The sequence below is a fragment of the Jaculus jaculus genome, chromosome 1 (assembly GCF_020740685.1).
Source record: "Jaculus jaculus isolate mJacJac1 chromosome 1, mJacJac1.mat.Y.cur, whole genome shotgun sequence".
In the NCBI taxonomy this organism is placed as follows: domain Eukaryota; kingdom Metazoa; phylum Chordata; class Mammalia; order Rodentia; family Dipodidae; genus Jaculus; species Jaculus jaculus.
The window spans coordinates 167805457-167929208 of record NC_059102.1 but is presented as its reverse complement, the minus strand read 5'-3'; the positions used below and the strand labels follow the sequence as shown (position 1 = coordinate 167929208).

Sequence of the window (123752 nt, the reverse complement as noted above, 5' to 3'; positions counted from 1 at the left end):
GGGTCCTTAGTCCGTGTCTCCAGAACACAGTTGCTGGTTTGTTGTCTTTCCTCCAGTGGGAAAGACTCCTCCACCCAGTCAAGCATCTTCTCTAACTTTTTGCTGTTTCATTTCTAATCGTTGTATCCCAGTGCTTACAAAGATTAATTGCTCAGGAAAGGAACTATGTCAAGGCAAGAGTTGTAAGATTAACATCAGAAAAGTGAAAAGCAATTGCCGGGCGTGCTGGAGCACTCCTTTAATCCCAGCACTCAGGAGGCAGAGGTTGGAGGATCACCGTGAGTTCGAGGCCACCCTGAGACTCCATAGTGAATTCCAGGTCAGCCTGAGCTAGAGTGAGACCCTACCTCGAAAACCAAAAAAAAAAAGTTAGGAACTGGAATCAGCTCAGATGCCAACTGATGAGTGGGTAGTGTAGATGTGGTACATAAACACAATGGAATTCTACTCAGTGGTAAGTAAAAATGAAATGATAAAACTTGCAGGAAAATGGATGGGATTGGGATATACCATTGTAAGTGAGGTCACACAGGAATAGAAAGACATGTACTCGCTTATTTGTGGTTTCTAACTGGGCTCAACTGGAGATGAGTGCACGCACACACACACACTTTTTCTTACAAATAAAAGTAATAATTATAATCTAAAAATTTGCATAACCCCTCCCATCACCTGCCTTTGTGTCCCATTCCCCCCACTGAACACTCTTTTCTCACCTATTATTACTCTTATATTTTGATGTCTTTATTATTATTATTATTATTATTTGGCCCTCCTCCATCATCCATGACAAGATGATGTTGATAGGCCCAATATCATGCGGGTCTTGTGCAGGTAACGACAACCATTGTGAGGTCATGAATGCAGCGTGTCTGGAAGATTGTTCCAAAGTGCTCCTTTCCTTCCTTTTTTGGTGTTCACATTCTTCCTGCCATCTCTTCCATTATGGTCCTTAAACTCTTGGAGAATGTGAAAGAGATGTCTCAGTACTGACCACTTAACTGTCATCTTTTCAGCACTTTGATGAGTTTTGAGTCACCCCAGCAATCTCCACCATCTGAAAAGAGAAACTTGTCTAACCAAAAGTGAGAGCAGCATTAATATATGGGGCATAAGCATAAGTATTTAGAAGGCAATTTGGTAGGCATAATATATCCATTTAGCCAAACAATGCTAATACTTCCCACCCTGGGGTTAATGCTTTTTACTAGGTTTTCAGTTAGGCATGAATTTCCCTCCCATGGAGTGGGCCTCAAATCCAGTCTGAGAATAGCTGATTACCCCATAACCAACATACTATTATTGTACTAGTGGGCACATCTTGCATAGCTGGCCAGTTGTATAGCTTTCAGGGTCCACTACTGATTAAGACCATGGATGAATTACTTTCTTTTTGAAGTAAGGTCTCACTCTAGCCTAGGATACCTTGGAATTCACTATGTAGTCTCAGAGTGGCCATCAACTCATGACAATCATCCTACCTCTGCTGGGATTAAAGGCATGCCCCACCATGCCCAACTACACAGATTTTTTTTTCCCCCAGCAGGCTATATAGCACTTTCCAGTATTATGCCAGTCAGCTTCTAGATCAGATGATTTCTAATGTCCTGCAACCAAAGAACATGGTGTCATTAGCAATAGGGTCTTACCGTCTATTTCTAGTGGGCAACCAAAAGCCTTGATGATGATGTATTGTTTTGAGGGCCTCAGGAGCCTCCCTGACCAACAACTCACTAGGGGGTATTCCACCATGGCACTAGAATTTTTCTGTAAGAATTTATGGCTTCTGGGCATTATCCTCCCCCAAAGCATACTTCTGCCCCAACTCTTCCTTTTTAACATATGTAAAATTAGCTAACAAAGAAGGTTTCCATATGGATTATTCATAACATCTTTAGTTTTTGTGACCTTCCTCCACCCTTTCCTCTACACCATCACCCTCTCCTCACTCCACTTAGCCTACTATGGCCTCAGTATTCCACCCTTCTTCTTACACACCTACTATATCCTCCCTTTAAGCCCATCCCTCTCTTTCCCTCCCTCATGGACACTTTCTAGCTACTTGACCTCTGCTCTGGATTCATACTCCAACTCACATACAACCTAAACATTTGAAGCTAGGATCTACATATGAGATAGAACATATGGCATTCAGCTTTCTGAGCCTGGGTTATCTCAGTACAATCTTTTCCAGAGCCATCCATTTTTCTGCAAATTTCATTTTTGTTTACACTTGAATAAAACTCCCCTGTGTACCACATTCATTCATCAACTGATGGACATCTAGGCTGATTCCATTTCCTTGTATTGTGAAGAGAACAGCAATAAACATTTAGAGTCAATTCTTATGCATGGAGAGAGAGAAAGATCTAGTTTAATCCTTTTACATATACATAGCCAGTTTTCCCTGCATTATTTGTTAAAGAGGCTAGCTTTTCTCCAGTGAATATTTTGGGTATTTTTGTTAAAAAAAATCAGCTGGCTGTCATTACCTAGATTTATATCTGCATCCTCTATTCTATTCCATCAATCTATATGTCTGTTTTTGTGCCAGTGCCATGCTGTTTTTATTACTAAGGCTCTGTAACATTCCTGAAAATCAGGTATGGCGAAGCTGCTAGTTTTATTATTTTGATGCTCAGGATTGCTTTGGCTATCTGAGGTTTTGTTGTGCTTCCTAATGAATTTTAGGATTATTTTGTCTATTTCAGTGAAAAACAGCATTGGGATTTTGATGGGACTTGCATTAAATCTGTAAATTGCTTTTGGTAAGATAGCCATTTTCATAATATTGATTCTTTCAATCCATGAATATGGCATGGCTTTTATTTCCTGCTGTCATCTTCAATCTCTCTTGAGTGTTTTAAATTCTTCATCATAGGGTTCTTTTACTTCTTTTGGTTAAATTAATTTCAACAGTTATTTTTTTGAGGAAATTGTGAATGGGAGTGTTTTCCTAATATTATTCTCAGAATATTTGTTATTGGTATATAGGAAGACTATTGATTTTTGTGTGTTAATTTTTTATCCTGATACTGAAAATGTTTATCAGTTCTTTTTGTTGTTGTTGTTTATTTATTTGAGAGCGACAGACAGAAAGACGGGGCTGGGGGGAGAGAGACAGAATGGGCGTGCCAGGGCTTCCAGCCACTGCAAACGAACTCCAGACATGTGCGCCCCCTTGTGCATCTGGCTAACGTGCGTCCTGGGGAATAGAGCCTCAAACCAGGGCCCTTAGGCTTCACAGGCAAGCGCTTAACCACTAAGCCATCTCTCCAGCCCATTTTATCAGTTCTAATAGTTTTCTGGTAAAGCCTTTAAGGTTCCTTATACAAATAAAGAAAATTTGACTTTTGCCTTTCCTATTTGTATCCTTTTTATGTGTGTCTCCTGACCTACTGCTGTAGCTAAGATTTCTAGTACTATCTTAAACAAGGGTGGAGAAGGTCTTGTTCCTGTTTTTAGAAGAAATGCTTCTAGTTTTCAATACTTAGGATAATGTTGCCTATAGGTTTTTCATATATAGTCTTCATTATGTTGAGATATGTTCCTTCTATTTCCAGTTTCTTGAGACCTAGAATTTTTTTCTTCTTGATTTTTCCGATGAGCCATTCTTCATTCAGTAGTGGATTATTTAATTTCCATGAGTTTATGTACGTTCTGTAGTCCTCCTTGCTATTGATTAGTAGTTTTATCCCATTGTGGTCAGATAGAATATAAGTAATTATTTAAATTTTCTTGTATTTGCTAAGTTTTGCTTTGCAACCTAATATATGATCTATTTTAGAGAATGTTCCATGTGCTATTGAAAAGAATGTGTATTATGCAGCATTTGTATAGAATGCTCTGAAGATATCTGTTAGATCCATTTATTCTATGATGTCATTTAATCAAGATCTGCTTTTCTTTTGTTTTCCAGGATGACCTGCAACTGTAATTGGTGAGAGTGGGGGGTATTGAAGTTGCCCATTACTATTGTGCTTGGTCAATCAGTAACTTTACATCTAGTACTGTTTGTGTAATGAATTGGGTGCACCCATGTTTGGTGAATATATGTTTACAATTGTAATATTCTCTTTTAAAAAATATTTTTTTTAATCTATGAGAGAGAGAGAGAGAGGAAGAGGCAGATAGAGAGAAAGAGAGAATGGGCATGCCAGGGCCTCTAGCCACTGCAAACAAACTCCAGATGCATGTGCCCCTCCACCCCCATGCATCTGGCTTACATGGGTCCTGGGAAATTGAACCAGGGTCCTTAGGCTTCTTAGGCAAATGCCTTAACCAAGCCATGTCCCCAGCCCAAGAACTGTAATAGTCTCTTGTTGGATATTTTTCATCATCAGCATAAAGTGACTGGTGAACTGAATCAGACGTCCTCCATAAACTCGTGTGTTCTGAATGCTTGGTCACCAGCTGGTTGTGATTCATGAGGTTGAGTCTTGCTAGAAAAGGTGTGTTTCTGGGTGTGGGCTTAGGGTTACTATAGTCAGTGCCTCCTTGCCAGAACTTGGCTCACTCTCTTGTTGCAAAAAATAAACAAGAGATGTATCTGGATTAAATGATGTCATAGAACAAATGGATCTAACAGATATCTACAGAACATTCCATCTAAATGCTGCAGAATGCACACTATTTTCAGCAGCACATGTAAAATTCTCTAACTTAGATCATATATTAGGTCATAAAGCAAATCTTAACAAATACATGAAAATTGAAATAAGTTCTTATACTCTGTTGTATCACAATGGGATTAAACTACAAATCAACAACAAGAAAAACTACAGAGCATACACAATAACATGGAAACTGAATATTCTACTGAATAATGAATGGTCATTGAAGAAATCAAAATGGAAATAAAAGAATTCATAGAATCAAAAGATAATAATAACACAACATACTAAAACCTTGAGGAACAATTAAGGAAGACCTAAGAGGGCTATATTAAGAAATTAGAAAGGTTGCAAATAAATAGCTTAACGCTTCACCTTAAGACCTTGCCAAAAGACGAACAAGGCAAGCCAAAAATCAGTAGACAGGAAGAAATAATGAATAATAGGGCAGAAATTAACAAAATAGAAACAAAAACCACAAATGATCAATAAAACAAAGAGATAGTTCTTTGAATGGATAAACCAGAGTGATAAACCCTTAGTAAATCTGACAGAAAGAAAGGGAGAATAGACACAAATTAATAAAATTAGAAATGAAAAAGGCACCATTACAACAGCAAATAAATTGAGAAAATCATAAGGGCATACATTAGCAACACATACTTCACTTACTTTGAAAATCTGAAAGAAATGGATGATTTCCTAGATTTATTTGACCTACCAAAATTAAATTAAGATGAGATAAACCATTTAAATAGACCTATAACAAGTACAGAGATCAAAGGAGTTATTAAAAAAAAAATCTCCCAACTAACAAATGTCCAGGGCTGGAGAGCTGGCTTAGCAGTTAAAGTGCTTGCCTGCAAAGCCTAAGGAACCATATTCAACTCGCCAGATTCCACATAAGTCATATACACAAGGGGACACATGCACAAGGTTGCACATGTGCACAAGGTGGTACATGCATCTGGAATTAAATTACAATGGCTGGAGGCTCTGGTGTACCAATTCTCTCTCTCTCTCTCATTCTCTCACTGTCACTCATAAAAAAGCAAGTCTGTTGGGCTTACCTCAAATTAAAAAAAGCCTAGGCTCAGATGGATTGACTGGTAAATTTTGCCAGAACTTCATGGAAGAACTAACATCAATACTTCTCAAACATGTCCATAAAATAGAAAAGGAAGGAATACTATCAAACTCCTTCTATGAAGCCAGCATCACCCTGATTCCAAAACCAGACAAAGACAGAACAACAACAACAAAAATTACAGACCAATCTCCCTCATGAACATAGATGCAAAATTCTCAAAATATTAGCACACATAACACAAGAATATATCAAAAAGATCATTTATCCCAACCAAGAAGACTTTATTCCGGAGATGTAGGGATAGTTCACCATATGGAAATAGATAAATGAAATACATTATATAAATGATCTGAACGACAAAAATCACATGATCATCTCCATAGATGTAGAAAAAGCACTTGACAAAATCCAACATCCCTTCATGGTAAAAGTCCTACAGAGATGGGGAATAGAAGGAACATATCTCAACATAATAAAGGCTATTTATGACAAACCTACAGCCAACATAATACTAAATGGGGAAAATCTTGAAGCTTTTCTACTAAATCAAGAACAAGATAAGGGTGTCCACTGACCCCACTTTTATTTAATACAGTATTGGAAGTCTTACCTATTGCAATAAGGCAAGAGACACACATAAAAGGGATACAAAGTAGAAAGGAAGAGATCAAATTGTCATTATTTGCATTCTATACATAAAGGACCCTAAAGACTCCACCAGCAAATGTTAGAGCTGATACACACTTTTAGCAATGTAGCAGGATAAAAAAAATCAAAACAAAACAAAACCCCAGAAATCAGCAGCCTTCCTATACACTAACAACAAACATGCTGAAGATGAGATCAGGGAATCAACCCCATTCACAATTGCCTCAACATAAGTAAATAAATAAATAAAGTATCTTGGAATAAACCTAACCAAGGAAGTTAAGGATCTCTACAAGGAAAACTTTAAAACACTCAACAGAGAAGTGGCCGAAGTCACTAGAAAATGAAAAAGAAATTCCATGTTTTTGGATTGGAAGAATCGATATTGGGAAAATTTCAATCTTTTTTGTTTTTGGCTTTTCAAGGTAGAGTTTCACTCTAGCCCAGGCTGACCTGGAATTTACTTTGGAGACTCAAGGAGGCCTCAAACTAAAGGCAACCCTCCTAACTCTGCCTCCCAAGTGCTAGGATTGAAGGCATGTACTACCATGCCTGGTGAAAATGTCAATCTTACCAAAATCAGCCTACACATTTGATGCAATCCTCATCAAACTCCAATGGCCATTCTCCATGGAAATAGAAAAAATAATCCTAAAATTCATTTGAAAGCACAAAAAGCCTCAAGTAGCCAAAACAATTTTAACAACAAAATAATTTCAACAATAATAATAGCAACATAAGAACAACAAAATAGCAACAAAAATAATTCTGGTGTCATCATCATACTTGATTTTAAGCTATCTTATAGAGCCACAGTAACAAAAACAGCATGGTACTCACACAAAAACACTTATGTAGATCAATGGAACAGAATCAAGGACCCAGATGTAAACCCAGGAAGCTACAGTCATCTGCTTTTTCTTTTTCTTTTCTTTTTTTCTTTTTACAGAAGTGCCAAAAATATTCACTGGAGAAAAGACAGCCTCTTTAACAAATGTTTCTGTGAAAACTGGATATTGATTTGTAGAAGGATAAAAACAGATCCTTATCTCTCTCCATGCAGAAGAATCAAGCTCATATGGATCAAAGACCTTAACATCAGGGCTGAAACTCTCAAAGTGCTAGAGGAAGAAATAGGGGAAACCTTCCAACATATTGGCACAGGCAATGACTTTCTGAATATAACCTCAGTTGCTCAGGAAATAAAACCACTAATCAACCACTGGACCTCACAAAATTCAAAAGCTTTTTTACAACAAAGGACACTGTGAATAGAGCAAAGATAAAACATACAGAATGGGAGAAAATCTTTGCTAACTATACATCTGAAAGAGGATGACTATCCAGGATATACAAAGAACTCAGAAAACTAAATAACAAGAAATCGAGTAATCCAATTAAAAAGTGGGCTATGGAACTAAATAGAGAGTTCTCAAAAGAAGAAATACAGATGGCTTATACACATCTTAAAAACGTTCTATATCCTTAGCCACCAGTGATATGCAAATTAAAACTACTTTGAGATTCCATCTCCTATCAGAATGTCTATCACCAAAAAAAAAAAGAAAGAAAGAAAAGAAAAGAAAAGAAAAGAAAAGAAAAGAAAAGAAAAGAAAAGAAAAGAAAAAGACAATAAATGCTGGAAAGGATATGGAAAAAGAGGAACCCTTGTATACTGTTGCTTGGATGTAAACTGGTACAGCCATTGTAGAAATCAGTGTGGAGTTTCCTGAGACAGCTAAAAGTAGATTTACCATATGATCCAGCTATACCACTGTGGTGCTTGATTCAGGTGTCCCCCATAAACTTAGATGTTCTGGATGCCAGGTTCCCCAGCTGATGGCAATTAGAAATTAAAGCTTCCCGGAGGCAGTGTATTGTTGGGGGTAGGCTTATGGATATTATAGCCAGTTTCCCCTTGCCAGTGTTTGGCACACTCTCCTTTTGCTATTGTCTACCTGATATTGGCCAGGGGGTGATGTCTACCCTCTGCTCATGCCATCATTTTCCCCTGCCATTGTGGAGCTTCCCCTCGAGCCTGAAAGCCAAAATAAACCTCTTTTTCCCACAAGTTGCTCTTGGTCAGGTGATTTCTACCAGCAATGTGAACCTGACTGCAACAACCACACCTAGGCAGATATCCTAAGGGTTCTTCTCACTACCTTAGAGATACTTGCTCAACCATGTTTATTGCCACTCTATTCACAATAGCTAGGAAATGGAACCAGCTTAGATGTCCATCATCTGATGAATGGATAGCAAAAATATGGTACATTTATACAATGGAGTTCTAATCAGTGGTAAAGAAAAATGAAATTATGAAATTTGCAGGGAAGTGGATGTATCTGGAAAAGATTATACTAAGTGAAGTAACCCTGGCCCAGAAAGCCACATGTTCTCTCTCATATGTGGATCCTAGCTACAAACATTTTGACTTATATGTGAGTTGGAGTTCATGATTGGTAGCAGAGAGCCAAGCATGGTGGTGCATCCCTTTAATCTCAGCACTTGGGAAGCAGAGGTAGGAGGATCACCCTGAGTTCGAGGCCACCCTGAGACTACATAGTGAATTCCAGGTCAGCCTGAGCTAGAGTGAGACCCTACCTCAAAAAAAAAAAAAAAAAAAAAATGGTAGCAGAGGCCAGAATGCTAGGAAGGTGCTATGAGGAAGAGAGGAAGGAGAAGGACTTAAGGGGATGATATTGTATATATGTAAGTAGATGAACAGATTACTGGGGGTGGAAAGGCCTAAATGAGGTCAGGGGAAGAGATTGAGTAAAAGTAGGGTTGAGGGAGGTTTATCCACACTTAAGATGTTATGAATAAGCCATATTGAAACCTACTTTTTTTGGATAATGGTACACCCAGAGCCATAGATTGCTACTAGAAAAATTTCAGTGCTAGGAATGGGATACCTTCCAGTGAGTTGTTGGCCAGGGAGGTCCCTGATGCCCCCAAAAGCCTTACAGGCCATTACCAATGCTCTTGGTTTCCAACCAGGAATAGATAGTATGATATTATTGCTGAAGATTCCACATGGTTTGGTTGCTAGGTCACTGAGAAATCAACCTGTAGCTGAGCTGAAAACCTCCTCCTTTTAGACCAGCTGGTGGAAAGCTGGAAAAAAATGTGCTGCATACAGCCCTATGGGAGAGAGAAGTCATCAGCAGTGATAAACAGGAGATACTGCAAGCCTTAAGTTTGGCCAGCCAGGTCAAATGTTCCAACAGGTGCAATACTGGAATGTCTGTTATGGGGGAAATCAACTGCTCTGTAATTGGACTATAGTCTCACTACATGGGAGGGTATACATGCCTGATACTGAAAACCTAGTCCAAACCTATTGCAGGCAAGGTCACGAGTCCTGGGGGGTATAACGCCCACTCTTGTCTGGCTAAATGCATATATTATCCTCACCAAACTTCCCTGTAAGCACTTTTCTTAACATTCATACCCATGTATTAATGCTATTCTCACTTTTGGTTAGAGAAGCTTCTCTTTTCAGGTGGAGATGACTACTGGGATGACTTAAAAGGTACCATAGTGCTGAGCAGTGACAGGAGTCTTCAGCACTGAAACTTCTCTATCCCACCCTCCAAGGCTCAGAGTTCATTGCTGAAGAGGTGGAAAGAATGTAAGAGCCAAAGGAAAGATAGGACTGCTTACAATGCAATCTTCCAGAAACAATTTGGCCTCAATATCCATGACCTTGCCATGCCTCATACTACTTACACAAGATCCTTATAACAGGAAGAAAAGATGATGACATCAAAATAAAAGAAAGGCTAATTGGAAGGGGGAAGGAGATATGATGGAGAGTGGATTTGTGAAGGGGAAAGGGGGGAGGAGGGACTTATAGTTTATTATCTATAATTACGGAAGTTGTCAATAAGGAAAGGTTAAGAGAAAACAGAAAGACAGCTTTCAGTTCTTCCCCCATGTCCCAGTTTCCTGCTCCCAGTTCCCCTGCTGCTGGCTTGGGGCTGCCTAGATATGCTAGCTTGCTATGAAAGCAGGCTCCTTGTTTCACCTTCCTGATTGAATGGACCCTAGGTCTCCAACCTCCAGATCCCCTGCTCTAGAGGGTGCAACTGAGGGAGGAGACAAAAGCTCCTGGTGCATTCCCCACCTCCCAGTTCCCTGGTCCCAGGATTCCTGCTGTTGGCTTGGGCAGCCTGGGCTCTGCATGTGTGCTCTTATGTCTTGATTGACTGGCCCCTGGGCCCCCAAATCCCTATTCCCCTGCACTGGAGGGTGCATATGCAGAGTGAGTAGGCCAGAGCTCCTGGTTCGTTCCCCACCTCCCAGTCTGCTGGTACCGGTACCTCTGCTGCTGGCTTGGAGCATCCTGGTCCCTGTGTATGTGCTGCAGAAGCAGGTCTTTTGCTTGGGTTTCCTGATTGGCTGCCCCCTGTGTCCCCAATCCCTATTCCCCTGAGCCCGAGTGTGCACAGGCCACTGTGGGATCTGACTTCTTGCCCCAGGCTCCCCAGGTTCATAGTTCCTGGGCCCCTAACCCCTGTCCCCCATGTACTGAAGAGTGTGCATAAATGGAGTGAGTAGGCTCGAGCTCCCAGTCCCCCAGGTACCTTTGCAGTACTTGCAGTCTCCACAACCTGTGCATCTGTGGCTATAACCCCATCATACACCAATCTGGTTCACATATAAGACAGAATACCCACTGAAGCTTCTACAAGGACAAATATTTGCTTCCCCCTCAATATAATAAAATGTTTCCCTGAGATGGGTAGACCACAATGCAAAAAACAAAAAACAACAACAACAACAAAAAAATGAAACTCAGAAAATTGAGAGATCTCCACCAAGGATGCCTAGTCCCACAATGGGAGCCTCCAATAAAATCATAGAGAAAATAATGGAAATTAAGTCCCAAAACAAAAATACAACAAGCTATGTGACCCTGATCAAAAGAACTGCTGAACTGGACTTCTGGGTAAGATGGCGGCCACACCAAACCAGCCTAGGGAGGGATTTAGGCAAAACCCCAGCAAAATACACTTTTCTTCTGAAAAGTGAAGAGGTATAGGTTATTCTTAAATGTAGCAGAGAAGCTGGAGAGACCAAGATCCACCAGAAAGGAGGAAGACAGCCAGATTCCCACTGAGGCGCTTTTGGCACAGCACCGCCAGGCAGATCCAGGCGGCAGCAGCAGCAGACACCAAGCAACAGACTTTTCAACTCCATCAGCCTTCTTGCAAAGTTAAGAAATCTGAGGGGAAGACAGCTGAGATCAACTAAAGCGCTACTGAAAGTGAGAGCAACTCCAAAAATCTGAACCCTCCCAATCCCCTGCCATCAGAACTCAACACCTAGGATTATTTCTGTGGCTTGATTGGGGGACAAAAGCTGCACCTGGAACTCATATTCTGAAGGTATATAGAGGTGGATTGCCAAGTATGGAAATACTGCAGATAAGTACAAAACCCAAGCATCAAATCAATTCAGGATGCAAAAGTTGCTACAATATAATACAAGAAACTCAAAGAATCAAGACAATACAGTCCCACCAAAAGCTATAAATCCATAAGAAGTGATCACCAGTGAGACTGTTTTAGATGAAATGCCTGACAAAGATTTCAAGAAAATGATGTTATCTATGGTCAAAGAAATCAGAGAAGAATGAAGGGAATCGAAGAAATCAAAGGAATTAAAGAAGAAAACAAACTTCTGAAAGAGAACACAGGAAACCAGCTTAATGAAATAAAGAGGTCATTATATGACATGAGTAAGGAAATAGAAATGCTGAAGAAAAACCAGGCTGAAATTCTGGCTCTGAAGAATACAGTCAATGAAATTTAAAAAAAACTCTGTGGAAACTGTCACCAGTAGAATAGATGAAGGAGGGAACAGAATATCTAAACTAGAAGACCAGATGGCAGATTTAATACAGACCAACAAAGAGAAAGACTAGCTAATAGCAAGGTGTGGATGGGAATTTCAAGATATCCAAGACAGTATGTAAAGATCAAACATAAGAATTCAGAGTATAACAGAAGAAAAAGAATTTCAATCCAGAGGCTTAATAAGTATTTTGAACAAAATAAAAGAAGAAAATTTCCCCCAAATTGAGAAAGAAAGGCCAATGCAGATACAAGAAACTTTTAGGACACCCAATGACAAAAACTGGAAAGAACCCCTCCTTGTCATGTTATAATTAAACTACTAAACACACAAACCAAAGAAAATATATTGAAAGAAGTTAGAGAGAAAAAGCAAGTCACCTACAAAGGCAAGCCCATCAGAATAACTGCAGATTACTCAACATAAACTTTAAAAGCCAGAAGGGCTTGCAGTAATATATTCCAAGTTCTGAACGATAACAACTGTCAACCAAGATTACTTTATCATGCAAAGCTATCTATCCAAATTGATGGAGAAATAAGGACATTCCACAACAAAAACAGGCTAAAGAAATTTATGACAACTAAACGAGCTCTACAAAAAACACTTGAAGGAATTCTTAATGGGGAAGAGAAAGAAAAACACACACATGAGGAAATAAGAAAAATTAAACAACACTCAAAAAACAGTTAAAACAAAGAACAAAGGGAAAACAAGAAATACTACAAAATAAGAAGAATGGCAAGAATTAATGCATACCCTTCAATAATAACTCAATATCAATGGATTCAATGTCCCATCCAAAAGACACAGGCTTGCAGACTGGGTTAAAAGGCAGGATCCTGCCATTTGTTGCCCCCAGGAAACTCATCTCTCAATAAGAGATAGACACCACCTTAGGGTGAAGGGATGGAAAATGATATTTCAAGCAAATGGGCCTAGGAAACAAGGAGGGGTTGCTATCCTAATATCTGACAGGATAGACTTCAAACCAACATTAGTGAGGAAAGATAAAGAAGGTCATTTTATACTGATTAAAGAAACACTCACGCAGGAGGACATTATAATCCTAAACATATATGCACCTAACCTGGGGGCTCCCAGTTTCACCAAACAAACACTATTTGACTTAAGGTCACAGATAACATCAAACACAATTGTAGTGGGAAACTTCAATACCCCACTCTCATCAGTTGACAAGTCATCCCAGCAAAAGAAAAAACAGAGAGACATCTGAATTAAATGATGTCATGGAACAAATGGACCTAACAGATATCTACAGAACATTCCATCCAAATGCTACAGAATATACATTTTTCTCAGTAGCACATGGAATATTCTTTAAAATAGACAGTATATTAGGACACAAAGCAAATCTCCATAAATATAGGAAAATTGAAATAATCCCTTGTACTCTATCTGACCACATGGAATTAAACTGCAAATCAGCAACAAGAAAAGCTACAGAGCATACAGAAATTCATGGATACTAAACAATACACTATTGAATTATCAGTGGGGTTATTGAAGAAATCAAAAAGGAAATTAATAAATTTATAGAATCAAATGATGATGATAATACAACATACCAAAACCTTTGGGACACAATGAAGACAGTCCTAAGAGGGAAATTTATAGCTCTAAGTGCCTATATTAAGAAATTAGAGAGTTCACAAATAAACAATTTAATGTTTCACCTTAAGGCCTTGGAAAAAGAAAAGCAAGGCAAACCAAAAATCAGTAGACAAGAAGAAATCATAAAGATTAAGGCAGGAATTAATGAAATAAAAGCCAAAAAGCAATCCAAAGAATCAATGAGACAAAGAGTTGGTTCTTTGAAAGAATAAACAAGATTGATAAGCCCTTAGCAAATTTGACCAGAAGAGAAAAGAGACAAAGATTAATAAAATTAGAGATGAAAAAGGCACCATTACAACAGATACCAAAGAAATTCAATTACAAGGACACACTTTAAGAATATATAGGCCTATAACTTTGATAGTCTGAAAAAATGGATGATTTCCTTTATTAATATGACCTACCAAAATTAAATCCAGATGAGATAAATCATTTAAATAGATCTATACCAAGTACAGAGAGTCAAGCAGTTATAAAAAGTCTTCCAACTGAAAAAACCCAGGCCCAGATGGATTCACTGGTGAATTTTACCAGACCTTCATGGAAGAACTAACACCAATGCTTCTCAGACTTTTCTATAAAATAGAAAAGGAATTCTACCTAACTACTTCTAGGAAGTCAGCATCATCCTCATACCAAAATGAGGCAAAGACAGAACAAAAAAAGAAAATTACAAGCCAATCTCCCTCATGAACATAGATGAAAAAAAATCAGAACAAAATAATGGCAAACAGAATACAAGAATGTATTAAAAAGATTATCACCCCAACCAAGTTGGCTTTATCCCAGGGATGCAGGGATGGTTCAACATATGCAAATCAATGAATGTAATACATCATAAAAATGGTTTGAAGGGGGCTGGAGAGATGGCTTAGCGGTTAAGTGCTTGCCCATGAAGCCTAAGGATTCCGGTTCGAGGCTCAGTTCCCCAGGTCCCACGTTAGCCAGATGCACAAGGGGGCGCATGCGTCTGGAGTTCGTTTGCAGAGGCTGGAAGCCCTGGCGCGCCCATTCTCTCTCTCTCCCTCTATCTGTCTTTCTCTCTGTGTCTGTCGCTCTCAAATAAATAAATAAATAATTAATTTAAAAAAATGGTTTGAAGGACAAAAATCACACGATCATCTCAATTGCTGCAGAAAAGGCATTCTAAAAAATCCAACATCTTTTCATAGTAAAAGTATTACAGAAACTGGGACTAGAAGGAACATATCTCAACAAAATAAAAGCTATTTATGACAAACCTACAGCCAACATAATACTAAATGGTGAAAAACTCAAAGCTTTTCCACTAAATTCAGGAACAAAGCAAGGGTGTCCACTGTCCCAAACTTTTATTTAATATAGTACTGAAAGTCTTAGCTATAGCAATAAGGCAAGAGACACTCATAAGAGGGATACAAATTGGAAAGGCAGAGAGCAAATTATCACTATTTGCAGATGATATGATTCTATACATAAAAGACCTTAAAACCTCTACCAGCAAACTAAACTATAACTATAGAAGTTGTCAAATAGCAAACCGTCAAAAAACCAATAATCACATAAATAAAATTGAGCAGAACTGTCTCTTAGAATACTCAGCTTTTGTCACTAGGCTTAACTTAATTGAAGAAAACCAGAGAAGCCTCAAAAGAGATATAAATGAATTGAAGTTGAATTAATAAATACAGGATCTCATTAACCAGCTGTTTAAGCTTAATGACATGATCAAATGCAAGAATGAATTCTAGGAGGCATCAAGAATATCAGCCCTTGAACTGAAATTGTACCTCAAAAAGAGGTAGACATGATGCAAAATAACACAACATAAAACCAAAATCAAATAGTGCATTTAAAAACCTCTCTAGAACCCTTCACTAACAGAGTTACTCATGTGGAAGACAGAACTTCTGAGCTGAAAGACAAGACAGAAAAAAATTGATTTGGAGTCCAAAAACTTTTCTCAGTTCAAAAATAACCAAGTGAACAGAATACAAAGAAACTGTGGTATACCTTAAATGACCTAACATCCAGATTATGAGTATACCAGGAGAGGAAATCCAGACCATAGGCATAGAGAACATACACATATTTAACAAAATTATTCAAGAAAAATTTCCAAATCTTACAAAGGAGAGGCCTATCCAGACACAAGAAGTTCACAGAACACCAAACAGGCAGGACCAAATAATAAACTCTCCAAGGCACATCATAGTTAAAACTTTTAACAATTAAAACAAAGAGAGAGTCCTGTGAACAGCAAGAGAAAAACAACTTACTACGTACAAAAGCAACCCATCTGAATTACCTCAGATTTCTCAATGGAAACCCTGAAAGCCAGAAGGGCTTGGAATGGAACATGCCAAAGTGTAATAAACTATGGCTTCCCACCCAAACTATTATACCCAGCAAAAATATCCCTCATAATAGATGGTGAAAGTAAAACTTTCCATGAAAAAAGTCAACTCTATGATTATATGAACACAAAGCCAAACCTACAGAGAATACTTCAGGGAACACTCCACACTGAAGAGTCAAGCAATCAATGTCAAGAGCCTAAAGGAAGAAGATTATAATAACCAAAACTAGAGGAGGTTTAAAAACTTACAAAACACAAGAAAGCACCAAACCCCATAAAGCACCGCATCATGACAGGAACTAGGTTGACCCTCACAGTTACAACCTTAAATATTAACAGTCATAACTCACTCATCAAAAAACAAAAGTTAATAGGTGGATCAGAAAAATGGACTCTTCTATCTGTTGTCTCAGGAAACCCACCTCATGACTAAAGACAGACACCTTTTCAAGGTGTAAGGATGGAAAATTATATTCCAAGCAAATGGAAATTAAGAAACAAGCAGGTGTTGCTATATTAATGTCAGATAAAATAGACTTCAAACCAAAAGTAATCAAAAAAGGCAAAGAAAGCCACTTCTTACTCATAAGGGAATGATCCAACATGAGAATATCACAATCATAAATATATATGTGCCAAACACAGGTGCACCACGGTTTATAAAACAAAACCTACTTGACAACAAAGCAGAAATAAACACCAACACTGTCATAGTTGAGACTTGAATACTCCACTATCATCAAAAGATAGACCATCCAAACAGAAAATCAACAAAGAAATAATAGAACTGAATGACACCATAGATCAACTACAGCTAACAGACATATACAGAACTTTCCACCCCAATTCTACTGAATAATACATTCTTCTCAGCGTCCCATGGAACTTTTTCCAAGATAGGCCATAATTCCTGCTTCTATAAATTCAGGAAAATTTAAGTAGCTTCCTTCATCATATCAGATCACAATACTTTAAAGCTAGAAATTAACAACAAGAGACACATCAAGAACTTCACTACCTCTTGGAGACTAAACAACACACTTTTAAACAATGAATGGGTTGTGGAAGGCATCAAAAAAGACATTTAAAAATTCCTAGAATTGAATATAATGAAAAGACAGTTTACCAAAACTTATGGGAAGTATGGAGGCAGTTCTAAGGGGAAAATTCATAGTGCTAAATGCCTACATAACAAAGATGGAGAGATCCCAAATTAATAACTTAATTGTCCACCTAAAGGCATTGGAAGAACAAGAATTCAGCCATAAAAGCTCTAGATGCAAAGAAATAATCAATATAAGGGTAGACATTAATAAATTGGAAACTAAGAAAATTGATGAAAGGAAGAGCTGGTTCTTTGAAAAAATAAAAAATATTGATAAACGCCTGGCAAAATTGATCAAGAAAAAAAAAAAAAAAGGACAAGTCTCAAATTTAAAAAATCAAAAATGAAAAAGGAGAGGTCATAACAGACAGCAACAAAATTAGAAGAATCATCAGGACATACTTCCAAAACCTCTACTCTATAAAATTGGATAATCTGGAAGAAATGGATGAATTCCTAGCCATATACTAGCTACCAAAACTTAACTCAGAGCAGGTTCTTCTCTTAAGCAAGCCTATCTCATCCATCAAGATTGAAAAGGCAATCAAAACCCTCCCCAAAAGGAAAATTCCAGGACCAGATGGCGTCTCAGCCAAATTCTATCAAACCTTCATTGAAAAACTGAAACCATTGTTTCTTAAAGTGTTTTGCATAATAAGAGTGATGGGATTCCTCCCCAACTCCTTTCATGTAGCTAGATCACCCTAATACCTAACTAGACACAGATACAAGAAAACAAAACTATAAGCCTATATTCCGGATGAATTTAGATGCAACAATCCTGAACAAAATCCTTGCAATCTGAATTCAACAACATATCAGAGTATTATCCACCTTGATCAAGTAGGCTTTATCCCAGGGAAGCAGGGGTGGTTTAACATACAGAAACTGTTCAATGTAATATACCACATAACTAAACATAATCACAAGAACCACATGATTATCTCAGTTGATGCAGAGAAGGCCTTTGACAAATTACAACACCACTTTATGATCAAAAAGCTGGAGAGAATAGGCATGGAGGGTTTATATCTCAATACAACAAAGGCTATATATAAAGCCCAAACAATACTTAATGGGGAAAGACTCAAGGAGTTCCCATTGAGATTGGGAACAAGACAAGGGTGCCCACTCTCACCACTGCTCTTCAAAATAGTGCTAGAGGTACTAGCTCAAGAAATAAGACAGGAGAAAGAAAAAAAGGGGAGGGGGATACAAACTGAAAAGGAAGAAGTCAAGTTAGCCCTATTTGCAAATGGCATTATCCTATACATAAGTGACTCAAAAGTTTCCATCTCAAAACTTCTAAAGGTGATTAATTTCTTCAATGAAGTGGCAGGATACAAAATCAACATACAAAAACTAGTAGCCTTTCTATATGCAAAGGACAAATATATAGAGAAAGAAATCAGTGAGGTTGCTCCATTTTCAATATCAACAAAAATTTAAATACCTCGCATTAACACTAACCAAGGATGTGAAAGATCTATAATAAAAATATATTTTTAAAACTCAAGAAAGAAATTGAAGAAGCAGGGAAATGGATGGATTTGGAAAGGATTATACTTAATGAGGTAACCTAGGCCCAGAAATCCAATGTCACATGTTCCCTCTCATATGTGGATCCTAGCTACAAATGTTTAGACTTCTATGTGAGTTGGAATAAAACTCAGTAGCAGAGGCCAGTAAGCTAGAAAGGGGATATAAAGGGAATAGAAAGGGAGGGAAGAGGGGGGAGACTTAAGAGGATGGTATTGTATATATCTAAGTAGAACAGACTACTGGGGGTGGAAAGGCCTAAGTGAAGTCAGGGGTAGAGATTGGGTAAAGGAAAGGTAGGAGGAGGGCTAATCGATATCTAAGAGGGTATGACTAAATCATATAGAAACTTGCTTTTTTGGACAATAGCGTGTATCTAGAAGCCATAGATTATTACCAGAAAATTTTCAGTGCTGGGGATGGGATACCTTCCGGTGAGTTTTTGGCCAGGGAGGTTCCTGATACTCCCCAAAACATTACAAGGCATTGCCAAGGCTCTTGGCTTCCCATTAGGAATAGGTGGTGAGACCCTATTGCTGAAGACTCCACATAGTTGGGCTGCAAGGTCACTGAGAAATCCTGGTAGAGTTGAGCTGAAAACCTCCTCCATGTGGACCAGCTGACAGAAAGCTGGAAAAAAACTATGCTGCATGCAGTTCAATGGGAGAGAGAGAAATCACCAATGGAGATACTCAACAATGGACACTGCAAGCCTTAAATTTATCCAGCCAGGCCAAATGAGCCAATGCATGTAGTTGCATGACTGTTATTGGGGAAACCAACCATTCTGTAATTGTACTAGAGGCCTGCTCCATGGGAGGGAACACATGCCTGATACTGAAAATCTATGACAGGGGTATTCCTGAGCCCTAGGGGTGTAACTCCTACTGGTGTCTGGCTAAATGTATATAATATGCTCACCAAACTTCTCAGTAAGCACTTCTCTTAATGTTCATACTCATATATTAATGCTACTTTTACTTTTCATTAGAGAAGCTTCTCTTTTCATATGGTGGTGAGGTCTGGGATGACTCAGAAGGCACCATGGTGCTGAGAAGAAGTGACAGAGGAGTGCTCAGCACTGAAATATGTATATCACACCTTCCAAGGCTGAGGATCTGTGGTAATTTGAATAGATGGCCCCCAATATATTCAGTGTTTTATTAGTTTATAGTCTGCATCTGTAGCCACCTGGCTAGAGGCTGTGTCACTGGGCAGATCTTAAGGTGTGGTGGTGGGTTTGAGATTTCAATGTAGAGATAGCTGGAGTTCCTGAAGTGTGCTGTGCCAGGTATGGCTTTTGGCTTTTAGGCTTGTGCTTCTCTCTGTGTGTTTGGTCCTGTGAAAGCAGGCCAGCTTCTTCTGCCATTATGAAACTTCCCCTGGGTCTGTAAGCTTCAATAATTCCCTTCTTGCATAAGTGTGACTGGTCTGGAAGTTCATTTCAGTGAAGCTGACGTTGTCTGGGGAACAGGATCCATTGCAGAAGAGGTGGCAGAAAGAATGTAAGAGTCAAAGGAAGGGGTAGGACTCCTTAAAGTGTGTTCCTCCAGACACAAAATGGCCTGGATACTCGTGACCTTGTAGTACCTTACGCTACCTACACAAGACCATCATAATAGGGGGAAAAGATAATGACATCAAAATAAAAGAGAGACTAATTGAGAGGGGGAAGGGATATGATGGAGAGTGGAGTTGCAAAGGGGAAAGTAGGGGAAGGAAGGAATTACCATGGGTTATTGTCTATAATTATGGAACTTGTCAATAAAAACTAAATTTTTAAAAAGGGGGGAGAAAGAAATTGAGCAGTTCTTGAGAAGATGGAAAGACCTCCCATGCTCCTGGATAGGTAGAATTAATATTGTGAAAATGGAAATTTTACCAAAAGCGATATACAGTTTTAATGCAATACCAATAAAAATTCCAGCATCATTCTTCACAGCATTAGAAAAAAATGATCTCAAAATTCATATGGAATGGCAGAAGGCCTTGGATATGCAAACATACCCTCAGCAAAGTAAACACTGCTAGAATGACCTACAATCCCCATGGGGTGTACCTGCATCCCCAAGGAGGAAAGTCTCTTCAGAAAAGGGGTAGGGAGGCAGGAAAGGTTGGTACCAACATGTGTTGATGACATACTAAATATATCCATATCTGATAAAAATAAATTTAAAAAATAGTTCCTCATAGATGTAGGTACAGCAGAGAAACAGTGACATGAATAAAGTGTAATTGTGAAATGAGGGATATTTGCCTTTGGGAAGAAAGTATACATAAAATTCTAATAAAGAGATGCACTAAAAGAAAGAAAGAGGGCTGGAGAGATGGCTTAGCGGTTAAGCGCTTGCCTGTGAAGCCTAAGGACCCCGGTTCGAGGCTCGGTTCCCCAGGTCCCACGTTAGCCAGATGCACAAGGGGGCGCACGCATCTGGAGTTCGTTTGCAGAGGCTGGAAGCCCTGGCGCGCCCATTCTCTCTCTCTCCCTCTCTCTGTCCTTCTCTCTGTGTCTGTCGCTCTCAAATAAATAAATAAAAATTTAAAAAAAAAAAGAAAGAAAGAAAGAAACACTACTGGTGGTATCACCATACTGGATCTAAAGCTATATTACAAAGCCATAGTAGCAAAAACAGCATGGTACTGGCATAAGAACAGAAACATAGACCAATGGAACAACATTGAACCTTAGGTCAAGTAACTATAACTACTTGATTTTTTTTTCTTTTGTTAAATTAAATTAAATTCTTTTTATAGATAATTTCCATAATTATGGACCATACCCCATAGTAATTCCTTCTCTACCCCAACTTTCCCCTTTGAAACTCCACTCTTCATCACATCCCCACCCCTTCTCAACCAGTCTCTCTTTTATTTTGATGTCATGATATTTTCTTCCTATTATGATGGTCTCGTGTAGGTAGTGTCAGTCACTGTGAGGTCATGGATATCCAGGCCATTTTGTGTCTGTGGGGAGCACGTTGTAAAGAGTCCTACCCTTCCTTTGGCTTTTACCTTCTTTTTGCCACCTCTTCTGCAATGGACCCTGAGTCTTGGAAGGTGTGATAGAGATATTTCAGAGCTGAGCACTCCTCTGTCACTTCTTCTCAGCATCATGGTGCCTTCTGAGTCAGCCCAAGGTCACTGCCATCTGAAAAGAGAAGATTCTGTAACCAAAAGTGAGAGTAGCATTAATATATGGGTATGAACATTAAGAGAGGTGCTTACTGGGCAGTTTGGTGAGCATAGTATATACATATACCTAGACACTAGCAGACGTTACACCCCTAGGGCTCATGACTATCCCTCTTGTAGGTTTTCAGTATCAGAGCTGTATTCCCTCCTGTGGAATGGGCCTGCAGACCAATTAGAGAGTGGTTGATGCCACTATTGCACCCATTGGCTTATTTGGCCTAGCTGGCCAAATCTAAGGCTTGCAGTGTCCACTGTTGAATATCTTCACTAGAGATTTCTCTCTCTCCCATTGAACTGCATGCAGTGTAGCTTTTCCCAGCTTTCTGTCAGTTGGTCTACATGGAGGAGGGTTTCAGCTCAGCTCAGCTACTTGATCGTTGACAAAGGTGTCATACACTGGAGAAAAGACATTATCTTCAACACATGGTGCTGGACAAATTGGATAACCATATATAGAAAAATGAAGCTAAACCCACTCATCTCATCATGCACAAAAATCAAGTCCAAATGGATTAAAGATCTCAATATAAGACCTGAAACTCTTCTCCTACTGGGAGAAAAAATAGGAGGACCTCTCCATGATATAGAAGTAGGGGAGCCTTCCTGAACAAAACCCCAGTAGCCCAGGAACCTATACAATCATTCAACCAGTGGGATCGCATGAAGCTGAAAACCTTTTGCATAGACAAACATATCAAAATCAGAGGCAATAAATCACCCACTGAATGGGAGAAAAATTTTCATCTGCTATACCACTGGCAGAGGCCAATATCTAGATTTTATAAAGAACTCAAAAAACTAAACAATAAAAAAAATCAAACAACCCACTCCAAAAATGGGACAGAGAACTTTATAGGGAGTTCTCAGAGGAAGAATTACAAATGGCTAACACACACTTAAGAAAACATTCAACATCCCTAACCATTATGGACATGCAAATTAAAACCACTATACAATCTACCTTACTCCAGTAAGGATGGCAATCATTAACATATAATGAATGGTGGTGAGGATGTGGGGAAAGAGGATCCCTCATTCACTGTTGGTGGGAATGTAAACTTGTACAACTACCATGGAAATTAATATGGAGATTCCTGAAGAGTAAAATATAGGGCTACCAGCTTCCCATCACTGGATGAGTGGATAATGAAGTTGTGGTACATTTTCACAATGGAATTCAACTCAGCAGTAAGAAAAAGGATACAATGAAATTTATAGAAAAATGAACAGACTTGGAACAGATCATACTCAGCAAACTCACGCAATCGCAGAAAGACAAATGCTGCATGGCCTCACCAATCTGCAGTTCCTAACCTGTACCAGCTCGAGTTGCTGATATATCTGATAGACAACGCAAGGCCAGACAATCGGGATGGAAGGATTTTGGGAGATGGGAGGGGAAGGGGGAGGTGGAGGAAAACAAATACAAAATTAAATCCAAAATGAAATGGTACCATGAAAACTTTATCCTTGAAGATAGACTAAAGGATATAACCCTCAACAGGAGCAAGGAGAAAGCACCAAAAGAAAAGGAGCCTGGAGAGGGTGGGATGAACCATAATCTTAAAAAAATTTTGTCTCTGGCTTCTAACTCCTAGTACCAGAAATCAGCTGCTACCCACAATGAGCTATTGATGGGAGAGACCTACGAGGCCCCCGAAACAACACAGGCTTCTGTCAAAGCACTTGATTACTCACCTGAGGCAAAAAATAAGACCCTACTGCTGAAGACACCATATACCATATGCTGCTAACACAAAGCATGGAGAGACCTGGCTGGAATCCAGAAGAAAGACCATCTCCAGATAGTTAGCCCATCTAGTGCTGGAAAGCACTACATGGCCAATAATGGTCTGAGCAACCAGAGGTCTAAGCTACTCAGAAGCAAACACCCTAACACAATGTATAGGGTAGTACAATGGTGGTACACAGCCCTGGTGAGTAACCAATAGCTTTCTGATTGCTAAGAGAGCCGCTCAGTGAAAAGGAACCCATATCTGGAATTAGGAACCAGGTCAGAATTCTATGGAAACAAAGATTATGCTTTCCAATGTCAAGCTCTCAACTAGTCTTTGGCTAAAAGAGGAGTTACATACATTAAATTCTCCCTAAATTAATAATGCTTATCCCATTTAAAGTATATTGACTTTACTTTCCATTGGAGAATTTGTTTTTCTTTTTCAGAAGGTAGTGAGACCTGAGAAGATGAACTACCCTTCACACTTTAGCCAAGCCACAGCTGAAACCACAGAGGAATTGGGGAGATGAGCAAGCGTGCTGCTTCCATGCTGCACCTGATAATCAGCACCAGGGTGTAGGAGACAGACCCTGAGGATACTCAACACCCATCAAAGCAGAGATCCAGAGTCTCCTAAGAACTCATCACTGAAGTCAACTTAAACCCACCATGGCTCAGGGAATTTTGCAGAAGAGGGTGTGGAAACATTATAAGAGCCACAGGTTGAGACATCATGCCCAGAGGCGTTTCCTCCCCCACAAACCTGACTGCTACTCCTACAAAACATAACCCACAATCCCATGGGAAATACTTGCAACCCCACTGAGGAGAGTCCCCAGCAGAATGGGGACAGGGACAAGGGGAAAGAGGATACCAACATATGATATATCCATACAAAATATGTTGTTAATAATAATAAATAAATAAACAGAAAAAAATATACAGTTGGCCAGGCATGCTGACACACACTTTTAATTCCAGCACTTGGGAGGCAGAGGTAGCCAAGAGTTCGAGACCACCCTGAGACTACATAGTGAATTCCAGGTCAGCTTGGACTAGAGTTATATTCTACCTAAAAAAAAAAAAATAAAATAGAGTTTACCTTGATGTTCTAGGTATTTTCCAAGGTTCTGAGAACACAACAGTGAATGAAACATAAAAATCTTTGCTCTTGGGCTGGAGAGACAGCTCAGCTGTTAAGGCCCTTTTTTTGCACAGCCTGATGGCCTGGGTTCAATTCCCCAGTACCCATGTATAGAGCCAGATACACAAATTGGTGCATGCATTTTAGTTCATTTGTAGCAGCAAGAGGCATGATACCTCTTTCATGTCACCTTGGTTGGTCCCAGTCCTGGTCCAGGTCCAACACAGGGTGTCCAGTATGATCTGGGGGTGGGGGGTCACTGCTATCCTAAGGGTCCTTATAAGAGGAAGGATGGAATTGGGGAGATTATTCAGTGGATAAAGTGTTGGCCATGAAAGCATAAGGACCTGAGTTCAGATCCCCAGAACCCATGTAAATGCCAGCCATGGTGGTTCTCTTCTATAATCCTGGTGCTGGGGAGATAGAAATAGGAGGCTCCTCAGTGCTCACTGACCAGTCAGTCCAGCCAGTCCAGCCAAATCAGTGAGCTTCACGTTGAGTGAGTGAATCTGTTCAAAAAATAACATGGAAATCGGGTGTGCTGACACACACCTTTAATCCTAGCACCTGAGAGGCAGAGGTAGGAGGATAGCCAAGTGTTTGAGGCCACCCTGAAACTACATAGTGAATTCCAGGTCAGCCTGGGCTAGATCAAGACCCTACCTCAAAATAAATAAATAAATAAATAAACACGGGGAGCAATTTACAAAGACATCCCACTTCAGCCTATGTCCTCCACATGCATGTGTCCACAAGTGCATGTGTACCTCACAGGTACTCACATATGTATGAACAAGCATACAGGCATGCATGTATACTACGTACACAAATAAAACAAAATAAGAGGAAGTCAGAGGAGAGCAAACAGAACCACATGGGAGAGAAGGCAGAGTAGTCATGTCAACTTAAAGCTTAGGAGAGCCAAGGATCCCCTGCTGCCTCCAGAGGTCAGGAGAAGCAATGACAGACTTCCCCTTAGACACTCTGTACAGAGCACAGCTCTGATTTCAGACTCCTGGCTTCCGGAACTCTAATCAAATATATTTCTATTGTTTTAAGTCATCAAGTTTGTGGTCACTTGTTACCACAGCCTAGGAAATGGATAGGGAGAGGCTATGTTGTCACTGGGTAAGGTTTCACCATTGCAAGTTTCAAGCTCCCATACTGGGTAACCAATAGGTTTCTGATTCCAGTTTCAAGCTCCAAGATGCAAACTCCCATAGGGGAATTTATGCAAGGACATTGACATGGACAGGAATGAGCGATAAGCTCAGCTCTCAAAGGGGATGACAAGATAGTTTACTGTTGAGCCAAATGTGAGTGATCATGGCTGGAGAATATGGATTCAAGTTGCAGCAATGTGGAAACAGTTTCATAGCTGGAGAACAAAAGAAAGTGATAACTCAAGGCATTTTTCAAATACATTGATGGGACATCAAGTAGGTGGGACACAGCAAAGTAGGGAAATCTGTGCTATAGGTCTCAGGTGACATCTGACGACATTTTTGGGTTTCAAGTTAGTAGAAACTAGAGGTTGGTCTGCTAAGCTAATACTTTCCAGAAGGTTGTACCTGGTAGTCACAAAGATGTTAGGTCAGACGCAAAGTAGGACAATGAATGGCTATTAGGGGACTAAAGACAGCCTCAAACAATTTAGATCCAGATCTGCAACATTCCAATTCCCCATGACCACAAAGCTCAAATCAGTCAATCAGCCTAAAGAACCACCACAGCTGGGACTTTTTCTTGTGAACTTGAAGTCGCAGGATCATGCAAAATGGAGAGGGTTGATAAAGACTTTGGATTTGGGCTGGGGAGATGGCTCAGCAGTTAAAGGTGCTTTCTTGAAAGCTTGACAGCCTAGGTTTTATTTCCCCATGCCCGCATAAAGCCAGATGCACAAAGTGATGGGAGCATCTGGAGTTAAGTTGCAGGATCAAGAGGCCCTGGTGTTCTTTCTATTTCTTTCTCTCATGGTTTGATTCAGCTGTTTCCCATAAACTTAGGTGTTCTGAATGTTAGGTTCCTAGCAGATGGAGATCGGGAATTAAAGCCTCCTGGAGGCAGTGTATTGTTGCAGGGGGGGGGGGTGGCTTATGGGTGTTATAGCCAGTTTCCTCTTGCCAGTGTTTGACACACTCTCCCATTGCTGTTGTCCATCTAATGTTGGCCAAGAGGTGATGTCCACCCTCTGCCCATGCCATCATTTCCCCCTGTCATCATGGAGCTTCCCCTCAAATCCATAAGTCAAAATAAACTCTTTTTTTTCCCAACAAGCTACTCTTGGCTGGATAATTTCTGCCAGCAATGTGAACCAGACTGCAACAATAAAGTTGGTACCAAGAAGTGGGGTCATTGCTGACAGAAACTTGAATCTGTGGCTTTGACTTTTTGGGACTGCTTTGCAGGACGATTGTGGAAGGACTTGAAAGCGTGGCCTAAGAGATGACTTGCAGTGCTATAAGTACAGCTTGATGGACTATTCTGGTCAGAGTTGAAAGACCTAAATGCAGTAATAACTATGGACTGTGAGATTTGGCTTATGAGGATGAGAAAGAGGCTTTGCCTGGACTAGGGCTAAAAGCAGTTTGTGTGAGAGGCTTGCTGTTATGCCCATGTCCTGAGAACTTGTGCAGGGTTGCATTGCATAGAAATGGACTGGTGTGTGCAGAGGGATATAGCACAAAAAGAAATATTTGGGCTGAAACTTCTGCCCATTCAGCTGCAATTGAGAGATTATAACCTTTGAGATTGGCCAGCTGACCTGCACTGGGACAACATGAAGAATGTAGACTCTTTTGAAGGGGCCTGAGTGCTCAAGGAGTGTCCTGTCCTTCAAAGTCTGCTTTATTCCCTCCTGGATTAACAAATTGGCACCCCACTTGGTATTATGGAGTATAGAAATGCAGGAAAGAGAGGGTCATTGAATTTGTAACACAGTATTATGTTTTGGAAACCACCATGGGCAATGTGTAGCAGGTTTGTTGGATGCCTGCATGGAGACCCAATGGAGCCATAAGGATGAACTGTGGGTTACAGTGGAGACCCAGTGGAGATGCCGGGACCATGAGATGGCTACTAAGGAGAGTTGATGGCCCTGAATGAAGTTTTTAAGGACTATGAGTAGCCTAGCTGGAGAGGTGGAATTGGAACTCCAGAGACTTGTTGCGTGTTGGGCAATTCTTGGGATAGGAGCTAGGATATATGAGGTACTAACTTTCACCTCTGACCACTATGGCTCTTCTTTCAGAAATAGCAGTTCTCAAAGGAGTGCTAGGGACTCCCAAGGTTCTTGTAGGTGGGGTCCATGAGGTCAGTATGATTTTTATAAGCAATGTTAAAACATAATTTTTTTTTCATGGACATTGTTTTTCTGGTTCAGGCAAAGTGGTAAGGTTGCCAGGACCCTGGCATGAAACTCAAAGAGTGCACCCTTGACTAAGTGTGGAAACAAAGGAATGGCTGTCTTGACTTCACAATGTCCTCAGGCTTTGGAGAGAGTAAAGAGCCACCACACAAGAATGAGGACATGAGTTTGATTCCCCAGATCCTTGTAAATGCCTGGAGAGGTGATCTGCTCATATAATCTCAGCATTAGGAAAGTGGAGACAGGAAGATCCCTGGTGCTCATTGGTCAGATAATCTAGTTGAATTGGTGAGCTCCAAGTTCAGTGAGAGGCTATGTCTCAAAAACAAGCTGGATCTCCTCCCTGTAGACCAGCTGATAGAAGGCTAGAAAAAGCTATGCTACATGCAGCTCCATGGGACAGAGGAGTCATCAATGGAGATAAATGACAGTGGATACTGAAAACCTTAAGTTTTGATAGCCAGGCCAAATGAGCCAATGAGTGCAATAGTGGCATATCTGTTCTGGGGCAAACCAACTGCTCTATAATTGGAGTGGAGGTCAGCTCCATGGGAGAAAACACATGCCTGATACTGAAAACCTATGACAGGGGAAGTCATGAGTCTTAGGGGTGTGATGCCTGGTGGTGTCTGGCTAAGTGCATATATTATGTTCACCAAACTGCCCAGTAAGCACTTCTCTTAATGTTCATATTCATATATTAATGCTAGTCTCACTTTTCATTAGAGAAGCTTCTCTTTTCAGATGGCAGTGACCTCTGGGATGACTCAAAAAGGCACCACAGTGCTGAGAAGAAGTGACAGAGGAATGCTCAGCTCTCAAACATCTCTATCACATCTTCCAAAGCTCAGGGTTCATTGTGGAAGAGGTGGCAGGAAGAACGTAAGAGCCAAAGGAAGGGTAGGATTCCTTACAATGCACTTTTCCAGACACAAAGTGGTCTGGATATCCATGACCTTGCGGTGCCTGACACTACCTACTCAAGACCAGTATAATAGGAGGAAAAGATTGAGGACATCAAAATAAAAGACTGATTGAGAGGGGGAGGGGATATGATGGAGTTGTGAAGGGGATAGTGGGGGTGAGAGAGAATTATCATGGTTTATTGTCTATAATTATGGAAGCTGTCAATAATAAAATATAAAAATATAAGAACAAGGTGGCTGGGTATGGTGGCACACACCTTTAATTCTGTTGGAGACGAGGAGATGAGCCCTGAACAGATCTTTGCCCTGAAATAACCTCTGCCCTGAGATAACTTCTGCCCTGAGCAAGTTCCGACCTTTCCTCATCCCCCCACCCTGCCATACCTAACTGATTCCATCCCCTCACCCCGCCACACCTAACTAATTAACATCCTGCCTGGCGACTGCAGAGACGTGAGAACTATACCGGGAATTCTTAGAATAACTGCAAACTGTCCTAGGCCAAAGGCCAAGAAGATTCTGTAACTTTCTACCACCTGCCTCCTCCAGCCCCCCTCTCACCCAAGACCCTAACCCTTAAAAAGGCCTTTGTGGCTCAATAAAATTGGACTCTTGACAAGTGTACATTTGCTTGAGTCTCTTCCTCTCTCTCGCCCATCTTATTTCAGGTTTGGGTCCCCCTCGCCCCCACGAATAACGAGGTCCCGCGGGTCGGGACAAGTGGCGCCCAACGTGGCGGCTCGAGGCACGGACTCCTACCGGACGGAGACCCCCAATTCAGCGACCTCCGGAGGATTTGTTAAGTGGTCACCGCTTCTCCGCCCAAGAAGACGGCAAGACCTGGTAAGTTTTCCCTCTTCATTCCGTCCCATCAAGATGGGCCATTCATTGTCTAAAGAGGCTTCTTTCATAAAGGATTTAAAAGCCTCTCTCAGAGAGCGAGGAATATGGGTAAAGAAAAAGGATCTTATACAGTTTTTTATTTTTTTTGATAAGACATGTCCAATGGTTTATGATTGATGGACCTAACATTCATCCCAAGAAATGACAAAGAGTCAATAAAGAATTAAATCAAAAACTTACTACTGAAGAAATGGCAAAGAGTCGACACCTCTGTCTCCTGCGTGAGATATATGTCGACCCCAGAGCTCTGGTTTCCTAAATAAGGCCTCATGCTTTTGCAGCAAGTTGGGTCTCCTGTGTGTCTTTGGGTGCGTGCTATCTCGAGACTTGAGTGAAGGTCTCCCTCTGGGGGTCTTTCAATTGAGAGCTCGTCCAGGGATTTGCACGTCTACCCAGGACTCCGGAGACCCCCTTGGAGGTAAACAATGTAAATGTAAATGTCTGCAGCGCTGCTTGTCTGAGTGTTTGTCTGAGTGTTTGTCTGAGTGATTTCTGTGATTTCTGTTGCTCTGATCTGTTTTAATTTCGGTTTGGGCAGCTGTTGTTCAGGACCGTGAGGACCTGACAATGGTGGTTGGCAGGACCACAGGCTGCAATCCTGGGGGACGCCCCAGGATCTGAGGAGAGTCAGGGTGGCTGACAGTCTCCTATCTGGTAAAGGAAGATTGTGTATTTCTCCTTCAGGAGAAACCACAGAGGCATCTTCCATCTGAAACTGCATTTGATTGTCTGTTCTGGACGCATCGGAGGTGTCACGGTTTTTGGTTTCTTTTTGTCAGTATCTATTTTGTGTTTGTTTGTGGACTCTTGTTTCTAATTATGGGACAGACTATGACGACCCCCCTGACTCTGACGGTATCTCATTTCTCTGAAGTTAGAAGTAAGGCTCATGACTTATCTGTAAAAATTAAAAAAGGTAAATAACAGACTTTCTGCTCCTTTGAGTGGCTGCCAGAGGGAGCATTTGATCTAACCATTATTTCTGCTGTTAAGAATATTGTTTTTTAGAAGGGACCCATTCTCACCCAGATCAACAGCCATACATCCTAGTCTGGGAGAGCCTAGTGACGGATCCCCCGGCATGGGTCAAACCCTGGATCCACCCCCCACCACGGTCAGGCTCCCGAGTCCTGGCAGTGGCCCAACAAGCCACGAGAGAAGACCCTCCCGAGTGGCCCTCTGCCCTGATTCCATCTCCCCCACCTTAGCCCCCTGCTCTCCCTGCTCCAGCTTTGCCCGAGGGAGGAGGAGATGGGCCGGCTACAGGGACTAGAAACTGAAGGACCTGATTCCACCGTACAAGCCTTTGGTCCTCCCCCTGACCCTAGCATGTCTCAGGCCCAAATGAGTAGCCTACCTAGCTCCCAAATGAGATTGATGTGGGATTCCCTCTCACCCAACCTGAATGGAATTACAACTCAGCAGAAGGTAGGGAGCAACTGACAGTCTACCGCCAGGCTCTGATGGCAGGTCTCAGGGGGGCTGCTCGCCGCCCCACGAATCTGGCTAAAGTAACTTCCCTCTATTTTTTTAGAATGCTTGATGGAGGCTTCCCGGAGATATACTCCTTTTGGCCCTACTTCTCCGGGTCAACAGGCAGCGATAACAATGACATAGATAAGGCAGTCCGCTCCAGACATTAAAAAGAAATTACAACATCTGGAGGGTTTACAAGATCTAGCTTTGACAGACATAATTAAGGAAGCTGAAAAGGTTTATCATAAGAGAGAGAGAAAAAGAAAAGAAAGAAAAAAAAAAGGAAGCAGAAGAGAGAAAAAATAATGGGAAAAGGAGACAAGAAAGGAACTTAAATAGGATATTGGCTGCAGTGATAAAAAAAAAATTTTCAGGCTTAAGTATGTTGGGATAGTTTGCTTGAGCTTTATCAAATTTAAGTCATGGGTAAAACATAAAATTGTTTTATGTTAATAAAAAATTTCTGTGGTGCATGAAATCAATAGTTATCAAGTTTAAGCCAAAATCACTGGTTGTCAAATAATGTTTTTTTCTTTCAAAAAGATTTATCAAGGGTTATATTAATATTTAGCTAGCTGTTTGGGCTCAGAAAAGACCAGATTCTACTCTGTTATATGTAAAGTAACTATCTCAATTTTGGCATCTTAAGTCCAGTGCTTATAACAAAATTAACCCTTAAGACATATTCCCTACTTTAGGGCACAGCCTCATGCTCAAACAATGGTCCTCATCTGAGAAAAAAAAAAAAAAAAAAAAAAAAATCAAGCTCCATGGTTCTGTTTCCAATGTTCTCTGGGTAATTTGTACCCACACAGGTATCTGGACTAATCAAAGATGTTTTCACACAGGTGCTAAGACCTTATACTGTCTTACTTGTTTTCTAGGTTAAATAAGTTAAGTTTGTAAATCAACTGGTACTGTTTTCAAGACTGATAACAGGTTCTGCCTTTACTTATAAATGTTGGATATTTAAAATGGGAGATGTGCCTACTTTCTATACCTCAGATATATGGCTTATGCTACCACAGTACAACAAAAATCTTAAAGATAGGACAAAATGATTTTAGAAGCCCTGTGCCATTCTTTAGTTAAGTCTATTTCAGTAATTAAATGTGCTCCATATGTATGTACATCCAAGCTGATGTAACTTCCTTTCTAAGTGTGTTAATCACCTATGTAGAAGCCAAAGCCAATTGGAATCATCGGAGTAAAAAGTGTCAATATTTTGGCCTGTGCTCCCATGTCATGAGGCCACTGGAGATGATGGGACACTTCTACACTGGCCCCCTGGTAAGTCACCTGTCTTCCTGAGCAGGGAGGATATGGAGACCCAAACAAAAGTGGTGTACAATGTAAAACAGGAGCGTCACAATTGAGAAGCAATCAGTCCTCCTGACTTCCCAAAGAAGGGAAAAATACTTGGCCAGCATGGCCCTGACTCATCCTAACAGGCAAAAGACACCAGTAAGCTATGGGGCTACTCCTGTGTCCCTAAAGTCTCTTTGGAGAGCCATTAATGACCTCCAAAATTAATCCTTAATTAACTTTTGGCTATCTGCAAGGTCTTAAACACTCAGAGAAAAATGTATAACCAAAGATAAAAAATAGCTCTTTATTATTAAGATTAAATGTTATGTATATGTTTCTGATAACTCTGCTAGCATCTCATCTGTTTTACAAGCCATGTTAAATACTACTGTGCCATTTAATGAACAGTTCTGAAAGAAAATCTTAGCCAGCTCATCCTCAGATGGTCCTGCGATGATCCAAGCCTGTCTACCTGGATTCCCTCGACCTACAAAAAGACCAGTTTGCTGTGTGTTCACTTCTCAGTAACTCCTTACTTTTATTCTTTCTTTCCAAAGTTATCTTTCAAGATTATCTTCCTACACTCTGGGGTACATTAAAATAGTTCCCCTCCCTAGGAGAGATTCTCTAACTGCAACAAGTCTCCACTTCGTGTCCCGTTCAGCAGGAAGTAGTAAATGATCTGATGTCTTCGACCCAGCCCCCTAAAGCAGTTAGAGTGTCTTCTCATGAGAGAGAGAAATAAAAGGGAAATAGACTGTCTATACCATACGTTCCTGTTGTCATAGATAAAGTTTACTTAAAATAAGTTTATTTAAAGTTCCTCAAATAAAATTATAGAGCTTGATTGAAATGCCATACAGATTAAAAGTTCTAGGACCTCCCTTTTATGAGGGAATTGCCATCCTTACATCTCCTGTGTCTACTAACAGTCCAGAGGGATTATTCTGGCACTCTGCCCCAGAGGGGGGTATTACTCTTGCATCCATTTCCGGCCTTGGACTGTGTCTATTAGGCCCTGATATGCTCCCTCCTCTGACTCTTGAACCGGTATGCAACCAAACTGCTATTATCAATGACTCCTTTATATATACTAAAGCCCCTAGTAACTCCTATCTTGCTTGTTCCACGGGGCTGACTCCCTTTATTGTCAACAAGGACTTTTTACAGACTAAGGACTATTGTGTTGTAGTTATAGTTTTGCCACGATTTTTCATTCATGATTCTGAAAGTTTTACAACTACTATAGATCAAGGCATTGCCATTAGACCAAAAAGAGAGCCTTTAACTGCCCTCACCCTGACTGTGCTCCTGGGACTTAGTGCTGCAGGGGCCGGGACAGGTATTGCCTCGCTGGTAACCTCCCAACAGCATTTTTCACAACTCAGTGCCTTAGTGGACAGAGATCTTAACCTCATACATGAGGGGATACAAGATCTCAAAGATTCTTTGGCCTCACTCTCTGAGGTTGTACTTCAAAACCGGAGAGGGCTAAATTTGGTGTTCTTAAAGGAAGGGGGACTCTGTGTAGCCCTCAAAGAAGAATGTTGTTTTACTTAGATAAGACTGGGCTAATACAAAATAGCCTTGATAAAGTTAAAAGAAATCTAGAGGATAGAAAAAGGACTCGAGAACAACAAGAATCTTGGTATAAACATTGGTTTTCCACATCTCCCTGGCTAACTACTTTGCTTCCCAGTCTTTTAGGCCCTTTTGTTGGATTCCTTTTGCTTATCTCCTTTGGCCCCTGGGCCTTCAGACGACTAACCAGTTTCATTAAGAGTCAGGTAGATTCTGCAATCAAGCCGGTGGAAGTCCACTACCTCGCCTCACCACAGAAGAAACATCTGCCGCTGACCCGCCAAAAGAACAAGACAACCCCCCATCTCGACCCTTAGACTTTACCTCCCTGCAAAAACCCACCCTGGGGTGGAAATTTTGGTCCCGCCCCTCCAAATAATAACTCAGGTCTCCGCGACCCCTCATACTAATTGGCTACCAAACATATTTCCTCCAGGATCCTTATGTGACATTGACGGTCTTGTTGAGAGCAAAATGCGTTACATTTCCACAAAGTGAGTGGTCTGGTAAGTCAGCGACGGAACGGGTGGCTAAGTCTCGACCCGCCTAAGACAGGACGACCTCGCCGAGAGGAGGCCGATCCAATGACGGGTAAGGGTCCAGCACTGCCCTTCTAACAGGCTCAGACCCCGTTTGTGCCCCTTGTTCTAAGGTCACTCCAAATGACTTTATTGAAATCAATGACCTATGAGTAACAGCGCTCAACCTACTTTGGGGAACGCTCACTCGCCTCTCTGATGTCAGGTTGCTGCTCTGGATCCATTTTTACTCTTAAACAAAAATAATCGGCCACCAAAACAAGCCCTTCTTTGGGACATCATTAAGGGGTCGCGGTAACCTCCCTTTCCTGGTCCTTGTATACAGAAGAGGGGGAGATGTTGGAGACGAGGAGATGAGCCCTGAACAGATCTTTGCCCTGAAATAACCTCTGCCCTGAGATAACTTCTGCCCTGAGCAACTTCCGACCTTTCCTCATCCCCCCACCCTGCCATACCTAACTGATTCCATCCCCTCACCCCGCCACACCTAACTAATTAACACCCTGCCTGGCGACTGCAGAGACGTGAGAACTATACCGGGAATTCTTAGAATAACTGCAAACTGTCCTAGGCCAAAGGCCAAGAAGATTCTGTAACTTTCCACCACCTGCCTCCTCCAGCCCCCCTCTCACCCAAGACCCTAACCCTAACCCTTAAAAAGGCCTTTGTGGCTCAATAAAATTGGACTCTTGACAAGTGTACATTTGCTTGAGTCTCTTCCTCTCTCTCGCCCATCTTATTTCAGGTTTGGGTCCCCCTCGCCCCCACGAATAACGAGGTCCCGCGGGTCGGGACATAATTCCATCTCTTTGAAGGCAGAGATAGGAAGATTGCTGTGAGTTCAAGACCACCCTGAAACTACATAGTGAATTCCAGGCAGCCTGGGCTAGATCAAGACTGTACCTTAAACACAAACAAAGAAACAGACAAACAAAAAAACAAGGTGGAAAGTGATTGAGAAAGACACCAGACATCAGCCTCTGGCCTACACACACACACACACACACACACACACACACACACACACCCTGCATGGGCACCCATTAACATGTGTGCCACACATATTCAAACATGTGCACATGCATATTCACACCACACATATACGCACATGCAATAAACAAGAATATCTTGAGCATTGTTAATGTCCTAAAACCCCAGCCCTCGGGTGCCTGTCTCCTAATGCTCGGTTTAACAAAATGAAGAGAAAGCAGAAGCTCTTTACAGCCGGCCGCACAGTGGCTGCCCGGGGGAAAACATCCGTACTGCTCTGCTTTGATTTGCCCGATGAAATAGCTGCATTATTTTTCTTTTCATGGAATGTCTTATTACTTGGAACCACAATTATTAAGGCTGAAGGAACTAGCAGACAGATTTTTTTAATTTATTAATTTGACAGAGAGAATGGGGAAGAGAGTGAGAGAATGGGCACATTAGGGCCTCCAGCCACTGTAAACAAACGCCAGACGCATGAGGCCCCTTGTGCATCTGGCTAACGCCGGTCCTGGGGAATGAAACCTGAGTCCTTTGGCTTTGCAGGCAAACACCTTAACCACTAAGCCATCCCTCCAGCCCTAGCAGAAGGTCTTGGCAAGCAAGCCTGTCACTTCAAGGAGAGCAGCTGATGGTAGCTGCTGCTGAAATTGAGCGACTGAGTGAAAATCTTGAAGTTTAGAAAACTCTGCTGCCATGATATGGACAGCTTCCAATGCACAAAGTTTTTGGATAGAATATAAGGTTTCAGGAAATATGATTTCATTTCTATTTTTCTTTTTGCATGTGTCTGTACTTTTTGCATGTATGCATGTTTGTATGTGTGCAGGCATCACATGCGTGTTGGTGCACAGTTATAACCATGCATGTGGAGGCCAAAGGACAAATTTGAGTGTCATTCTTCAGATATTGGCCACCTCTTTTTTAAAACAAAGTTTCTCCAGTGGAGTGTTCAGCACATCTCTATCACACCCTCCAAAGCTCAGGGACTATTCTGGAAGAGGTGGCAGAAAGAATATAAAGGCCAAAGGAAGGGGAGAGCTGCTTACAGTGCTATCTTCCAGACACAATGTGGCCTTGACATTCATGGCCTCGCAGTGGCTGATGCTGCCTACATTAGACCTGCATAATATGAGTAAAAAGTGATGACGTCAAAATTGAAGAGACACTATTTGACAAGAAGGGATTTAGTTGGGGGGATTTAGGAGGAAGAAAAGGAAGGGAGGAAGGAGGAGATTATAATCACGTTGTATTGTCCATAAGGGAGTTGTCAATTTTTTTTTTAAAGCTAGACATCAAAAATGTAAAACAATGCCATTTATTCCTACTTACTGGGAGGGGGACATTGGTGTGTTGGTGCCCTTCCCCCTAACACACACAGTGATGGGTACTGAATCCAAGGTCACATCCCTAGCTGCTGCTCTTTCTTCTTCTTTGTCTCCATCTTGGTCTCCTCCTTCTTATTATTATCCCCCTTCTCCTAGCTGTCCTCATCCTTTTCTTCCTCCTTCTTTTGAGACAGAAGCTCATGTAGCCTAGGCTGGCACTGAAGTCATTATATAGCCAAGAATGATGGTCAACTCTCAATCTTCTTACCTGTCTCCCAAGTGCTGGGATTACAGGCATGCACCAACATGTCCGGCTTCCTCAGTTACCAAAAACCAAACAAAATCAGTCAGTCAGTCTGTCTATCTACACATACACACACACACACACACACACACACACACACACACACACACACACGGTGACAGACAGAGAGAGAGTGCCACAGCATGTGTGTGGAAGTCCAGGAACAACCTCGGTTGTTGATTCTCCCCTGCCACCTTGTTTGAGGCAGGGTCTCTTGTTTGCCACTGTGTATGCCCGGAGGCATGCAGAAGTGGGTTGCAGCACAAGGTCTTCCTTCTGTCTACAGATTCTGGCTGATCTCAGCCATGTGTCCTACTCCATTTTCCTTAGCTAAGATCGGGGGGAAGAGAGTGCGTGGATGAGAGTACCTGGACTTCTCAACGACGGAGAGTCACCAAGTGTCCCTTGAAAATTGAGATCAAAAGGTCTTGGAACGTGATTATGCCCATGAATCAGGGCTGCTTGGAATGTGTCTGCCAGAGCTGCAGGGACTCTCCCTGCTGTCCCATGCCCATGCCCCCCGTTGGGAACACTCTTGCCTGCAGCCCTCCCACTACTAACACCTGCCCATCCTTCTGTTTGGCCTCTTTGATTCCGTTTTTCCCTTGCTTTCTTTTGTATTTATAGCTGGCTCCCTTTCCCATTCAATTTTATCACTTGACTAAATTAATATGCACATTTATTTATTTAATTATCATTATTTTTGGGGGGGTTTCAAGGTAGGGTCTCACTCTAGCCCAGGCTGACCTGGAATTCACTATGTAGTCTCAGGGTGGCCTCGAACTCACGGTGATCCTCCTACCTCTGCCTCCCTAGTGCTGGGATTAAAGGTGTGCACCGCCACACCTGGCTATTATGCACACTTAATTTAATAAAGTCAAGACCTAATCAACTTCTTTCCCTCCTACCAAATAATCTTTCTTTCCAACCCTAGTTTATTTCTTCAAAATTCACTTGTTCTGATTTCCTAGTTCTTTAGTTATATCTGGGAGTTTTCTAACTCTATGAGTTAGGTATTGTCATAACCCTTTTATACAATCAATATTTATCTAATCTATTTCTGTGAATATATATATATATAAATCTTGCCTAGAAACCTTACTTGAATCTTGGACTTTACAGGATTATTTTCTTTGTTCTTAAAGAGCAATTCAGGGCAATTATCTGTTAGTTGTAAATATGTTCATGTTTTATTTGGAAAGGTATCTATCTTAGTCCATTTTAAGTGGCTATAACAAAAATGCCACCTACTGAGTAAAAAGAAAGATATTTCCCACCATTCTGGAGGCCGAGAAGATCACTATTAAGGTACTGGTACAAGGAGCTGGTGAGGGCCTTCTTGCTGCACCGTAACATGATGGAGGCTATCATGGAATGAAAGCTAAGATACACAAGGACACATTTCCTCCTCCTTGTATGAACCCACTCTTCCCTTCCTGGGGATACATTGACTTCATCTAACCTTAATTACCACCCTAACTTCCAGATATTATCAATACATGAATTCAAAGATTATGTTTCTGATAGGCAAGTTTGGGGGCAACAATGAATCATAGCAATATCTTCTTTTTGACATCATTTTTTGTTTGTTTTTTATTTATTTGAAGCAGAATCTCACTATGTATCCTGGTCTGGCCTGGAACTCATTATGGAGTCCAGGTTGGCCTCGATCTCATGATTCTCCCTCCTTAGCCTCTCCAGTGCTGGAATTACATGTGTGTTCCACCACTCCCTGACTCATTCCTAAGGGCGAGTGAAGATTAACTGTTGGGCTGGAGAGATGGCTTAGCAGTTAAGCACTTGCCTGTGAAGCCTAAGGACTCTGGTTCAAGGCTTGATTTCCCAGGACCCAAGTTAGCCAGATGCACAAGGGTGCGCATGCGTCTGGAGTTCGTTTGCAGTGGCTGGAGGCCCTGGCGTGCCCCCCCCCCCACTCTCTCTCTCTATCTGCCTCTTTCTCTCTCTGCCTGTCACTCTCAAATAAGTAAATAAAAATTAACAATTAAAAAAAAAAAGATTAACTGTTATTGTTTGGCTGCCTCCTGGCTTCAGCAGTTGATATGGAGAAGCTGATGGCCTGTTTGCTTCACAGCTAGCTCACTGTGGTGGGCTTTGTGAACTAATGTCTGGGCTAGGTGTAGATTTCTTGTGTTCATTGAGTTGGGGTGCTCCTGGGGCCTGAGGATTCTCATCAATTCTGAGAATTTCTATTTTCTACTGGAACACTAATTAAATTTATTTATTTTTTATTGTATATTCTTTTTTTATTGGCACATTCACTGTACATAGTATTGGCTTCCACAAAGACATTTTCATTTCATATAACGTGAACATGTTAAATAAACATATTTAGATCTTTGTTCCATTGTCTAGTTCTCTGAACCTATGTCAAAATTTCCATCTCCATATCTGTGCTGCATTTTAAGAAACTCCTTTAGATCAATTTTCCAGCTTCTTAAGTCTCTCTTCAGCTATGTCAGTCTGCTGTTTGAACTATTGGAATTCTGATTTCAAAGATTATATTTTTTTATACAAATACTCCCCAACTTTTTTCAAATCTCCCTGGTCTCTTGGTCTCTTATTCCTTATCTGTACCTTAAGTTACAAACTTTTATTTTATTTCCAAGGAAGAGTCTCACTCTAGCCCAGGCTGACCAGGAATTCACTATGTAGTTCCAGGGTGGCCTTGAACTCACAGCAATTTTCCTACCTCTATCTCCTAAGTGCTGGGATTAAAGGCGTGTGCCACCACGCCTGGCTACAAACTTTATTTTTTAAGGGATGAAAGATTTTATAGTGCACATAGTGTAATTCTGATATCTAAAGTTGTTTGTTGGCATGTGTGGTGCGTAATTGTGGTTCCTGTGTGTATACAGGCATGTGGTAGCCAGAGTCTGATGTCAGGTGCCTTCCTTGATGGCTCTCCACTGTATTTACTCAGGCAGGGTGTTTCATGTGAACCCAAAGCTCATCAGTCCAGATGGTCCCGCTCAGCGGAGTGTCCCTGGAATCCTCTTGTCTCTACCTCCTGGGATTGCATGCAACTGTCATCACACCTGGTTTTTACATGGGTTCTAGGGATCTGAACTCAGGTCCTCTGTGGAGGGCATACTACCCATTGAGCCATCTCCTCAACCCCTTAATGTGTTTATTTTATTTCATTTATTTTAGAGAGAGGGAGAGAGAGAATGGGCCCGCAGGGGCCTGTAGCCCTGAAAATGAACTCCAGATGCATGCGCCACCCTGTTCATCTGGCTTGCATAGGTCCTGGGGAATTGAACCTGGGTCCTTTGGCTTTGCAGGCAAGCACCTTAGCCACTAAGCCATCTCTCCAGCTCCTTTAATGTGTTTCTTTTGGTGTTTTGCATCGGGACAGTTGGAACTTTCCCTTCTGGTCTTTCCTCACGTTGTGTTCATTTTCCTCTGGTCTGGAGTTGGTCATTGGTATTTGTGAACCGCATGCTCCATGAAGGCAGCAAGATGGTTTTCTCTCTTCTCATGGAGTCCATTATGGAGTTCTATAGCCCAAGCTCTGGAGATAGTGGAATGGATTAGGGAAGCTGGACCTGGGGAGGTGCCCATGCGCCCCTTGTGCTGCCAATGACTCTCCACTAGAGGGCGCCCTTAGCTGGTGCCTGAGCTGGTTCCCATGCCACCCTGTAGCCTGTGGGTCCTGGGGGTGGGGGGCTCACAGTGGGAAGGGCCTGACTCCCCTTGACTCCCTAACCTGCCACATCAAATCCCCTCAGCTGAATCCCAGTAGAGGAGGAAGCCTCCCTATTCTACCGGAAATGAAGACAAGCTAGGATGCAGGAAATGGAAGACCAGACGATGGAATCCCCTTAGGGCAGGGCTAAGATTGGGAACCAGTCCTTTTCTGGACCCCAGGGTTCTACTTAGAGTCAAATAATCTTCATTCTCTCGACAGAGGTTTGTTCGCCATCTACTGTGTGCTCTGCAGGAGTAGAATGGTGAGCTGAACACACGTGGGTCCTGCCTCCTTCCTATGGTGTAGGCTGGCTGCCTTCCAACCGCACAACTCAGCATTTCTTCGGCCACCTGGGCCTCCCTCCTCCAGCCCTTCGCCGGGGTCTTTTCCCTCCCCAGAGGCCTCTCCCCGTGGCCAACTGCTCACCCTCTAGCCCAGCTCCCACGGCACGCCCTCAGAGGTCCTCAAAGGTGGAAGAATTGGACCCAGATTCCCTTTCACCTCAGGTCAGTCCCAGCTGAGATGGGGCTGGCTTCTCTGCACAGCGGGGAGGGGACCAGCTGCTCTCAGGCACTTTGCTATTTACTTCTTCCTAGGGAAAGGTTTAGGTCCGTGTCTCTCACAAGTGCATCATGACCATACCTTCCTGTCTCCCAGCCACCACAGCCTCCAAGGACAAGGTGAACTTGGGAGTTCATCCCAGGAGAGGATTCCACGGTAAGGGGCACTAGTGGGTCATGAATTCACTTCCCGCTCGCCCTGCTAACGCTTCTACCATGTGCTTTGGTAGAACCAGGAACAAGGAATGGCCTCTGCGTTTTGGCTTTCTTTCAAGACTCTTGGGGAAGTGTGTGTTGTGCGTGGGGCGTGGGACTCTTGGGGTTCACTTGGGTTGGTGGGCTCATGACAGAGGCAGGTGGGGCTCTCTCATCATCCCCTGTAACACCAGCCTGGCTTCCTGGAGACCAAAACCACAAGCAGAAGTTACAGGCCTGAGATACTTGCAGGCTAGGTTTGCTGCCTGTGAGAGAGAGAGAGAGAGACAGAGAGAGGGAGAGAGAGAGAGGGAGGGAGGGAGAGAGGGAGAGGCAGAAAGTCAGACGCTGAAGCAGAAAGGGCAGCACAGACGTGGCGGGCCATTGGCAGCAGGGCTACTTCTTGGCACCAGAATGGCACTTCCCACAGAACATGTGTAGCGGTCAGAGATGGCACCAGACATGTGGCTCTTCCTTGGAATCACTGGATTACTGACGCCAGCCCTCTCAGGTACCCCCCCCTTCTGTCACCTCCTGCCCCTCGGGCGAGAGGACCTGGATTTTGCTCTTTTGTGTTTCCTCGTGGACACCTTTCTGGACTCTTTTGGCCAAGACCTTCCTGGTAAGCCAGGGGACACTGGCTATGACAACAACCCAGGGTTTGCAGAGGACACAAAGCTTCCTCGAAGGGGCAGGACTAGATAAACAATGACCCCATCCTAAGAGGCCGCTCAGGCATGAGATGACATGGGCACTAAATTTTGCATTTCCTTGGGGTACTGGGAAGCATACCTTCCACCCGTAGTTAGAAGCCCCCTCTTGCCATACAGTAAGTAGTATGTTCACATCAAGGCCGAGGGTCAAGGTAAGGTTTACCTGGACCAGAGACAAAACCCAGGGAGCTCCTGGCAGCCAGTTCTGGTGACTTCAGCATAACCCCTGGGTTTGTTTGGGACTCTTGAGGGTCACCTCAACATCCTGAGCTAACTCTAAGTGCTGAGGCAGTCTCACCACCCGAGCCAGGGATCGAGGGGTCAGTGGTTGTGATCACAAGACACTTGCTGGATATTGCAGAATGTAGAAGTCAGGCTGGCTAGAGCAGGCAGTGGCTCAGAGACTCAGAAGTCCATGGTGGGCTCTCACATTTGGAGCAGGAGAACTGGTATAGAAACAGAATTCTGGCCCTCAGAGTTGGGTCTGCCCTGTAGCAGGGAGCCCTATGCTTTGGTGTGAGGGCAACCCAGGAAGGCCTGATCAGAGGCCAGAGATGTTGGGAAGGCTCAGAGTCTAGGAGCATTTGGGGAGCTCTGTGGTGGAGGTGTCTCTCTGTTTGGATTTCCAGGCATATGCTCCAGGTCCCCTGGACCCCACCACCACACTGGTTCAGGGAAAAGCCATTTTGCTCTGGGAGTTGGATCTGTGTGCCTTGGGCTCTGTACAGGAGAGGACTCTGCTTTCAGCTTTGCCTCCCATGCTTGACTAGTGCTTTCCAAAGTTGTTCCCAGGGCTCAGCTGTCTTCTTCCCAGGCTAGGAGCAGATGGTGAGGGGCCGCCTCCCTAACCTATCCATCAGAGCCACCCTTCCCAAGAGGACTACCAGAGGCTCAGGATTAATCCTAGCTGGAAAAGTCTGCTGATCATTCCCAATAGGGTTTCAGACCAGCTGTTTCCACAGCAGCCCATCAGAAATGAGGGCTGGGGCTGAGCAGGCCTGCTGTGGGTACCCTCTGTGCTGGAGCCCATGGGCCACTGTTCCTAGGCCCGAGAGGACCGGGCAGATCAGTGGGGATGGGGTGGGGGGGACGGAAACAAGACTCCTGTAGCAGACAGGCTCACAAGGACTCGAGGAGGGAGCCTAGAGTTCTGGTGCTTTGACACCACCGCCCCGTTCGCAGCACTCCCGTAGTTGTGGGCACTCTGTCCCCTTTGTGTTTATGAGCTGATTCTTTTCGAGGTAGGGTTTCACTGAAGCCCAGGCTGACCTGGAACTCACTCTGTTGTCCTAGACTGGCTTTGAACTCAGAGAAATCCTCCTACCTTTGCCTCTCAAGCGCTAGGATTAAAGGCGTGCACAACTAGGCCAGCTTGAGTTGATTTTTGATTGACTCATTTTTTTGTTGCTGATACAAGAGTAGCTTTGAAAGGAAACTTTACATGGCGCTTGTAAGTGGAAAGCTGATGTTATTTGTCATAAGTAAAAGAGAAAAGTGAGTGGCGGCAAAACCCAATCTGTGGCAGTTGAGGGCCTTTGAGCCTGAGGGCTACGCCCACCCTCCCTCCTGTCAAAGGGGCGACAAAGGAGGTGATAAAGATGTCCTAGCTTCTAGTTGTCCTTCTCAACTTTGCAGAGGGATGAAAGCGCTGGGCGGGGAAGCCCCCTCATTTGATGCTTCTCTTTCAAGGGTCACAAACTGTCAATGCCCAGAGGAGAAACATTGCCTGGGAGAAAGAGCTCTGTGGGCTGAGGTGTTTTTACATTTTCCTCTAACTGGTGTGGGGTGAGGGAGGCTGAGCCACTGACCTCAGGCTTGAGTGACTCTTCTCCACCCAGCTCTGCAGACCCCGTGAATGGAGATAGAGCTGCTTATGGGTGAGGGTAGGGTGGGTGTTGGGAAAGGAGATTCGGAGACAAGGAGAAGGAAAGTTAAGGAACCAATGAAAGAAGAGGAAAGGGGGCAGGAAAATGGGGCCAGGAGGGAGTTCCAGAGCTTTCCACTTAAGAACTGCATCCAAAGCCTGGGCAGGCTGCCTGGTTCCACTCGGGGCATCAGGAGCTGGTGGATGCCAGCCCGCCTTATCTTCCATTCCTAGTGCTTGCTGTTCTGCCCGGACTCTGTCGAGGTGGTCTGGGTTCGAGGCAGACCTATATGCAACTGGGTCCCCGGGGCTTAGAGAAGGAGGCCACTTTATTCACTGCTGGTGTTTCCTGGTTGTCTAAGTCCAGAGGCTTCCAGTTCCTGTGCTTCAGTTTTCTGATCAGGCAATGGGGGTGAAAAAGCCAAGAAAATGAATGAGAAGTCTTGAACTAGAGACAGGAAATGGGCTAGGAGACCTGACCTAATCAAATCCACTGGGTTTCTGCACCCCAACCCTTCTCTGGATCTCATTTTCCCTGTCAGTGGAAGACTTTGGGCATGAATCTGCAAGGGCACATCCAGACACTTCGATGCTGTCAGGGAAAAGCAGGTGGCTCTCCTCAGCACAACAGCAAGGCCCATGACTCTCCTCCTTGCGCCGCAGCAGGCAAGATCTTCAGAGCCCGAGTTTTTATGCTGAAAAAAGGCAGTTTGTAGTCACTTTAGAAATAAGACTTAGGGCTGGAAATGCAGTTTTGTAGCTGAGCACTGGTCCAGCACGCGCAAGGCTGGCCACGTTGAATACCCAGTACCGCACACAAAATTATTCATTTGCTTTAATTAAAAAAATTGAGGATCTATTTTTTTCCTTAACTTGTAAATTCAATGTATAAATCTCACTTTAATTATAAGCTCAGTAATTTTAAACAATAATTTGCTAGGGGCCTTTGAGCTAATCAAGCTGAACACTGATGGAGTAGGCTTCTTTAAGTGATAGTCCCCCTTTTCACATGTAGCTAATTAATTCTCTGAGCTCTGTGCGGTCAGATACGGCAGCCAAGAGAAGTGTGCATTTAAAATGTGCTGGTTCCAGCTGAGATGTGTAAAGTGCAAAACAACAGAACCTGAAGACAAGTTTTATAAAGAATGCAATGTATCATATACACATTACATGTTGATAATATTTTTGGGTATAGAGAGTTAAATAAATTTTATTATTACATTTAAGTTCACCTATTTCTTTTTACTTTAAATGTAGCCACTAGAAAATTTAAAATTACATGTGTAGTTTGCATTATATCAGATACTAGTATTTTATTGTTGTTGTTTTGGGGTGGGTTTTTTGTGTGGTTTTTAGAGGCAGGGTCTTGCTATTGCCCAGACTGATCTGGTATTCACTGTATGCTCTCAGTCTGGTCTCAGACTCATAGCAATCCTTCTACATCTGTCTCCCAAGTTCTAGGATTAAAGGCATGTGCCACTACACCTAACTTCCTGTTTTTGATATTCTTAACTGCATCTATGGCTTAAAGGAATTAATTTTCTTTTTTATCTTCTTTCTTGCCTGCTTCCTTTCTGTCTTTTTTGAGGTTCTGGAGTCGAATCCCAGTCCTCAAAGATGCTAGTGGGGTGCTGCATTGCTCAAGTAAACTGCTGAGGTAAAGGCTATTAATCCCTTTGTTCTAGTATAGAAAGAAGATTTTCTTAAAATGTAAACAAAATAACCATGAAATTCTCTAAAATCATCGAACAAAGTATACAGACATTGCCAGATTCTCTTGAATTCTTAATTTAAACTCTGAATTGAAGCCAATTATCCCATCATGTCAGTGAGAAACTAAAGACTGTGTGTTCTGAACCAACAAAATACAGGATTTTATACACCCAAGACAGGACTTGATCCAATTTACCCTTCCTGCAACACTATAAATAGTAGAGTTTTGTGTATTTGACCATTCCGCCAGGATTTGTTTTTTTTTTTTTTTCTTTTTTTTGTAAATTCTGTCCTTCCTTGGGGCTAAAAGCCACCTGCAGAGAAGAAAGCAAAAGGCCATTCCAAGCAGGTGTTATTTTCCATTTCAGTGGACTTGGTGCAGGTGAGCTTGCTTGTTGTTTTGTCAAAATATAAGACATACTCTTCCTGGTGGCCAGGCTGTGTCCTTTTGGAAAACTCCCGTCCTCCTTCTGAGGAGGTCCTGCGAACCACAGCTCTGGGCCCAAGCAGCAGGGGCCTGTTCTCTCCCAGGGGCTTCCCCACCGGCTTGGGTTAATTCAAGCACACAAATCTACCTTTCCATTCCATTTGTTCCTTTCGATGCATCTAATACGTGCATCAGTAATGCAGGTCAAGCTTCAGCATGGTGTGGTCTCTTGCCAGGCGAGGACTGATGTGGACAATTAGCATGGCAGTTGCTATGGTAGCTATCATGCCATGGTGAAACTGGCACATTTAATCAGTGTTTATTGAGGACTTCTTTAATGCCATTTTCTGGACAGGAAGCTCAGGAATGCCACCAGACCCCAGTCGTGGCATTCTGAGACTAAGGAACCAGCCTTGCCCCTTCTTGGGCTTCAGGAAAAGTGCCTTGTAGAAAAAGACCATCTATGGAACAGACTGTTCTTCCGCCGCCTGGACCATAGACTGAAACTGACAAGTACAAGCCCATGCCGGGTGCACTGGGAGACCCTGGGGGCTGGCATCCCTGGCCATCGTGTCCTGAAGCTCTCCACCATTTAATACTTATTCGTTTTATTTGTTTGTTAATTTATTTACTTATGAGAGAGAGAGAGAGAGAGAGGGTAGTGTGTGGGCGCACCACGGCCTCCTGTTACTGTAAATGAACTCCAGGTGCATGCGCCATTTTGTGCATTTGGCTCTACTGGGTCCTGGGGATTTGAACCTGGGCCATCAGGCTTTGAAAGCAAGCATCTTTAACTGCTGAGCCATCTCTCCAGCCCTTAACACTTATTCTTTAAAAAAAAAAAAACTTTTCATTTTATTAAGTTTATTTGTTTGAGAAAGAGAGAGAGAAAAAAAATGAGTGCATCAGGGCCTTCAACCACAGCAAACAAACTCCAAATATATGCACTACCTTATGTATCTGGCTTACCTGGGTCCTAGGGAATTGAAGCTGGGTCCTTTGGCTTTGCAGGCAAGTGTCTTAACCATTAAGCCATCTTTCCAGCTCAGCACTTATTCTTAATTGATATTTTTTCTTGTATTTTGTTTTTAGAGATAGGGGTTCAGTCTAGCCCAGGCTGACCTGGAGTTTATTATGTAATCTCAGGGTGGCCTCAAACTCATAATGGTCCTCTTATCTCTGCCTCCCAAGTGCTGGGATCAAAGATGTGCGCCATCTCACCCAACCTTGATTAATGTTTTAAAAATGTAAATATTTTTATGCATATATGTGTAGTGTCTTTGTATGTGGAAGCCAGAGGTCCACGTCCAGGCTCAGTGCCAGAACTTGGGCATCCCTGAGCCCTTTCTTCTGTGAGTATGTGGCCTGATTGGCACTCTGTTCAGGTCTTAAGTTTCTTCCCCAAGCGTCACCCTGCCATTGTTTGCAACCTCACCAGTGAGTTCAGGGACCTCTCTGAGGAACTTCTGGGGTCCTGGGGCCCTGGACGTCCTTTAGCAATAAGAAGACCCTGTGAAGTCATCTTCCTCCCTGTGGTTTTCCTTCATAAGGTCCACCTGGCAGTTGCTATGCACATCAGGACCAGCCATGAAGGTCAAGTTCAAAGGGGATGCTTGCCTGGTGGGAGACTCCAACTTGCTATATTTATTCTGCACCTGCTGTATACCAGAGCCTGCGCTGGCACGGAGATACAGGATATGAAGGTTGTCCCGTGAACACTTTGTAGCATTGTGAGGAAAGTGGAGAATCTTAGCAGGGGTCAGTCTTTGCTGGTATGACAACAGGCATTGATCCTATGGTAACTATAACCACCATCCATCACAAGTGACTTTGCATCCTGCAAGGCTCAGCTTCAAATGTGTGTCTTGTCCCACCCTCATGATGCTAGGACAGTTATCCCACTGCCTTTGTGTGTGTATACATGGATGTGTGTGCAAGTGTACGCACGTGTGTGTGCACATGTGTGTGTGTAGGCATGTGCCTGTGGATGTGGTGGCCACAGGTTGATGTTGGGGGTCTTCTGCTCTCCACTTTATTCCCTTTTTCTTTTTCTTTCTCTTTTTTTTTTCTTTTTGGTTTTTGAGGTAGGGTCTCACTCTAGCTCAGGCTGACCTGGAATTCACTGTGTAGTCTCAGGGTGGCCTCGAACTCATGGTGATCCTCCTACCTCTGCCTCCCGAGAGCTGGGATTAAAAGTGTGCACTGCTGAAGAGATGCCTTAGTGGTTAAGTCGTTTGCCTGCAAAGCCAAAGGACCAAGGTTCAGTTCTCCAGGATCCATGTAAGCCAGATGCACAAGGGGGCACATGCATCTGGAGTTTGTTTGCAATGTCTAGACGCCCTGGCATGCCCATTCTCTTTCTTTCTCTTTCTCTCTGCATCTTTCTCTGTATCAAAAATAAAAAATAAAAATAAAAGTGTGTGCCACCACGCCCAACCTCTCCACCTTATTCTTTGAGACAGGATTTCTTGTTGAACAAGAGAGACATCACCAATTTGGCTAGACTAGCTAGCCAGCAAGCCCCAAGAATTCTGCCTTCACCTTGCCTGTGCTGGTTTTAAATGCATGCACTACCACACTTGGCATTTTATGTGATTACTGGGGATCCAAACTCAGGTCATCATGCTGTGGGGCAAATGCTTTACCCAGTGAGACATTTTCTCAACCCAATCACGACCTCATTTTAAAGATATAGAAACTGAAGTTCAGAATATGATGTAACTTGTCTCAGTGGCGGCCAATGTTGAATTGAAAAAAACAAAACAAAACATCCTTGTCTCTAGACATCCAAAATCCACATTCACAACTATCACCTACACTGTGTCTAGGAACAGGGAGGTAGGACAGAGAGAGCGTGACCAGGGGGTTGTGTGTTAGGGGGGGTATACTGATGCCTCTGAGGCTGGCTTTGAGGACCAGAGGGCTTTTACACACAAAGGGAGATGGCAAGAAAACATTAGATACAGAGTTTATTAATATTACTTATTCTTATTATTTTGTTGTTGTTTCAAGGTAGGGTCTTTGAGTCCAGGCTGACCTGGAATTCACTATGTAATCTCAGGGTGGCCTTGAACTCACCACAGTTCTCCTACCTCTGCCTCCCGAGTGCTGGGATTAAAGGCATGTGCTACCACCCCTGCCTTGGTTTTTCTTTTTTTGAGGTAGGGTTTCACTCTAGCCTTTGCTGACCTAGAGCTCAATCTGTTAGTCCTAGGTTGGCCTTGAACTCATGGTGATCCTCCTACTTCTGCCTCCAAGTGCTGGGATCAGAGACATGAACCACCACACTGGGCCACAATGGTATTTGTTTGTTTGTTTGTTTTGTTTTGTTTTTTAATTTTTATTTATTTATTTATTTGAGAGCAACAGACACAGAGAGAAAGACAGATAGAGGGAGAGAGAGAGAATGGGCGCGCCAGGGCTTCCAGCCTCTGCAAACGAACTCCAGACGCGTGCGCCCCCTTGTGCATCTGGCTAACGTGGGACCTGGGGAATCGAGCCTCGAACCAGGGTCCTTAGGCTTCACAGGCAAGCGCTTAACCACTACGCCATCTCTCCAGCCCTGTTTGTTTGTTTTGAGGCAAGCCCAACAGACTGACCTTTCTGTGTGCGTGTATGTGTGTGTGTATGTGTTTGTGTGTGTGTGTGTGTGTGTGAGAGAGAGAGAGAGAGAGAGGGAGGGAGAGGATTGGCATGCCAGGGCTTCCAGCCACTCCAGATGTGTGTGCCCCCTTGTGCGCATGTGTGATCTTGCATGCTTTTGTCACTGTGCATCTGGTTTATGTCGAACCTGGAGAGTTGAACATGAGTCCTTAGGACTTGCAGGCAAGTGCCTTAACTGCTAAGCCATCTCTCCAGCCCCTGCAAAGGTGTTCTAAAAATGAATGTAGACTGTGCTGGTGGTGTCCAAGAAAGCATGTCCTTTAGTCAACTGAGTTGTAGTTTCTGGTTGTTGCATGTACCGAGTTCTGGACTTGGCATTTCTTAGCACTACTTTTGCAACTTCTTGTGGGATTACAATTTCAAAAGGATCAGGATAGCTCCATTGGTGGCAGGGATCATTTTGGGCGGCTGGGATCACAATTATCAAAGCAGCTGGGAGTAGGATCTTGTGCAAACTGGTGTGTCAGGAGGCTTCCATGAAAACACCACCCCAAAGGGAACATTTACAGGTATTACCCAGGCAATGACAAGAATACTGGCCTCTGGTGAGGTACTCTGTAGATGCATAAAAATGCTTTCTTTTTCTCAAATCCCCGTGAGGAAAGATAATCCCTATTTACTAATGGGGTGATCTAGCCCCCAGAGAAGTGAAATGACCTCTCCTAGGCTGAACCACTCACTCTTAGAGGCCCAAGTTTTAAATGGATGCTAGCTCCAAATTCAGCACTGTTTCCCAGCCCAGGAAATTGGGTAGGGTACCCCACCTATGTCAGGATCTCTGCAGGAACGGCTCCTCCACTCTCTGGGGACTTACCCCATCTCACTCATGCATCATCAGCTGGGCTCAGCCAGTCTGAGCCCCCGTTTCCCCAGCCGTACAGCAGGGGCTAGCAGTGATGCTCAGTGCCTAGGGCTGGGATGAGGCTCCATGAAATGTTAGTTGTGACACTGGGGAAATACCAGGTGTCTTGGGATGCCAGGAGACTCCCACAGCCACTGCTGGGCCAGGGCTGGGACAGAGCTCACCGAGCAGCAGAGAGAGAACAGAGTGCAGCTTTCCCCACACCATTTTGTAGGCTCTGCTGGCCTGCCAGCCTCCAGTTTGGAAATGGCACATGACAAAAAGGCAACATGCCAGGCTGACAGACTGTTGAGCAGACGTTCGGGTTGGCCTGGCATCCCTGAGAGATTTGGGACAGAATCCTCACCATGGGGAAGTGAACACTTGCTTTCCTCTGGAAGAGAGGGTGCCCGCGGTCTGTCTCCAAGAATTGCGTGGTGACAGCCTGTTAGAAGATGCAGCCTCTAAGTTTGCAGCCTCTAAGTTTCCAGCCTGCCCCTGACCTCCCTCCTAACTGCGGCCTGGCTGCAATCTCCAGGCAGTGCCAGCAGATGCTGGCAAGTCTGTATGGGACTGAGGTCAAAGGCTAGGGTGAGGGGACACAGGCTGTGACAGTTTGAGGAGGAGCCTCAGAACCGAGAGTTTTGCTGGGGACCCCATCTGAGCACCCTACTCAGCCTGGAAGTCACCTGCAGCATCTGGGACACAGCATCTTCTTCAGGGCTCCTGCAAAACCAAGCCACGCCAGCAGTCTCGGGGACAGGCCTAGGACCAGGGTCACTTGCTGGACACTGACCCCCACCCACCTGCTGCCTCTTTCTCAAAGGGGTTAGTAGGAAGTGTTTTATCTGCATGCCAGTGTACTTTTGACTAGGGTGTTCACCTCTTCCGGGAGGGGTGCCTGGGTGCTTGTGGTGAGGGGCAGAGGAGAGGGTACACTGCCGGGCCGCCAGAGAGGCCCATTCCCCACTCTGCCCAGCACCCCGACCTTCCTTCTCTTCTTTCCAGGAAACGCTATTAGATGAATTAAGCCCCTTGGAGAAACGTGCTCACTGCTCAGACAGGTTTTTCTGGAAATTTAAGAATATCCAAAATGGAAGGAACCTCAGAGAGCTGCGGCCCAGTGCGCCCCTCTGCTAAAGGAGGGAAGGAGGAAGGGTGCGGCTCAGGGTCAAGGAAGAGGGTGGGAAGGCAGGTCCTAACCCAAACGTGGCTCCTCCCCGCACTGCCCAGCAAAGCGTGTCCTAGGCCATGTTCAGCGCCCCACCTCCATGGCAGGTGGGCTGGTGGCGCTGGGTCCGCGTGACCCCTGTACTCCTAGGTGAGCTGGGCTCTGCTTGCCCGCCAGCTGAAGGCCTGTGCAGCCTCCGTGCTCAGGCTCATTCCACATTTGCTCCAAAGTTTCCTTTCTCCTCTCCTTCCTGTCTCTTTCTCTCTTCCTCTTTTTTGTTTCGTTTTGACTGTATGTGTGTGTGCGTGCGTGAGTGTGCGTGTGTGTGTGTGTGTGTGTGTGTGTGTGTGTGTGCTTGGGGGGGGGAACAGGGTCTCTTGCCCCTGCAAATGAACATTTGCGCCACTTTTTGCATCGGGCTTAAGTGGGTGGCTTGGGAATTGAACCTGGATGAGCAGGTTTTGCAATCTAGTGCCCTTAAACCACTGAGCCATCTCCATGCCTTATCTTTGAAGTTTTGTCATGTCAGTGTAACTTAAGACTTAACTAAAACTATAAGAATACTACAAAGAAATTCCACATATACTTCACTCAGACTCCCATTGTTCAGTTCATCTCATATGTTGTATTTCCTCTCAATGTCCATTCTTCTGTTATCTGTTACTATGTTCCTAAACATTTGAGAGTAAGTGGTAGACTCCTAAATACTACAGTATGTTTTGATTTTGCATTTTTATTTATTTATTTATTTTCGAGGTAAGGTCTTACTCTAGTCCAGGCTGACCTAGAATTCACGATGTAGTTTCAAGGTGGCCTTGAACTCATGGTGATCCTCCTACCTCTGCCTCCCAAGGGCTGGGCTTAAAGGTGTGCACCACCACACCTCACTTGCTTTTTTATCCTCTGTGTGTTTGTCTTTAGCATATAGGAATGCTACTGATTTCTGTGTTTATTTTGTATCCTGCTACATGGCTAAGTGTTTATCAGCTATAACAGTTGCAGGTAGAATCTTTAGGGTCCTTTATGTATAGAATCATATCATCTGCAAGTAATGATAACTTGATCTCTTCCTTTCCAATTTGTATCCCTTTTATGTGTGTCTCTTGCCTTATTACTATGGTTAAGACTTCCAGTACTATATTAAATAAAAGTGGGGACAGTGGGCACCCTTGTCTTGTTCCTGATTTTAGCAGAAAACCTTCAAGTTTTTCTCCATTTAGTGTGATATAGGCTGTAGGTTTGTTATAAATAGCCTTTATTATGTTGAGATATGTTCCTTCTATTCCCAGTTTTTGTAGGACTTTTTCATGAAAGGATGTTGGATTTTGTCAAATGATTTTCTGCATCTAATGAGATGATCATATTTTGTCCTTCAGTTCATTTACATAATGTATTACATTTATCAATTTGCGTATGTTTAACCATCCCTGCATCTCTGGGATAAAGCCTACTTGGTAGGGGTGAATGATCTTTCTGATATATTCTTGTATTCTCTTTGCCAATATTTTGTTGAGAATTTTTGCGTCTATGTCACAAGGGAAATTGGTCTGTAATTTTCTTTTTTTGTTCTGTCTTTGTCTGGTTTTGATATCAAGGTGATGCTAGCTTCATAAAAGGAGTTTGGTAGAATTCCTTCCTTTTCTATTTTATGGAAAAGTTTGAGCAACATTGGTGTTAGTTCTTCCATGAAGGTCTGGTAAAATTCACCAGTGAATCCATCTAGGCCTGGACTTTTTAGCTGGGATTTTTGTTTTGGTTTTTTGAGGTAGGGTCTCACTCTGGTCCAGGCTGACCTGGAATTCACTCTGTAGTCTCAGGGTAGCCTCGAACTCACAGCGATCCTCCTACCTTTGCCTCCCCAGTGCTGGGATTAAAGGCGTGCACCACCACACCCAGCATTTTTTTTTCAAATATGGAACATTTCACGAATTTGCGTGTCATCCTTGCACAGTGGCCATGCTAATCTTCTCTGTATTGTTCCAATTTTAGTATATGTGCTGCCGAAGCAAGCACGGGATATTTTTTATAACTGCTTAACTCCATACTTGTTACAGGTCTATTTAAGTGGTTAATCTCATCTTGATTCAATTTTGGTAGGTCATATGAATCAAGAAAATCATCCATTTCTTTCAGATTTTCAAACTTAGTGTAGTATATTATATGTTCTTATAGTATGTCCCCATGATTTTTTAAATTTCTCTGGTATCTGTTGTGACAGTGCTTTTTTCATCTCTAATTTTATTAATTTCTGTCTCTTCTCTCTTTCTTTTGGTCATATTTCCTAAGGTTTTTATCAATCTTGTTTATCCAACTCTTTGTTTCATTGATTCTTTGGATTGTTTTATGGTTTCTATTTCATTAATTTCTGCTCTAATTTTCATTATTTCTTCCCCTCTACTGATTTTCAGTTTGCCTTGTTCTTTTTCCAAGGCTTTAAGGTGAAGCATTAAGTTGTTTACTTGCAACCTTTCTAATTTATTACTATAGGCACTTAAAGCTATAAATTTCCCACTTATGACTGCCTTCATTGTGTCTCAAAAGTTTTGGTAAGCTGTGTTCTCATTATCATTTGATTCTATGAATTTTTTAATTTCCTTCTTGATTTCTTCATTGACCCATTCATCATTTAGTAGTGTGTTGTTTAGTGTCCATGATTTTGAGTATGCTCTATAGATTTTATTGCTATTGATTTGTAGCTTGATCCCATTTGATCAGAGAGAGCACAAGGGATTATTTCAATTTTCCTGTATTTGTTAAGATTTGCTTTGTGTCCTATTTATGGTGTACTTTGGAGAATGTTCCATGTGCTGCTGAAAAGAATGTGTATTCTGCAGCATTTGGATGAAATGTCACCCACTATAACTGTGTTTAGTGTTTTCTGTGACTGTAGTTCTAATAGCATTTGTTTGATGAAGTTGGGAGCCCCCATATTAGGTGCATATATGTTTAGGATTATAATGTCCTCTATTGGAGTGTTCCCTTATCAATATAAAGTGACCTCCCTTAACTTTCCTAACTAATATTGGTCTGAAGTCTACCCTGACAGATATTAGGAGTGACCCCTGCTTGCTTTTTAGGCCCATTTGCTTGAAACACTGTTTTCCAGCCTTTCTCCCTAAGATAGTGTCCATCTTTCTGGAAAGGCAAATTTCTTGGAGGCAACAAATTGAAGGATCCTGCTTTTTAACCCAGTCTGCAAAACTGTGTCTTTTGGTTGGGGCATTGAGGCCCTTGATATTAAGAGTTATTATTGAAAGGTGTATATTTTTTTTTGCTATTTTTCCTGTTTTGTAGTTCTTCTGATTTTACCTTTGCTCTCTTGTATTAACTAGTATGTGAGTACAGTTTGTTTTTTCCAGGTTCCTTAAATGTGTGCTTTTCTTTCTCTTTAGCATGGAGGATTCTTTCAAGTATTTTCTGTAGAGCTGGTTTTGTCTTCAAATATTCCTTTAGCCTGCTTTTGTGGTGGAATGTCCTTATTTCTCCATCTATTTGGATGTATAGCTTTGCAGGATAAAGTAACCTTGGTTAACAGTTGTTATCTTTCAGAACTTGGGATATGTCATTCCAAGCCCTTTTAAAGTTTGTGTTGAATAATCTGCTGTAATCCTGATGGGGTTGCCTTTGTATATGACTTGATTTTTCTCTCTAACTGCTTTCAATATATTTTCTTTGGTTTGGAAGTTTAATTATAATATGGTGAGGAGAGGTTCTTTCCAGGTTTTGTCTGGTTGGTGTTCTAAAGGCTTCCTGTATCTACATTGGCATCTCTTTTTCCCAATTTGGGGGAAGTTTTCTTCTATGATTTTGTTAAAAATCCCTACTATGCCTTTAGAGTGAAATTCTTCTCCTTCTACTATACCCTGAATTCTTATGCTTGATCTTTTCATAGTGCCCTGACTATCTTGAAATTCATACCTTCTTATGAGTTGGTCGTTTTCTTTGTTGAACTATATTAGATCTGCCACCTGGTCTTCTAGTTTAGATATTCTGTCCTCTCTTTCATCCATTCTACTGGTGAGATTTTTTTACAGAGTTTTTTATTTCCCTGACTGTGTTCTTCATTGCCAGTATTTCTGAGTGGTTTTTCTTTATTACTTTTATTTCCTTGTTCATGTCTTTTATTGACCTCCTTATTTCATTAAATTGGTTTTCCATGTCTTTTTTGATTCCTTTGATTTCATTGAGCATATTTATAATCATCCTTTTGAAATCTTTCTCAGGCACTTCCTCTAAATCAGTCACATTGGAGGTCATTTCTGATGGATTTATAATTTTTGGTGAATTTATAATGTCTTGATATTTTTGTGTTTCTTGTATTATAACAGAGATTTTTGCATCTTGGATTAATTTAATGCTTGGGTTTTCTAATTATCTGCAGTATTATTAGACGTATCAATCAATCTGACATTATATATCTTCAGGGTAGGAGCATAAGGTGCTAGGTGTGGCTTATAAAATAGAGTAACCACAAAAATGACACTAGGTGTTGGGTTTGCCTGCTGTAAGAGTATTCTAATAGGCCCGGTGGAACAAAATACAGGCAAATTCTAAAAATAACTAAACAATATACACATTCAGTGAAAACCAGCCACAGAGTATTTATGCAAGAGTAGGTATTATGACAAACAGATCCTCTAACAAAGTCACAGTCCCTAAGGATGTGTGTTGCCCCACACCCTTAATCCTGTCAACTAGGAGGCTGAGATTTCTGGTCTGTAGAGGATTTCAAGGTCAGCTTGTGTCCCTACCCCAATGAACAACAGAAAAGGAGACAAAGCCACTATAAATCAGGAAACAACAAATGACACACCCAAAATATAGCTTATTTAAGAATGGCAAATCCAACCATTGATCAGATTTACATGGAAGGTGCAATTAGCCCTTCTGATTCCAGCTTGTATACCAGGCTTATTTGGCGGGTACTGACCTGGTGTAATCCCAGGTACGTTTTGGGATGGCTTTGGTGTCAGTTATGCTGCGTGCCCGCTTGGATCATTCTTTGTTGTGCTGTGGGCTCAGGTGGGCTGGCTGGGTTGGTGGGTCACTGTTCTGCAAGCTTGTGTTGGGTGCTGTGTAGGTGAGCTCCCTTCCCCAGGTCTCTGGTGCTTGCTGGTGCCCGTGCTGGTGGCGGGGGAGGGGAGGGAAGGTGTGGATGGTGGCTGAAGTTCTCTTGCTGGTCCTCGCAGTCTTCTTTATGAGTTTCATGAGCAGCTCCACTGCTCCCTGCTGTCCTCCCCTTCATGTTTCTTGAGTTTGCCAGGAGGCTGGTATGAATGGAAAATCTCCTCAGCTGACTTTTCCTGAAGCTCGGGCCAAGCCTGGCGGCTGTGGCTGCTTAGATCTGGGGCTGCCACTGCTGGAGCCATTTATGGCTATTTCTGTGGTGTCTAGATGCTCTGGATCTCTCCTGCTTCTCTGCTATGGTTGGTGATTTCTTATATACCTTCACCTTTTAGTAGAAGATTTTATTTATTTTGCTGTTTTTTTTCTTCTTCTTTTTCTTTTTCTCCCTTAGGCTGCTTTGGTGTGGTTCCTATGCCACCATCTTAACCCGAAGTCCCTGGGCTTGCTTTAAAATATTATTTCAGACAGTGAGAGAAAGAAGTAGTTAGAAAGCAAGGGAGAGAAAGAATGGGCTTGTCAGAGTCTCTATCCACTGCAATGAACAAAATCCAGGTGCATGTGCCACCTTGAGTATCTGGCTTTATGTGGGTATTGGGGAATTGAACCTGGGTACTCAGGCTTTGCAGGCAAGTGCCTTAAGTGCTGAGCCATCTCTCCAGCCCTCTGTTCTGCTCTGAGATGGTGTCTCAGTCCTGCAGTTCTGCCCAGGCTGCTCGTAACAAGTTCATGGGCTCAAGCAGTCTCTTCTCCCTTGGTCTTGCAAGTGCTGAGACTACAAGTATGCACTACCATGTCCATGAAACAAGGCCATGTCTCTTATCAAACCATAGAATATTTACCAAAATCAGGAAACTAGCATTGATACAATATTGAATAGTCTATAGGCTTCAATCTGAGTTTTCCATTCATTCCAATGATCTCCAAAAAAAAAAAAAAAAAAAAAATTTGCTTAATGTGCTGAATTTAGTTTTCATGTCTCTATTCTATTCTATTGCATTCTAGAATGACACATAAGATTTGCTTGCTCTTCGATGGCACCAAAGCACATAGAATAGTTATTCCAAAGCTGGGCATGGTGGTGCACGCCTTTAATCCCAGCACTCAGGAGGCAAAGGTAGGAGGATTGCCATGAGTTCAAGGCCACCTTGAGATGACAGAGTTAATTCCAGGTCAGCCTGGACCAGAGTGAGACCCTACCTGGAAAAACCAAAAAAAAAAAAAAAAAAAACAGAAAAAGTTATTTAGTTATTCCATAAAGTGTCTCTTATCCTGTCTGTTGCAATCAGGTTCGCATCTCTGGTAGAAATCACCTGACCAAGAGCAACTTGTGGGAAAAAGAGGTTTAGTTTGGCTTACAGACTCGAGAGAAAGCTCCACGATGGCAGGGGAAAATGATGGCATGAGCAGAGGGTGGACATCACCCCCTGGCCAACATCAGGTGGACCATAGCAACAGGGGAGTGTGCCAAACACTAGCAAAGGGGAACTGGTTATAACACTCATAAGCCCGTCCCCAACAATACACTCCCTCCAGTAGGTGTTAATTCCCAAATCTCCATCAGCTGGGAACCTAGCATTCAGAACACCTAAGTTTATGGGGGACGCCTCAATCAAACCACCACACTGTCTATCAGGTGTGTCCTCATGATTGACTTCTAATCAAGCATTTCTGGGCAAGAGTGTCATAGACTGATGCCTGTATTTCCTGGAGCACTCTATCAGGAGGCTTGAGGGATCGTCATTCCCATCACTGGTGGTCTAACTGACCACCTGGCTAAGGTGCTGTCTGTCTGCTGGGTTGCTCCACTAAGCTTGCTCTTCTTTGGAAGTGACATGCACTTTATAGATAGATCCTTTGAGTATATATAAATAACTATGTACACTTTGGTCCCCTCAAACCTTTGCTCTCTGCATGTAACACTGTGGATTTCTTGCCTGAATCAGTTATGCTGCTGGTTGCCTGGTGATGTAATTCTATCATTCCTTCGTATCTTTCTCAGTGTATGAAAGCCGGCTGGCTCAGTCTACAGAAGGCTGGTAGGAAGGAGACCAGGGTTGGAAATCTCCCACAGGCGGAGCCTCTGACGCCCGCCATCTTGCCTAACCCTCAGATGTGGAGTTTGGCTCAGCAGCTCCTCCCCCATGGCCAGCTCTTCCTCCACCTTTACCACTGGCTTGCTGAGCCCCTACTCTATGTGGTGGGCACACTTTCCAGCCACAGAAGTTATGGGACAAAGGCCAGGTCATAAACAACTTTCAAAAATAGTATCATTTCAGAAAGGAATATGTACAACTAGAGAAATAAAGCAACATGGGACAGAGACCTATGTGAGAACCTGAACAGAAACCCTAGCACTGAGGCAAGCTGAGAATCCGAACAGCAGGAAGTAGGCCATGCCAGGCAAGGGGACGGCTGTCTCGGGGTCTCTGAGGTGGGAGCCAGTGGGCATGCCAGAGGAGATTCTGAGGGATGTGATGGGAGGAGACAGGCTTAGAGAGGCTGGTGGGATGGGGCACGAATCACGGGGTTTAGAACTGATCCAGAGCAAATGGAGAATCATCAGTTGTTGTTTGTGTGTGTGTGTGTTTTGTGTGTGGTGTGTGTGTTTTGTGTATCCGTGCACCTGTCACTTGTGTGTAGAAGCCAGAGATCAATGTCAGTGTCTTCCTCAATTTCTCTCCACCTTACTTTTTGTATCTTACCTGGAGTGCATCAATTCCATTACATGGGCTGGCCAGCAAGCTTCAAGCATCCTCCTGTCTCCATCTCCCCGACACTGGGATTACAAGCATGTAAATCATGCTTGGTTTTATGTGGGTGCTGGAGACCCAAAATCTGGTTTGCATGCTTATGTGGCAAGCACTTTTCTAACTAAGCCATCTCTCAGCTCCAGTCAGCACAGCTTTATGTATAAAGATATATACATAGACACAAAATGCTGAACAAAGGAGGCAGCAAGCAGTCTGATACCCAAGCCCAAGTGAGCTATCTCTGTTTTTGTTTGTTTATTTGTTTATTTTGTTTTGTTTTTAAATATAGGTTTTAATGACTGGTAGAATAACACATTTAGATTTTTCTTGATGTAGTCAGAAAAATTGGAAAAGACGTAATTTGCTTACTGTGCAAGTCAATACCATTTAATCTCTTATATTGTTTTGTAAAACACACCTAGTATGGGAAAGACTTCATTAATTGGTGGCAGCAGAGGTGGGTAGAGGCAGAGAGGATGGTGTGGCAGCATTGGAAGGGATGAAAGCACAGCCCACAGGCAGAAGTAAGAGCTGGGAGAGTTGCCTGTCCCAGTCCCCGAGGTCAGACCCAGCCCACCGTTTCACCATTGAGAAACTGAGGCCAGGGAAAGGGCAGGGACTTACCCGGAGTGAAGGTGATGCTTACCCTCACTTCTACCAAGTCTCACCACTCCTGCCAATTCTAGCGAAAATTCAGACATGAAGTAAACATTAGTCATCCTTATTGTAAAACTATAACAGCCACATTAAAAGGAAGGCAGAGAGACAGAACCTTCACACAGCTCAGGCTTTCATCCTTGAAGGGGGGTGTTTTAGGTGTCAGGAGTGGATAGCTTTTAGTCACCTACATCTGTGGGGCTGTCTCAGTTCTAGGCACATCAACAGAGAAACCGAAAACTCAGCCCTACAAAGCACTTGTGGGCTTGCAGATGCTGGGCACCTGGAAATGAAGTAGCACACTTCCCCCACCTTACTGGTTCTTCCCCTCCCTCCCAGAATTCTCTAGAAGTCCCTCTGGTCTCCTCCCTGCCAGCTCCTGTTCCTAGAGTCAACTTCTGTTGCAGAAGTGTGTGTAGAGGAGAGTGACTTAGTGTCCTAGGGTTGTGTAATGAAGTCCCACAGACTAAATGACACGAAAAGAGATTTATTTTCACACAGTTCGAGACCATATGCAAGTCTAAGATCATGGTGTCAGCAGCGTGGGTTCCTTCTGAGGACAGTGGGGAAACAGCTGTTTCATGCCTCTCTCAGATTTTTGCCAGCCACCTTGGGTGTTTCTTTGGCTAGTGGAATCATCGTGTGCATTTCTGCCTTCATCCTAACGCAGCATTTTCCCTGGGTGTGGAAACATCATTCCCATTTGTGCCTGCATCTTAACGCGGCATTTTTCCCTGGATGCTATATGTCTGTTCTGTTTTATGGGGACACTAGTTATGCTGGATTAGGGCTCATCCTCAGGACCTCATTTTCACCTGATAACTATAATCTATAAAACCACACACATATGCATTGTGTAGTATGCATGCACATGTAATGTATGTTCATATGTGTGTGGGTACACATGTGTGCAAATGCATGTGGTAGCCAGAGGTTGACATTGGGTGCCCTCCTCAGTCCCTCTCCATCTTATTTTGTAAAGATGTCTCTCGCTGAATCTACAGGCCGCTGATTTGGCTCAACCAGCTAGCCAGGAAGCCTTAGAGAACCACCTGTCTCCACCTCCCCAGTGCTGGGATGACAGGCACTTGCCACCATGTCCAGCATTTTCACATGGGTGCTGGGATCTGAACTTGGGTCCTCATGCTTACATTGCAATCCCTTTACCTGCTGATCCATCTTCCCATCCCCTAAGGACCTTATCTTTAATTAAGGTTACATTCTGAGTAGATGGAATTAAGATTCCAACATATCTGTTTGGGAGGGGCAGGGTTCCATCTGCCTTTCTCTCTCCAGTTCCTGGGTTTGTTGTTACCATGCATTTAGACAGAAAAGTCAGAAAACAGCTGGGCATGGTAACTCATGCCTTAATTCCAGCATGTATGAAACTGAGGCAGGAAGATTGCCATGAGTTCAAGGTCAGCCTGGCCCTCAGAGTGAGGTCCAGGCCAAAAGCAACTACAAAAATAGAAAACACCACCAGTTCTCAGTGGCACAGCTGGGACATGAGGAGGGACAGTGACTGTGATTGTGCCCGCTTTGTCCCCTAGTAGGACAAAGAGGAGGCGGAAGCAAGGAGCAGTGGGAGCACCTTTGCTGGCTCCACATTCTCAGTGAGAAGTGCTCATCCTCAGCTCGCCTTTAGGGATGGGACAGAAAGCCGTTGTAGTCTGTCAGGGGTTTGTAAACCAGGGCAGAAGCAGGCTTGGAGTGGCTTGGAGTAAGTGATATGGACTGTTCTCCATGCAATGTCCTTCAGCAGAACCCTAGGCAGCCCCTGACTACATATTTCACACCTCTACAGCAAAAATGTTTCAGTTTTCACACTTCAGGGAATTAATAAAGACTATAAATGGCTTTTCAGAAGTTCAGGTCAGGGCTTGGCTCCAACAGAGTTATGGAAATGTTTTCCAGAGCCTTGTGATTACAGTATGGAATTGTGTAAGTGTGTCCCCAGGGTAACTATTGATGTGGCTCAGGTGCCCACGCCCTCTTTTTCTGGACTGATAGCCTGCAGCCAGAAAGAGTGTGGCTAAAATCCTCTGAGGCTCAGATATACCGGTATTAGGAAAAATGAGGCATTCAAACCCACCTCAGCCTGATTAAAAAGCCACCCAGTTCAACTCTGTGGAGCTGGCCTTGCTGCTTCCCAGGACGCCTGAGTTTGAAAACTCAGTCATGAGCCAGAGGGGCAGGTTGGGAGGGCAGGATGGGGTGAGCAGGTGCAGGGTCAGCTAGCTGAGCCTGACGCTCACCCAAAACAGTGGTTGCTGGTTGCCAGAGCCTGAGATGGCTACTTTAAATCTCTTCAGAAGTTCCCCCCGTCATCATCCATTGACCTTGATGATGGCTGCCAGCCCTAGGTTGAAGACCTATGTAATAGGCTTTGCATGAGAGAGAAATACTGACCAAAGACACTCTGGGGCTGAGCAAGCAACAACACATTCAAAGCAGTCCAGTTGGGGTTTGAGTCTTTGTCAAGAAGCACAGAGAATCCTCACCATATCATCTCACTGGTGGGGAAAGGCGTGTGTGTGTGTGTGTGTGTGTGTGTGTGTGTGTGTGTGTGTGTGGTTTCAGAGAGAGTGGCCAGTACTGCCGATCACAACACATAAACCATCTGGACAGGTGTCTGTCAGCTAGCTTGGGTTGTTGGGCAGCGAGCTGAATATCTCCATTGTTTTCTCATCCTTGGAGTTCCTGCTTGTCCTTTACGACCCTCCCAATGCCTCTTGCTCTTTAGACTCATCAAATTTATTCTTTTTCACCTCTGTTTCTCCCACAGAACTAGAGAAATTTGTTCTGAGCTCAGACAGCACTTATATCTGTCAGTCAGCAACAAGCACCTCAGTGTCCTCCCCAGGACAGGGCCTTCTGTGCTGCTGTGGGGGAAAGGAGTCCATAGAAGAATGAGCAAGCAACACCTCCCTGACTAGGAAATCAGAGAGGCAAGGACTGGAGGACTCAGTACCCCCAATGTGACTTGCAGAATGCTATGTGGGACAGCTGTATGGCCTGATAGTTAAAAGTGTGGGGCTGAATGTAGAAAGACCTGATGTCTAATTCTGGAGCCACTCAGTAACTGTGACGATGGTTGAGTGCACTCTCCTTGTGTACAAAGCAGGGATAGATGCATGTGGGTATTTATATATATGACGATGGTTGAGTGCACCCACCTTGTGTACAAAGCAGGGATAGGTGCATGTGGGTATTTGTATATGTGTATAGGTACATGGTGTATATGACGATGGTTGAGTGTGGATATTTGGATGCTACTCCCTTCTCTGGGTCCAGTCGAACTCTGACCCACTGGACACTGTCAACCCCCAACTGCAAACCCTATCCTCCCCAGTCCCTCTTTGAACCTGGATGCCTGTCCAGCTTCCCTTAACATTTAAACAGAGGAGGTGGAGGGTGCTGGGTCATAGAACAGGACAGGCACAGGATCGGTGCCCGGTGGCCCTGGCTGCTGAGCCAGAGCTGCTCCGTCAGACCCACGGGAGCCTGGGCTTCGGCCCAGCCCGAGGAGGGCTGTGATTTCTTTCATGGGGAGGCACTCATGTTTCTTCAAGGTGGCTTTCTCCTGGGGTTTTGAGCCACCTGAGAGGGGTCTTGGCATTGCCCCTGCAGTAAGGAGACTATTCATCCCTAGCCCACACTCATCTTTGTTCCCTCAGAAACTGCTGTCCCAGCAGCCCTGAAAGGCCTCACCACAGGGCGCTCTGGAACCAGTGGGTGGGGGCCAGCCCCGGGGGTGGCGATGCTCGGCCCAGCAGTTGCAGCCTCCAGCACTCCCAGCCCACAAACCCAGCCCAGCCTTCATTCAGAGGGCCAAGCTCTGAAAATCTCTCCCCCTTTCTTTTCTCTCTTGAGCATCTAGCCCAACACACACAGGCCCCATCCTACCTCTGGGCCTTTGCTCACGCTGTGCCCTCTGCCCAGAATGCAACTTCTACCTCCTGTCCCTTGTTGAGGAAACCTGCCTTATCTGAAAGAGTGGATACAGGAAACCAACTTGAACTTGAGTCCTAGCTGTTTATATCTGAACTCTGTGGCCTTGGGCAGGTGGCTTAATGTCTCTGTATCTCTTTATCACTATGATGGGTTTCTCAATAAGCACATTCTCAGGCTGGAGGGATGGCTTAGCAGTTAAGGCATCTGCCCTGCTTTGAAATGTTTACATTTTTGCCATATTTACTCAGATCTAATGAGGAAATAATTAATTAGAAGTACAACTATACAGATATTCTTAAGTATTTCCCTTTTTTTTTTCACCTCCCAAAACATCCACCCTCCATAGTGCATGGTGTCTGCATCGTTTCCTCTCATGTTTTTATTATACAAAAACTCATCCATGATAGCAGGGGTGGGGGAAGAGGATCAGGGCATGAGCTGAACTTCCTATGGGTGATATTCTCCCATCTGAGGACTAACCAGGCCCGGCCCTGTTTATCTCTTGCGGTCAGATGAGACCGAGTGCGTTCACGGTGCTGTGGCTGCAGAGCGGGCAGACAGTATTCTATGCGGCATATCATTCCAAACGGAACTTTCGTCCCAAGTAGAGAAGCACAGAACTGGTGCATGAATTCAACTGAACAACACCAGTCTAGATATAGCACCATATGTGCATTTCCAACCGATGGCTGCTAAACTACTTCCACTTCTCTCCTGTTACCAGCATGGCACGTCTCTACACAACAGCAGCACGGGAGCACAGCAGAGAAGTTTCCTAGGGTGCACACATAAATGCTTGCTTTGGAAACCGTTCCTAGGGTGCACACATAAAGGTACGCTTTGGAAACCGAGAGCTGTGTCGAAGACTCCTTACCAGCCTTTTTCTTGCTGTATGTTTGCAAGTATAGGGCCATCCTGTTTACCTGCACATTTAGTGTCAATCAGCATTTTCACCTACCAGACATCCATGGGCTCACGCATCTGTCACATACTGGATGCACCTGCACGCTGTATGCATGCATTTATCACGTAGCATATGCTTGCATACCCCTTGATTCCACAAGGCTTTCTTGGGTGTTCACAGAGGGCCAGAAGTGAGTTTTTCTTTTTTTTTTTTTAATTAATTAATTTATTTATTTATTTTGAGAGCGACAGACACAGAGAGAAAGACAGATAGAGGGAGAGAGAGAGAATGGGCGCGCCAGGGCTACCAGCAAACGAACTCCAGACACGTGCGCCCCCTTGTGCATCTGGCTAACGTGGGACCTGGGGAACTGAGCCTCGAACCTGGGTCCTTAGGTTTCACAGGCAAGTGCTTAACTGCTAAGCCACCTCTCCAGCCCGGTAAGTTTTTCTTGTGATCAGTCCTGTGAGGATTTTACACCCACAAGGAGAAAGAGTATTCGATTTGGGTACATGAAGGGATTTGCCTACACTGAGTTTTGAATGTATTTAATTCTAATTCATTGCTTCTGCTGCCTAAGATCTGTTAAGATATTCAGGCACACACACACCAGATGCCAAATCTTGACTTAAGAACCCCTGTGAATGAGACTAGACAGAAGGGGTCTGGACTACTTCTTCCTCCATCACTCCATATTTGAATCTTGGGTAGGAGGATCAAGAAGATGAGGCCCTTGGAAAGTCAGCATCTCTGGTCTGTTGGGCCTTCTTGGAGACCAGGCCTCACTGCTGCCTCTTGGGATTTTTCTTTTCTTTTCTTTTTTTTCTGAGTATGTATGTGTGGGGTGTGTATACATGGATGGATGCATGTCTGTGTGTGTGTGTGTGTGTGTGTGTGTGTGTGTGTGTGTGTGTGTGTAAGGCCAACACTGGATATCTTCCTCAACAGTGGTTCTCATCTTACTGTTTGGTAGTTGCAAAGATGATGCAGACTGAGCAAGCCTGGAAGCCTTTTCTTTTAGAGAAACTTCCAGTACCATGGCAACCACAGCCTACATCCCCTATGTGGGAACAGAGTACTGGACTGCTGTGTTTGCAGAGCCAGGGAAGGGAATAGCCAAATTGTGGATGAGAGGCAGCTCTGATGTGCATGAGGAGAAAAATGAGGAAGGAGGAGAGCGTACTGTAGCCTTGGGGAGAGTGAAGTTGTTGTTTTGGAGAAATGAGGCCAAGGGGCCTGGGAGCTACAGTGATGCCAAGTATGGACTGTGTAGTCGATAGTCAACTGCTCTCACACATCCTTTTAGGGCTGAACAGAGGAGGCCAGGCCTCAGCATGGGGGTGGTTCATAACAGCGTCTGCCATATGTTGGGTCCTAAACACATTATGGATGTCACCTGGGTGCCCCTCAATGCAGTCCTGTGTGGCCCATGTATTATGCACAGTGCCAGGTGAAAGCTAAAGCCTAGCTGGGCTTAGCACCTTCCCCAAGATCACGCGGCTAATGATCAACGGTGCTGGCTTAAATCACTAGTCTTTCTCCAAAGCTCTTCTTTTAAATCATGAAAAGCAATGTTCTGGGAGCAGAGTCTGTGATATGGAGGAACGGCTGCTGGGAGAATGTTTGGGCTGCTTCTACTCTGTAGATCATTCCATTTCCATGTATCTCCCTTCATAGCTGTCTCAGCTTCCAGCATGGGGATGGAGTTCAGCAAGTGTTAATGGAGGAAAACCTCAGGCTGCAATGAGAGGACACAATAAGAGAATGAACTGGAGCTTGCTCCGGGTCCATGGAAGACCTTCACCCACTTGAACCTAGGAATGAGCACACACCGTACCCACAACTGTGTACTCTGCTTCCTACGAATTTACACCCATTTACCACCCTGTCATAAACGTTCCTCCACGCCTTTAAAAGTCCTCTGTAAATATTTTTTGGCAAATATGTTTACTGTCCTAGGTTTCAGACTTTCAGACAATTCAGTTGTCTCCTGCTTTTTGAAGGTGGGGAGGACAGGGGTGTGTTTCTCTGGTTTTGTTTTATCACTATGAGAAACAACGCAGCTGGAAGCTGTCTGCACTCGGCTGCCCCGCGGGCCCTGCGATGACTGACTAAGCCTCGGTCCACCCTCACTACAAACGTGCAACACGGCGCAGCATGCTCGGGTTTGCAGAGGGATCTCTTGGGGCTCACAGAGTGGGTGGGTGAGCCTGGGTCACATAGTTGGACAGAGGTTCAACTGGAAAAGGGACTCTCCAACCATCCAGTATCCAAGAGGGGCCCATGATCTGATCTGATCAAGGGAGGACAGCTTGCAGCGCGCCTCTCTCTCATCTTCAGTGCTGAGGGTCGATTTGACAATCCAACAGAGGGTCTTGCACACACCAGGCCAGTGCTGTTCCGCTGAAGCACGCCCTTAGCCCTATGGGCTAGCTCTGCAGGCCATATTCCCAGAAGCAGAAATGCTGGCCCCACAGACCTTGGTTTGATGTTGTAGCTGCTGGCATATATACTTGCAAACTACTACTTTTTTTCCTTATAAAAAATATGCTTCTAGCAGTGACACATGCTATACTTCCCACACTGGTTCTTTTTGTAGTTTCTACCTCCTGGTTTCTAGTTCTCTCTTCCCACCCTGCCTTCTGAACGCTCTTCACCCACTACCCACTCAACACTATGACACCTATGCTTCTCTCGGCATATGAGATGGAGCCAAGGGGCCACAGGCTGTCCTGGCTACTGCTGGCACCTACCTGACATTTCTAGTTTGTTGCGACCTGGAAGGGACTTGACACTGTCACTTGAGTTTGCTCTAATGCTGGCCTGGAATGTTGGAGTCTCAGCTTCCTTTTGTATCTAGCCTGTCTCTATGTTCCTCGCCTCTTAGATGCCCACAGGTGCCCTACAGATCTGGGTCACACAAGATAATCCCAAGAGTCCTATTTTCTCACACTCTAGACTAGAAGGCTTTTCTGTGGTGTTGGTTGTTGTTGTTTGTTTGTTTTGAGACAGGGTCTCATGTATCTCACGCTGGTCTACATAGCCAAGGATGACCTTGAACTCCTTATCTTCTGCCTCTACTGACCCACTCTGGGATTCCAGGGGTGCTGGGGACCAAGCCCAGGACTTCCTTTATTAACTGAATTACATTCCCATCCCCAGGGCTTTACTTTTACTATATTTGTTTGGTTTTTTTTTTTTTTAGTTTTTTTCAAGGTAGGGTTTCACTCTGGTCCAGGCTGACCTGGAATTTACTATGGAGTCTCAGGTATATTTGTTTTTATAATCATCATCTATTTCATTTAAAGAATAGAAATTCCCCAGGGCTTTAATATTTTCTATGTCTTTGCCTACATGCCTTTTTTTTTTTTTTTTTTTTTTTTTTTGAGATAGGGTCTTGCTCCAGCCAAGGCTTACCACCTGGATTTCACTATGTAGTCTCAGGATGGCCTTGAACTCACGGCAGTCCTCCTACCTCTGCCTCCTGAGTGCTAGGACTAACAGCATCTACATGCCTAATTTTACATATGATTAATTTTCAAAAGCATAGCCTTAAATTTTCTTTTTCTATTTTCTCCTCCATGTTTTGATTCCCCTATTCAATATAGCATGAAAAATCCTCCAACATGTATCTATTTCTTTCTAATAAAAACCATATAAAATGCCATGGTTTGAATAAACAACAGTTTTCCCATGGACAGGCAATGTCACTCCGTTTCCAATTTTTTATTATTAAAATAAAAATGTATGAAATATTTCTATGCCTAGACACCTTAACGATGTAGGGTATGTTGATAAAAAAGAGCAAAGATTTTTTTCCAAATAAATTTATATTGTTACAAAATGGATCCAACGTACAGTGGGGTTATGGGGCCTAACAGAAGTGGTCATCGTGCCAGGCAAGCCCCTGCTGCACCACGTCCTCTGTGAAGGAGGGCTCAGGTGACCAGAGAGCTCCTGGTAGCTTCTGCTCTTGTTCCTACAGCACAGAAGTCACAGAACCCCAAAGCCAGGCTCCTTTCTTGAGATCAGATACAGGACAATGCCCGTGACCTAAGACCCAGGCTTGAACGTAATGCACGGCCTTGGTGACGGCCATCTTTGCAGCTGGCAGCTTCCTGTTTGTCCTTCTTTCCAGCCAGCCAGTCAGCAAACACTGTGCTGGGCACCCTAAGGAACCAGTCTTGGGTCCTGCCCTGTAGTATCTTCTGGTGTGGGAGAAAACGTGTGTGCCTTTACACACGGGAAAGCGGTTCTCATACCTAGAGACATAATGATGAGTTGCACTGAAGTCCTCATATACAAACACTCTCGTGATCTCTCTCTCCCTTTCTCTCCTCCCCCCCCCATGCATGCACTGTAGCCAGCGTCCCAACCCTCCTGCATGACCCCCCCCCCACACATGCAGAAATATTGAAAACTACACTGGAGCGCAGGGACCGTTGCTGTGGGAACGAGGATTGTGAAACCCTCACGTACAGGCACTGGAATTCTCACTCTGAATATTACATTCACTGCAGAGCGTGTGCTCTGAATCCTGAGTCATTTGCTCATCTGGGTCAGGCTGGCCAGTCATGCAGGGAGTTGGTGAGATGGGAATCAAAGACCTGATTACTTCCTGTCAAGATGATGGAATGGCTGGAATGAGTGTTTGTGATAGGGTTGTATCTTCAGGGGTGTGTGTGTGTGTGTGTGTGTGCGCACTCATAGAATCTTCTTGAGGTAAGCTGTGAGAACATAGGGCAGTCATGCCTGAGTCCTCAGCCTCTCCATCACCCACATTGGGTCAGGCTGGTTCAAGCCATGTTCAGAAGCACAGCTCAAATCCGCGTGGCTCAGCTCAACAAAGGTATGCTTCTTACCCACAGCCCAAGCTGGGTCCGTAACAGTTGTATTAGTTACTTCCTTTGTGGCTGTGACAAAATAACTGGCGAGAAGGAACTTAAAGAAGGGAAGGTTTATTTGGGCTTCCAATTTGAGAGGATCGAGGCCATCATGGTGGGGAAGGTGGCAAGAGCATGAAGAGGCCAGCTCACACCGCGTCCGCAGGCAGGAAGCAGAGGGCGATGAATGCTGATGCTCAGCCTGCTTCCTCCTTTGTATTCAGCACAAGACCCCCAGTCCACGGGACGTTGCTGCTCACAGTTGGAATAAGTCTTCACACATCTTTAATCTAGAAACTCCCTCACAGCTGTGCCCAGAGATTTGTCTCTTAGGTAATTCTAGACCCTGTCAGGTTGACAATTGAGATTAGTATCACCTCTTTCCATTTTGCAGTTGCACCTGGAATGTCCCACAACAGTGGAGAGACAGCGGTAGGAGAAGCACAACCTTTGCCTGTCTTGGCCCAGCAATGTGCACATATCATTTCCCAGACTTCAGTGCTCCAAGGCAGGAGATTCAGAGGAGCTCATCTGTGACCATGAGGGTCCTTGACAAAAATCCTATCCCAGAGTGGCACTAACTCCTGGAGCTCAGTTCCAGCTTTGGCTCAGCCACTGGCTGCATATCAAGATCCCAATAGGAAACAGGAGGCACACACAAAAGGAGGCTGGGATGTTCCAGTTAGACTGCTTTCCTAATACATCTGAAGCCCTGGGTCCAATCTCCAGCACTGTAAGAACGAAGAATGGTGACACACACTTATAATACCAGCACTCAGGTGGTAAAGACAGGACCAGAAGTTCAAGGCCAGACTCTGTTACATAGTGAGTTGAAGGTTAGCCTGGGCTACATGAGACCCTATCTCAAAACTGGCTAGATCTAACAGAAGTCCAATGCCCCAGAAAGATAATGAGGTCAGCCTCTTGGTGCAGAGTGGAAAGTGGCTCTGGAGGTATAAAAGGACTCTATCTGGCACCAGAAATGCATTTTTATCACTGAGGTCTTCCTTTCCTGACCTGTAAAATGGGATTGCTGACATAACACCTCACTGTGTTGTTGAGAGTAAATGGACAGCTATATACAAAGACCTGGCACAGGGAAGGGCCTTAGGGAAGGCTGGTTCTCAGTCTAAAAAGCACTTTGGGGGCTGGAGGGATGGATTAGCAGTTAAAGGGCTTGCCTGCAAAGCTAAAGGGCCCAGTTTCAATTCCCCAGTATCCAAGTAAGCCAGATGCACAAGGTGGTGCATGCATCTAGAGTTTGTTTGTAGCAGCTGAAGGTCCTGGGGTTCCTATTCTTTCTCTCTCAAATAAATAAAGTAAATAAGTAAAAAGCACTTTGCAGTCCATTGGGTCTCAGGCTAACTGCTGCCAGTTATTCCAAAGGGAGTCATAGAATTCTCTATAGCAAATTTTCCAAACAAAAATGTTTTTCTTTCTTTCTTTCTTTCTTTTTGTTTTTGTTTGTTTGTTTTTCGAGGTAGGGTCTCACTGTAGCCCAGGCTGACCTGGAATTCACTCTATATTCTCAGGGTGGCCTCAAAGTCATGGCGATCCTCCTACCTCTGCCTCCCAAGTGCTGGGATTAAAGGCGTGCTCCACCATGCCTGGCTCAAAAATGTTTTTCTTAAATCACCACCATTTTTGAGCTTCTCTACAGTGAGCATTTCACAGGCTGTCTTGCTTTAGCCTTGCAATACCTTCAAGTGCTATTTCCAACAAAGTGGAACCAGCAGAGAGAGGCTGAGAAGCCCATCCATGGTGATACAACCTGTGGTTCTGGCCCAAAGCCAACTGCCACTCCTGTCTGCTCGACTCCTGGGTCAGAGGCTGTGGCAAAGGCCCCCAGGGCCTTTCTGAAGACCTGGTGCCTTCAAGGCAGGCTTCAGAATGTGGGCCCTGTCACTGGGGCAACTCTGTGACTGACCCTCCACGCCAGAGCTCACTCACCCATGATGGCTACTGCTGGTTCACTTCAGGCCTCCTGTCTCCAGCACCTCTTGGCCAGCATGATAACAGCAGCGCAAAGAACGAGCCCCTGGGTCCAGGTGAGCAAGCGGATCTTTCAGGTAAGAGAGGAGCACCCTGACTCCAGATGGCACTTCTCCATCCTGGTCCAGGGACAAAGTTCACAGCACAAGGCTCCCCTTGTGGTCTGAGAATTCCAGTCTTCTGGGACCCTCTGCAGACTGCAAGGCAGGCCTCATGCACTCTGAGGGATCTGTGCAGAACAAGCCCAAGTTTGTGGTGGGGTGGTGAGAGACAGCAGGCCAGCCTTTCATTTGCTTGGCACATGCTTATTAAGGGTTTATTCTGTGCCAAGCTCTGAGCTAGCAGTGAGGTACAACCCAGGGCAGAAAGGTGGCTTCCTTTGGAGGGGCTCTGGAGAAGAGAGGAGCTACATCCACAGCAGCCCCTGACCCAGCCTACCATGGTCCACCAGGGCTGGGGGCCACTGTGGCAGCCTTCAGGGCAGTAACTTAACAGCAGCCGAGGAGCCTGGGAGGGAACTCCTAGCTCCACAGGGTCCCTGAACCAGAACCTGGCCCCTCTGCCACTACAGGGTGTGCAAAAGGGAGACAGGAACATGCAAGAGAAATCTGTGGAGACTGAGCCCCTCTGGTTCTGCCACTCTAGGCCTATCCCATGCTAACGTGCAGAGTCGCCCTTGAGCCGGCCTTCTGGCGCAGGGAACCCTCCCTGCTGCAGCCCAGGCTGGAAGGCTTGAGGCAGGGTCAAGGTCATGAACAGGGTCAGAGGTGGACCCCGCCCCCGCCCCCCCCCCCCCACACACAACTGCTCGTTCCACTTCCATTCCCAGACAGGGGAGTGTGGAGTCTAATGCGGTGTGGGCTCTGGTCCGATCCTTCCAGGGGAGCTGCTGGGGGTCCGCCTGGTGAACGGGAGCAGCCGCTGCAGCGGGTCGGTGGAGGTCTGGCTCCGGGCGTCCTGGGAGCCCGCGTGCGCGGCGCTCTGGAGCCCGCTCGCCGCCGAGGCCGTGTGCCACGCGCTGGGCTGCGGCGAGGCGGGGACGGCTGCCTGGCCGCTGCCAACCTCGCCGGAGCTGCAGGCTGCGCCCACCGCGGGCAATGCCAGCCGCAGCGTGAACGTCTCGTGGCCGCGGGCGCCAGCCGTCCTGTGCACGGGAACCGACTGGCGGCTCTGCGAGGCGGTGGAGCATGAGTGCAGCAGCAGCCCGAGGCCCGCGCGGGTCACCTGCGCAGGTACGCGTGCGCACCTACCCCCCACCCAGGGCTCCAGTCACGGCACCCAAGCCTCGCCCTCCCCGGACTCTCAGCCCGCCCCAGCCTCCCCACCCGGACAAACTTGAGAGGTGCCACATCGGAGCCCCACCGAATCGTGTCATTTCCAGATCTGAGCATTGCCTCAGGTGTGGCCATCAGGCCCCTTCCCAGCTACATCTCCGGGTCACCCACTTGGTCCCGGTTGGTCCCCCCATCCTAGCCCGGTCTCTTAGCGCCTCGGGAGCTCTAAGTCCACCCTTTCCTGCTGGTACCAGATATGCCGGGCTCTCAACAACCTGCACTTCAGGCCCCGCCTCCTGGGCCTCCAGTGCCAACTCCTGGCCTGCAAGCCCCGCCCACCAACTCCTTAGGCTTGAAGGGGCTCCCACCGGGTCTGCCGCCCACCCCCACTTCCCCACTCTCCTGCTTCTCCCAACCCCAACCCCCTTCCACACCCAGAACGCCGCGCGCTGCGGTTGGTGGACGGCGGCAGCCCCTGCGCGGGCCGCGTGGAGATGCTGGAGTATGGCCAGTGGGGGACAGTGTGCGATGACGCGTGGGACCTGCAGGACGCCTCCGTGGTGTGCCAGCAGCTGCGGTGTGGCTGGGCGGTGCAGGCGCTGCCTGGTCTGCACTTCGCGCCCGGCCAAGGGCCTATCCACCGCGACCAGGTGAACTGTTCGGGGGCTGAAGCCTACCTGTGGGACTGCCCCGGGCTGCCAGGAGACCAGTACTGCGGCCACAAAGAGGATGCAGGGGTGGTGTGCTCAGGTCAGTGAGGCCCCTGTCATGCCCCTTCGACCTCCTGGGCCTGAGTCAGGGAGGGAGAGATGGTCTCTGTCTTTAGGAGGTCACGGTCCAGGCAAACACAATTCCCTGGAGAAAGTGGCCAATACCATCAGGGGGTCCGCGGGGCTTAGAGGTGTAGCAGTCCAGAACTGAAAGGGGCACACTAGGCTAGACCAATGGGGCAGGGGACACCTCTTCGGGAGTAAGACCTCACAAGGCTGGCAGGCCTCAGCTCGTCTCTAAGCTAGAGTTCAGTTGTGGGTGGCAGGGACTTGTCCCCAGAGCATCCTCACCTGACTCTGCTCCCCACCCTTCAATCCACAGAGCACCAGTCCTGGCGTCTGACTGGGGGTCTTGACGCCTGTGAGGGGCAGGTGGAGGTTCACTTCCGGGGAGTCTGGAGCACTGTGTGTGACAGCACGTGGTACCAGCCAGAGGCAGAGGTGCTGTGCCAGTCCTTGGGCTGTGGAAGTGCGGTGGACTGGCCCCGGGGTCTGCCACACTCCCTGGCTGGCAGGATGTACTACTCCTGTGAAGGAAAGGAGTCTTCCCTCAGCGCCTGCTCCTGGAGGTTCAACAACTCCAACCTGTGCAGCCAGTCGCTGGCAGCTCGAGTTCTCTGCTCAGGTATTCCTCCTCAGGCCCCTCCACTCCCAGATCTGGGGCAGGAAGGCCATCCATATCTCCTCCTACAGCGTGCACAAGATCAGCAATGGCGAATTCTGGCATACGAAGGACCACTGCTGTTACCTTGCCCAGGCAGACATTACTAATTGATCAGACGTTCTTTTCTGTAGATGCTCAGCTCAGCCCCAGTTCATTCATGGATCAAGCATTTATCAAGGCGTTGTTATATGTTAAGCAGTGATCCTTGTTGACTAGAATTGCCTCAGATAGTGAAGCCAACTTGTCATGGCAAAGTTGAAGATCATGGGAAAAAATCAGATTAGGAGATAGTGATAATATTTGTGACAGAGTCCGGAACCCTAATCTCATGCCAAGCATTCCAAACTCTCATCAGTGTAGCCTCAGAAGCATTGGAGGAGGTGGAGGCTGCGGCATTTCACCACATCTAAGATGACAGCAGTAATGAGAGCCACACCATTAGCATCTTACATACCACTAAAACAAACAAATTTAGGAGCTGGAGAGATGGCTCAGCTGTCAAAGGCACTTGTTCTACTAGCCTGCCAACCAGAGTTCATGTCCCCAGCACCCACATAAAGCCAGACATAAAGTGGTACATGTGTCTAGAATTCCAACACACAATAATGGGAGGCAGGGCTGGAGAGATGGCTTAGTGGTTAAGCACTTGCCTGTGAAGCCTAAGGACCCCGGTTCGAGGCTCGGTTCCCCAGGTCCCACGTTAGCCAGATGCACAAGGGGGCGCACGTGTCTGGAGTTCGTTTGCAGAGGCTGGAAGCCCTGGTGCACCCATTCTATCTCTCTCCCTCTATCTGTCTTTCTCCCTGTGTCTGTCGCTCTCAAATAAATAAATAAAAAATTAAAAAAAAAATAATGGGAGGCAGAGACAGGAGAATCCCAATTGGCCTTACCAGTGGCAAAAACGAAAGGTCCTGCCTCAGAAAAAGGTGGAAGGAGCTGGGCGTGGAGGTGCACGCCTTTAATCCCAACACTCGGGAGCAGAGGGAGGAGGATCGCCATGAGTTCAAGGCCACCCTGAGACTACATAGTGAATGCCAGGTCAGCCTGGGCTAGAGTGAGACCCTACCTTGGAAAACAAAAAGCAAAAACAAAAAAAAAAAAAAAAAAAAGAAAGAAAGAAAAAGAAAAAGGTGGAAGGAGAGGATCGATGTTACAAGATTGTCCTTTGACCTTAACAAGGGCTCTGTGACACCTCCACACACACACACTTACACACACACTAAAAACACTAGAAAACAGAAAAATGCTCATACAATAAGTTTTTCAATAAAAAATTAGTCTGTAGGGCATAGCTCAGTGTTCAAACCTTTGCCTGACATGTTTGAGGCTCTGGGTTCTGTAAGGAAGGGGAGGGGAGGGGACTGTCACCACAAGGCCTGCCGTGGTGGCGTGGCAGTGCATACCTGTAATCCTGGCGTCCTGGAGGCTGAACCAGAGGGATAACAGAAGCCTGAGGCTAGTGTGGGTTTTACAGCCAGACCCTGTTTCAAAAGACAAGGAGACAAAAAAGAAAAATAGGGGTGGAGAGGTGTCTTAGTGGTTCAGGCACTTGGCTGCTAAGCCAAAGAACCCAGGTTTCATTCTCCAGGACCCATGTAAGCCAGATGCACAAGGTGGTTCATCGAGTTCATTTGCAGTGGCTAAAGGCCCTAGCATGCCCATTCTCTCTCTCTCTCTTTTCCTCTTTCTCTCTCGAGTAAATAAAATAAAATAAATTTTAAAAAAAGAAAAATACTGCCCAAATAAACTCTCCACATGTCATCAAATATAATGAGGCCATGATTCTGATTTCAGAACATCACAGTGTGAAAGTGGGGTTCCCTGCAGGAACACAGTATTGGCATTCCCATGGGCTCAGACACCTGGTTACAAGTTCTGGTTCTGCCATTTAACAGCCAGGGCCTTGGGATTGTCCCTTAAGCTCTGTGGCTTCCGAATAGGGGGTGTTCCACCAATAGCTAGGGACTCAGCTGCCATGGCTAAGGGGCTGATAAGCTCTGTGCCTTTGGAAGCAGACATGTCAGAGGGGGTGTGGATTATTCTAGTGAGCATGACACCAGCTGTCCATCTCCTGAGCCCCCAAAGAACAAGTGGAAGTCTGAACAGAAGCGGGCCATGCGGTCTGCATGGGAAGGAGGAGTAATTCTACACGTCCCTATTCTACCTACGCACCTTCCTGGCAGCCCAGAGCACCTCCTCGTTCCTGCAGCGGTGGGGGTGGTTGCCATGCGTCTATGATGGGAGTACTCCTCAGTTCCAGGACATGCGTGTGTCTTGTTCAGTGTCTAGAACAGGGCCTGGCACAGTAGATGCTCAGTATATGTGCTCAGTAAGTGGGCGGTGCTTTCTGACAGGCTCCCGGAGGCTGCACAATCTGTCTCTCCTTGAAGTCCCTGGGAGGGTCACTGTAGGTGAGTATGCGTTCTCTGGAGGCAAATGTACCTCCATGTGTATATGTGTGTCTGTGTCTGTGTGTGTACATGCATGCACACAAGAATGAAGACAACCTGATGGTTTGTTCCCCTGTGCCTAGCCCCAGCTAGCCAGTTAGTGGCCTTGTGCCTTGGTGTGGGGGGCTTCCTTCCAGGTCAGACCACAGCTCATAGGAGTGCCTTCCCCTCTCCCTGGGAGGTAGAAGGATCTGAGCTGCTCTGGTACCACTCAAAGGTGGTATCCAGGCCTGGTCTAGTGGTTCCTGTACACTGAGGGCACTGACCGATGTATTTAAGGTTTTAGGCACAGGGCCTGGTACCCTCAGTTTTCCCAGTCCTTTCCAACTCCCGAGCCAACTGGGAGCAACCTGTACAAGGGAACAATCTGAGGTTCAGAGGCTGAAGCGGCAGCAGCTGTACCAGCTGAACTCAGACCGCCAGCTCCAATTCAAGACCCATGGCAGTCCTGTGGGGGCTCGGCCAGCATTCAAGCCACTTCCAGACTCACATCTCAGCTGTGCCTCTGGGCCATGCTGGGTGGAAAGGCAAGAAGAAAGTGGAGAACGCCCATGGCAATTCCTCCCCACCCGCCTAACTTGGACTTGCTGTTCCAGGCTCTTCTGTGACAGTGACGTTGAAGGACAAGGAGCTTCCAGAACTGACACTTCTCATTCCCTCCATTGTTCTTGGAATTCTCCTCCTTGCCTCTCTTGTCTTCATAGCTATCCTCCTCTTGAGAGTTAAAGGAAGATACGGTAGGTGGGACATACTGGGAGCCACTGGGCAGGAAGCAGCTGGGCTGAGGAATGGCCATCCCTGGTGGTGTGAGGCATGGTGGAGTCGAAGTTGGAGTGATCCAGCCAAGACCACCCAGCCCCGCTGGGGGAGCTCCTCCACGATGCTGGGAAGGAACCTCCCAGCATGCCTGGCGGAAGTGGAGCCACCAGCATGGGCTTCCTGGGAGGAGCACTATGTGTATCGGGGAGGGGATGAGGAAGGAAATGTGTCTTTTAGCCTGGAACCCCGTAGGCTAGAAGAGAGCTAAAACATGACATAGAAACTCTCTGCCCCTCTTTCCTCAGCCCTCTTTGATAGAGGGGCCCAGCAGCAGCTCCCCACTGCCATCCCAGCTGGGATCAATAGCTACCATGCCGTTCCCATCACCATGCCCAAAGAAGAAGGTAGGATGGCACTCATTAGGGAGGGTGTGGGGAGGCTAGGAAAAGCAGTCTCTGGAGGTATACCACTGAGTTAAAAGTGGCACCCCGCTGGAAGGGAGACCCGGGCCAGCTCACACACAGGCTGTGTGATCTTGACAGGTCATGCCCTCTCTGGCTTGGTGGGTAAGGGACCTTCCAATTTAATCCTCCTGGGACTCTAGGCTTTGATACAAGCCAAGGAGTGTTGGGAGTTGGTTCTCAGACAAAAGCTTGGCTCTGCTCATAGGCTAGATTTGTGATGTGTCACCTCTCGAGATGGGGTCCAGTCAGCTGCCCTACCAAGCCCTGTCAGGGTGCTCCTGGAACACAAGGCCGAGGAGATGACTCAGTGGGTGGAGGGCTTGCCATGCAAGCAGAGGCTGAGTTTGAACCCCAGCTCTCACGTAAAGGCCAGGCGTGGTGGTGTGCACTGGGGATGCTGAGACAGGGGACCCGGGGGCTTGCTGGCCAGCCAGTCTAGCCAAATCAGGAACCTCTAGGTTCAGTGAGAGACCTTGCCTCAAAAAATAAGGTGGAGAGTCACCGAGGAAGACACTTGACCTTGAGCTCTGGCCTCCACCTGCATCCGCTCACACACACATTCACCTACATGCAAAAATTAAAAGTTTATTTTGGAACATAATTTTGTTTCCTAATTTCTAAGCTTTAAAAATTGGAAGCTAGGGAAATGGTTCAGCAATTCTACAAGCCTGCCAACCTGAGTTTCATCCTTAACACCCACAGAAAGCCAGGCATAAAGTGACCACATGTGTCTATAACCATAAAGCCAGACATAAGGAGACCACATGCATTTATAAATCCAGACATAAGGTGACTGCATATTTTTATAACCCCAACATGCCTATAGCAGTGGCATTCAGAGTTGAGAATCCTAAAGCTTGAGATACAACAATAAGCAAGACACTGCCTCAAGGTAGAGGGGACCAACACCCCACAGTTGTCCTCTGACCTCCACACGTGTGCCATGACACATGTGTGCCCACACATACACATGCCACATACACAACTGGATATGTCACCTGTTCTTTAGGACACATGATTTGAGTCTCATGCAGGTTCCATTAAGGACATTGAGTTTAATAGCATTGCTTTATGAATATATCCACTCCCCTTTAATGAGAAGAGTTTAATGGCATGAGAACCAACCTGAAACCCAGCCAGTAGCATCATTGGCCTTGTACCCAGTGGCCACATATGTGAGAAGGGACACACAGCCACTCTGTTCACTGAATAGCATAGATTGGAGCTTTGCTACTTCTCTAGGCAATGTGAGTCCCTCTCTGTGCCTGGTTCCTTAGCTGAAAATGGGGTTAATGAATATATTCACTTCACAGAGGCCTCACGAAGGCTAAATGAGATAATATATGCAAGCATTAGAATAGTGCCTGGTATGGAGTAGGTAGTATGTGAAGTGTTTGCTTAATAAATTAGTGTGGTTTAGTTCCCTGCCTTTTGAAATGGGAGGGGGGACTTTGGAAAAGCCAGGTCTAATGGTCCTGTGCAAGATGGGTCACCTGCCACTTTCCCTGCTACTCTGGCCCCTATCCTGTCCCTGCCACTTGTACCCTGGGGCCCTCTTCCCATGCCTTCTGCCCACTGTGCCACTATGGCCCACCCCGGCCCCTCTGTTCTCTCCCCAGTTCTTACCCTGCCCATCCAGGCCTGGCCCCCAGCCCCCAAGGACTCAGACTCCAGCTCCGACTCAGACTATGAGCATTATGACTTCAGCTCACAGCCTCCTGTGGCCCTGACCACCTTCTACAGTGAGTGCCAGGCCAACTCCCTGGGGTTCACTGAGACCTTCACTGAGGCACAGGCTGATGCCCACAGTGCTTGTGCAGAACCCTCTGTTGCCCCCTGGACTGGCTGTGAATGGTCCTGCATTAAAGTTGTGAACAGTCCCACATTGAAGTTTTCTAGGTGCCCTACAATTCCGAAGACACGCCTATCTGCATCCCTGTCTCTCCTCTGTCTTCGGCTGGGTGGAGTCTCCACACCATCGGTAGACTCTGCACGTTCACCTGAAAATGGGTGTGACGAAGCCGTGACAGACGCAGGTCCTCCCTGGCCATCCCGGCCCCGTCCCTTGCCATGCCAGCTCTCACCTCTTATCTGGTTTATCCAGCTCTCCTTCTGCCTTCTGGGAGCAGGATGATGAAAAATGGCCTCTATGGCAGGCCTCAGGCAATGCTGGCAGGTTAGATTAGAACAGAGGCTGTCACTCTCGCTGTGGAGTCACTGGGGAGTTTGTCAGAAATCCCTGAGCCCCTCCCACACTTGCTGCCTAAGTTAAATGCAAAAGTCTGGCTGTGTGACAGAGACCCAGTGAGGGGTCCTGAGAAGTCGCAGCAGCCTGGGCTCTTACTTTTGTGCGGCCATGCAGGCCTCTGTCCACGTGGTGCAGAACCAGCTGCTGTCATGTCCACAGGGGAAGGGCGGGAGGGCTGAGGTGCCTGCACCCTTCGTGCACCCTTCATGCACCCCCTTCACACACAGCACAAGCAGTGTGCTGCCAGACTGCGAGAGGGCCAGGACCTCAAGTCCCACCAGGCAGCCGAGGGTCACACAGAAGAGAGGGTGGATGCTGGGGAGCCACCAGCTATCTCCACGGAGCCTGTGGCTCAGGGCCTCCAGGGGTAGGACGTGCCTCTGCTGGTCTTTGGATGGGCATCTGGGAGCCACAGCATGAAGTGCGCATACGGATCTGAGCCCAGGCCTGTAAGCTGCAATACCGAGTCCCACACTCTCTGACACTAGAACTAGAAGTCATGGTCAGGCTCCAAAGAGGTGATTCCTGACCCTGGAGATCCACAGTCTTTTTAAAAAGCAAGATTTTATTTATTGGTTTATTTGCAAGAGAAAGAGGCATTTATTTATTTTCAAGGAGAAAGAGAGAGAGGGAGAGAAAGAGAGAGAGAATATGAATGGGCACGCCAGGTCCTCTAGCCACTGTAAACAAACTCCAGACGCATGTGCCACTTTGTGCGGCTGGTTTTACACATCCATATTCTTAAGATTAAGAATATCCTTTTCTCTGATGTTGAGACTTGAAGTTGCCTAGAACACAGTGGTTCGTGACTGTATGGTTTTCACTGTGGGAAGCTCCTCAGAGGACAAACCTCAGCACACTGCCGGAGCTGCCAGAGGGAAAGCCCAGAGCCGATGATGTCCTTAAGCAGCAGGAGGGGCAGCTGGGGCGGTGAGCGGGGTGGGCACAGGACACTGGGTTTCTGGCCAGAAGCCTTCTGTCTTTAGGCTGGCTCAGGGTCTGCACTGGATTACGGTTAGGTCTGCCTGGATGAAGACTAGAGCCCTCTCTCCTTTGGGGTGCGGTCCCTCCTCCCGGCGCCTGGGATAGGAGGCAGCTCCTGTATCCTTCCACCTGCCTCTTGCAGATTCCCATCGGCACCGGGTCACAGAGGAGGAGATACAGCAGGGCAGGTTTCAGATGCCACCCTTGGAGGAAGGTGAGTCTGGCTGGGGGGCTCTGCCTCAGGGGCTCAGCTTCTCTTGGGATTTACCAGCAGCAACTTCCTTCAACAAAGGATTTCTGTTGGAGTCCTCTTGTTACCTTGCTTCTTCCCTCATCACCTTCCCTTCCTTGGCACAGGACTTGAAGAATTGCATATTTCTTATGTCCCGGCTGCCGACCCCAGGCCCTGCATTGCAGATGCCCCCCCTCTGGGCCCTCAGTGTCAGGCGCGGAGCAGCAGTGGGTCCAGCACGTCCTCAGCGGAGGACTACTGTAACAGTCCCAACAGCAAGCCGCCCTCATGGAACCCCCAGATGTCTTCTTCACAGAGGAATGCCAATTTGGAGTTGGCTGGCTACCAGGCAACCTTTTCAGGTAGCTTTGTCCTCCAGCCCTGCTCCCAATCCTGTAGTCAGCATACCTGGAGAGAGCCCAGAGCTGGGATTCTAGCCTCAGTTCTGAAGCTGCTTACTGGCTCTGGGGATCTGGATGGGTCTCCTGTAGCAGTCAGGTTCTTGTTCTGTGATAGAGCCGCTTATGGAAGGAACGGGTTCTTTCCGGCTTACAGTTTTGAGAAGTTCCATCATAGCAGAGAAAGCACAGTAGAAACAGAAAGTTGAGCATCACGTCTCCACATTGGCAGGAAGGAGATCCAGAATGTGAGCGGAGGGTAGCAGCAGGCCTGGGGCTGGGCTACAACATCCCAAGGCGACACCCCTCCTCCAGCAAGGCCCTTTCTCCAGCCAGGTTCTTCCTCCAGTTAGGGATTATGAGTCTTAATCACAAACACATGAGGCTATCTATGGGCAACATGTGACATTCAACCCACATTTCCCCTCCCTAGACCTTCATTTCCTCATTATCAGGGTAGGGACTTAGCTTCCTGAATCCTGGGGGCTGTTGGTTCTGGCAGTTCATGCACAGGCTGTCTTTTGACAGAGGGTGACTGGCTCGGGGTCTCCAACAGGGACCTCAGCTGATGACAGTTCCAGCACCTCGTCTGGGGAGTGGTACCAGAACTTACAGCCACCTCCCCAACTCTCTACAGCGGGCCACTCTGAGTGTCCAGGTACCAGGGACAGGGGAGTGGGCTGTGGGAGGGAGACAGAAGAAGTGGATGGGATTGAGAAGTATTCAGAGTCTCTTGTAAGAAGTGAGCTCCAGGCTGGAGAGATGGTATAGCGGTTAAGTGCTTGCCTGTGAAGCCTATGGACCCCGGTTTGAGGCTCGGTTCCCCAGGTCCCATGCTAGCCAGATGCACAAGGGGGTGCACGCATCTGGAGTTCGTTTGCAGTGGCTGGAAGCCCTGGCACGCCGATTCTCTCTCTCACTCTCTATCTGCCTCTTTCTCTCTCTGTCACTCTCAAATAATCAAATAAATAAATAAATAAAATATTTTTAAAATTTTTTTTAAATTAAAAAAAAAAAGAAGTGAGCTCCGTGTTAGTGGAGGCATTCTGGCAGAATCAGCCAGTTGAGGGGCTAGAGAGATAGCTCAATCAGTAAAGTGCTTGCCTTGGAAGCATGAGGAACTGAATTCAAATCCCCAGAACCCACATAAAAATGCCAGGCATAAAAAGCCAGGTGTGGTGGCGCATGCCTTTAATCCCACCACTTGGGAGGCAGAGGTAGGAGGATGAGTTTGAGGCCACCCTGAGACTCCATACTGAATTCCAGGTCAGCCTGGGCTAGAGTGAGACCCTACCTCGAAAAACAAAACAAAAATGCCAGGCACGGTGGTACACATTTGTAGTCCCAGTGCTGGGGCGGCAAAGACAGGTGGATCCCTAAGGTGCCCTGGCTGGCTAGTCCAGCCTAATTGGTGGGCTTCAGACCGGTGAGAGACGCTGTCTCAATACAGGTGTCCACAGGGCTCCACATGCATAGGCACACGTGTTACATGTGTACCCCCACACATGCACATCCACATTTTAATTTTTTTCTTTTTTAGAGAAAGAGAAAGAATTAATGTGCCTGGGCCTCAGCCACTAAAATTGAACTCCAGATGCTTGCACCACCCAGTGGGCATGTGCAACCTTGTACTTGCCTCACCTTCGTGCATCTGGCTTACATGGGATCTGGAGAGTCAAACATGGGTCCTTAGGCTTTGCAGACAAGCACCTCAACTGCTGAGCCATCTCTCCAGTCCCACATCCACATATGGTTTTTAAAAGCAGCAGCTATTTGGCCACGTGGGTGGGAGAGCAGCCGTAGAGGGCTTCCCAGCGATCACCCAGCCACCATACGCCACCTGCGGGGGGGCCTCAGCCCCGAGCTGCACCTGGAGGCTCTGACTTGGAGATGGCATTGAACAGAAGGATGAGATGGTTTCAGACAGCGTCACGGGGCAGTTGCTGTGGACCCAGGGCTGCTCCCTCTTTACTGCTGGGTGGCAGGGACAGTGACTGAGCCTCCTGCTGATCTGAGCCTCCTGATCCCCACAGAGCCCCCTGACTTGCAGCCGGAGTCCACCAGTGAGGAGGACTATGATGACATCGGAGCAGCCTAGTCTCGGATCTGTGAAAGCTCCCAGGCGGCCCCTCCCTATGCCCTCTGCTCTAAACACCCCCCTTTCCCTCATGGGGCTGAGGCTTCTAACAGGTAGAAGGGAGAGTCACCTCCAGCCTCCATACTTCCCTCCACCCCCCTGATGAAGCCCTGAAAAGTGGGGCCAGACAGTGCGAGCACGACCACCTGGCACCACTCCAGGTGGCCCCAAGGCCTCTTTCTCCCTGGGGGTGTCAGGTGCTTTGATCCTGAGTCTCAGGCAGCACAGGAGCCAGAGCTGCTGAGAGGCTGAACAACCCACCAAAGTAGGGAGGGGGGCCTTGGGCAAAGGACTGACCGGTGGCAGCTGTCACTTGGGAAGGTGGTGCTATCCCAGTGCCACCGACCTTGCTTTCACTCAGGGTGTGTGTGCTCCTGGCGGAGGATCTCCGCTGACAGTGAGCAGGTGACCGCACACCCCAACCAAGAGCAGGGCCAAGGTCAACCCTGCCACCAGAGACCCTCCGAACCTACCACTGACATGGCCCCTGTCCTCTGCCACTCTCCTTGACAACCGAGCCTCCAGAGTTAGAGGGCACAGTCTCAGAGTGCAGTTGTCTGTTCAGGAGGGCCAGAGGCCACATCAGAGTCCCCACACAGTGGATGGACAGGGACACTGGAGATGAATGTGGTGTTGTGACCAAAACCATAAACAAGTCCTCAGGCCACTTCAGAGAGGTGGAGGGCTCCAGCCAGACTGCAATGGCCTGCCCTGAGTATTCTGAGATTAAACTATTTCTGAATGGAACCAAGGCATAGAGTGACTAGTCCTTGAACTCACTGCGTGTGTGTGTGTGTGTGTGTGTGTGTGTGTGTGTAATGTTCATGTAAGTGTTTCATGGGTGTATACACCTTTAGCAACAGAGGAGAAGTTGAGCTCAAGCCCTTTCCTGGGGAAGTATCCTGAGGACTCCAGCAAGCATGAGGAAGGGAGGCTGGGGAGATAGCTTATGGATAAAGCCTTGCTGTGCAAGCGTGATGACCTGAGTTCAGAGCCCCAGCACCCACGTAACTGGTGGATGTGACTGGCAGTGCCTGCAATCCCAGAACTGGGCACGAGGATCTTGGGGCTTGTTGGCCAGCTAGCCTAGTTAAATGGATGCACTCTGGGCTCAGTAAGAAATCTTATCTCAAAGAATAAAGCGAAAACAATTGAGGAGGACCCCTAACATTCCCCTTTGGCCTCCAAATGCATGTGCACATAAGTACACACACACAAGGACACAGTGCACCTGAACAGCTGGAATTCGGGACCACTCACACTCAGTTCTCCTGGGTCCTGGAACACACTCTTTAGGCTTGTCCTCCAAACAACAAGGTTGCTGAGAATCAGTCCTGTGGTTGGTTAGGGATACAGTGAGCCCTTCGTCCCCACAATGTCATTTGAGCTGCCTTGGAAAGGGAGTCCAAAGGCTGCAGTGCAGGGGATAGGGTGTGGGGAGGGGAAGCACCAACCGAGACAGAGGTCCTAAAAGAAGTTCCCTGACACAGCCCTTCTGTGCATGGGCAGAGTGGGGGCAGCTTTGATCCATTTAGGCACAATGACCAGTGCAGAATGGAAGCCTGGCTCTGCCCACTGCTGGGGATGGAGTGTGGGCAGAAGTGTCAGGAAGACTCGGGGCTGCAGTGCAAAGGGGGCTGAGCTGCAGATGCTGACACCATTCAGTCTGTGGACCCCGCCCACTAGGCACACCCCACTCCCCACCCTCCCCCCACCCCGCCCCGGAACTTCGTGCAGCTCTGTGGATGGGGGCGGACTTGTCAGGGATTGAGCTGTCCCTTCCCAGTCCGCAGGCCGTTTTAGCCGGCTGCTGCTGCCAACGCCGAGCTGCACTTGCAGGGTGGGGGCTGGGGAACAGTTTCAAGACCCTCCCAAAGCTGGGGTGATGGGGGCCGGGCCTGCTTTCAGCTCCCATCCCTGCCGTGTTGCGCATCAGGCACTGCCCAGGGCAACTGTCCCAGGATGTGGTCGCCTGTGATATGACACTTCCTGGACTCAGGATTCCTAGGGGAGGAGCGGGGGGCGAGGCACCTCCCAAGTAGAATTAGGGAGGGTTTTTAAAAATTTTTTTTTAAGACTGATTGATTGATGAGAGAAACGGGAAAGTGGGAGAAGGAGAATGGTCTCATCAGGGCCAAACCAATCGCAGACGCAGGTGCCACCTTGTGCAGCTGGCTTTATGTGAGTACTGGGGAATTGAACCTGGGTCCCTAGGCTTTACAGACAACCACGTGAACTGCTGAGCCATCTCTCCAGCCAGAGAAAGGGTTTTTTATTTTATTTTTATCCAACAGTAGGTGGGTTGCTGAGTGTATGCAACACTTGCTGGCTGGGGGCTGGGGAGAGCTAGGAGGTCAACGGTATGTATTGCCCAGCTATAGATTAGTAATGGGGAGGGTTCGTCCTCAGGCATGGAGAGGAGAGAAGGTTCCTGAGACAGACTGTACTCAGTACTCAGAGGACACCAGAGCTCTTCTTCATCCTTCGCCAGAGCCCCAGCCCTGAACGTAGCCCTTCCTTCATGGCCCCCATCCTTGCAGCCCAGGACAAGTGGGGGTCATTGACAGCCTCTCCAGTCTGTTCCTGGGCCTGCTGAGGACTGGGCAGGGAGACTGGTGCCCAGAAGGCCAGCACCGGGCCTGGCAGAGGTGATGGGCCCCTGCAGGAAGAGTGATGCCAATCGCCCCGCACCCAGCTCTTCCTAAACCGACTACTGAGAGCCGGGCAGGGCCCGGGCCTGCGAGGCCAGATGACTGTGGCCAGCTCCCAAGGAGGTCTTAGAATAAGCCTGGGGTCTGGAATGGAAGCCCAGGGTTGGGAATGAGCAGACAGCTGAATAGGAAGGGGGCACTATCGAGGAGCCGTGCCCTCAGGAGTGGGCAGTGCGCTGCCAAGCTATACAAACAAGGAGCTGCCCGAGGATGAAGGTGGGACCCCCCCCATTCAGCAGAGTCCCAGGATAACCTGAGGAAGACCTGGCAGGGAAGCCATGCAGGAAAAGTAGCGTCAGCAATGGAGTTGGGGAATGTGAGGTCATGGTCAGCGACCCTGCACCGTAACAGACGTGAGTCCTTAGGAGACAAAGTAGCCAGAGCCCCCTGCAGTCCCTAGTGACCCCTAATACAGCAGAGGAAGGAGAGCTGTCAGTCAGCCTGGCAGGATGCAGCCCAGATAAGAATGATTTATGAAACTGTAACCTTCTCTTAGCCCCTGACAGTAGTAACCAGAGTCACATCCACCCTGTACTAAGGCTTATCTCTAGTTAGAGAGCCCCCCTCCACATTACAAGGTGACAGAGGCAAGTCCTGACAGCTTGTGCCACAGACTAGCTGAGACTCTCCCACAGCAGAGCGGCCAGTGTTGATAAAAGAATTCCCCTTCAGCGCATCCATTCCAACCCAGTGGGAACCTTTATCAGGGAAGGACCCACCGTCCAAGTCCACAGGAAGGCATGGAAATGTCAGCAAGAAAGGGGGTGAGGACAGGTCTGACACTGCTTTGTGAGCACCAAGTCTCCGAGAGGTCACACAGCTAAAACGTGACAGCCCTGCCATCGGCACAGAGGGGTCTGAGCGTGAGCTGTGACCCTTCCTTTCAGAGGGCCATGGTTCTGGTCCCCATGTCACCAGAGTCACACTACCAAGCCTGGCCAGAGTCCCTGCTTAGCTCTGAGTACTGGGGGCATTAATGAGAGTGGCATACAGCTCTGTGCCCACAGCACAGGGATGCTAGGCGGCGGACACATGCTTTTCAGGCTCTGTGCTAGGCCCTGGGATCACAAAGAGGAATGCAACCTAGTCCTTGCCCAGGAAGAACTCACAGTCTGGGTTGTCACTGGTGATGCGGGGGACGAGTGGCATTTACAATGTGCGGGCTGATACAACTTCATATTGTCCTTAGAAGGGCACTCTGAGAAGATACTATCTACTACAGTTACAAATAAAGAAATTGAGACCCAGAGAGCTTAACTAGCCAGAAGCCACACAGCTTGGTTTGCTGCTGGAGGTCTGTGAGCAGGTATGTCCAGGTGGGAAGTATCACTGCACAGCATCTTGGAGGCCTGTATCACTTGCTCAGGGTCACTGTCCTTGAGGTCTGGGGCTGGGTGTGGGGGAGTGATGGACAATTCCTAAGGCAAGGGAATGATCTGATAGAAGGAAGGCTCTAGAAAGGTCTGTGCTCTGGAGTGGTGGTCGTGTAAAGGGCCTGTGGGGAGGTGACCACAGAGTATGGGTGGCCAGGACTGGGTGATGGAGACAGGGCAGGTGAGAGAAGGATTCAGGTTTCAGACAGTGATCATCAATATGGGAGATGCTTTTGCAACCCAGCAGCTTCCAGCCACAAGGGGGTAATGCCAGTGACGATAAGAATGGCAGTTTCAAGGCTGGAGAGATGGCTTAGCTGTTCAGTGCTTGCCTGTGAAGCCTAAGGACCCCAGTTCAAGGCTCGATTCCCCAGGACCCACGTTAGCCAGATGCACAAGGGGACGCACGCGTTTGGAGTTCGTTTGCAGCGCCTGGAGGCCCTACAGCAACCATTCTCTCTCTATCTGCCTCTTTCTCTCTCTGTCTGTCACTCTCAAATAAATAAAAATTTAAAAAAATAATGGCAGTTTCAGTCCTGAGGGCTATTTTTTTTTAAATTTTTATTTATTTGAAAGTGACAGAGAGAGAAAGAGGCAGATAGATAGAGAGAATGGGTGCGCCAGGGCTTCCAGCCTCTGCAAATGAACTCCAGACGCGTGCGCCCCCTTGTGCATCTGGCTAACGTGGGACCTGGGGAACCGAGCCTCGAACCGGGGTCCTTAGGCTTCACAGGCAAGCGCTTAACTGCTAAGCCATCTCTCCAGCCTGAGGGCTATTTTTTTTTAACCAGGTGTTCTGAGTGGGAATGACGTGGTACCCAGAGCAGCCCCGAGGCCTTGGCATCAGCCCCACCTGAGGAAACTGAGGCTAGAAATGAGTCTCTCTCTCAGGTTGCCGGCTTGTTACAGTGGCACTACTGGCCCCTGGTTGCCACTCAGTGTGGCCTCCCGAGGGTCGCAAGGTCCATGCTAAAGGCTTATTTCCAATGCCCCCTGTTCTGAGTGCCCACCTGAAGCCATGTGTCTTCCTGCAGGCCTCCGGGGATGGGGGACGTGCTAAGAAGAAGCTCGGCAAGGTTATCTTGCCAGGACCATGCAGACATGTCACCACGGTACTCCCAGGGAGACAAGGCTTGGGTGCCACGTCCCTGCAGGCTAATCTCCAGCCTCCTCCTCTGGAAACCGCACCTGCCAGGTGTACCAGCAAGCTCTGCTCTCCCCCTGCCTTCCCCTCTGCAGTTTCTACTTCCACCTCCTACCTCATGAAGACCCTGGAGAATGAAATACTAGAATAATTAAAGCACAGGAAACCACCTCCAATCTTTTCTGTTTGGCCAAGACAGTCCTCAAGGTGGGCAGAGGTGGCTAGACCCTAGACATTCTATGTGGACCCCTCTTGACCACGGCCTCAGGCCTCCATGTTGGCTAGGCAAGGATGGAATGGAGTGTACTCCGCAAGGAGGAGCAGGGGAGCCCCCACAGGAAGGGACAAGTTCAAAGTTGCCTCAGTGGAAAGTTCATCCCCAACCACATCCTTCAGCTGTTTACCAGAGTGGTGGGGGACTGGCATCCTGACATGAAAAGAGGCTCACCCACCACCATCATGGAGGAAGGACTGAAATAGCAGCTAAGGAGCCGGGGGAGGGGAATGTGGGTAAGACCGAGGGGAAGAATGGAAGCCCGGAGGCAAGGTGCATCCCAGAGGCCCACGGGATCCTGCTTCCCCTGTCTTCTAGCCAGAGCAGAGAAGCTCGGGGGAGGCCTGGAGTGAAGTCACGGTCAGCCAACCAGGAACTATGAGGACAGATTCACAGTTAGTGATGCTACTGACCACTGGGTAGAAAGAGGGTGAGGAAAGAGTATGGTTGGAGGGACCGGATGGACTGGTGTTACCCACCAGAAAAGCCAAGCCTATCCTAGCTGAAAATGAATGGGTGTCCCATGTCTCAGGCATGCCCCACACCCTAGCCACCTTCCAAGTCTCAGGAGGCAAGGGCCGTGGCCTCACTTTCCCACCCAGAGCCATCTGCTTGCAGGCATGCCCCTGCCACCCCAGAGAGTGACACCTACAGGCTCCTCGACACTGACACACAGCAGGGACAAGAGGAGAGTGGCCTTTGTGCATAACACTGAACTCCATGTAAGCGCTCCCTCCAAACACACACCTAGCATGCAGCATGAGGGGCTCCAGCTGAACCCCAGTGCAGCAGCCCAAAAGCCTGGAATAATATTCTCTCTGTCTCTCTCCTGCCCTCCATCTTGCTGCTGACCCTGGGCCTCAATCTCTTCTCTGCCTTCCACCCCTTACTGAGTTTCATCCCCACCTGGGCCCTCCATCGCTCCTCTGAGCCTCCATCCTTCCCTGAGTTCCATTCCTCCCCTGGGCCTCCATCCCTTCCCTGAGTTCCACTCCTCCCCTGGGCCTCCACCCTTTCCCTGGCCCCCATTTTTTCCTTTGACCTCACTCTGTCTCCCCATTTTGGTTTCCATATGCAGGAGACAGCTGTGTCTGAGCATGAAATATTAAAATAACTAGGAGACAGTAGGCCCCCTCCAATCTTTTCTTTCTGACCAAGACAACACAATGACACCCTTTGTCACATGGCCTCAATGAGCACCCTAGCTCTCCCAAGCCCATGGCCCCAGGGCCCTGACACCCCGCACTTTAAGTGCTCTGGGCTTCCCGCCCTTGCCCTCACGCCCCCACCTTCTAAAGAGTAGGTCGCACCTGATGCAAGTGGCAGGAGGGACTGAACACAAGTTATACACACAGGGGCCCCAATACAGAGCGCTGTCTCCTGCAGGACCCCTCAATCTCCTGAAAGAACAACTCATCCCTGAAGAGGGTCCTCCTTGGGCCTAGTTCCAGGCAAGGCCACAAACCCTGGGGACCATCAGTTCAGGGCCATAGTAGCCAGGTCACCCTACTTAAAGGGACCCACCAAGTATCTCTGGCTGTGGGGAGCCCTCAAGGATGGGAATGATAGCATTAACTCTGGGGCTCTTCCCATAAAGACCCCGAGACCTCCACCCTCTGCAGTTCTCAGAAACTCACCTGTCTTGGCTCAGCTTCCTGCCCCACAGCCAATTTCTTCAAGATCCCCAGTTGAGGTCTCCACGCACCTCGCCCCTACCCGGGAGCATACCCAGCCCCTTCAAGCACATAGGGGAGAGCCAGCCCCCTGCTCCCAGCCCCCAAGATGAGATCTCTGTATTTCGTCTGAGACAGTCTTTGTGTCATCACTTTATCCACAGTCCTTTACCCAGAGTCCCAGAACCCCAGCGTCTCACAGCCCAGCCCTCCCAGAGGGGAGAGGACCCAGAGCAGAGTGATGGTGATCCAAGGCAACATTTCTTAAACTGCTTTTCCTATACAGCTTCATGGGTCTCTCTGTGGACTGTTTGTTCTTTTTGCCTCATTAATAGATTACCTTTAAAATTTAAAGTTTAAATGGATTCATTCTTTTTAAATATCAATTTATTTTTTACAGGAGTCTTTGGACATTTTACAAAGCATATGGTATAATGTGTGTTTCTCAAAAATAGTGATTTCACAAATTACAGACTCAAGAACAGCTTTGCCTCCAATAGCCAGTGGTGGGACCACGGAATCTGGACAGGACAAAGATTTTCTTTGCTAGAAAGGAAGTGGCTGGACAGGTGGGAAACAGGAGTGAGGTCTGTAGGTCTTTTGACCTACAGGATGAAATTGGAGTGAAGTCTCTGATTCTGAAAAGCACTGGAATCTGTAAGCAAAAAAAAAAAAAAAAAAAAAAAAAAAAAAAAAAAATTGTGGTATTTCAAGGTAGGGTCTCACTCTAGCCCAGGTTGACCTGGAGTTCACTATGTAGTCTTAGGGTGGCCTCAAACTCACTGTGATCCTCCTACCTCTGCCTCCCGACTGCTGGAACTAAAGGCTTGCACCACCCTCCCTGGCTTGTAAGAAAGTATTCTTTAAAAAAAAGAGGGAAAAAAACACTTTTTAGGAAGTAGAATGTATAGTGAAAGATGTAGGGATAATAGGATAATATACTTTCAGTGCTATAGAAAAAATGTGTTTGTATATATGAGTTTGTGTGAGGTTTAAAATATTTTATTTATTTATTTATGTGTGTGTGAGAGAGAGAGGGAGGGAGAGAATGGGTATGCCAGAGCCTCCAGCCACTACAAACTCCAGATGCATGTGCCACCTCGTGCATGTGGCTTTATATGGGTACTGGGGAATTGAATCAAACCCCAGTTCTTAGGTTTTACGAGTAGACACCTTAACTGCTGAGCCATCCTGCAGCCCCTAAGTGTGTTTTTATGTATGTGAGCGTGTTTACATTTATATGTGTATGCAAATGTATGCATGTGGGTATATATGTGTACGTCTGAGTGCATGTGCATATGTGCGGGTATGTGTGCACCCGCATGTGTGTATGTAAGTGGTGAGCAGATGGGGGTGGGGGGAGGGAAGTATGTCAAACCATTCTTTGTGTTCTTCTTGAGTTGTATTTTTTGCACATATATCTGTGTGCTGTGCATATGTGTGTATTTGTGTGTGTGTGAATGTATGTGTGCACATGTGTGTGTATGTTAAGGCAGAAGTTGAGGGTCTTCCTTGATTGCTTTCCACCTTATTCTTTGAGACAGGGTCTCTATTTGAACCTAAAGCTTTCTGGGTTGGCTAGTCTAGCTAGCTAATGGCCCAAGGGGTCCTCCTGCCTCTAGCTGTCCAGAGCTAGGGTTATAGGCACCCACCTCCACACCTGTTTTTATGTGAATGCTAAGGGATCCACACTCAGGTCTTCATGCCTGCACAGCACCTTTTCCATTACACATTCTCTGAGCCGCTGTGTCTGAAATTCTACTAAAGTTTAAAATAAATCATCACTTTCTATACAGAGACCATAATGCTAAAATAATGCAGCACAGTGCACATGCTGGATGCATCTGCTGAAGTTGACCTGAGGACTTCTGCTCTTGGTCCTATGTGGAGATGGGCAGGGGTGAGAGAGGGGCGACAGAGTCCTCACACCCATCGTATCATGCCCTTCTCCAACAAGAAGGGACAGACCAGGGCTAGAAAGGGCAGTACTAAGGCTGGGCATGGTGGTGCACGCCTATAACCCCAGCACTCAGGAGGCAGAGACAGGAGGATCAAGATCACCTTCAGTTACATAGTGAGTTCAAGGCCAGCGTGGGCCACATGAGACCCTGTCTCAAAAACTCATTCAGGAAGGCTTACCAGACACCCTTGGGTCAGTTCCAGGCATCCGAGACTGCGTCTTCAGTAAGCTTACAACTGAGCAGTTCTGGGTAGTCGTTGGCTGAAGTGTCTAGAGTGGAGTTGGCTGCTGTGGGGTCCCAGGAACCCTGGGTGTCAACCTGAGGTCCGCCAGATGCCCTGGAGCAGACATGCAGCAGGAGTAGCTCAGAGCTGGGGAGGAAAAGAGAAAGTCACTAGCACGAGGGACAAAGGAGCGCGACCAGCTACCCCTCCCCACTCACGTAACACGCAGGGAAACACAGCCACCACCCCAGCTCCAGATGTCTCAGCTGGCTCTGCCCCTTCTGCCTTGGCCATAGTGCCTTTTAAAACATTAGATTTTCACTTCAGACTTCTAGAAAAATTAATAGTACAGAGAATTTCTTTGCAACCTGAGCTCAATTACCTCTAGTATTGGCATCTTAAATTAGCAAGGTAAATTTATCACAAGTAAGGAATTAATTCCATCTGGGCATGGTGGTACACACTTGTTATCTTAGCACTGGGAGACTGAAGCAGGAGGATGGAAAGTTTGAGGCTAGACTGGGCTACATAGTAAACCTAAGAGAAGGAACCAATATTTACACATTACTATAACTAAGATGTATGCATTATTCAGATTTCCTTGGTTTATCCTCTTGTACTTTTCCTGTTGTAAGATCCCATCCGGGATCCCACAGGACATCTGATCACAATGGACTCCTCAGACTCCTCTTGGTGGTGACAGTTTTTCAGATTTTTTAAAACTGTGTGTATGCGTGTGTGCGTGTCAAGATATGCACATGTATGTGTGAACATACACATGTGGAGGCCAGAGAACAACTTCAAGTGTGATCCTCAAGCTCGCCATCCACCTCTGTTTGAGACAGGGTCACTCCCTGGCCTGTAGGTTGCCCATCTAGACTAACTAGTTAGCTAGCAAAATCCAGGGATCCTGACCCTTCCTCCCAGCACTGTGTTTGTAGGCGTCCACTGCCACACCCCGCATTTGTATGGGTTCTGGGGGTTCAAACTCAGGGCTTCGTGATCGCACAGCACTTTACCCGCTGAGCCCCAGGCCCCTGTGTCTAGCTAGCTTCTGTGTGGGAGCTACACACTGATTGCAGCTCCTCATGATTGCAAGGCAAGCACTTCATCCACTAAGCACTCTCCCCAGACCTGACTTCCTTTTTGAAAATGATGATGGTTATGAGAAGCATTTGGTCAGATATTTAGTAAAATGAACTCGATTACAGTTGCATCTGATTTTAGCGTCCAGTCTCATCAACAAGATCAAGAGGTAATGTGCCACCTTCAGGCCACCATATCAATGGCATACACAATTACTATGGCTCACCACTGTTGCTGTTGACCGGGACCTCCTGCCAGAGACTTCCTTGCTCAGCGTTCCCCTCCTTTCTGCACAGAACTCTCTGGAAAGGACTCACTGTTCACAGCCAACAGTGGGGATTCCATTCCACCTCATGGGGGATTTATGGTTTTTACTTGCCCGGGCATTTATTTGCGCAGTGTGTGTGTGTGTGTGTGTGTGTGTGTGTGTGTGTGTGTTGCATGTACGTGTTCATTACATGAGTGAGGGTATGTGCTTGCTGCAGTACATGTGTGGAGGTCAGAGAACAACTTGTGCGTGCCAGTCCTCACCTTTCACCTTGTTTGAGGTAGAGTCTCTTATTCTCTGCTCTGTTCATCCGGCTAGCTTCTAGTGGATTCTCCTGTCTCCACCTCCCATTTTGCCATACTTATGTATCACCGAAGCCTGATGCAGTGTCCAGCTTTTACATGGATTCTGGGGATGTGAACCCCAGTACTCATGCTTGCTCATGAGTGCTTTAGTCACCGAACCATCTCCCCAGCCTCCAGCTGTTTATTTATGCTGGTCTGGGTCTGTGGCTATTTGGATTCTACTCGATACTATGTTATTTTGTTGCTCTAGATTTTCTAGCTTTGGCTTCTGGAAACTCTTTCTACTGGCTTCTCTGATAGTCTCACAGTCTTATGTAGATTTCTGTGAGCACTTGATTTTCAGGTCCTATAAAATGCTCCAGGCTTTCAAAAGAAAGGTGATTTGAACATGTGCCACATGTGTGAACCTTGACATTATGCTAAGAGGAATGGACCAGCTATGAAGACAAGTGCTATATGAGTTCTTAAAATAATTAACCACAGAGACAAAGTTAAGGGGCAGGTGCCAGGGGCTAAAGGTTGGGGGAGCAGCTACAGAGGGATGCGGGGAGTTATTCATTAGTGGGTATCATTTCAATTCTGCAAGACCAAACCATCTGAAGATGGGCAGTGGTGAGGGAGGCAGAAAATTATAACTATATATTCAATGCCACTAGACCATGCAGTTAAAACTAGGCATGGTGGTACACGCCTTCTATCCCAGCACTTGAGGAAACAGAGGTAGAAGTTTCACCGTGAGTTCAAGGCCAGCCTGGGCTAGAGTGAAACACTACCTTGAGAAAACTAAATTTAAAAAAACCCAAAGATATAGTCATTTGATATATACTGAGAAATGGTAGAAAAATGTTGTCTTTGCTTGCTTGAACTATACAGTTAAAAATGGTCAAGACTGTAAATTTTGACTAGGCCTAGTGGCTCATGCCTCTAATGCTAGCACTTGGAAAGCTGAGACAGGAGGATTGTCATGAATTCAAGGCTAACCTGGGTTGCAGTATGAAACTCTGTCTCTAAAAAGAGGGGGGCCAGGCATGATATGGCACACACCTTTAACTCCAGCACTCTGGAAGCAGAGGCTTGCTGTGAGTTCAAGGCCAGCCTGGGACTACAGAGTGAGTTCCAGGTCAGCCTGGACTAGAGTGAGACCCACATGAGCTTGAGGACCTGAGTTCCAATCCCCAGAACCCACATAAAAGGTGGGCATGGTAGAATGTGCCTGTAATCCCAGCACTGATGAGGAAGAGACAGGAGGATCCCTAGGGCTTGGTAGCTAGTTAGCTAAGTGAACTGGTGAGCTTTGAGTACAGTAAGAGATCCTGTTCCAAAAACAAATAAGGTGAAAAGCAATTGAGGAAGACACTCAGTGCTGATATCTGGCCTCCACATTTGTACACACGGGCACACACACGAACAAAGATGACTCTTGGGCTGGTGAGATGGCCTAGCTGATAAGGCTTTCCTGCAAAGCTAAGTACCCAGATTCAATTTCCCAGGACTCACATTAGTCAGATGCACAAGGGGGCACATGCGTCTGGAGTTCATTTGCAGTGGCTAGACGCCCTGGCGCACCCATTCTCTCTCTCTCTCTCTCTCTCTCTCTCTCTGTCTCTCTCAAATAAGTAAATTAAAATAAAATAAATGTTTTATGCTACATGCATTTTGCTAAACAAAACAATTTTTAAAAAGATACTCAGCTTATCTGGTCTTCTCCCTGGTATAGTGTGAAAATTAGCCACTGCTCTGAGAAGCCCTCCTTCCTCATGCTGGAGAACAGAAAACAAACTCTGAAGTCTCACCACTTGAGAGGTTAAGGTAGAAGGATCACCCTAAGTTCAAGGCCAGCCTGAGGTGACAGAGGTCACCCTGGGCTAGAGTGGGACCCTACCTCAAAAAAAAAAAAAAAGCTGAGTGTGATAGCTACTGGTGTGAGGTTGGCTCTAAGCCATGCTAACTGACAGAAAAAGGTGTATGTGTGTGTTAACCTAGGCAAACATAGAAACCCACGTGTCTTCTCCAGACATACTTCTTCTGCATGTCTCCATCCAGTGTCTGTTAAGGTCAGCCTGAACGTGCAGTGACGCCTCCCATGGATCCACACATGTGAGTCACCCCAGCCTTCTGTTCTGCTCCATCTCTAACCCGCCTTACCAGCAGTGGACGCCTGACTTGCACCACTGGCCATCCATTCACCACACTGTTCCAGCCTATGTATCACCTTATGGCTTATGGCTTATATTTTTATTTATTCCTCATCAAGATTCTTTCTGGGTTGATGCACACCTATAATCCCAGCACTCGAGAGGCTGACACAGGAGGATTATGGGTTAGACACCAGCTGGACTACATCATGAGATTCTGTCTCATTGGAAAAAAAAAACAGAATTATAAATTCTTTAGGCTCAAAGCCCGAGTATGCTTATTTTTTTATTTTTTTCTACCCTCATTATCTAACAGCATGTCTTTTACAAAACAACATAATATTTGGATGCTTTTCGCTGGCTATCTCAGGATGTGTGAGATGGGATGCTGACCCCCCCCCCCACCCCGCATCTGTTCCCAGGGCCACAGAGCCTGCTTGGAAGAGTTTCCCCTCACAGCAGAGATCCACACAGATGGAGGAGCAGACAGAACAGCAGCTCTGTGGCGGGGCATTAGCCTCCCCTAAACACCCCCTTTGCTCTGGTCTGGGTCAGCTGTGGATGAGCGTTGCAGTCCCATTGTCTCCCACCTTTTTAGCTACTCTTGCTATCTGATGCTTATAAGCATTGCTCATTGAGACACAAAGTGTCTAATCCCTGTGCGAAGAGGACGCTTCACCCACATAACACGGCCAAGGCCAAGCAAAAGTCACTCGCTCTGAGGACCCCTCCCATGGTATCTTTCCCATCACAGGGAAGGCATGGACTCCAAGGCCTAGCCCGGCCTCTGAGTGGGGTCCACCAGCCCCCAGAGCACCCATGTATCCTCCAGGGTTTCAATCTACCGCTGTGCTCAAGCTCAGAAGTTCTTGGGCTAATTGCCTCTTTGTTCAAGAAGTCGGTTTGTTTCTCCCTTTGACGTGTGTTTCTATAAATAGGTTATGCTTCAGCATGAACATCTGTGTCCCACAAAGGTTTTTAAAAAGTTCTAAGTGGATGTCACTGTCAGACCTCATTCTTGCCTTAATTTAAAACAAAGAAGGGGCTTAGCCTTGCCCTGCCCCCATCACCACCCTGCCCCCTCCAAGGAGATGTCCAGTTTTCAGAAAGTCTCTGACATCTCTCTTGTGTGTCCACCAGGTAATGAGGCCCAAGCTGCAGGAGACATGAGTGACACAAAGGTCTAAACACAAAGGGCCCCAGTACATCACCTTTTAATTAAACAAAATGAAAAGATGAAACTTATAATTAGGAGTGAGGCTTCAGGGAGTGCTGTGGGAATCCCAAGATACTACGCCAAAAGCAAAAAGAAATTCTTTTGTTTTTCACTCTAGACCAGGCTGACCTGGAATTCACTATGGAGTCGCAGGGTGGCCTCGAACTCACGGCAATCCTCCTACCTCTGCCTCCCGAGTGCTAGGATTAAAGGCGTGCGCCACCACGCCTGGCTCTCTCTCTCTCTTTTTAAGGGGAAATGAGAGCATCACTATGTATCCCAGCCAGCCTTGCCTCTAACTCACAGTCCCCCTGACTCAGCCTCTCAGCTGCTGGGATGATGGGCTTGTACCAAGCTAGGCTGAGAAATGATGTTTGTGCTATTCACATAGAATGAAAATAACTTCTTTCCGCCTGCATTTAGCACTGTTTTCACTCAGTTTGCAACGTTCATTCTGCTCGCGATGGAGGCCTCTCCTCTCCCATCACTGGAGGAGCTCCATTATCTCATCCAATCCTCACAAGCCCAGGCAGCAGCCATGGCTCTCAGCCCTTGGGGACAACTGGAGGGTAAAAGAACGGGAACTCAACAGAGCCCGAGATCAGCTCCTCACACCCTGGGCACCCAGGGCGGGGCTAGACAAGACAAGACCATGCCCTCCGCCACATGCATTCAAGGACATCTGATTTTCCTCTAAGAGGAAAGCGCCCACGCGAAAACCCGAAAGTAGCCTTGCTGTCGTGCGACAAGTTTATCGGTGTCGTCATCTCAGCAGCCGCCCCCTCCCCAGGGTGTGGATCTGTGGGGTGCCACTCGCCCCCAGTCTGGGAGGCTTCCTTAGAGAGGGTGGGAGCTGCGAAGGGGACTCTTGGCAATGCCGACAGGGCAAGGGGAGATGCTAACTGCCACCCTTGGCGCGCGACCCAGCCTCCCTTCCAGCAGCAAATGGGGAACAAAGCGCAGCAGGACCTAAGTCCTTCAGCCTCACCTTCCCTACTCGGCGTCAGAAACCGTAGCCCGGCCAGGGAAGGAGCCACTCCCGGGGGGACATGGCGACTGCTCCCTGCTCCCCGCATGCATGACCCTCTCTCTGCAAGAGGGGCCGGCGACACGGTTCATCTGCACCGGCCAGGGCCGGTGAGCCACACCGGCGCCGAGAACACCAGACAGGCCAGCGCCAGCGCTGAGGCAGCTCCGCAGTACAGGCGTCTGAACCTCTTAAGACCTCAAACTGGCAGCCTGGAGGCCAAATTTGAGCTGCAGGCTCGCTTTTACTTTTCAGTGCTGGGGATGAGCCCAGGCCCTCGTGCATGCTAGGTGAGCACTCTGTCACTGAGCTGTACCAGTAGCCCTTCAGTGTTTTTCATTTCATTTCATGAGTTTTTGGAGACAGAGTCTCACTGAGTTTTCCAGGCTGACCATGGAGTGGAGGAAGGACGGGCATGTCGCTCTGATTCATAGCCTTGCATGGGGGTGGAGATGATATGGGCGTAGTGCCCTTCTTGCCTGCTCTGTGCCAGGCCTTCTCTGGGGCTTCCCCAGGTGGAGGAAGTTTGTAGCCTTGGGATGGGCCATGATGGGCCTCTAGGAAAACTGGTGGGTGTAACTGGACAGATGGGTTTGCACAAGCCTTTGTTGACCACAAAAATCGAAATCAACTGATTCTGTACAAAACAAGGTCCTTCACTTGAAATGTTCACAGGCAATCTTGCTGGTGACTGAGGGGCCATTAGCAGGAAAGACGGTGCTGCCCACTGAGTTTTGTTTTTTTTCTTTTTTCAAGGTAGGGTCTCACTCTAGCCCAGGCTCACCTGGAATTCACTATGTAACCTCAGGGTGGCCTCCAGCTCACAGCGATCCTCCTACCTCTGCCTGCCAAGTGCTGGGATTAAAGGTGTGCGCCATCACGCCCAGCACAAGGGAGTTATTTTTTAAAATGGCCACTCCTGGGAGGTATCAGTCACTTATTTATGCCTGAGTGTGAATTGCTTTCTCAGACTTCTGGGTTTATTTTATTTTATTTTATTTATTTACTTAAGAGAGAAAGAAAGAAGTAGGTAGAGCAGGTATGCCAAGGCCTCTGGCCACTGCAAACGAACTCTAGATGCATGTGTTACCTTGTGCATCTGGCTTTATGTGGGTCCTGGGGAAATCAAACCTGAATCCTCTGGCTTTGCTGGCAAGTGCCCTAACTGCTAAGCCATCTCTCTAGCCCTTTCTCAGGTGTCTTAATATTTATTTATTTATTTATTCATTTATTTATTTATGAGGAGAGAGAGAGAGAGAGAGAGAGAGAGATAAAGTATGGGTGTACCAGAACAAGTTCCAGACTCAAGAGCCACTTTGTGCATCTGGCTTTATGTGGGTACTGGGGAATTGAATCTGGGATGTCAGGCTTTGTCAGCAAGCTCCTCTAACTGCCGATCAGCTTTCCAGGCCCAGACTTGTTAAATGTTTGCACCTGGACAGAACACAGAGATCACTTGGTCCAAACAGTAACTTTTTTTTTTCCAGATTGGTTGATCAGTAGCAGAGCCACGTGAGTTTTTTTAAATAGCCATACAGTAAATATTTCAGAATTGGCTGGCCACACAGGTGCTGGGTCAGCTATCCAGTTCTGTTGCTGTGCCACAGAAAACAGTTACTGGCAATCCATAAAATAGTAAGTATGGGGCTGGACAGATGGCTCAGTGGCTAAGGCATGTGCCTGCAGCTCTGAAACACACAGGTTTGATTCCCCATACTCATGTAAAGCCAGGTATATAAAGAGACACATGCATCTGGAGTTTGTCTGCAGCAGCTAGAGGCCCTGGAGTATAGTCTCTCTCTTTCTCTCTTCCTCTCTCTCTCTCTCTCTCTCTCTCTCTGTCTCTGTCTGTCTCTGTGTGTGTGTCTGCTTGCAAATTAATAAATAAAAACTTTTAAAATAGTAAGTGCAGCTGTGCTTCAATCAAATCTTCCTACAGGTCCTAGAAATGAATTATACCACTTGCAAATGTCATGAAATAGCCTCTCTTTTCCTCTTCTCGGCCTTATAAAAAGGCAGAGTTGGGCTAGACAGACGGTCCAGCGGGCAATAAAAGCACTTGTCTCATAAGCCTGAGGACTGGAGTGGGAACCCCAGCACCCACACAAGAAGCTGGGTGTGTTCGCTCTTGCTCAAGCCCTGGGGTGGTTGGGGCACACAGACAGGAGGATCACCGGGGCTCGTGGGTCAGCCAGTCTATCTGAGAAAACAGCAGCTCCAGACTCCATGAGACCGGTCTCAAGAAAGCAGCAGAAGAGCGCAGAGCAGGATGCCCTGTGGCCTTTGCTGGCCTCTGGGCCTGTGCACCGTACCGCATCCACTCCACATGCACACCACCATACGTGCCAAACAAAAAACTAAAAATAAAAGACGGAAGGCAGAAGCTGCTTTTAGCTCATGGCACAGCCGAAGTACTTGCTGCCCTGGTCTAATGGAATGGTCTCCAGAAAGCCTCGCACATGTTGAAGCTATTTTCTAAAATGTTCATCAAAGGTTTGATGAAGCAGGATGTGATTCATATCTTGCTTCCAATGTCATATTTTCAATACTGACATTTAACAAGAAAGTTGACGTCATCCTTTTAAATAAACTTAGTGGAATAGAACTTTGATGCCCGCTGTGGGCCCTGAGAATATTACCTCATTCCTTTGTCTCCTTGAACTCTCATTCCATTCTTTTCAAATAATTTTTTTCCCACTTTCTTCTTAGGTTTTTGAGACAAGGTCTTGCTATGAAGAACAAGCTGGCCTTGCTTGCCATAACCTTCGTCGTGCTGGGAACACGTGCATCATCCCATGTCCATGTCTGGCACACGTAACCTCATCCTGTATATTTTCATGCTTTTGAGTTTTATAATCATCATCCTGTGTTTTTTTTGAAACAAGAATGTATATAAATTAAGATGCTAACACTTTTTATGATTTCTGGTAAGCATAAGGCTCTAATAAAATTTCCTCTTATTTTGTCATGGCAATTAATTTTAATACAAAGACAAAATATGTGCATGCTACCTGTTTGATATTGTTAAGCAATAAAAAGATGAGTCTTCTATGTATTGTGAAGTGCTTTTGTGAAGTGTCTAAGGTCTTTCTCCCTCAGTAAGTCAACATAGCCATGGATGGGTGATAGTTATTGCTGCAGTAAAGCATGAAGCAGCAGCCTGGGTGTCATTTTTATAGATGTGAGCCCTGAGTACATGAACTCAAAATTTTAGAGTGATGCCAAATATTTCAACTCATCCAAGTTAGATGCCAAAAAATCATGAAGTAATCTATATTCAGATCACCATATCATCATAAACACCATCACAATCATTATTGTTACCATCACCACCATCACCACCATCATCATCTTCGGGGTTGTGGGAATAGAACCCATGGCCTCGTGTATGGTAGGCATTTATTCTACCACCAAGCTACATCCCCAGGCCCATCATTAAGATTTTTAAGTTATTTTAAAAACTCGGGATAGATCTGGAAAAGATTATACTAAATGTGGTAACCTAGGCTCAGAAAGTCAAATGCAGCATGTTCTCTCTCACATATGGATCCTATTCAAATGTTTAGATTTGTTTGTGAGTTGGAGTAAAAGTCAGCAGTAGAGGCCAGGAAGCTAGAAAGGGACCGTGAGGAAGAGAGGAGAGGACTTAAGGTGAAGGATTAATAGCTATATAATAAATGGAGGGCTGTAGAAATGGCTTAGCAGTTTTAGATGTTTGCTTGTAAAGCCAAAGGACCCAGGTTTGATTCCCTAGTACCCACATAAGTCAGATGCACAAGGTGGTGCATGTGTCTGGAGTTCATTTGCAGCAGCTAGAGGCCCTGGTGTGCCCATTCTCTCTCTATCAGCCTCTTTCTCCCTCAAATAAATAAATTAATAAATTAATAATTTTTTAAGTTAAAAAAAGAAATAAGCCAGGCATGGTGGCACATGCCTTTAATCCCAGCACCGGAGAGGCAGAGGTAGAAGGATCGCCATGAGTTCAAGGCCACCCTGAGACTACATAGTGAATTCCAGGTCAGCCTGGACTAGTGTGAGACCCTCCCTTGGAAAACCAAAAAAAAAAGAAAAAAAAGAAAGAAAGAAAGAAAGAAAGAAATAGGGCAGAATATTGGGGGCTAGAGGAGGGGGTGGAGGAAAGTGGTGGTGGAAGGAGGGTTAGTCAAAATTTAAGATGTTATAAATAAGCCATGTAAGAACCTACTTCTTCACTGGCTAATAATGTATGTTAAAAAAAGAGAGAAAGTTTGGACAGAAGTACCCTAGGGGGGCCGGTAATGTTATGCCTTGGAACCATAGATTTTTAGAAAAATTTCAGTGCCAGGGGTGAGATACCGTCCAGTGAGTTGTTGGCCATGGAGGCTCCTGATACTCCCAAAACATAACAGAATGTTGGCAAGGTTCTTTGCTGCCAATAAGAACTAGATGGTAGGACCCCATTGCTGAAGACTCCACATGCCTGGGCTGTAGGTCACTGAGGAATCAAGTGGGAGATGAGCTGGAAGTTTCCTCCCTGCTGACTAGCTGTCAGGATGCTAGAAAGAGCTGTGCAGCCTGTTGGGGGAGAAAAGTGTTAACCAGCAGTGGACCCTGACAGTTTTACAGCTGGCCAGCCAGGTCAAATATACCAACTGGTACGAGGGTGGCATCTGTTATAGGGGAAACCAACTGTTCTCTGATTGGACTGAAGCCCGCTCCATATGAGACAATTCCTTCCTGGTACTGAAAACCTAATGAAAAGCCCATGGCTTGGGTGAGACTACTGTTGCCTGGATAAATGGTTATGTCTAGCAAACTGCCCTCTAAACACTTACATTTATGCCCATATATTAGTGCTACTTTCACTTTTGGCTAGAGAAGCTTCTCTTTCCACATGGTAGTGCCCACTGGATTGACTAAAAATTCACCAGTGCTGAGAAGTGACAGTGGAGTGTTCAACCCTAAGTGAGACATCTCTATCACGCCCTCCAAGGCTCAGGGACCATCACAGAAGAGGTGGCGGAAAGAATGTAAAAGCCAAAGGAAGGGGAGGAGTGCTTACAATACTGTCTTCCAGACACAAAGTGGCCTTGATATTTGTGACCTCATAGCGGCTGACACTACCTACACAACACCTGCATAATAGAGGGCAAATGATGGCATCAAAATCAAAGAGACTACTTGTAAGAAGGAAAGATTGGGAGGGAGAAAGTGGAGGGTGGTGGGAGGGGTTGGGAGGGAATTTTGAACATGGTGTATTATTTATATTTATGGAAGTTGTCAATAAAAAATTTAAAAATTGTAAACCACCTGACTTGTACAACATGGCTCTCATCTCAGAATTTTCTTTTCTTTTTATTTATTTGTTTATTTGCAGGCAGAGAGAAACTCTCATCTCAGAATCCTCACTCTTTGGCACATAAGCAGATCAAGTTGTCTCTGTTCTGGCCACAGTTGCTCCACACAGTTGGATCTGGGATACATCAGCCCTCCATCTTTCTAGTATAAGGGAAGAGGAGCAACAATGACAGGCAGATGTGACAGACAACGTGACAAGCAGTGTGAACTGAATGGAACATGAAAAGGTCCAGAAGGAAGTGGAGGATCTGGAAACAGGTTCCTCCTAGGGCTGGCTCTGCCCTTTCCTCATCTGAAGACACCTGCCTGGTATAGAGGGAGAGACAGCCTGAAAATGTATGTTGAGATTGCAAGAGGGGCGTGCTGGGAGTGTAGCTAAGGGTAGAGAGCTTCATAGCATGTGCAAGACCTTGAGTTCCTTTTCCTTACAGCATTAATGTTAAGAGCTTACTATTGCACATCCTTTTCCTGCTCATTGAGATGCAGATCTGTGTCTGCTGAAATCCAGAAGGTTCTTTCTCCAGGAACTGAGAGCCATCCTCAAGCAGGCAGGCAGGCAGGAAGGAAGGAAAGGAGGAAGGAAAGGAGGGAGGGAAGAAGGGAGGGAGGGAGGATGGAAGGAAGGCTGCAGTGTCACTGTGTTTCTCAGGGAGGGCAGGAGTCCAGCTGACACCTGTAAGTTGATGACACTCATTGCCTATGTGCATCAGTGCTAACCTTCGCTTAGTTGGCTCAAATTTTGTAACTGTCCACCTGGCTCTGCTTGAGACAATGCTAGACCCCCGTCCCTGATGGTCCCTTTGGGTCCCTGGTCTAGTTGTTGCTAGGATGGATCACAGAGGCCACCAAGATGATATCCTGCTGCCCAGCCAGCCCTACACCAAACATATCCACAGGAGCCCCTTCATCTACACGGATTCACTGGGGCCCCGGGTCAAGAGCCCAGCAGGACAGAGGCAGTGGTTCTAAGCAGGGACAGGGCTTCCTGTTCCGGGGGAAGAGAAAGAGCCTCACAGTCTGTGCCTGGAATAAACCTCAGTGAAGCTTAGCATCACTTAATGCATGGTTCCGCCTTATAGCAAGAGCAGTGGGGCCAAGACAATGTGACTTTTCTGAGGTCACAGAGCAGTCAGAAAACATCATTCTTTCCCATCTCAGACCACCTTGTGTGGCCTGTCATGTGACTGACATGTGCAGAGCGTTTGCTGACTGACATGGTGATCTCAAGTCCTCAGTTTACCTCAGAGCCTGTAATCCACCAGCAGCAGTGACGGCAGGAGGCTTCAGAGCCTATCACAGTCACCGAAAGTTAGCTGTACACAATGAAAATACAGCTCGAGACTTCCTTTGGAAATGCAGCAGTCTGGACATAAAGCTGCTTCATGGCGGATTCTGGAAGCTCTAGGTTTGGAATTCTCCCCAGGGTCTGCGGGCAGGGTAAGGGGAAGGACATATGATAGTAGTGTTACTAGGCATGGGCTTGGGCTCCTGGACTGCTAAGGAGCCCAGGTTGCACCCCTGTGGACTTCCTCGCAGGCCTCTGGAGTAACCAGGGACAACTTAGGGGCAAGGAGTCCAGTCACTGGCCTCTAAGCAGGGGTTGTTGGCAACTGTCTCTGAGCTAAAACAAACAAACAGACAAAAAAAAAAAAAAAAGAATAATGAATCATCACAGAGCCCAAACCGTGCCATTTGCTCAAGAGAAAAAGAAGGCAGAAAGGCGGGAAGATGAGAAGATGAGAAGGTCACGGCCAACCCCCACCAGCAGCAAAGCAGAGACAGACCAACTGTTCCCAGGCAGCCAGACTTTGGGGAGGGGGCCTAGAAATTTCTGTTGCACAAAACACCATGCTGGGGGAGGGGCTAAGCATTGAAAATGGTGCAAAACAGAAAACATCTTAAAGTGGGAACATGAGATGGATTGATTGGGGTGGCATATACACCCACCATGAATGCTCTGCTGAGCCACACTCACTGTCGTGAAGAGGGGACCAGCATATTCACTGAACTAAAACATGACACTAGACACAGCATACATGGGGTGACCCCATTAATATCTATCCAGCATGTCCTCTTTCTTCCTTCCTTTCTTTCCTTCTTTCTGTCGCTCTCTCTCTCTCCCTCTTACACACACACACACACACACACACACACACACACACACACACACAAAATCAGCAGAGTGCCAAGTCCAGTTTCATGGGTACAGGCTAAATTTCATGCTCCACAGTTGCCACCTTAATCATATGGTTGGCTCTTCATGGAGGAAGCTTGCTTACTTTTTTACCAGGTGTTCCACAACAGAGGAATGAATAAGGAAAATGTGGTATATACACATAATGGAACTTTTTTCAGCCATAAAGAAAAAAATTATGTTGCTTGTAGGAAAATTGAATGCAACTGAAGATCACCATATGAAGCAAATTAAGCTAATTTCAGAAAGAAAAATACTGTATGTTTTTTTCTCAATAGTGGTTTCTAGATTCTATATAAATACATAAAATCATAATACACATGTACGGATGACATGGAAGTGGAAATAAAGCTGTCTACAGGGACAAGGGGGTCTAATGGGAGGGACGAGGAAAGGGAAGGGGAGAAATGAGGAAAATATGGAACATGCAACATATGTATATATGACATCTGACACAAATAAAAATCAAAAATAAAATCTTAAAAATCAACTTTGCTGAGATGTAACTCACATTCAATAATTAGTGTCTGTTTTAAGTGGACCCTTGGGTGAACTTTGACAAATGCAAACAGAGCTTCCCATGTTGCTGCCACAATCAAGATAGAGGCTGTCTTCACCCCCATGACTTTCCTAATGACCCTGCCCTCGTGCCCCGCCCCAGACCCAGGCGACCATGACCTGCTCTAACACTTCAGCTGAGCCTCATCAGCTCCAGAATTTAATAAAGGTGGACTCGCACACTATGCTTCCTCAGTTCTGCTGTCTACCACGTTGCTTGCCACTGGTGGCTTTTGTTTGTAGTGCATTATGGAGATTGAGATCACATAAGGAGACACACACATATCCAATTTGGGACTATTAAGAAAAGCACTTCTAGAAACCAAAAAAAAAGAAAAGAAAAGAAAAGAAAAGCACTTCTGAGAACATACATGTTCAAGCATGCAGAGATACACACCTTCATTTCCCTGGGAAAAATCCATAGGTAGGATTGTAGTACTACATGGTAGGTGTGTACTTATAATAAATAGTCAAACCAGTTTCCAATGTGGCTAGGCCATAGTTATATACATAACAACTATTAGGTTAAAATTTTTTTTTAATTTTTTTTTGTTGTTATTCATTTTTATTTATTTGAGAATGACAGAGCCAGAAAGAGGCAGATAGATAGATAGAGAGAGAGAATGGGCATGCCAGGGCCTCCAGCCACTGCAAACGAACTCCAGATGTGTGCACCCCCTTGTGCATCTGGCTAATGTGAGTCCTGGGGAATCGAGCCTCGAACCGGGGTCCTTAGGCTTCACAGGCAAGCACTTAACCACTAAGCCATCTCTTCAGCCCTAAAAAAAATTTTTAATGAATTGTCAAGGGTTTTTTTGTTTGTTTTGTTTTTTGTACTTTTATTTTTTTATTAACAACTTCCATGATTACAAATAATATCCCATGGTAATGCCCTCCCCACCCCCACTTTCCCCTTTGAAACTCCATGATCTATCATATCCCCTCCCCCTCTCAATCAGTCTCTTTTATTTTGATGTCATGATCTTTTCCTTCTATTATGATGGGCTTGTGTAGGTAGTATCAGACACTATGAGGCCATGGATATCCAGGCCACTTTGTGTCTGGAAGAACATGTTGTAAGGACTCCTACCCTTCCTTTGGCTCTTAACATTATTTCCTTTACTTCTTCCGCAATTGACCCTGTAAGCTCAAAATTTTTTTTCCAACTTTCACTGCAGGAAATACATTACAGAGTAGATAAAAAGTCTAGACACAAGTGGTAAATCCTGCCCACTTAGTGTATTCCCCCCCCGACACACACCCAGTGAACACTTGAAGCCATTGCTTATAATTTAGAGCTATTTCTCATGAAAGTATCTACAGGTTGAAGGAGAACCCATTTAGCATTGTAGCTGGATGTGTAACTCACATGATATTTCAAATTAAAATGAGTTTATCCTCTGTTTCCTGAACTGTGGATCACCTGGACAATGAAAAAGTGACCAGTAGGGTTACTTCAACATTTTAGACTTTTTATAATGGGCTTTAAGCTCATCTATAAAGGCTATGATTATTTGCTGTAGAAAAAATTTTCAGATGCTGGAAAACAAAAATCAGGGCTCAGGATTCTACCTGCCACAAATGCTGCTTTCTCATGGGTGGTTTGCTAGGCACTCATATGCGTAGTGATACTCACTGTACTTTTCACATGATGTAATAACATCCTAAAATACTTCCTTACTTTCCAAAGCAGCACATTCTCATAGTAGGAATTGAAGACAGGTTAGCTGCCTGCTAGGCACTCTCCCGGCATGCCGTACTTGTTCAGCCCCACAGCACACATGCGCATATAAACACCGTGTGCTTGGAAACACATCACACTTTGAAAGTTATATGGTTTGGCATACTACCTTTTATCTTCTACTATCACTTTAACGTCTACGTAAGATTTCACTATATGTCTATCTTGGTTTATTAAACTATGACTAAAGAGACTTGGGTGAGTCTGTGAGTGTGCCTATGCTGTCACATACGCTCACCAGTAAAACTTGGTGCATCTCTGGTTCCTTACCTAGAATTTATAGATCAAATTACGTATATTTCTGTTTTGTTTTGTTTGAGACGGGGTTGTATGTAGCCCAGGCTGGTCTTGAATTCCTCATCCTCCTGCCTCAGCCTTCCAAGTTTAGGGATTACAGCCATCTACCACCATTTCTGGCTAAATTATGTATGTATATTTTAAAAATAATTGTTGGGCTGGAGAGATGGCTTAGCGGTTAAGGCATTTGTCTGCAAAGCCAAAGGACCTCGGTTCAATTCCCCAGGACCCACAAAAGCCAGATACAGGTGGCACATGCATCTGGAGTTCATTTGCAGTGGCTGGAAGCCCTGGCGAGCCCATTCTCTCTCTCTCTTTCTCTCTCTCTCTCTCTCTCTCTCTCTCTCTCTCTCTCTGTGTGTGTGTGTGTGTGTGTGTGTGTATGTGTGTGTTTGCCTCTTTCCCTCTATCACTCTCTCAAATAAATAAATTAATTAATTAAAAGTAATTGTTAAAAACCATTATCAAATTGCATCCAAAATATATTACCTATCTACCCTTCAACAGCTCAAAATTCTGTTGAACTGCTCTAAAATATTTATAATTTATAAAATTTTATAATTTTAGAGAGAAAAATTCTTTCTCATTGTTTAATGCATTTGTAGCTCACTATTCTAAAAAAGATGTTTTATCATATACTTATTGGCTATTTTTATGTTTATATTTTCTTTTGGAAGGTACTTACATTTCTACCTATCTGTCCATTGGGCTCTTAATGTTCTGTTATGAAATGTGAAAGTAGTTTTGAATCCCCAGTATTTGTAACAGTGTCTCACCGTTAGCACTAAGGAAAGCTTCAATGAATGACTACAAATGAGATTGTGATCTTTTTCCTACATGTCATAAATATAAGTTCTTACTTATCAAACAGCTTGAATTCTAGCTCACTTTGCTGAGTGGTTTACAGAATTTTAAGATCTATATCTATTTTCCTTTTGGAGTTTGCTTTATTATTCATTCTTAAGTCAGATTATCTGGATCATGGTGGTGCTAGGAATAGAACCAGAGCTTCATAGTGCTAGGCAAGCTCCCTGCCACTGGGCTACCCCCCACCCCAAAGCCTTCAAAAAGACGAGCTCCCTTCCACCACTCCTGTTTTTAAAATGCCATCTGTAATCTCAGCTCTTGGGAGGCTGAGGCAGGAGGATCCTGAGTTTCAGGTCAGCCTGGACTACAAGGCAACGCTGAATCAAGGAAAAACACTTCTTGGTAATGTTTGCAAGCTTACCCTTTGGTTAACTTTAAAATTATGTAAATACACCAGCAACAGCACCACAAGTGCCATATAAATACCACCAGCTTTCAGGAAAAGCATCTTTGAGGCGAAGCTGCCCTGTGCGGTCCTGGGCAGCTTCCCTCTAGCCCTCCCTCCTGTCCCCTGGGCCTCTGCTCAAGTGACTTGGAAGGAACTGCAGAGGCTGTGAAGCCCACATTTCATGACATACATCATACTCAGAGCTCTGCATGAGCCTCCACTTGTCAGCCTGTCAAGCTCAAAGATGATGAATGAGTAAAGGGGTTTTTATTTTTCTTGAGGCAGAGTCTCATGTAGCCCAGGAAAGCCTCACACTTGCTCTGTAGCTGAGGATGACTGTGAATTTCTGATCCTCCTGTCTCCATCTCCTGAGTGCTCCACCACTACTGGTTTTATGTGATGTTGGGTCTTGAACCCAGGGCTTTGAACATGCTAGGCAGGAACTCTAGCAACTGAAATACATTCCAAGCCCAAATTGTGAGGATCTTTAAAAACCAGTCACCAAGTTTATGAGCCTGGGTCAAATGGGCACCCTCTCACAGCCGCAGTTGGAAGGTAAACTGAGAGCGTTTTTTGAAGTGGTTGGAACATGTGTACAAGGGTTTTAAATTTTTGCTCACATTGCTTTGTGGTTTGGAGAATGTCAAGATCTATTTCTATTTCTCTCTTGGAGCTTGCTGCGTTACCCATCATGTGCTATTTGAGCAGAGACCCACCTTTAGGAACTGCTGAGAAACTAGGTGAACATACTACTACCCAACGTGACTTTGACTATAGATGTTACAACGAGAATCGAGACTGGAGTGTCTACCAACATCTACAAAACTTATCTAGTAAGCTTTCTAATTTTAAAAAATATTTTTGTATATTTGCAAGAACAGAGAGAAAACAAGAATGGGAATGTCAGGGCCTCTTGCCAGTGCAAATGAACCCCAGACACATGCACCACTTCATGCATCTGGATTTATGTGGGTGCTTGAAATCAAACTCAGGTCAGCAGACTTTGCAAACGAGCACTGTGATGATCAGGTAAAAGTTTATGCAGTTTTTCAAAAATGATCTCATTGTAAATCTTAGCAAGATGGACAGAGAGTTTACTGTATCAGTTCTTGTTGTTGGAACAAAATACCTTACAAAGTTCAGTTTTCGGGGAGGGGGGTGGTTATTTCAGCTCCAAGTTCCAGGTTCCAGTAAATCATGACAGGAAGGCATAGTTTCAGGAGCATGAAACAGAGCTCGTCACACCGTGTCTACATCAGGAAGCAGAGTGCAGCAAATGCTGCTGCTCAGCCAGCGCCCTGCTTTTTGCACAGCTCAGGGCCCCGGTCCACGGAATGGTGCGCCCACAGTCAAGGTGGGTCTTCCACCTCAATTCACCTGATCTAAATAATCCCTCACAGGTGATTCTCAGTCTTGTCAAGTTGACAATCAATATAAACTGTCACACTTACTTGGAGATTGTCTGTGATACTCTCAATATAGAAGTAGAGAGAAAACTTTCTAATTTTAAAAAATATTTTTGTTTATTTGCAAGAAGAGAGAGAGAACAAGAATAGGAATGCCAGGGCCTCTTGTCGGTGCAAATGAACCCCAGACACATGCACCACTTCATGCATCTGGATTTATGTGGGTGCTTGAAATCAAACTCAGGTCAGCAGACTTTGCAAACAAGCACTTTAACCACTGAGCCATCTTCCCAGCCCTCTAACTGACTTTTAAAGTTATATTAGTTGTACAAATGTGGGTTTTGCTTTCCAACTTTAAAAACAAAAGTTATTTTTATTTATGAGAGAGAGAAAATAGGTGTGCCAGAGTCTCCAGCCACCACAAATGAACTCCAGACGCATGTGCCACCTTGTGCATCTGGCTTACATGGATCCTGGGGAATCAAACCTGGGTCCTTTGGCTTTGTAGGTAAGTGCCTTAATTGCTAAGCCATCTCTCCAGTCCTGTTTTCCAACTTTTTTTTTTTTTTTCTGGTTTTTTGAAGCAGGGTCTCACTGTAGCTCAGGCTGACCTGGAATTCACTATGTTGTCTAAGGGTGGCCTCAAACTCACCATGATCCTCCTGCCTATGCCTCCCAAGTGTTGAGATTAAAGGCATGCCCCACCATACCTGGCCCTGGTTTGGTTTTTTTTTTTTCCAACTTTTAAGAATAATTTTTGAAATTTCAGAACATGGGCATGTATTTCCTTGATACTTCCTTTGTTCACTTGTTTTGGAGACAGGGTCTTGCTATGTATCTCTGGCTGGCCTGGAACTGGTTATGGAGTCTAGGCTAGCCTTGAACTTGCAGCAACCCTCCAGCCCTATCCTCTGTAGGGCAGGGATTACAGGAATAAGTCACCACACCTAGACTTTCACGATAATTTTTGAAACCCATTTTACATGTGCAATTAACATTTTTCAAAATTAATGTAGCTTGTCATTTTAACAAATCCAGACTCATTACAAAGCAAAAGGTAGAGTGGCTGGGGATGTAGCAGGGTATGCACAAGGTGCTAGGCTCAATTCTCAGCACTGAGAAAGAGAAAAGGCAAGAGGAAGGAAGGAAGGAAAATAGGAAGGGGAGGCAGGAAGACAAAGGAAAGTCTAAATACCACACAAAACCTGAAGGAGAAAGTAAAGCAATATAAAGCCCACTGGTGACACCCACTTCTAACATCATATTGTACAGCAGATAGTACGTATCTACATATGCGCTCACACGGAGACATCCACAAGCTGCTTCTTTCACTCATCAATATTCCATAGACATCCTTCCACATCAATAACGGTCCATCTACTTCTTCCCTTCCTAATGGCCTGCACTCAAATATTTTCATCTTGTACCACTATACCATCATCCATCATTTATTGCACCACCCCAGTGATGTCCATCCATATTTAGGTAGTAATTCACTTAGTCATGAACATGTTCACAGGTGGCCTGGACTGGAGTCAACCTCTGTTCTGTCATCCCATCTACTGTTAATTCCCCCTGCCCTCAGGGCCTCAGGTGCCCCCTTTTATAAGAGGCCATGAGGGACGTTCTGTGATCCCCATGATGCTTCCAGGCCATAGCAGGACCCTCTGGTTTCTTGAAATGGAAAAAAGATTTCTGAAGACTATGAACTGCTCCATGTGATTTAGAATAAACTGCACAGCTGAAGAGTGTTTATCTATAAAGTGATACCGTGCACGCCAGCCCCCAGGGTCAGTGGCACATAGCTCCTGATCTGCAGTGTGAGTGGGTGGCTTCCGGCACCATCTTAGACTCTAAACATGCCAGAGTATAGCTCTGTATTCAGCCTAGCCAGGGTCTCTCAAGAAAAAAAAATCCTTAGCCGGATATGATATCACATGCCTTTAAAAAATATTATTTATTTATTTATTATTAGAGAGAGAGAGAGGAGAAGAGAATGGGCACACCAGGGCCTCTAGCCACTGTAAACGAACTCCAGATGCATGTGCCACCATGTGCATCTGGCTTACATGGGACCTGGAGAATCGAACCTGGGTCCTTAGGTTTCACAGGCATGTGCCTTAATTGCTAAGCCATCTCCAGCCCCACACACCTTTGATCCCAGCACATGGGAGGCAGAGGCAGGAGGATCGCTGTGATTTCAACACCAGCCTGAGACCAGACAGTTGAATTCCAGGTAAGCCTAGGCTAGAGAGAGACTCTACCTTGAAAAACAAAAACAAAAACAAAAACAAAAAAATTCCTTGTCTTCCTTTCAGATAGCCAGTTCTCTTTCCCCACAGGCTGCTCTCATAGTCCTGGCCCTTTTGTCTACCTGAAACACACACAGACACACACACACACACACACACATGCCAGGATGCCTTGAGCTCCACATTAGCTCAGAACTCCTCTCTCGGTCCTCTGTGTGCTATCAACACCCTGCCCTTCCCAATGCTCGGAAAACTGGCCTCTCCTCAGCAAAGTGTCTAACGCTGCACAGCAAGCAGAGTGACATTCAACTGGGCAGACCAGCTCTACCCGGCGACATTAGCTGAGCAGCTGCTCTGAGCTGGGTGCTGCTCTAAGCACATTTCATGCATCGTTTCATTCTAAGCAGTAAAAGGAAACCAACCAATAATCCTGTGATCAGGGTCTCAGATTCTAGAAAGACTCAGAAAGTCCTAATCCCCTGTCTGCTGCATAAGTTCCAGTTATGACAATAGTCATATCTGTAAGTGATAAACACATTGTGTAGTGTTAACCTTGTTTGGCCTCTCAAAAACTGTTTGCATTAAATTATGCTTTGGGACAGACACTCAGACACTGAGATTTTTAAAATAAGAAACCGCCCCAGAGCTGAGGAGATGGCTCAGTGGGTAAAGCTCTAGCTGTACAATCACTAAGACCTGAGTTCAGATCCCCAACACTCAGGTAAAAGCCAGGCGTGGTCACCTGAGCATCCCAGTCACTTCATGGAGCAGATCCCAGTCACCTCCACTGGCTGTCACCTCAGGACAATGGACATGGTTGGCCCTTCATCTTTTCAACCATTGCACATTCTTTTTTATTTTGTTTAATGTCTCATCTCTATGTGTGATGTCTGTTTGCTTGTGTGTGTGTGTAAGGCACGCACGTGCCCCAATGCACCTTGGGTGTTGGTGCTTGTCTTCCACCTTGTTTGAGACAGGGTCTCTTGTTCACCACTGCATGCACCAAGCCAGCTGGCCCACAGGCTTCAGGGATTCTCCTGCCCCACCCTTCCATCTTACTGTAGGAGTGCTAAGATTACAGACATGTACTCAATCTTTACATGGGGATTTGAACTCAGGTCCTCACACTTACCTAGAAAGCATTCTTTCCTTCTTTTCTTTCTTTTTTTATTAGTTATGTACACAGTGTGTATACAGTCCTGTTGGTAGCACCGTTAGCCTCCTCCCTGTCCTCCCCCCTCTGCAGAGACCCTGGTTGGGGAATGTGGGTCGTGCATTGTGGGGTTAGCCTTCAGTAATCGGTAAGAGGCAATGTCTCTGTGCATAATGACCCAACGTGTGGCTCTTACATTCTTTCCACTCCCTCTTCTGCAAATTTCCCTGCTCACTGAACCCCCATTTCTCATTCTGACCCATTAAAACAGACCTTTCACTTGCCTAGCAAGTAAAGGTAACAAAGCCAATAAACAAAGTGACCTATGTCAGGCTGGTTCCTGTGAAGCCACAATTCAGCATTCACCTAAGGGCCAGGAAGAACGCTCATAGCAGGCACGCACCCCTCCCCCACCGCAGGCACAGGCCCCACCTTCCTCTCAGCCATTGAACACTTGCGCTTGCCTACCCCCTGCCTGGCCTGCTGGCCCTTCTCAGGTCCGGGTAGCTGGTGCTGTGCTGAGCATCCTACCTCTGCCCTCCTCTTTGTAAGAGCAGCGCTTACATGTGTCTCTTTCTCCCATAAGAAAAGCAGGACCACTCTGAGTCACTGAAAAGGGAAAAGCTCCTATCAGTGGAGAAGGCACCGACTGGAGTCTGCATGACCCCTCTCCCACATAACCCTAACTTCCATTTGTCTGCCATGTATTTACTGACCCACAATTGACAGCCCCTAGAGCCCTCTGTCCAGTTTTCTCTCCACAGTTTCTTCCCCTTTGTTAAAATGATATATCACACCCCCACTGGGATAGCAAACCTTCCATGGGTTTCCACTTCTTTCTGTGAAGTCCTCACCTACATGTGAAGTCAAATTTATCTCTCTCACTCTTGGACCCTAGTCACTAAACCTAAGAAGGTAGAGAGTAAAGAGAAGGAACTTTTACTTGTTGTTGTAAAACTCTTTTGCACAGTGATATATTGACATTTTAGAAAATGTGTCAATAGGACTGGGGAAATGGCTAAGTAGTGAAAGGTGCTTACTTGCAAAGCCTGCAGGCTGAGGTTTAATTCTTCCGTAGCCACTTAAAGGCAGATGCACAGAGTGGCGCATGCATCCAGAACTCATTTGCAACAAAAACAGGCTCTGGTGTGCCCATTCTCTCTCTGTGTCTCCTCACAAATGAAATATATTTTTATTAAACACAATGTAGAGCTGGGGAGATGGTTTAACGTTTAATGCGCTTGCCTGCAAAATATAAAGACTCAGGTAAAAGCCAGGCGTGGTCACCTGAGCATCTCCAGGATCCATGTAAGCCAAATGCACAAGGTAGTGCATGTGTCTGGAGTTCATTTGCAGCGGCTAGAGGCCCTGGTATACCCATGTTCTCTTCCTCTCTCTCTCTCTCTCTCTCTCTCAAATAAATAAAAATTATATATATATATTTAAATTCTTTAACAAGAACACAATGTGGAAACATTTGAACAAAAACATGCAAATTTCTCATAAATTAGCCTCTCTACCTTTGAGACCGGCAATGCCCCCATTTGGGCGCCATTTGTTTTGTCTCCCACTTCTCTTTCTGCATCACAACATTCAGAGCTCTGTCTGTAGAGCATCAGGAAGAAGAGGGCAGCTGCAGTTGTGGAAACTAGGTGGCTACTTTACTTCCTAGCCACGTGACCTTGGGCATAGCATTCAGCTTTGTTTCCTCATGTGTGAAATAGGGAGAAGAGGGTTTGCCTCACAAGGTTGCTATAAAGACTCTACAAAGTAAGACACAGTAGAGGCAGGGATGCAGCTCAGTGGGTAGAGTGCTTGCCTAGCGTGCACAGAGCCCAGGGTCTCAGCACTGCATCAACTGAGCAGAGTGGGGCAAATCTATAAGCCTAGCACTTTGGAGGTGGAGGCGGGGAATCAGAGGTGCAAAGCCATCCTCAGTTCTATAGCGTGTTTGAGGTTAGCCTAGGATACATGAGAAGCAACAAGGGCTATGTACAGCACCTGCCATATAATCAGTGCCCATTAAATGGAATCAACTTAAATCAAAACTTGTATTTTCATAAGTAAACATTAGTCACCAATATTTTACTTAATTAAAATTATAATGTATTCATATATTATATATTCAGTATCTTATAGATTAAGAATATGTGCTAGATCACTGTGGGTGAGTTTTTCCCTCAGCTGGGCCTGGATTGGCTCGACCCAGGCCCAGGCCCAGGCCCAGGCCCAGGCCCAGGCCCTTACTCTCCATGTGTGCTCCTTTATCCCCTCCAGCTCCCCACGCGGCAGGAGCTCCTTAAGCTTTCTTTTCTCTTTTCTTTCCATGCTTTTTTTTCCAGGCCCTCCATGTGGGATCTTTAACCACATGTGTGTCTTTCCTTGGCTTTGTACTTCCCTCAATAAGTATAATAATTTAATTAAAAAACAATACAAATTTATGTCATGAATTAAAATATATGTTAGCTGTGATTACTGTAATTCTATATGCACAGCTTGCCAGGAACATTGCATACTCTCTATGTGGTCTGTTATGTCATTAAAAGCTATTGTTTTAGTGTCTGCACAATACTCACTCCACAGTATAGTTATTTTTAACAGAACCAACTGTTCATATCAACATCATAAAGGCCCAGCCAGAATAGGTGAGTTAAGATCCCCTTCCCCAACCCTTCAAAAAAAGCCATTCCAAGCCTTCTCCCTTTGGCTTCATTAACATCCCTGAAGTGACTTCCTGTGCATTTGGACCCTTTGATTTATAATCACCAGCTAAAATGAACACATCATCCCTGGAGGGAATTAACTAGCAAGCATCTCATCTCTAAGTGCATGGACAGAATGACTTTATTCCAGGCTCTGTGGACACTGGTAGTGACCACTTTCTGGGGACTAAAAAGGAATCCAGAAAACCTGAGTGGGGATTTTATGCCCCATGCGTCATAAAAAAACCATATTCCTGGGTGTTTTCCCCATGCCTTTCAAGGACCAGAACACACTCGTAGGAGGGAGGACTAGCGTCCAGGCCCTATTCTGCAGGCATGGACACCGAGGCTCAGAAAGATGAAGGGCCCATACAAGTGACAGAGGCAGGGACCTAGTATCTGCAGCTGAGCCTCATCTCCAGTGACCTCCCTGACCCCAATGGCCCCAGTATTGATGAGTGCCCTGAGACTATTACAGCCCTAAGTAAGAAGGCATGCAGTCACCTAAGTACAGGCACATCATGCCTACGTCGTTACCAACCAGGGATCTGCTTCTAAGGCCAGAGAACCTGCTGCTCACACAACCAGACCCCTCATCCAAGCGTTGCTCTGGGCAGGTCCCTATCCTCAGAGCCCATCTCACCTTCCCAGAGCAGGCCTTCCAAACCTGAAGAGACAGCATGCTCTGTCTTTATCACCCCCGTCCTCCCCCCCCCCACCCACACACACACAGCACATGGAGATGCCACCATCCCGCAGCCATGACCTGAACCCTGCATTTGAAAGGAATCCTGCCTGGGGGCCGCAGGTGAGAAAGTGGCTGTCCCCAGAGAAATGTTACGAATGGTGAGTGCACAGAGCAGCCAGCACAGTGTCTGGGACTCTGTGGGAGCAGAAGCAGAGCAGAAAGCATGGCCTATGTGTGCTACACTTGCTTCCGGTCTAGTTCTTCTGCACCAGAGAGCTGATCTTAATGAACACCGAAAAGCAGCTGAGCTCTGCACACGCCGCGCTCTCGTACCCGGAGGAGCCAGGTCAAGCCCAAAGCACACATCACTGTCCTCCTTCCCGCTGCAGGAAATTAGCCCCGTCTCTTGGGAGAAAGCGAACCACTAGTCAATTTAAATTGATTTCCACGGCTGGCTGCTGGGGTGGCAGCAATCCCTCCGCAGGGAAATTGGAGGGCGGGGAGTAGAAACTCCCAAAGACAAGTGGGAAAGCATCTGCCTGGTGGTTGTTGAAGCCAGGGGCTTTAGGGGAGCATGAAATGGGCTTGGGACCCTTCATTCAAAACAGGCCGACCAGCAAGGAATTTCAGCAGTGAAGATGGGGCCGTGATCACCCACAGTGAAAAAATACCTGTGGTAAAACTAACAAATGAGCCAGGCATAGTAGCGTGCACCTGTAATCCCAGGACTTGGGAGGCAGAGGTAGGAAGATCTCCATAAGTTCCGGGTTAGCCTGGGACTACATAATGAATTTCAGGTCAACCTGGGAATGGTGGCACACACTTGCAATGCCAGCATTGGCAGGAGGAAGCGAGAGGATCAGGTTCCAGATCAGCCTTAGCTACATAGTGACTTCTTGACCAACCTAGGTTTTGAGACATGAGATCCTGTCTCAAAAATCAAAATAAAGAAGCTGGAGATATGGCTTAGCAGTTAAGCGCTTGCCTGTGAAGCCTAAGTGCCCTGATTCGAGGCTCGATTCTCCAGGACCCACGTTAGCCAGATGCACAAGGTGGCACATGTGTCTGGAGTTCGTTTGCAGTGGCTAGAGGCCCTGGCGCGCCTATTCTCTCTCTATCTCTGCCTCTTTCCCTGTCTGTCAGTCTGTCATTCTCAAATAAATAAATAAATAATAAAAATAAAAGGCTCTGAGTACAATAGGTATGGTCCTCAAAGGAATCACACTGTGTGCATATGTGTTCATTATGTGAAATTTCCGAGGAAGGCACAATCGCAGTCACGGTGGCATCCTGGCCATGAAGGAGGAGGATGACTGACTGCAAGTGGTGATGTAATGTTAGGAAGGTGGGCTTGGGCTGGAGAGGTGGTTCGGTGGTTAAGGAAGGTGGGTTATGGTGATGGTTATAGTTTAGTAAATTTGTTAACAATCACTTCATTGTACACTTACATTAATTTTGGTCACATGCAAATTGCCTCGGTATAGCTATTTTCAAAAGTACTTGGGAAGGAGTACTGTAGGTCACATCCTGCATAGGAAAAGCTTTTGACTTCCTGCTATGCTGCAGCCAGGCCAGGCCTGGTTATGAATGCATCCCATGTTATGAATGCAGACAGCAGCTGTTCCCACACCCAAGACCTAGGGTCAACCCTGGGCTGCGGTGCTCAGCCAACAGGGACATGAGGGCCTTGACCTCTGCATCTTTACAGTGCAGATGATGGCTGAGGACTTAATGAGGAATGAGACATAAATGCTGGCCGTATGCATGGCCATGGCCTCAGCACACCACATCCTTGTCACCGTATCATACTATTCCTAATCCTACGGCTCAGAACAAGCCCTGGGCCCAAGAACAGGGCTCTAAGCACGTCCTGTTCACCAGCACCCTTCTGTGGTTCCACAGTAGGACTCAGCCATTTCTCCTCATGTCAGCCACCGAGGCCCAGAGCCTTGCCCGTGCTCCAAGTCCCCATGATGTGGGGTCAGCCTGCAAGACCAAGAGAAGAAGCGTGGAGTCCCCAGGCTATAAGTGGGGAAGGAGGGGTCCTAGGATCAGAGAGCAGCAGTGCAGAGCCCTGCCTGCCCATAGTGTGCAATGAAGTGCCTCCTGCTTTTCAGTCAAGGAAACTTGGACTCAAAGAGATGCAGCATTTTTTCCTGGGTCACATATCTCTAAATAAACAGGCAGGACTTCATCAACCAGTCTGTTTATGCAAAGTCCTTGTGCCCACAACTCAAAAGAAAGGTGTTAGATGAAGAAGGGGAGTTGAAGTTAAGGGAAGTTCTGCCCCTCTACATAGATAGATGGATAGATACATAGATAGACAGACAGACAGACAGATAGATAGATGATGGGAGCTGTACAGATACCACTTCACCAAGGATGTCTGTGAAAATGGAAGTTCATAGGCTCCATTCCAAAAACACTGAATAGTACCAATGCCTAGAAACAAGGAAATTACATTTAAAAATAGAAAGTGTTTCTAGTCATCTTAAAAACCATCCCCTCTCCAAACAGTCTAAAAAATAGATACACAGGCTGGGGCGGGGGGGGGGGGGGAGAAAGAAAGAGGGAGAGGGAGAAAAAGAAAGGAAAAGAAGAGAAAAGAAGCAACTAGAGAAAGATTTAGGTCTCAGAGTTTGCCCGGCCAAAGGTATAAAAGATGTGAGGCCCCAACCTGCCCAGGATCGTGCTGATCTTTCTCAGCAGTGCACACCAGATCCCGCACATGCAAAGGAAGAGACTGAGGCCTGGAGAGGTGAAGTCAGAAAGGTGGTACCTGCCAGCTCCAGCTGCCCACCCTCCACTGTAGCCCTGCAAGTCCTGCCCCAGCACAGACTTCCTGAAGTCCTAAAAGGTGTTTTGAATCCAGTAGCCAGTGCATCTGATGCCCAGGCAGGACTGCAAAACAAACACTACTGCTGGCTGCTTGGGGAGCATCCAGCCAGCTGCTTTGATGCTGTGACTGGCCGATGTCCACAGTGTGGTGGTGGGCGGGGTGAGGGCAGCCGACGGGTGTTCAAGCGCTCCTCCTGCCCTGCCCTCCAGTGCTCACCATGACACTCAGTGGTCATAGTAACAAAGGCCACAAAGCATGAGCAGGCCCAGAACGAGGGCCAAGCCCCGAGCCTCCGCCTAGAAGCTCTGCGCTTTGGTTAGTGATGCCTCAGGAGCCTGCCCACTCCACAGTCCCGACTTAATGGGTCTGGGATGCACTTGGACACAGAGATTTTTTTTTCACTGTAGCAGTCTCTCCTCTCTCAGCATCCTGAAGAAAAGCTGAGGTTAAGAGTCTTGGGGACCTAGGAGAGCCAGGCCAGAATTCAGCAACACTGTGTAAGGCGACCCCACAGCCTGGCTATAGTCTGGGTATTTGTCACTCCCTCGCTCACCTGGGAAATGCCCATCCCTTTGTGGCCTGGCTAGTTCGCGATCACCGTTGCCTGGGCTGCACTGAGAAGGCTCTGGCAGTCCCTGGGAAAACACATCTTGGCCAGATCCCAGGGTTCCCCACAGCCCCTGCCAGCCTCCGGCCCTAGCAACTTAACTCTAAACCTACCTCCTCAACGAGTACAGAGTCACAAAGTTCCCTACCCCCACCCCAATGACACCCATGGGCCCAGGCAAGTGGCACCAAGCAG

At 45.9% G+C, this 123752-nt stretch overlaps 1 protein-coding gene and 1 non-coding gene across 2 annotated transcripts; one reads left to right on the top strand and one right to left on the bottom strand.

Annotated features, from left to right (window-relative positions):
- Positions 1-52565: 52565 nt before the first annotated feature.
- Cd6 (CD6 molecule) lies at positions 52566-85719 on the top strand. The gene is made up of 13 exons (XM_045138800.1): positions 52566-52635; positions 72755-72808; positions 73634-73984; positions 74465-74776; positions 75119-75421; positions 77815-77871; positions 78507-78647; positions 78975-79073; positions 80753-80875; positions 82508-82579; positions 82723-82959; positions 83552-83653; positions 85029-85719. The coding sequence occupies exons 1-13, from the start codon at positions 52566-52568 to the stop codon at positions 85091-85093; spliced, it is 1986 nt and encodes a 661-aa protein (XP_044994735.1). The 3' UTR covers positions 85094-85719.
- On the bottom strand, positions 54392-54498 carry LOC123458157. Its single transcript, XR_006635455.1, has one exon. It is a non-coding gene; the product is annotated as a U6 spliceosomal RNA (small nuclear RNA).
- Positions 85720-123752: the final 38033 nt, after the last annotated feature.

Coding starts and splice junctions, on each gene's coding strand:
- Cd6 (XM_045138800.1), top strand. CDS start 52,566: ATGTTCAGCGCCCCACCTCCATGGCAGGTGGGCTGGTGGCGCTGGGTC. Junction 75,422..77,814: donor AGCTCGAGTTCTCTGCTCAG/GTATTCCTCCTC, acceptor GCTTTCTGACAG/GCTCCCGGAGGCTGCACAAT. Junction 78,648..78,974: donor GAGAGTTAAAGGAAGATACG/GTAGGTGGGACA, acceptor CTCTTTCCTCAG/CCCTCTTTGATAGAGGGGCC.